Source organism: Balaenoptera ricei, chromosome 9 (genome assembly GCF_028023285.1).
Source record: "Balaenoptera ricei isolate mBalRic1 chromosome 9, mBalRic1.hap2, whole genome shotgun sequence".
In the NCBI taxonomy this organism is placed as follows: Eukaryota; Metazoa; Chordata; class Mammalia; order Artiodactyla; family Balaenopteridae; genus Balaenoptera; species Balaenoptera ricei.
Window position 1 is genome coordinate 50,534,539 of NC_082647.1, and position 125,630 is coordinate 50,660,168.

At 41.3% G+C, this 125,630-nt stretch overlaps 1 protein-coding gene and 1 long non-coding RNA gene across 4 annotated transcripts; one reads left to right on the forward strand and one right to left on the reverse strand.

Moving 5' to 3' along the window:
* The first annotated feature begins 10,093 nt into the window (after window positions 1-10,093).
* LOC132371944 (uncharacterized) lies at window positions 10,094-15,275 on the forward strand. The gene is made up of 2 exons (XR_009505022.1): window positions 10,094-10,201; window positions 14,237-15,275. It is a non-coding gene; the product is annotated as an uncharacterized LOC132371944 (long non-coding RNA).
* SNX10 (sorting nexin 10) lies at window positions 12,737-87,604 on the reverse strand. Of its 3 annotated transcripts, none has more exons than XM_059933747.1 (7): window positions 41,957-41,997; window positions 37,986-38,032; window positions 25,699-25,785; window positions 21,808-21,908; window positions 21,139-21,237; window positions 14,182-14,394; window positions 12,737-13,726 (listed from the first exon to the last, which is right to left on the reverse strand). In XM_059933747.1, the coding sequence occupies exons 2-7, from the start codon at window positions 38,007-38,009 to the stop codon at window positions 13,645-13,647; spliced, it is 606 nt and encodes a 201-aa protein (XP_059789730.1). In that variant the 5' UTR covers window positions 38,010-38,032; window positions 41,957-41,997; the 3' UTR covers window positions 12,737-13,644. The 3 variants fall into 3 exon arrangements, with proteins under 3 accessions (XP_059789730.1, XP_059789731.1, XP_059789729.1); XM_059933746.1 differs by lacking the exon at window positions 41,957-41,997 and adding an exon at window positions 87,443-87,604 and having other exon boundaries at window positions 12,738-13,726; XM_059933748.1 differs by lacking the exons at window positions 25,699-25,785; window positions 41,957-41,997 and adding an exon at window positions 87,443-87,604.
* Between the last annotated feature and the right edge of the window lie 38,026 nt (window positions 87,605-125,630).

The window sequence follows — 125,630 nt, forward strand, 5'->3', positions numbered from 1 at the left end:
GAAGAACAGATAAGTGACCTGGAAGATAAACTAGTGGAAATAACTACCACAGAGCAGAATAAAGAAAAAAGAATGAAAAGAATTGAGGGCAGTCTCAGAGACCTCTGGGACAACATTAAGCTCACCAACATTCGAATTATAGGGGTCCCAGAAGACGAAGAGAAAAAAAAAAGGACTGAGAAAATATTTGAAGAGATTATAGTTGAACACTTCCCTAATATGGGAAAGGAAATAGTCAATCAAGTCCAGGAAGCACGGAGAGTCCCATACAGGATAAATCCAAGGAGAAACATGCCAAGACACATATTAATCAAACTATCAAAAATTAAATACAAAGAAAACATATTAAAAGCAGCAAGGGAAAAACAACAAATAACATGTAAGGGAACCCCCATAAGGTTAACAGCTGATCTTTCAGCAGAAACTCTACAAGCCAGAAGGGAGTGGCAGGACATATTTAAAGTGATGAAAGGGAAAAACCTACAACCAAGATTACTCTACCCAGCAAGGATCTCATTCAGATTCCACGGAGAAATTAAAACCTTTACAGACAAGCAAAAGCTACGAGAGTTCAGCACCACCAAACCAGCTTTACAACAAATGCTAACGGAACTTCTTTAGGCAGGAAACACAAGAGAAGGAAAAGACCTACAATAACAAATCCAAACCAATTAAGAAAATGGTAATAGGAACATACATATCGATTACTACCTTAAATGTAAATGGATTAAATACTCCAACCAAAAGACATCGACTGGCTGAATGGATGCAAAAACAAGACCTGTATATATGCTGTTTACAAGAGACCCACTTCAGACATAGGGACACATACAGACTGAAAGTGAGGGGATGGAAAAAGATACTCCATGCAAATGGAAATCAAAAGAAAGCTGGAATAGCAATTCTCATATCAGACAAAATAGACTTTAAAATAAAGACTACTACAAGAGACAAAGAAGGACACTACATAATGATCAAGGGATCAATCCAAGAAGAAGATATAAAAATTGTAAATATTTATGCACCCAACAAAGGAGCATCTCAATACATAAGGCAAATGCTAACATCCATAAAAGGGGAAATCGACAGTAACACAATCATAGTAGAGGACTTTAACACCCCACTTTCACCAATGAACAGATCATCCAAAATGAAAATAAATAAGTAAACACAAGCTTTAAATGATACATTAAGCAGGATTGACTTAAATGATATTTATAGGACATTCCAGCCAAACACAACAGAATACACTTTCTTCTCAAGTGCTCATGGAACATTCTCCAGGAGAGACCATATCTTGGGTCACAAATCAAGCCTTGGTAAATTTAAGAAAATTGAAATCGTATCAAGTATCATTTCCAACCACAATGCTATGAGACTAAATATCAATTACAGGAAAAAATCTGTAAAAAATACATATACATGGAGGCTAAACAATACACTACTAAATAACCAAGAGATCACTGAAGAAATCAAAAGAGGAAATCAAAAAATACCTAGAAACAAATGACAGTGAAAACACGACGACCAAAAACCTATGGGATGCAGCAAGAGCAGTTCTAAGAGGGAAGTTTATAGCAATACAATCTTACCTCAAGAAACAAGAAACATCTCAAATAAACAACCTAACCTTACACCTAAAGCAATTAGAGAAAGAAGAATAAAAAAACCCCAAAGTTAGCACAAGGAAAGAAATCATAAAGATCACATCAGAAATAAATGAAAAAGAAATGAAAGAAACAATAGCAAAGATCAATAAAACTAAAAGCTAGTTCTTTGAGAAGATAAACAAAATTGATAAACCATTAGCCAGACTCATCAAGAAAAAAAGGGAGAAGACTCAAATCAATAGAATTAGAAATGAAAAAGGAGAAGTAACAACAGACACTGCAGAAATACAAAGGATCATAAGAGATTACCACAAGCAACTATATGCCAATAAAATGGACAACCTGGAAGAAATGGACAACTTCTTAGAAAAGCACAACCTTCCGAGATTGAACCAGGAAGAAATAGAAAATATAAACAGACCAATCACAAGCACTGAAATTGAAACTGTGATTTAAAATATTCCAACAAACTAAAGCCCAGGACCAGATGGCTTCACAGGCGAATTCTATCAAACATTTAGAGAAGCGCTAACACCTATCCTTCTCAAACTCTTCCAAGATATAGCAGAGGGAGGAACACTCCCCAACTCATTCTACGAGGCCACCATCACCCTGATACCAAACCAGACAAAGATGTCACAAAGAAAGAAAACTACAGGCCAATATCACTGATGAACACAGATGCAAAAATCCTCAACAAAATACTAGCAAACAGAATCCAACAGCACATTAAAAGGACCATACACCATGATCAAGTGGGGTTTATCCCAGGAATGCAAGGATTCTTCAATATATGCAAATCAATCAATGTGATAAAACATATTAACAAATTGAAGGAGAAAAACCATATGATCATCTCAATAGATGCAGAAAAAGCTTTTGACAAAATTCAACACCCATTTATGATGAAAACCCTCCAGAAAGTAGGCATGGAGGGAACTTACCTCAACATAATAAAGGCCATATATGACAAACCCACAGCCAACATTGTTCTCAATGGTGAAAAACTGAAACCATTTCCTCTAAGATCAGGAACAAGACAAGGCTGTCCACTCTCACCACTATTATTCAACATAGTTTTGGAAGTTTTAGCCCCAGCAATCAGAGAAGAAAAAGAAATAAAAGGAATCCAAATCAGAAAAGAGGACGTAAAACTGTCACTGTTTGCAGATGACATGACACTATACATAGAGAATCCTAAAGATGCTACCAGAAAACTACTAGAGCTAATCAATGAATTTGGTAGAGTAGCAGGATACAAAATTAATGCACAGAAATCTCTTGCATTCCGATACACTAATGATGAAAACTCTGAAAGAGAAATTAAGGAAACACTCCCATTTACCATTGCAACAAAAAGAATAAAATACCTAGGAATAAACCTACCTTAGGAGACAAAAGACCTGTATGCAGAAAACTATAAAACACTGATGAAAGAAATTAAAGACGATACTAACAGATGGAGAGATATACCATGTTCTTGGATTGGAAGAATCAACATTGTGAAAATGACTATACTACTCAAAGCAATCTACAGATTCAGTGCAATCCCTATCAGACTACCAATGGCATTTTTCACAGATCTAGAAAAAAATTTCAATTTGTATGGAAACACAAAAGACCCCAAATAGCCAAAGCAATATTGAGAAAGAAAAATGGAGCTGGAGGAATCAGGCTCCCAGACTTCAGACTATACTACAAAGCTACAGTAATCAAGACAGTATGGTACTGGCACAAAAACAGACATACAGATCAATGGAACAGGATAGAAAGCCCAGAGATAAACCCACACACATATGGTCACCTTATTTTTGATAAAGGAAGCAAGAATATACAATGGAGAAAAGACAGTCTCTTCGATAAGTGGTGCTGGGAAAACTGGACAGCTACATGTAAAAGAATGAAATTAGAACACTCCCTAACACCATACACAAAAATAAACTCAAAATGGATTAAAGACCTAAATGTAAGGCCAGACACTATCAAACTCTTAGAGGAAAACACAGGCAGAACACTCTATGACATAAATCACAGCAAGATCCTTTTTGACCCACCTCCTAGAGAAATGGAAATAAAAACAAAAATAAACAAATGGGACCTAATGAAACTTAAAAGCTTTTGCACAGCAAAGGAAAACATAAACAAGACGAAAAGACAACCCTCAGAATGGGAGAAAATATTTGCAAATGAAGCAACTGACAAAGGATTAATCTCTAAAATTTACAAGCAGCTCATGAAGCTCAACATCAAAAAAAACAAACAACCCAACCCAAAAATGGGCAAAAGGCCTAAATAGACATTTCTCCAATGAAGATATACAGATTGCCAACAAACACATGAAAGGATGCTCAACATCACTAATCATTAGAGAAAGGCAAATGAAAACTACAATGAGGTATCACCTCACACCAGTCAGAATGGCCATCATCAAAAAATCTAGAAACAATAAATGCTGGAGAGGGTGTGGAGAAAAGGGAACCCTCTTGCACTGTTGGTGGGAATGTAAATCGATATAGCCACTATGGAGAACAGTATGGAGGTTCCTTAAAAAACTAAAAACAGAACTACCATACGACCCAGCAATCCCACTACTGGGCATATACCCTGAGAAAACCATAATTCAAAAAGAGTCATGTACCACAATGTTCATTACAGCTCTATTTTCAATAGCCAGGACATGGAAACAACCTAAGTGTCCATCAACAGATGAATGGATAAAGAAGATGTGGCACATATATACAATGGAATATTGCTCAGCCATAAAAAGAAACAAAATTGAGTTATTGTAGTGAGGTGGATGGACCTAGAAACTGTCATACAGAGTGAAGTAAGTCATAAAGAGAAAAACAAATACCGTATGCAAAAACAAATAGTTCTGAAGAACCTAGGGGCAGGACAGGTATAAAGACGCAGACGCAGAGAATGGACTTGAGGACATGGGGAGGGGGAAGGGTAAGCTGGGACGAAGTGAGAGAGTGGCATGGACATATATACACTACCTAATGTAAAATAGACAGCTAGTGGGAAGCAGCTGCATGGCACAGGGAGATCAGCTCGGTGCTTTGTGACCACCTAGAGGGGTGGAATAGGGATGATGGGAGGGAGACACAAGAGGTAGGAGATACGGTGATATATGTATAGCTGATTCACTTTGTTATAAAGCAGAAACTAACACATCATTGTAAAGCAATTATACTCCAATAAAGATGTAATAAACAAATAAATAAATAAAATTAATTAAAAAAAAAAGAAGAAGAAGGGTCCTATGTAGGACAGTAATTCATCCCTGACCCTGGAACGTGCTCCTTATTAAACTGTGGCTGGCGCTGGGAGGGCGGGGTGGGTCAGAGATAAAATTCAGTCCTCGCCCTCCGGGGGCTACTGCCTGAAGAGAAGATGGGTGAACAACGATGCAGCACAAGGGGATGGGTGCTGCCAGAAAGGCATGTGCGAATGTGAGGCAGGTCCTGCCCAGAAAACACTGCAAGCGTCCCTGCTCTGTAGAGGGTGTGGTCAGAGTGGGCATCTGCACCAGGAGGCATTTCATCAGAGTCCTGAAAAGGAGAAATTAGCCAAGCAAGAAGGCATAGGAGGGGAAATGAAAAGACCCTTCCAAGTACCGGGAACACGCAGTGATTTCATCAGCACCTCACACCTGCTCTCAGGTTGTATTATTATCTTCATGTGGTAAATGAAGAAACAAACTCCAAAAGGTTGAGGGACCTCCCCCAAGTCACTCATCTTTAGACAGTGAACCTAAGATTTAAACTTAGCACCATACTCCCTGCCTCTTTACAGAACGTAGTCTCAGAAGGGGATTCCTTCTCATTTGGTGATGTCCGCACATCCCTCACACCTTGGCCTCAGGAACACTTAGGATGAACACAAGTGTCCCTTAACCATTCTGGGAAGGAATCCAAAGTATTATAGATTCAAAAGATCATAAAATTTTTATTGTCTTCTTGGATACGGTTTTAAAAAACAGTATTCCCCCCCCCCACCACACACACACACACACACACACACACACTCTCACTCACTCACTGTATATCAACATATGAAAGGCACTGAGAAGTCCTGCAGAAATAAGACCATGAAAACCTCTGCCCTCTCTCTTTCTTCCTTCCTTCCTTCTTCCCTTTCTTTTACTCTTTCTTCTTTCTTTCTTTCTCTTTCTTTTTCTTTCTTTCTTTCTTTCTCTTTCTTTCTCTCTCTCTCTTTCTTTCTTTCTTTCTTTCTTTCAATAACCCTTATTAACACCTTTAAAGACATTCTGTATTGTCTTCTTATTGTACTGATGAGGAAACTGCAGTCTACAGAGGGTGGGAGTTGCCTTTGGGTACACGTTAGTGGCAGAGCCAGAACCCCGTTCACTAGACTTCCTTCCTGTCAACACCCTCTTGGCTAAATCACACTTCAAAGTGTCCATTCCATACCTCCAATATATAAACAGTACATACAGCACATGAGCTGATAACCTTGTAATTGTCAACTTACAAATTACCCTTTTAAAAAAATACAAAGAAATCCCTAGGTGAGAGCTGAGATGGTGTATACAAATTTGAAGTGTGTTTATATACACTATTAATCGCCCTTGTCAAGGTTTATACTAGTTATCCAAGTCTTGCTGATATCAATTGTTTATCTTCACAGACTTCCCACTGAAATAATAATACCAACAACAACTACTAGCTCTTTTTTTGCTCTCAAAGTGAAGGATAATATTAATGTACTGATGCAAATTTCCAGTCTTTATGCACGCACTTAAATGGAACCAAAGCTGAAGAAATCACACCTTAACAAGATAATCACAAAACAAATCTTTGTATCAAGCACTTCACTGCTAGATCATATCCCATTATCACTAAATAAAAAAAAAAAATTCTTTACTTTGGAATTTGGTTGGAATCAAGACAGCAAAAAAAGTGGGAGAGGAGATTGGAAATCCTTTCGTTTTTGCAAAGATTCACACTGTAACAATATTTCTTATATTAAAATTAAAGTTGTTTGGAAAATTTTTTAAGTAATATACAAATTTTAAAACATATTTCAAGAGCAGTCAGTATCCAACTTTGAAGAGTATTTATGAATATTCTAGTATGAATAACATACTAGAAAAGGTCAACTGGGCTTTATGTCTAAAAAGTTAAATATGCAGTGCTTGTATTCTGCATTAGCAGAAGGAGGCAAATGATACCCTGAAAATGTTTTAAACGTGCAACTTTGCTTATCTTCCTGTATTAATGATCCTTATGGCAGTTGTTATTTAACCTTATCATGTTGCACAGTAATTGGGGAAACCTATTGTGAAAGAAAGGAAAAGAAAAAGCATTTAGTTTAATCTTGGAACTTTTTTCCAACCTAGCATTTTTCTGGTTATCAAGGAGGGTGAAAATGAAAGTTAGATTTCTACTGGATTTTCTTAAAATCTCAAAGAAGAAACTAGAGAGTTCCAAATGGGTGATTCATTAAACATCGTATTCTGTGAAAAGGACACAAATTAGATTATCGACGAACTGCTCATTATGTGAATTCTGGGTTTCATGAGGTCCACGAAGGAGCTCTGACTAGGAGACAGTCAGTGGCTCCTGAGAAAGCCAGTTTCTCCTTCAGGGCTCTGAATCGCTCATTTGTGGATATGATATTCAGAAAATGCCATTTGCCCCTCATAAGACTTCTGTGTCCTTCTTCATACGTTTCTGTGTGCACACAGAGGAAATTCAAAGCCTCCATCTTTTAATCCCTTTTAACTTTGACAACTATACTAAACCTGACCCTGAGACCCTTCTACCTTCACATGCTCTCAAAGTGCTTGAGAAACCAGCTAACTTTATGATTGAAATTAATGTTTTCATTCAACTGCAGATGCTTGAGCTCAATACACATACCAGCAGTGTGAGCACCAGCCCCTTCTGCTCCTTCAGCCAGGTAATATGCTTTTTCCTTTTTTTTTTTCTCACTTTTTTTTTTTCCCATTATCCTTTTAATACAGAGCAGGGCTACTGATTACAAAGAGGCAGTTTGACTCCAGCAATAGGTCTTCTTCACTAATCCTCACTGTCATGGAAATTCCAGCTGCTACAAGAATAAGAGGCTCAATCCATATTTGCCAGCTCTAATATGAAATCTGTCAGAACCCAAATTAATGAGATCCAAATTCCTTACATCACGATAACAGGTTAAGACTGGTCAATTAATTACATAAATCCTTCCCGATTCATTGTGCATTTGCAGCCCAGATTGTGTCTTACATTACTCCATGACACAAGGCCTTTTGGCTCCTGTTGTTCTGCAGAAAGGCCCCATTTAAGTGGAGGCTGCCTGCCACAGCAAAATGTTAAATGTCACACGTTAAATTTACACTTTTCTGTAATTGCTTTTGTTAAAAAAAAAAAAAATTTAAACTACAGCACAGGGCTCCCAGTACACCACTATGCAGAGGGCTGGGATTGTACTGAATGGATCCCAGGGCAGGCAAGCTATCTTTTACAGTTTACACAGGTCTGAGAGTTTACAGTCTCCTTTGTACCTGGTGCCCAGTAGGCAGCAGAGCCCAGAATGTGCATGTTTGTGAAAATAAACCAAGTTTCCCTAAGATCTGTGGCAACAAAAGCATATATTCAGAAGATTCTTTTCCTTATGAAAGGATTAAAATAGGATTCTTTAGCCAGTTTCCTTTTTGTTTACCAGTAAAAGTATTAGATATATAAAACACTGTTGATCTACTCACCTTTTCAGGACCATATATTGTACAAATATATGTTATACTTGTGCAGGTCTTTGTGTAGGCTTTGCTATTTGTATTTGTAACTGGCACACACCTACAGAGGGAGAATAATTGAGGATTAAGATCTCAAAGGACTTCAAAACTTATCCTGGCCTTATCCTTCTTAAAACATCAAAATGCACCTGGAATCACAACTAGTTAGATTTAGACCTAGAACTATAGGCGTCCAGTGCCATCTCTCTTCACCACACTACATTTCCTGGTGGGGTGGACTTTTTAAGTACCTAGGTACTCTGTATCCAATGGAACTTGTTCCGGTTGTGTTTCCTGCATCATCCTTTTGAGGGCTGGGTGTTCTGCGAATACACAAGCGAGCAGATGATGCACCGACGGAAAGCTGTGTGAGGCGTGGGTTCTTTCCACTTGGGAGCCCTAACACCACGCCACCACGCCACCACACAGACAGCTAGCCAGACCCCAGGCGGCGCGTTCTGCCGCGGACCGCCGGGCCACCGCGCTGGCCCGGCAGCGCCCCCCTCTGTCCTCCCGCAGCCTTGCATCGGGTCGCCACTGGCCGCGCGCTTTCTTCCAAGGTAAAGGAAGCTCGGCCTCCGGGCTCCGAGCCTGATGGGGTGAGGGACTTGTCCCTCCCTATACGTCCCCCACCCTCCCACACACACACATTAAACCCTGACCCTGGGCCGTTTCTGGACCCGGAGGCACGCGCTTCTTCCTCGGCGAGCCAGTCTCGACACCAAGCGTCGTCGGTCCGCTCCCTTCCCAGACAGATTAACGGATTAACGCGACGGCGCGCCCACCCGCAGGTTTTATTTAGGGTTCTGGGGGAGACTAGAGGAGAAAGGGGTCGACTAATGTGTGCGGTGCGTGCGCAGGTAAAACTTTCGCAACGCGTGGTCTTCGCCCCAACCCCGCCGCGACCCCGGGACGCTCCGGGGCCGCTCTAGGCCTGAACCACACCCGCGCCGGCGGCGCGTCGTCGCCCCTTCTCGGGCCGGGCGGCGGGGCGGAGGCCTTAGTGCCGCGCGAGCATCTGCAGAACAAAGACTCGGGTCCAGCCCTAGACTGAGAACGGCCGCCGCCGTCTCCCCGGCCCGGCCGCCCTGACCCAGCTAAGCCCGAAACCCACCCGAGCAGCGGGGGCCGGCTCCACGCGCGCTGCCAAACCAGCGGGGCCCCGGAGACGACTGAACCCGGAGGCCCCAGGGGGTCCTCGGTATTCAAAGCTCCCTCCTGCACCAAACCCACCACCCCAGGCCCCTCTGCATTATTATTATTTTTTTTTCTCAAGCCGCCAAGCTGTCATTCTAACGCTGGGAAGGGGGCCTCGCGGTGCCCACGTTCGAGGCAGGTGGGCAGGGGAGGGGGCGCTGCAGGTCGGTGCTGTAAATCCTGTCTTTTTGCGGTTGTTGTTCCCACTCACCACCCGCCGCCCCCCTCCACCCGGGTTCCCCCCCTTTCTTTCCGCCGCGCAGTTGCTATGGGTTACCAGGGCGGTTGCCATGGGTTACCGGACCGAGGCCGACTGGCTCGCTACCTGCCACCCAGTCACCGCCGCCGCCGCCGGCGGAGCGGCCAGGGCGGGAGGCAGCGGGAGCGCGCGTGTGCTGGCCGCAGCGCGGGGAGTGTGCGCGAGCCGGCCGGGCGCTGCAGCCAACAGGCGGGCCGGGTGCCGCCGCGGGAGCGCCGCCGCCGGTGGGGTGGGGGGCAGAGCTATAAAGAAGGCCCAGAGGTAAGAAACAAGCAAAAACACAACCGCAAGTTATGCCCGTGCTGTGCCTCTAGCGGCAAAGACAAGCGGTGTGGGGCTTTGGATGCGTCTACACTTCTCGTCGGGGGAGAAAGGGTATTTTCCTCTTTAGCATAAACCATTTGCATAGTGTCTTTAGACCAGAGTTTAAATTCCGCGTAAAATTGTAGCTTAATTTTTTTTTTCTCGTTTCCTATCTTTTGAAAACAAGTCTTTGGAATTTTGGAGAAAGAGAAAAGGGTCACTACCAGAGTTTCCGCAGCTAAAATAAATTAGTGTCCAATGCACTGTTCATAACAATGATCTAGAAAAGTTTCCAGCAAGAGTGAAGAGCAATTGTGCCTGACTTAAAGGAACAATGGTGACTCGTTTGTGAGCTGCATATGGCAAAGAATAGAGCCAAAATCCTTTGTTAATACTTCAAACTTAAAGAAATTGTTGCTTATTTACGTCCTAAACTTTTTGAACTCCATTCTACTAAAATGTATTAATTTCTTGTGACCTTTATGTGCAAAGGAAATTGTATCTATGCTTTGACTGTCAAACTGCAATAACTAATTTCAGACAGCTTTGTGTATTTGAAAATATGTGTATATATATTATATATATAATAAAGGTCTATATTCCAAACAAAAGCAGAAAATTGTATTGAAATAAATTGTTCCTACATTGAAAAGATGCTGCATTGTATTCATAGGATACCAACTAAGTGATTTAAATATTAAGAGGAAAACTATTTAGAAATAGAATTAACTTTTGTTATTTTTATCTTTAAAATTTTAGAGGCCTTTCATGGAAAAGGGTCTTCCTTTATAGCTGAAATACTGAAAACCTTATTTGTACCACAGTAGCTCAATAATGATGACTCCTTAAGGCACCAAAAAACATAAACTGAGTTCAAAACAACATTCAGTTTACTGTTGGGATATAATGGTAATTGTGGCTAGGCTAAATGAATTTGTTTAAATTCTTAATAGCCATAAAAGAAATTTTTTTTTTTACCAGACTATAGTAAGCTTATTGCGTATCACTTGTTTGTATTTAATTACTTAGTAAACTGTGAACTAGGCTTAAAAAGCTCCTGCAAGATATTTAATATCTTAATGGACATAACTACTTAAAGATTAACATTTCTGTTTTTCCCTTAGTAATTTTTAAAACTTGAAATTTTAACTAGAATTTAAATCACTTTCTTCCAAGTGAGACTTTAAAAGAAGCCCTAAGTAACAGGTTATTGACTTTCATTGTTGACACCTTTGGGTTATATATAAAACCAGTTCTCAAACAGAACACATAAACTATCTCTATAGGTGAATAAGTGTGCCCTTTAAGAATTAGCCAGGGAAATACAGTTTTTTGTATGTAAATCATAAAGCAACCAGGATTAGAATTCTTTAAATCTGTTACATTTAAAATAGTTTTAAATAAACATCTATGCTATTTAGTTATTTAAGTAATTGTTTTCTTTTTCTAAAGAAAGCTTTATAAAAATATGGCGGAGAAAAATAAGAGACTTGAACAAAACAAGAAAGCCATTGGGGGCTGAAGTTCATTTAAATATCTCAGCTGCAGGAAATCAGTTTAAAGAAGCCAGTGCTTAGATATCAAAACAACCAAACCAAGGCTAAACGCCTTAAATGTACACAACTACAGTGAATATGAAACCAAATTTTACCAAAATTATTCATTAAAAATTACTAATCATTCAGAAACACACTGAATTTAGATCTAACACAGAAGAAATATATTCTCTTGTATAAAATAAGCGATCCAACAAACTGAAGTTGATTTTTTCATGTTTAATGTGAAAATGAAGATCTCATGAAGTTTACATATCACAGTATTAGGCATTACTTAATATCAATTTTGATAGCTATAGTTACATCATCTAAAAATCACATGACGATTGGTGGCACGTTATATGCTTTTCAAAACTGCAGTAAAACAGAAATAACGTGAATGCAAATACGTATTGCCAAGGACCTAGGGATCACATTCAAATGACTGGATGGCAAACTACATGTTAGCAAGATAAAAAGAAATTGCTTAATCTTTTTTTCCCCCTGTATTAAAATAATGAGTCTTAAATGACAAAGTAACAAGATCCAAGATACCTTAAATCAAAATATTTACGAAAAGTTCAATAATGTTTTAGAGCAAACAAAAAACAAAAAGGCGAAATTAAGGAGATCATGCGTATTCTAAATTTAATTTTTTCTGTTGGTTCTTAGTTACAAGCATTTCAAAGGCTCTTTAAATAATACTTTTAAACTCCTAGTTAAAATAAAATGAGGTGAGGTAATATTTAATTAAAGCAACAAGTTATACCGGTTATGTAAAAATATCTTCCTGTTAATTTCAGAGATATTTTGTACCATTCAACAGGAAGAAACTTGAACAATTATCTCAAGAAAATGCTGCTTTATCTGAAAGTTTGAAGTTCAATGTACTTTATCTAAGACATTTAATCTTTGGGCCACTAAAAAAAGAAAAAAAACATTTAATTAATGCTTTATAAAATAAGCATTTATAGATGCTCAGGGAAATGCCTTAAAAGAAAGGACTTTTTAGAAATGAATAATTAATTCTGAAATTAGCAAGTTCATATCCTTTTCTAAATTATGGGAATATTTATTGGCAAAATTTATTAATTTTTATAAGATCCTACTTTTAACTTAAAAAAGTAACAAGCAACTGTCACTGACACTGAAAGTTATCTAGTGATAAGAAATTGCACATTAAGTCAGAAAATAAATCATGAACCTGTAATTCTAATTACACATAGATAATGAAAACAAATGGTTTGTTTCCAGAAACCATGTGTTAAAGCTGATTTTGGACAATGAAAATGTATTTCTGAATCTATATATTGCAAATATAAGCAAAATGACTAGTGCTATTTCTGGGCTTTTTCTCTAAGATGTAAACATTATTTTAACATGTCTCTCTATTCGTAAGATACATTTTCCATTTACGTGTGAAATAGAATACTGGAAAGGTTAAACACTCTTAAAATATTTCAATCAACCACCCCAAAAGTAAGTGTTTTCCCAGTGCAGGGGAGGTACCCACAGAATTCCAACCGCCTGTCTGAGAGGCATTCTGGTCTGTGCCGAAAGTCTTCGTAGTGGCTAAGACCATACCTGCTGTGTTTATGCTAACACTGCCCCAGTGATACAAGAAGGAATTCTCTATCTGGATTTCAAATGCTACCTATTTACCTATCTTTTAAAATGCAATAAAGCCAACTAGGTTTTTTTAAACATATAAATCATTTCATTTGAGGGCAGGATCTTGTTTTACCAATAGCGTGCGCCTATCAAGGAGAATACTGCATTCACTGGCTTTTAGCTTTTTACAGAAGCTTAGCCAAAATAGGACAACATAAAAATACCACTAATAAACAACACAACATCTTTACGAATTTAAATACTTAATATGACAGTGAGCTTTAGGTAAGAATATATTATTAGCAAGCTTTCTGCTCTATGACTGGACACAGTTTGCTATTCCTAAAATGGTAACATTACAATTATTTTTCAGGATTCCTGCAGAGCTGTGCTCATTTTACATCCGTGTGAACTGCTGTCATCACTACTATGTCCAAACCCAGAGGATGAACTGGAAAAGAAGAGAGGGGGAAAATAATAAAAAGAGGAAATTGGTTTTCACAACACACTCAAAGCCTGAGTAACAGAGGAGAACTTTAATTATCTCCAGTCACAGAGAGAGACAGGAAATTTGGACTTTTAATTAGCCATTTGGAGTGCAGTTGGATATTTTTTTAGCTAGATAATTTAAACGCGAATAATTCAAGTCTGACTAAATGAAAGTCACATAATCAGAATGCAGATAATTGAATTTCTACTGCATTCATTAATTCAGTGTGGAGGTGTGTGTGAAGACTTCTATGATGAACTGTCACAGCTCAATGAAATCTCAGTCAATTAATTTTTTCATTATCTTAGTATTACATCAACAAAAAAGTGGAGTGTGTGTATATATCTATACACACGCATATGTGCACGATGTGTTATATAAATACGTATACATTAAATCAAAATGCAAGGAAATACCTTTCCGAATCATAATCTATATCATTTTCTTTTTTTCCTTCTTCTTCTTCTTCAGGGAAACGTCTGTTCATCAAGGCAAACTTGTGAATTGCTTCTTCTACGGAGTACTTAGTCTGCCCGGAAACACATGCCTCGATGTCTTCTGAATTCAGATGGCTTTGCAGGAAGAGGTGAAGGCTGCTATCTGAAAGCAGAAGTGCATTCTGTAGGACCCTACGTAAAAGAAAAAAGGAGACATGACCAGTGGACGGGGATGGACAATTATAGGGTGGGAAAGAGAAAAAACATTAGAAATGTGCCACTGAAGTAATTTCTCTACTATGGCAAACTTGGCATCAATTGTGACTCTTCCTATTAAAGGGATGAAAGCATATGTTAACTTTTATTCGATTATTTGGAAATTTAGGTGAGTAAAAACATGAAACTAATAGTTAAGAACATCTGTTAAAAGAATAACTTCAAGGACATTTCTTCAGTTTAACCATCTGTTGTGACCATGTGGATTAATTATGGAAATATTTTGCTTAGATAGTCACAGAAATTTATTCTGCTTTTAAAAAATTTACTGCCAACCAGCATGCCAATTCTGTGATCTTTATTGGCTAGGCTGTCATGAAACATCAAAACTTTCAACGACTATTAAAAACTATATTGAAAAGTCAATAGATTTCTCAGCATGTCTTACATTTTCAAACTTTACGAGGATGCTTATATACACGTTCACAAGGGCTCGCTGCGAGGTGGCTTTTTTGAATACTTAAAATTGACTGGAAATTTCTATAAAATCTTCAGCAGCACTGCGTATCTATTTTAAAATGAGTCCCTAAATAAAATTGCTCCCAGCCAATTTTACCATATATGTAATTAAAGTATGATAATTTTGTAATAAGTACATACTAGCCTTCCCACATGCAAGATCAAAGTTTACAAAGAGAGTACAAATTTCAGCAGGTGCATCAGAACTACATGGAGAATGAAAAACTGCCCTGTAGCAAAATCTGCACGTGCTCAAATTCATATTAGCAGTGAATGTGTCTTTTTCTGAAATGCATTATTTATATTTAAATAAAAACTGGTTTTCTCTTTTTAGCAAAGATTTTGATGTATGATAATTTAGTCTCTATTAATAGCTCGATAATGATATAACACAGACACTAAAACCAGATATAGGGGACAAAACTGAAACACTGAAACCCAAGTATAACTCTGTCCAACATGGGATTTTTCATATAGAGGTCTATGAAAAAGAGTATGTATTTCATACCAAACGAAACTTAGTTTATATTCTGCATTTTTTAAACAAGTAATTAGATAAGTAAATCTCTTTTGGCCATTCATATCAATTTACTAAAAATCCAAGGCCACTGGAATACTTCCTTCTCTTCCAAATAAAACAGAATTATTTCTTCAAGAAGGCGAGCGTCTAAAAATGCACAGTATCAAAACCAAAATCTAGCTGTCCTCTTTGCTTCAAATAAGCTTACAAATGTAGTTTGAGAAATATTCTTTACTGACCTACTAAAAGGAAAAGGAAAACCTTTGTGCCTTTTTAAAAGGCAAAGTCTCAAGCAAAGCAGTTAAATATTTACACTCCCTCCATGTCCTCTGCCCTGGGTGGCCTCAGAAGATGACCATATCACATGATAAAGATTAATTTACCAAGTATAAGGAGTAAAGTAGTAAATCCCTTTTACTACTCTTTGAGATTTATTTTCTACCTTTATAAATGTTTACCACTCTTGTTTTAAATGCTTCAAATCAAGAGAAGATTTATATAGCAACGACCCATTAATATTACCTTGCATTTGCTGTGAAGTTTGAACGGAGTGTTTCCTGTGTCCTTTTGTCAGTGGTTTCCTGCCAGCGATGTTACAAGTAACTGTTCATGGGATTATACTTACTGCTTTGTTTCTGTTGGAAATGTATTTTCTTGATAAAATAATGGGTAATCTTTAAAATTGATTTTAGATGGTTCGAGGCATTACACCACAAAAGTAATGAGCACTAATGCCAATGATATTGGACACAAATTCATTTTAGCGTTATTTCATGTCTAAAGCAATTCTACTGAGCCTTGAACTGGTCATACACTGTTATTAACTTGCTAGTAACCTAACACATGGGTACAGCAAACAAAAGTGATCGAGTCCAGGTTGATCGGGACCTCAAGGCTACTGTCCTTTTTCTTGAGCTATAATTCAATTTCCAATTTTACTGTGCATTAGACTCATTTCCCAGTGTTTTCTTTTCTGCTTAATACTGCCATCTGGAGGACACACAGGTGAACAGCCAGAGGGAGCCTGGCACACCCAGCTCACAATTCTAAACTGGGAGAAGGATGTTCAGGGAACATCTGAACACCCACACAGGCCCTGAGTTCAAAAACATCTGCCAGGCACAGTTTAGGTTTTTTGAATTGCTTCTGTCTGATTGGCTAAATGTATGCCACCGTACTCCATGGGTATGAGTTTTAAATAAGCAAAAATACTTTTTTATTGTATTTAGGATTTTTATTTTCAGTCCCGTATTTCATTCCACAATTAAAAATACAAAATTTTTAGAGTGCTTTCCCATCCGGTTCAGTGAGCATAATTAGTTCATTTTAAGTAATATCTGGTTTATTATACATCAGAGAGTGTTGTGACTGCCATCATAATATTAAACCTTATTTTTACCTTAGTCATACTTGTGCCACATTTTCCACCAACAAATCTAACAGCAGAAAATCAACTTCAAACTTAATATAAAGAGTACTTTGTAAAACAGTCAATAAAATGTCATCTTTATAAGCCTCCATAAAAATAAATGTATACAATTTTCAAGCCTTTATAAAAGGAACAAAAAATAGCCTCTAGAATTTTAAAGGAATTTCTGAAAGGATATTTACAACACAAGTCAAAAGTTATTCCTTTCTCCATACCAACTTATAAATTAAACAAAGCAAAACCTGTTCTTCCTTGAATTAAACACAGCTGAAAATCTGGTTTTCCTCAACGTGATTTTATTAGGTGTATTATATATTGGTTCAGCTGAGAATATATATAGCTATGCAAAACCATGTAATCCTAACTAAGGATGCCCTGAGTCTACTGAACCCAATATAATGATATATATACACATCTGTATAGCGTGTGGAAGGTTAGCAGTTTGATGTAGGAAAAAAAAATTAATTCAGCCTGTTTACCTCTTACCATGAGAAAAAAATAAAACCTACAAATCTTCATTGAAGACACTCATGATCTGTGCTGTGGTGCCCTCTATTGAACACAAAGTCTTATAAAAATTGTGTGTGTGTGTGTGTGTGTGTGTGTATAAAACTAGCTGTAGTGTTTCCATGGTATCCTTTTGCAAAAAAAAATTTTTTTTTCAATTCCTTAAATTTTTAAGAAATACAAAACTGTAATACAAAAGTCTACATTGTAAGGTACATGTAGTTATATTAATGGGGTGGATTCAGTAAAGAAGGAAAGCTGGCTCCCATGTGTGATAGCAATCAAATGTAAAAAATTAGTAGGAATGCCATTTTCATAGTTAGAGACTTACCAACAGAGTTTATAATTTAGTCTATAACTTCTTTTTTCATAACTATTAGTAAAAGTGACTTACAATTTAAAAGTAGCCGGGGGGCGGGGGGAGACCCAAAAGGGAGATTATAGCCAAGACTGAGGAAAAATGAATATATTTGAAAAATCTCACAATCATACTGACCAAATTTAGCTAGCATTTAAGAGTTCTAATTATAAACCTGCCAGTTCCTGGGATTAATATAGTGCCTCTACCTTTCTTATAATTTCCTTGTCTATAAAATTGAGATGAAACCTGACTCCTAACATTGTAAGTATTGAGATAAAACATGTAAAAAGCTAAACATAGCCAGTGTTCAATAAAATAGTATGAATTACTCTTATTTGATATCCTGGCAAAGAAACAACTTTCTAATTCCTCTATGAAGACCGGCCTGGATATGTACTTTGCTATTAATTATGTATTACTTCACAAATGACCTTGAAATGGAAAAACTATATATTTGTATTACAGACACACACCTATGCACAGAGACAGCAGCATTTTGGTTTCAAAGGGTTTGAACATATATAGCACTCTTAGTTCATAACTTCAAAACTTACCTAAAAACCAAGTTTTAAAAATACCTGCTAAAAATCTGCAACACAGGCATGTTTCACATTTTAATGCTGTGGTGTTTCCCTCTCAAGTTCCGAAAGTGCTCTACAAACAAGGTACAGGCTACTAACAGTGGCCCTACTTAATGGGTAACCAACAGGGCCTCAGAGGACATCAAGGTGGGGTCAGGACACAGATGGCTGAGTTGCATGTCACATCCAGTTTCCCAAAGTGGACTTAGGCTGGGGTGACAGAGGGGGTGTACCCAGGGCAAAGATATGCGAGGTTGCTATTTCTACACAAACTACACAAAGAACATAAAGACTATGCATCAGAATCTGAGGGGCACAGAAAAGAAGGTGGGGAGGATTGGAAGGGCCACAGTATTCAGGGCATTTAGGTCAGGACTGAATCCAACCGTGTGGTATTAGACTTCCTTCAGGTTCAAACCACGTAGAAGCACCAGCTTTCATTTTTAATGTGAAACTCATCACTTGGAGACTAATGTTCACAGACCATAATGGAACAAATAACATCACAAGAGAACTTGGTGTCTGTTTCATGATTTGACTTCTGGATGGTAATCCAGATCCAATTTTAATGAATCTAGCCATCCCTGGTATGTATATAGTTGCTTCCCACTAGAATGGAAGCTTCAAGAGGTCAAGGATATGTGTCCATCTTGTGCAGTCCTATATCCCCAGTACCCAGCCTGGTCCAAAGCAGTCACTTAATAAATAGGTTTGCAGAGTCCTTTCCAAGCCATCCTCTGAATGACTTAACTACCCATGAGGTCGGTAATACATGTGTTACATTATTGCATTCTTTCTAGCAAACCAAGGCTCACAGGAATGAAGTGACTTTTCCAAGGTCGAAGAGCCAGAAAACAATCAGGAGCCAAGATTCACAGGAGACCTGGAACCCAGTTCCTCAAGCCCCTGACCCACGACACTTTCCATTATGACCTCTGCATCAAATTCAACCAGCAAACTGCCAAACGACACAGCATGCCAAAACAACCTAGAGTAACTAAGCACAACCCCTCTGCAGCCCAATGACTCTCACTCTGGCATGAATCTGGTTGACCAATTGTGCAAGGAAAGGTCATGTTTAAAACAATGAAGTGATTCCTGGTCGAAAAACACATGCCCTGCACTTAACCAGCAACATAGAGACACAGGCTGTCCTTTGATCTCAAATAAGGAGATTTCTCTACCAAAAACACGTAGCTCCCCAACGCTTATGGGGACTGCAGGATTTGACTAGCTCTGTCCAGGCCTCACTGGCGATGGCCAGTCTGCAGCTTCCCTGAGCAGCATCTGGAGCGACAAGCCACTCTGCAAATTTGGCTGCGGGGACCACGTCTTAAGGGAGAGGCCATTAGCCACCTGGGTCCCATACAGACAGTTAAAATTGGAGCTATCCCCAAAGGGAAAGGGCAGAAGAAAGTTGACTGGGTCTTTGTCATGCCTATGATACCCCAAAGAACACCACTGTGAGGTTTTCCGAGAACTTGGCTCGGTTAATCAATTCTTCTGGTCTCTTGCCATTTTTATTCTTCTGCCTTCTTGTTCTCTTCCGGCCCTCCCTCAATTTATAACCTTGGATGTTTCTGTATGTCTCCATGACCCTCTCAAAGGAAAAGCATGATATCAATCTAATAGAAATAAACGTTAATATTCATGTGGATACTTAATACCCAAACCCTTGATGAGTGAGCCATATGGGGAGAGGGCAGTATATTATTTCAGGCTAGCTCAAAGTTACCGTGTAGCAAACTCAAAAGGAGATGGCTTCAGATCCTGAAGCTAGTAGAAAAAGACAGTTCAGGGTCTCCTGTTAGTGGCCCTGCCACTAACTAGTGGTCATAGGACTCATCCTATTTCCTTATCTACAAAATAGGAAGATAAAAAAATTAGCTCAAAGCTATTTCATTTAAGTGCATTAAAATAATGGCTGATACTTGGATACCACACATTATATGTCAGTCTGTTGTGAGTGCTTTACATTTGTTAACTGATTTAATCCTCTCGACAACCTTATGAAGTAGCTACTATTATTACCCCATTTTATAGATGGGCAAACACAGGCACAGAGGAGGTAAAAGACTTGCCCAAGTCCCCAGCTAATAAGTAGCAGAAGCAGGATTTGAACCCAGGCAGTCTGGCCTTAGGGTCTGTGTGCAAACCACTGTGTTGTCCCGTGGGATAGGTAGGTATTCCAGCATTCCAGAGTGGAAAAAAAGGGGAATTATAGCAGTGTGAATTCAAGTCACTTTCACTGCAGTACCAACCATCACCAAGTACCCCAGAGTTAATAACCCACCGAGACTATTCAAACACCAATTAATACTCCCTTATAAACATTCTCTCCAAAGAGTATCATTAAGCTATTCATTTAGAGGAGCTCAGAAGGGTATTAGCAGCCCAACGTAGAGCTGATTTTGGTCTGTCGATCCTAAATGTTGTAAATAAAGAGAATTTCTAAGAAGTGCCTTTTTAATAAGACACATTAGTTTCCTGGCAAATTTTACTTTTGTCAGCTAAACTCCCAAGCAATTTGGCTCTGCTTTATAGCTTAAGGGAGTATATATTTATTATCTGATTCAATTAGTTTATTGTTTTCTTTCTGGAAAGTTTGGTCCTGAATATGCACTGTGTAATGTGAGCCACGAGATGGTGCTCTAATATAGGAAATGAACTACTGAGCGTCCCTCCAGAGCACATTACTAGCATTTTAGAAACGGGAACATTCTCTCCAACTTGATCACAGGACACTCAACTCTTGCAAAGAGTTATATCTCCCGTCTGGCTGCAAAAGTTTCTGCACACTTACTTTCTGAGGAAATCTTCCAAACCCTGACGGCGTTGATCTACATGCTGGCGATTGTTCATGTTGAAAAATAGGTTTTTAGATGGAAGTTCTGGCAGTTGTCTTATGAGAAAGAAAAAAAATGTTTTTAATCATCAAATTAAGGTGGTTTTGTTACAGAAATCCCTCAAAATGAAAGCAAATTGTGCATGCACACAACTATTATATACATATTATATGGTTATATTATACAATAAGGGTGTGAGAAAATCAATTAACTTAAAGAAAAAACATTTTTAAACATTTTTGAGGACTTTCATGGTCAATACTCATACAAGTTGGTATAATTCAAGTGATAAGTTTTGAATTCAGATGCAGTGGCCAAAAAAAATAACTAAAGCTATATATTGCGATCAAGAAGAAAGCCTACAAAATCCTTCATATTTTATATATCTTAATACATGTCAATTTTTTAATTGAAGTATAGTTGATTTACAATACTGTGTTAGTTTCAGGTGTTTTCCATTGTTTTTCAGATTGTTTTCCATTATAGGTTATCACAAGATATTGAATATAGTTCTCTGTGCTATACAGTAAATCACTGTTGTTTATTTTATATATAGTGGCATGTCAAATTTTAAAATATTGAATATAACAATAAGGTCTCCTCAATATACTCTTTAAATCACTTACACCAGTAATGCATTACTTTGGAGTCTCTGCCTCAGCCACACAAATTCTCTGTATCTTCTTCGTACACAGGATGTTTTCATTGTAAAACACATGCTATTGGTCTGTTTAAAGAAAACAAAAAATATAAGCCTCACTTGAGGAAAAAATGCTTTTCTTATATCTGTAACTCCCTATATGCCCCCAATATTCATCTAAAGTAGGATTTTAAAAATCAAAACTACATTTGCATTTATGCCAGACTCAAATCGTGCACATAACCCACCAATATAGCATCCATGAAGACAGCTGGGGTGACATAAATGAGCAGTGTTGTCCTGGAGCAAGGCATGACCCTGCCCTTCCCTGAGTCCTGAAGTAGCTTCCTGCTCACCTATTAGCACTCCCTTCAGAGACAAATCACAAACATTAAACAAATCCTGAAGAATAAATGACCAATAAGAGCTCAGGGTCATCCACTGCATTCAACCCCATCCATCCATCCGTGGAGAAGCCTTTGGGGATTAGAAACACCTTCTCTTGGTCCTTGACATGACATCGCAGAAGCTGTTGTGTCCTTGATATGGCCATCGCCACAGATCACACAAATGACCCAGAATCCTGAAATCACTTTTAAACAAGAGATCAGCATTTCCCTTCTCTACTTAGATGTGCAAGGAAGCATGATCAAGTAAAAAGAGACATGTGGTGCACAGGACGAGCATGTGCATGGAGGACCCAAATTCCAGTCCTGGCTCTGCTATAAGACAAGTCACTTAAACTCCAGTGTCCTGAATGGTAAAATAGGGATGAAATAGTACATCCCAATTTCACAGGGTTGTTGTTATTAGGATTGATAATATGCACATGGCAAATGTTATCTCTTAATAGTATTATTAGTTACTAGACATTGGTTTCCTTCCAGCTACCTTAAGGCAGACTTAGAAAAAGCCACCCTCAGAGTCCCTACCCAAAGCAAAACAGCAATGCTTCTCCTTTGGGTAAACACAAGGCTGGTAAATATGTGTGTTTCTCCTTTCTGTAAAACAAGAGACTGGCTTATTTGTCTGTTGGTTTTGTAAGAAGATCTCTATTCTGCTTATTAATTTCAAAATTCTATTTCATAATCTTTACACTGCCAAATGGGAAATTTTTTTGCCCCCAAGATTTATATCATTTCAAAAACTGTTATCAATCTACCACTTAATAAGCACCCAGACGCTGTTTTCCTTGGGAAGTGTCAGTGATGGCGTGCATTAGTTCCTAACCATTCCCATGAAATGTATGGCACAGTTCCTGGTATTCCTGAACTTCCTAAAATTCAAAGAACCTCAGGATGCAGAGAGGTTAAGAGACTTGCCCCCAAAATACTTACTGGCCTAAATCCCGTCATGGACGATACAGCAGCAAACGCACTGGATGGAGTCTGTGGCACAATAATAACGTTGTGGGACTTCCCTGGTGGCGCAGTGGTTGAGAATCCGCCTGCCAGTGCAGGGGACACGGGTTCGATCCCTGGTCCGGGAAGATCCCACGTGCCGCAGAGCAACTAAGCCTGTGCGCCACAACTACTGAGCCGGCGCTCTAGAGCCCACGAGCCACAACTACTGAGCCCACGTGCCGCAACTACCAAAGCCCGCATGCCTAGAGCCCATGCTCCGCAACAAGGGAAGCCACCACAATGAGAAGCCCGCGCACCGCAACCAAGAGTAGGCCCCGCTCCCCCGCAACCAGAGAAAGCCTGAGCACAGCAACAAAGACCCAACACAGCCATAAATAAATAAGTAAAATAAATTTATTAAAAAAATAATAATAATAATGTTGTGTGTGTGGATTTCAAAGCACACCAGGGCCTCCCTCTAACGTGACCCTTAGGGACTCAGGCAGCAGGCGTTTACTCCAGAATTCGTGCCCTAACAAGGCCTGGGTGAGTATCCTCTCAGTGCTCTCTCCCCAGAGGGGACCAGGCCACTGCAGGGCCTCTTGAACCTCAGGCAGAGATGGAGTTCAGTTCAACTGCCTTTCATTTCTCTGCTCAGAATCACTGTGCATGCAATAAGTGGAGATCCATCTGGTGCCTGCACCAGACAAGGGTCTGTCTATAAGTCCTTCATTTGCAGGACAAGCTCAGGAGAGGATATATGAAGGACTACCCACCTCGGCAGTCCACTAGTTTAAAATTCCAGGTAAATGCTACAACTTCGGAGTTGCCTGGTATCATTTCCCTTGAGGTTAATTTAAGCGCGTTAAACACCAGCTTCTCTACCTGCAAAGCTCTATGGGTACAGCATCTAAGTGAGGGTAACTAGAACTCTCCAGTCTCCCCACCCATTCCTAATCGTACAACAATAGGTAGAAGCCTCTCCAGGATCAGGCTACACTGAGATCACTAATTTATTAAGTTCCTCTAAATCTAGTTGCTTGTTTCTGCTATCTATCAAGTCAAGAACATTTATTCATTGTCAGTTTATTAGCATCTCAGAGAAACACCAGAGCCGCCACCAAATAACATGTGTGGAACCCATTATTTCTGGTTTTAGATGGACATTTCTGAATTCACGTCATGTTATTTATGTAGAAGAGAAGGATCTATACTTTCATTAACTCCCTGAAGATAATTAAATTTCATGCCTACTATAGTGTGTCATAAGGACCCACAAATTTTTTAGAGGAAGTCAAAAGGCAACTAAAGAATTTCATTTCATTTTCAAATGCTTAGTCTTACGTATTTGTGTTATAATTTTCCACACAGAATGCATATCTGGTGTGACCTCATGAGTAAAACCAAGACAAAATCAAAATACATGGCACACCCTGGCAATGGCCTTCAACACAATCATCAAAAAAAGCAATTCTGAGTTTTTACTTTATTTTCTAAGTTGGGGAACTTTGAAAGAAAAAAGGGAAGAAAGGAGAAAAAAGAGAAGTTTTGTGGGTGGTATCTGGGTACCCAATATACCAATGTAGCTATTAACAATGTGAAGATCAAAGGATGGCTAAATTTTATCTCACCTGTTCTATACAGTCACAGATAAAATCTGAGCCCATTTCTATGCTCTCAAGAAAAGTCTGGACTAAATTAGACAAAAGAAGTGACTATCTTCATGATCAAGGGTCAATAAACTATATACACCTGTGGGCCAAATCCAGCCACCACCTGTCTTCACAAATAAATTTTTATTGGAACACAATTACACTCATTCATTTACGTATTGTTTATGGCTACTTTCGCCCTACGACAGCAGAACTGAGTAATTTTGAGAGTCTGTATGGCCCACAAAGCCAAAGATATTTACTACCTGGCCTTTTACAGAAAAAGATTGCTGACCCTTATTCAAGATAATCAGAGGAGGCGACACACCACACAACACTGCTCAAGAGATTATGATACAGTACTATTTCCAAGTAAAGTAAATCATTTCTAGTTATTTACTTATCTTAATTACTCAGAATTGAGACTAAGGCAAAATAATTCCATATATTCATTTCCTACTTTCCTGTTCTACATATAAAACACTGCACATCTCTTTTCCCAGAGAACTCTACATCCTCTCAAAACCTAAGATTTATCAGGCAATATAGTCTCCAGAAATATGCTGTAACAGATCATAAAGAAATACCATTAATGAGCTCTAAAAACTCTTTCTGAATTTTAGATGTATTCACATCTTCATACATGAAGGCAATAAACATTAAAATATTAACAAAGGTACAATAAGGAATTCAAATAAAGAACTTTAGGAACCATCGTACTACTTCATTTAAGAGACAAGCACTAATTGTAATCATTCAAATTCAGTTCTTTGAATTAGAAAAATTTTTATAAATTTCAATTAAGTATATCATAGTATCCCATCAAATGTATGCTACCTAAAAATTACTATGATTTCTATGGACTACTGATGGCATACTTACATGAATACATATCTCATAGTCAATATAAGAATGCCAGAAGTCCTCCTTCTGAATCCTAGGATCTCGAACCCAAACACTTACAAATTCCTGTAAGGGCATCACAAGCAAAGAAATAGGTTTCAGAATCGCAAGTAGGGCTAAGAAGGGCTGAGAGAAACGACTGTACAAGAACAAAACTGAAATGAGCTTTAACCGATGTGGTTGTAATCCTTTAAAAAACAAGAAGTTAATGAATCAGGCACCACAGGAAGTCTAAAAAACGCTGTTGCCACAAATGGAATTTTTACAATAACGCAAAACCGAGCTGCTTGCACTTTTGGATAGCTTTACAGGTTATGTGAAGACAATAAGAACAGATACTCTAAAACTGATTTTTAATTTTGCATCATGAAAAATAGGTTCACATTTTTATCAAGTTTTAAAAGTGGTCATTTCTTACCTTCTTCATTTCTCTCAATTAAAACTATAGGCCCTGGGCTTCCCTGGTGGCGCAGTGGTTGAGAGTCTGCCTGCCAATGCAGGGGACACGGGTTCGAGTCCTGGTCTGGGAAGATCCCACATGCCGCGGAGCAACTGGGCCCGTGAGCCACAACTACTGAGCCTGCGTGTCTGGAGCCTGTGCTCCGCAACAAGAGAGGCCGTGATAGTGAGAGGCCCACGCACCGCGATGAAGAGTGGCCCCCACTTGCCACAACTAGAGAAAGCCCTCGCACAGAAACGAAGACCCAACACAGCCATAAATAAATAAATTAATTAATTAATTAATTAATTAATTTTAAAAAAACAAAAAAACAAAAAAAACTATAGGCCCTGCCTGATAAATCACTTGCTAGAACACAAGTAAGAAAGAGTGACAAAGGTCATGTGAAAAGCAAGCAAGGAGAGTTGAAAATGACTTTGTGTGTGCACCCCGACTTCCTGAGAATAAGCACTACTAACTTAGTAATAGAAAGATGAGCACCTTTGACACACTCTTCTATTTTAAAAATATACTTTCCCATGTAGTAAATCATTTCATCTTCATAACAACCTCATGTTATAGATAAGAGTTAGAAAAGTTAAGAAAAATACAAAGTAGATCATTTTGTTCCTTTTTAAAGATAATAAGAACAGGAGATAGGGGGTAAAGTTTAAAATACAATATTTTTTTTAAAAAGTGCTCTTCACTAAATCAGCTTAATTTTAAAATATGAAAACGTACAACCAAAAAAGTGTTATGTTTGGCACAACAATTCATTGCTAACTGTATTTCATTTTAAATATTTTAACTTTTTGTTTTGAAAAAAAAAGACTTCAGGGCTGAAATTTTAGGCATTTTTTACTGCTTTGCTTTGGCACATCTGAAAAGCAGGCCGTCAGTGCTCTAGAGCAGAAGAAGAAAAAAGATTATGAGGTTTTCTGGACAGAGCACCTCCATTCTGTTATGCAGATAATAAAATGAGAATTTTCAGGACAGAGGATTAAGAGAGGAGGAGAAAAATAGTCCACATTCCCTTAAATCACTTTTGCCACCTATCAAGTTCGCCTTCTAAAGTAATGCTTTGCTCTTGCATTGGAGACTTCTGCCCCACTGTTTGCCCTCAGTATATATACAGGGATGATGAGTTAATGTTCCAAAAAGTCTTATTTTAAAATCTTTTCATTATGTATTTTTAAAGTCATTTAGAAGACAGACAATAAAAACAAGACAACAATATAGCAATACTCTAAACGTTTTGGCCATTTTTTCTTAACAGCGTACTCTAAATTATAAGAGGGACTGTAAAGACAATTGTTAATAAGAAGCCCTCTTACATATAGTGTGATTGGGTCAGGGTACAGTAGATCCTGCCCAGAGGTGGAAATGAAACAGAACCCAGGCACCCTGCCCTTAGTGCATGTGTGTGCGTGTGTGTGTGTGTAACTCATTTTCCCAGAGTGCTTTTCACACATCCATAGTTCTTAGAAGGAGTGAATCAATCATCAATGAATCAATGAACAGAAGGACAAATAGGTCAGGAATAGGAGAGAAGACCAGAATCCAGGGTAGACCACATCTAGCCCTCCAAATGCCCCCAACACACCCAGGGCAAGGCAGAATGTTGACAAGGGCTGACAAGGTTATCCTACCCCCGTTAAGCCAGCCTAAGGGAGAAGGCTGCTAGTCATCAGGTCACATGTAAGCCACACTCCTTCACAGGGTGCTGGCAGCTCCACTTTTCCACTGGAGAGGCAGAAGTTCTTGAATATCCCACAGGGGAAATTAAATATTTCCAACAGCTCAATGTTCCATATTAACAGTAGAAGATATGCACCTGTTACTGAAATAGTGGGCCTCCACTCAGGTTAAACAAAAATGAAAAGACAAAGAAATGCATTTGTCAATTTTTTACAAACCTGTCATTTAAAAAAAGGTTTCTGAACTAAAATTATAAAATCCACAGTTACCACAGCATCACAGACCCCTTGAACACTCAACATATTATTAATTGAAGATGGTAGTAATGACAAATAGTTCTCAAAAAAATCAGGACTTTTCTCCCCGTATTTGTTCGCTACTGCCTAACTACGTAATCTACACTTTTGGTAACATGTCCCTCTTCATGGAAAGAGCATTGAAATTGTGGTCACAAGACCAGGGGTAAATTCTGGTTCACTTACTTCCTAAATTATGAAATTATTCACTGAGCCTCCATTTCTACATCAGGAAAATAGGAATGATGCCTGTCCAGCCCATCTCAGCTGTTGGTTAGGAGGATCAAATTTAAAAATACCTGTGAGAGCACTGGGAAAATTTTCATTAAGTGCTACATGAAAGTCAACTATTATTACATAGAAAGGAAAATGCTTATAAACCCAAAGCACAGAGGTCTTTCCATAGACCTTGGCAATAAGCAATTCAGAAAAGCTAATCCAGATGTATATCTTTTTTTAAGTAAAAATTTATTAATTTAAGAACCTAGTTGCAAATACTTTAATACTGTAATTTTTCAGGGAAAGGCAGAGTGACCTAAAGATTTCACAGAACTTGCTTGGAGCAGGCCCCTCATAATATTTGTAAAAGGAATGAACACCATAATGAATACTGTAGATTCTACAGTAAAGAATCTACTTTCCTCATCTTAGTGGATTGTAATTCTTGGATTGTACCATTATTATTACTCATTATGACTAATCTTTATGTAGGAAAGATATGTTGAAAACATATTCTAAAGCCATGCTGGAAAAAGAATCTCCTAAGAACACAGCAATGCACTTTAAATGAACACTCAAAATTAACTGTGGTGCTAAGGCTCCAAATGCTTTTTCAATCCTGAAAATCTTTAACTTGGTTGAAGTGCTAAATGGCGAACTTTCTTCCTTCTCGTTCCCTTCAACGTTGCTGTTGCCCTGAGAGCCATCCCAGGCTGCTGTTCTTCACACCCTGTTAGGATTCCAGGACGACCTCATCCAAACATATGGTTTCAAGTGCTCAGCATGAGCTGATGATTCTCTCTCCATCCCAGCCCAGGCATCTCCCCACATACCCAGCCTCCTCCCTAGACAGCTCACTGGGAAATCCCACGAGCACAGAGAGTCCACACCCTTCCCACATTCTCCTCCGCATCTCATCCCCAGCAACCCCAGCCAGAAACCCAGAGTCCCCAGACTTCTCTATTTGACTCACTGACCACGTCCTCCAGATTCACCCTTCTTTGATCCACCCACAACTCTATTCCCACTGTGAGTGCTTTGACCCAAGGACTGCTTGCCCAACATTAATGCAAGGGCTGCTAATTGATCTCTGGGCCCGTAATTCATCCCCCACACTAAAACAAGAATGGTTCCAAAGCACACATCTGATGATGTCCTTTTCCCGCTGAAAATCCTACAAAACCTGCCCCATAACCTTCAAGATCAAGTTCAAACTCTGTAGTTAGCACAATATAGCCTTTCATGATTTTCACTCTCCTTATCTCCAAAGGCGAAGCTTACATCCCCATACACAACATGCAATTTCACACCTGCATGCCTTTGAACATGCTGTTCTCTCTGCCTGCACTGCTGTCCTCACTCCAGTTTCTGCTTTTTCCTTCATCGCCATCACCTGGTTCTTTCTTTTATGTTCTGCTAACTCCAATCCATTTTCAAAATGTTACTCAGTCTCCAGAAATTCTTCTGGAATTCCTCTGGAAATCCTCAGATTCACCCAGTCTGATTAATTTGACTCTACTCCGAGCCCCTACTGCCTCTGGGCATACCTAGGGCATCCTCCCTCTTCACCATGCCTTACTGCACTGTAATTACCTGCAGGCCTCCTCCACTAGATGCTAAGCTCCTTTAGGGTAGCTTAGGCTGTCCAGCATGACTTGAGTGCCTGGTGCACCCAATGCAGTCCGTTAATATCATTTAATGAATAAATGCATGCCTGCAGGAATAAATGAACTGGCTTCAGGAAAAAAAAAAGATGAGATCAAACTTCAACTGAAATAAAAACCTCATCCACCTGGGTTCTTGGACTCCACGAATTAATGGTAAGTTATTTAGCAGCTGGTCTAAAGTTTATCTTAATTTAACAAACCCCTTCCTCTCAGGGTGTGCCAATTAACAGCACATGGCTACAAGAGCAATGTTTAAGATCTATGAGAATCAACTGTTTTCAAGCACCCTAAAGAACTCCAGAAGCACCTATTTACATAGAAATAATTGAAAATCATTCTGAGAGCGCCAATAACTTGAGTCCCCTAAGACTTGTACCAGACAACAATTTGTTCGCATAGTTGGAGTTAAAATATGTACTTGAAAGTAATAAAAGTACATTTATTTTAAAATATTCTATAATTCAGATGGGCCCCCCTCCCCCAATCTGCAATTAGTAGGAATTAGTGAAGTTTCACGATACTTCCAGCTACGAATAGCACACCCAGGAAGCCAAGGTTCACCTATAATCTCTTAATTAGACGCATCCCTCATGACGCTGCCCACCATCCTTCAAAGGAATGTTGACAGCCTGTCAGCCGCAGAGGACAGCTCCAAGTTCCATAACTAGAATCATATGGATTTCCTATGAAAATTGCTTCAGTAGCAGCAGTTAGTCAATTTAATAACCTTATTAAACACTTTAATGACTTCTTGGGCCTAATGATTATATCTAGTATGAAGGAAGAAGTCAGGCCAAGGAGAATTAAAAATTTAAGCTAACTGATCCCTGTCAAGCTAACTGCTCTCCATGTGAAAACAAAGTTCTGAAGAAAGAGAACTGCACTCTTTGAAAATCAAATTCCTGTGTTGTCTTATAATAATCACTCTTCAATTTCAGTGTACCCCCTTCCCTCCCCAACTCCCACCCCAGGTTCAACCTTTATCCATTTATCCATCTACCTCGTCTTTTTTTCCTTAGCCCTGATATATGAGAATAAATCAACAATAAAAATAACCATACTGAACAAGGCATGTGCATGTGCCAGGCACTGTGGTTAAGTGTTTTATACATGTTTTCCTTTCATCTTTATGACAATCCTAAGAGGTCAGTAATATTATCACCCCCTTTTTACAGATAAGAAAAATAAGGCTTCTTAAGCTTAAGCAACTGGCCCAAAGTCAAATGGCCAACAGGCTGAGCTAGGTTTCAAACTCTGTTCTGCCTTGCTCCAAAGCCTGTGCTCTCAAACATGTTCTACTGGGTGGTTCTTTAACAATAAATAATACATCTCCGATTTCACTATATTTCCAATGTCACATAAGTGCATTATTTTGGAGGGGAAAAAATTATTTTCTTTGCTATTAGCTAAAATATCAGTTCAAACAACATGTTCTTCTGAAACTCTGTCCCACTAGCTTCTCAAAGGCCTTGTATTTCATTTTTATATTTCTAGCACCAAGCACAGTATTGGCACTCATTAGTAAGTGCTCATGAAATGTCTGAGAATTAACCAATTGATTATAAACAAGATTCAAAAACAAAGGATGTACAGGTTCTGTATGCTGAAAACTATAAGATGCTATTGAAAGAAATCGAAGAAGTATATACTTCTTTGTATATATCTGTGTAAGTATATTCTATACTGTGTTCATGTATTGGAAGAGTCAACACAGTAAAGAGATAAATTCTCCCCAAATTGATCTATAAGTTTAATGCAATTCCTGTAAAAATCCCAGCAAGATTTTTTGAAGACACAGCTGACCTTATTCTAAAATGTACATGGAAAGGAAAAGACCCTAGAATAGTCAAAATAATTCTGAAAGAGAATAAAGTGGGAGGAATCCTTCTTCCTGATGTTAAGGCTTACTATACAGCTATAGTAATCAGGATAGTGTGGTACGGGTAGAGGGGCACAGGTCAATGGAACAGAACAGAAAACCCAGAAATAGACTTATGCAAATATGCCCAACTGATTTTAGACAAGGGTGTAAAAACAATTCAATGGAGGAGAGATAGCCTTTTCAACAAGTGGTTCTGGACCAACTGGACATCCCCAGGCCAAAAGATGAACCTTGACCTGAACTTTGCCCCTTACGTAAAAATTAACTCAAAATGGACCGTAGATTTAAATGGAAACATAAAACCATAAAACTTTTAGAAAAAAACATAGGAGAAAATCTTTGTGACCTATGATTAGACAGAGTTCTTAGACTTGACACCAAAATGATAATCCACGTAAGGAAAGAGAGCTAAATTAGACCTCGCCAAACCTAAAAACCTTTGCTCTGCACCTCCTGTGAAGAGGTTGAAAAGAAAAATTACAGGCTGGAAAATATCTGCAAATCACTCATCCCTCCAAGGACTTGTAGCTAGAATACATAAAGAACTCTCAAAACTCAACATGTAAAAAAAACAAAGAATTCAATTAGAAAATAGGCAAAACACATGAAGAGGCATTTCACTAAGGAAGACATACAGATGGCAAACAAGCACATGAAAAGATGTTCAACATCATTAGCCATTAGGGAAATGCAAATTAACACCACAATGATATGTCACTACATACCTATCACAGTTTCTACTATTTTTATAGTACAGTAAACATAACTGTGTGCTAACTGTAAAAATATTTATTCTTATTACAAAAAGATGAGTACAGACAAAAGCTAACAAACAAAGAATCTCTAGGTGTTAGTATTAGTTTTTCATAGCCTTGATGAGAATCTTCTACCACAAAAATGAAAACTTGTTTCATTTTGTGCTCACTTTCTCAGGCCATTTTTATCCTATTCCAAAGTATATATCCATTTTATATGTTTATGTATTTGAACTGGAGACTCATTCATTCAATTAAAATGTATTGAGTCCTGGTTCAGTGCGAGGCACTGACATTTAACCAATGTCTTATTCGCCAAGGTTCTATCCAGGACTCCCACATAACAATCTCAAAACTAAAATTTAGCCCCTTTAACACACCATACATTCTTTACAAATAACATGCTTGAAAGGCAGAAGGAATGTATCAAGTAACCTTCCTTTATTTCCTAATAATATTTATGACAAATAACCTAAAAGACATACTCCAAGGAATGTTACTTGTCACTTTATAGCTTTGAGTGTGTTTAAATGCCGTTCTCTGGCAGTTTTGAACGATGACTTTTAAGAAAGCTTTTATTACGTCGGGATAAATAGCTGTGAATGAAATTCAACTAGGCCTGCCTTTTACATGACTTATAATAATTCATGATGTTACGAGTTTCTTTACACAAGCAGTGTCCAGAATTAAGGAGAGTTACCTTTTGGTATTTCATAATACATTAGTGGAAAAAACTCATCTTTTACAACAAGAAATAACTGCCAACCTGTGTTAAACTACACCACAAGGACACGATCAGCAAAATCCAGAATGTGAAAACATCTATAGGTCAAAAGATGCAGTTTCTTCAACAAATAAATTGCACAAGGGGGAAAATGGGCAGAATGAGAGGTTTTAAGCAATATATTAACCAAATGCAATGTGTAGTTCTTATTTGGATCATGATTAGAACAACCAAATATACAATTTTTTTTTCAACATCATCAGGGAGACTTGAACACTGACTGAATATTTGATGATATGAAGGAATTAATGTTAATTATTTAAGGTGTGATAATGTGGTTTGTTTCTAAGAAGGGTCATTTGTTATAAATGCATACTAAAATATTGACAGATGAAATTACACTATGCCTAAAATTCGTTTCAGATAATTCACTGTGTGGTAGCAGGAGGGAATGGGTGGCAGTGGGGCAATAGCTTGGTCATGAATTAATAACGTGTTAACTCTTGAACCCTCAGGTACATAAGGGCTCATTATATTAGTCTCTCTATTTGTGTATGTTTAAAATTTATAATGAAAAGTTAAAACCAGTAAAGGAAGAGAAGGAAGGGAGGAAGGGAAGAAGGGAAGAGGTCATCTCAAGGGGACTGCTTTACGAAAAGAGACACATGTGGCACTTGAAAGCGAAAGTAAGTCAGAAACATGAATCTGAAAGCGTTAACCATGAGTTCAACAGGTACTGACACCGTTAACATAATGACATCCTAATACTTATCCACATTTGAAAAATTAGATTTTTTCATTATTATAAAAATAAAATACGTATGTGGTTAAAGAAAAAGAGATCATTTCAAGTACAGATGAGAACACCATGAAAATGAAGTCCCCCTCCTACTGGACTTCCAGTTTCCTGTCAGCCTATCTAGGACTTTTATATACTTTTTCTATTATACACATAATTGGCACATACATGTATATATATGTTTGTGTATATACATGTATATATAATTTTTAATGCAAATGGGAGCACACTGTAAATACTGTTTTGTACCTTGGTTTATTCATTGCACAGTCTTTTAGAAATCTTTATGTGTGAGCACATATAATTCAATGTTATCTGTTTTAAAACTAACTGTTTTAGAGCAGTTTTAAAAATACAGAAAAATTGTTCAAAGACAGTAGAGAATTCCCATATATCCCATACCCAGTTTTCCCTATTATTACATCACGTCACATAGGCAGGGAGGAAAGGAGGAAGGAAGAAAAATTGAGTTTTGGGGATTGGGAAAGGGTCTTGTCTTGTCACTTCCCTTCAAAGTCCCCAGCATCGCAGGACACCAGGTGGAGGTCTTGCTTATGGGATATTCTTTAACGTTATTCACTGGTTCCAGCTCAGTCAGTTTCCAATCAGAAATCAATATTAAAACCATGCTTTCCTAGAGCAAGCCCAAAATGTTACCATCAATCAGTGTAAGTGTATCTTGAACACTTAAATGTTAAGCTTAGAGCCAACACATCCAAAACAGCAGCACATCCTTCCCACCTCTCCCTGTAGGACCCTGTGTGGCAGGGTCCTCATGGTGCCTGGAACTGTCCCGGGCCCACTTGGGTCTGCTCCACTCAAGGGATCTCCTGCCACGGAGCTTTGGATTTACTGTCACTCAAGTGTCAATAAATGCTAATTGCCATTATATCCAATATAAAGTATGTACATTTTGAAGGAGAAAAATCTCTTATACAAAAGGTATGAATCTCTAAAGGTAGAATTCAGCCATCATGATCCAGGAGAGCTGGGGAGATACACACACACACACACACAGAAAAGAGGTTTCAGCCCACCCTTCCAGTCACATCACATATGAAGGACTATCCCACTTCCACCAAGCAAGCCCTGGGCAGAGACACAAACACAGTTCCTTGGAGAGGCTAGAATGTCAGACTCCATGAAAGAGTGTAAACTGCTTATTTACATACCACATAAGATGAGCTCAATGTGGCTGAAACCAAAGGTCCTTAGTGATGCAGGAAAATCAACCTGTTCATTCTGGGTGTTAGAATATAAAGAGAACGAAAACGCCTGGCTCCGCACAAGACGCCGTCTGAAACGCGTTTCCTGTCACAGCCACCTGCCTTTTCATTAGGGTTCTGAGTTCTGTCTCATTAAACAGAAGAGTTGATTCAGTTGGGTCCACCTAATTATTCTTATTAAAATATGTAACCATAATATTTTAATTGTAAATTAAAGCTGCATGCATGAATGAATCTGAATTCATTTTAATTTTACAATGGCCCAATGCCAAGGCCTTTTTACAGGGAAGATCCATCAGCACGGATACCGCTCTCGTGGGAGTTCAAACCAATGTGCAAATGGAATATGTTTAGCTAACAAGGGAGCCTCTCCCTCCCTGTTCTCCTCTCTCTAGATTTATTGCGGTAATAAAGCTATTTTAACAAGAGAGACTGCAATCGACTCCCCACTCTACCCACCCCATCTTTAAAAAAAAAAATTTTACCAAACTCCTAAGCTGGCACTACCAGCTTAGGTAGAACCAAGATGTCAGTCCTGGGCCGTTTGCATCTTGAACAAGGATGGTAACTAGGTCTCAATTGACATGTCAACCTTACGATTAATTAGTAATGTCTCCTGTGGGCACCAAGCGCAAAGGGCTTACACACACGCTGCCCCCTGGTCTAGATTCTAGAACAATCAGTGATATTGCATTCAGCTCTTACATATGCAGTTAGGTGGGACTTGAATTATTTTCCACTAAACAACCACCAGCCACCAGGATATTTAAAGGCTCAGCCAAAACCTCCTCCACTTCTAACTGGCATTAGCTACAGGGTGCTGATGCGGTAGCTGCTGAGATAAAAATATCTTGATAGCTGAGGCTTTAGGAAAGCCTCTCCTTGACTTCTAAGCTGGGGCCTGAAAGATAAGAAGTCGTCAGCCTGTCAAGGTGGTGTGAAGGCTGGGGAGAGAGATTATTCCAGGCAGTGGGAAAAACATCTGTGAAACCCCAGGGGCCCAGGGCACACAGAGCAATCAAGTTTCCAAAATAAGGCGTGAGAAGGGCAGTGGGCGGAGGGAGGAGCAGGAGACGAGCCTGGGGAAAGAAGTAGGGTCAGATCATACAGGGCCTTAGAAACCACATTTAGGAGTTTGGACTTTGTTCTAAGAGCAACATGAGAGAAACCAAGAAATTCTGGCCACACACAGAAAATGAATTGATATGTGATGAACAGTAGTATGTTACGGCACATCCAGAATCTCGCCTTGCTGTGCTTATTTCTTGCTGAAAGAGGCTCAAGTAAATTTCTGGGCATTATACCTCTTTCTCCTTAACGGTATTTTCCTTTTCAATTGAAGGACTTTCCAGTTTAAAACTGCTTAATGTTATAATATTATTACATAATTAATTATAATAAAGGACTTTGCAAGGTCAATATAATGCTTTCTTTATGCAGTTGGTTAAAGTTTGTGTCTAGTTTTTATTAACTGAAATGAACTTTAAAAAATCATGATTAAACCGACAAAGCAAAAAAAAAAAAAAAAAGAAAGAAAAAGCTTCTCATTGGAAAAAAGTCTTTGTTGCTTTCATGGGTAGCTTTCTCCCCCGGAGAACAATTTTTAAAATGTGCCTTTGGAATAGTGCCGGCTGTCAGCACAGCTCCACTCTCAGGCCAATACAGGTGTGTAGTGAAGCATTCAGCTTACCTGAAAGGAGGCCTGGCCTCTGCCCTTGGCTTCTGGGAGGTGATCTCTAGGCCCCTGGAATGTCTTGCCTGACAAGAGTATCTTTGTTTGCCTGGGCTTTGGCCACTGGACAGTCTAACAATGTGAATATGATGGAGGCTTAGGGCCACGCTCTATCAGCTGTGACCTCTGGAGGAACTAGAGACTAATGGTACTAGCCTGATCCCAGGAGAAGCGGACAAAAAGGTCGGCCATGCAGGCAGGATTAGCCCCAATAAAAACTCTGGACACCAAGGGCACAGGGGAGCTTCCCTGTGGAAATTATCACACACTGACTCCTTGTGGAGAGAATAAGCAGTAGCTCTGCATTTGGGCCCCTTCCCAACTTGGCCCTCTGCATCTCTTCCTTCAGATGGTTCTAACTGGTATCCTTTCCCTGTAATAAACCATAACGGTGAGTATAACTGCTCTCAGTGAGTTCTGTGAGTCTTTCTTGTGAATTATCAAAACTGAAGATGGTCTGGGGAACCTCCAAATTTGAAATTGGTATCAGAAGTGAGGGCAGTGTGGAGACTTGCAGTTTGGCCACCTTCGCAGAGAAGGTATTTCCTGAAGCAGGCACCGTGGTCCCAGCACTGTTTAACACAGGGACAAGGAAGAAGCATGCCTGGTCTTCGTACTGGGTAGGGCCAAGAAGGCTGCACTGACGCTGGGGAGTGGGGGTCAGCAGGTTCAGGAGGGCAGCTGTTTTGTTCTTTCATTAGCCCCCTTCTATGATGTCCTGTGGTATATCTTGACTCTCCTCTACAGATTTATGGTTAGAGAATGAAGAACTAACCTGTAGTGAGTCAAAGCACATGGATTATCTATTTGGGGATTTCTGATGACATACCTCTTTCTGCTGTTCTGGAAACATCTTCAACACAGGACACGATCGACCTGAAAAATAAGATACCAACACTCAGTGATTTGGAACCTCCATACAGGAGCAGATATGCCTCTCAGGGCCTCCCACCCAGATCGCCCTTGAGAGCCTGCCCTCCCACAGTCTCTGAAAAGTATACCTATGCTTCTCCCCCACCCTGTCTCCTGCTGACCCAACCAAGGTGAACATCGGTCCACCTGGGAATTGGGAGCTTAGGACATGGCAAGGCCAAAACAGCCAGATGATGACCGGCCCTCAAACTGAAGGCCAGGCAGAGTCAGGCTGAAGGTGGAGCCTTGGGGAAATCAGAGGAGGCTGGAGATGTTGGGGAGCAGAGGACCACGAGGGGCAGCAGGGGATGCTGGTTGGCAGTGAGGTGAAGAGAATGGAAAAGATGCCCAGAGATCCACCACTGAGAACAGCCCTGATGGTTTCACCAGCAACCCAAGCTTTCAAGGGACAGGTCACTCCTGTGACATTTAAACTACTCCAGAGTTCAGATAAGAGACGGTGTGGCCCCAAGAGGGATGAAGATCGGAACCTTGATTCTGAGCCTCCAGTCAGTGCAGTCAGCCTCTGGGCTGATTCCAGGCCCTGCATGTTCCTAAGATTGTCTATTGTTCCTTAAAACCCCACTTAGCTAGTTGGACTTAACACCTACTCCCTGCCAAAAAAAAAAAAAATTTTAATCCCCTCACTCTATGCATGCACATGTATTTTACAACAGAAAGGTGGCTATGGCTGCATGGTCACGATTTGCCTTTATTTTGATAATATAAGTCTGACCCCACTTTCCAGATGATTATTATCATCCACAAGTATTTCCTGAGTCTCCACGAACGTCCCTGGCACTGCAGGAAATACGAGGAAGCAAGAATTCCAGTTCTGGTCTCCAGTCCCACATGGTGGGTGTCGGGGAGGAGAACCCAGAGCAGGCAGAGGAAAGAGCTCCCGAAGGAGGTGAGCGAGCCACACCGTGAGCAGTGGCTGTGCTTCCAAGGGGAAGGAAGGTCCTTTCAGCCAGAGTGAGTGAGCGAGCAGGAGGACCCCCAGGGGAATTTCAGTGTTCACGGAAAGAGGAGGAAGAGGTGTGACAGTGGCATACACAGAGGATGGGGGAAAAGCGTGATGGACAATCCAGAGATGGGGGCCAGGCCTGTTCAGCTGAGGGGAAGGGTTCATGGAAGGTGGGAAGCTGCCAAAAAGGTAGGTCTGCATCCTAACCTCTGGAACCTGTGAAGGTGATCTTATTTGGAAAAGGTGTCTTTGCAGATGGGTGGGCCCCAAATCCAATGACAACTGTCCTTATAAGAGACAGAAGAGAAGAAATCATCCACACACAGAGGAGAAGGCCATGTGAAGATGGAGGCAGAGACTGGAGTGATGCAGCCACAAGCCAAGGACACCTGGAGTCACCAGAAGCTGGAAGAGCAAGAAAGCCTTCTCTCCTAGCGCCTACAGAGGGAGCACAGTCCTGCCAACACCTTGATTTCAAATTTCTGGCCTCAGGAATGGTGAAGAGAATAAATTTCTGTTGTTTTAAGCCACAAAGTTTGTGGTAATTTCTTATGGCAGCCACAGGACACTAATACAGAGAGGTTCTCTGGGGATTAGACTAGAAAGGTAGGCTGGGAACATAGCTGGGGAAGGGGGAATTCATTCATTCACTCACTCACTCACTCAGCATTTATGTGCCATGTGCTGGAGTAGGAGTGGAACATACAGTAGAGTGCAGAGCAGACTCAGAGCTTACGAGATGACTTCATAAATATAGTGTAGAAGTGACAGGAAAGGAAAGGAAAGGTCAGCCTCTTGAAAGAACAGAGAGACTAAATAGGAAGGTGGGGGAATGTCGCCTGGGAAGGCTGTACTGAGAAAGTGGCACTTAAGCTGAGGCCTAAAGGGTGGTGTGACTTAGCCAGGAAGGCTACAGGAGAAAGGCATTTTAAGCAGAGGGCCTGGCGTGTGCAAAGGGGCGGAGGCTGGAAGGAGGAGCAGCTCAAGAGTTCAGGTTATTGAAGGAATCCCTGCATTGGCTGAAGGCTAGGCCATGGGTTACATCCATCTTGGGATTCCACCCGAAACACTGATCGGGTGGGTCCTTGACCCCATGCCGCCACCCCTTCCAGATCCTCCTGCCACCTCCCACTCCTCTTCCCCACCCCTGCTCAGAAACCACTTCCCCGCTCCTGCCCTAGCTCTTCACCCCCATTGCACAGCGTGTTGTGCAAGTCCCTGCTGGCATTAACCTCACTTGCATCATAATACTTGTATATTCTCTTTCTCCCAGTTGACTGAATGTCTCCAACAAAGCACATCTGCGTTTTCTTGTGTAAACTTCACAACCATTCTGTGAGGGAGATTTGAGTGTCCTCACTTTACAGGTAAGAAAACAGAAGGTTGGAGGGAGCGGGTTGCCCCAGGTCACATAGGGAGGGAGAGAGCTCGATTAGTCCAGTGTGAACTCAAGCCAGTCTGCTTCCCAACCCAGGTCTTCCCGTTGCCTGAGGCTGCCTCCATGACTGTGTGGCTGGACAAACGGTTCAAATTTGGGGTCTTAATTTAATTCTCCCCAAAGGACTTGAGCTTTTCACCCACCCCCACCCAAGGCAGGAGGATTCAACAGTTCTCACAGGGCATGGGCCACCCTGAGATGCTACAGACCAAGTCAAACTGTACAAATAGGAAACTGAAAGTTTAAACTGGCTCCAAAACATCACAGAGAACACACAATCAAGCTTTAATATTTTAAAGCTGGATAGAGGGATGGGGGTGGGGTTAGAGGGGAGAAGACTTCCATTTTCCACTCCATCCACTTCCACATTGTTTGAATTTTTCCAGTGAACACAAATTAATTTTACATTTTTTCAGGTAACAATCATTTAAAAATAAACACAATAATTCTATCAGAAGTATTAAAAAAGAAATGACAGGCCCAAAATGGAGACACCTGTGCTAAAACCAAGACTTAATACCTAACCAAACTGCCATTACAACCTTCCCCAGGAATGTAATCCCAACTAGAAAATGTGAAATTTTCTAGTCAGCACCAATTAGGTCACTCTTTTGATCCCCCCAAAGGAAGATGAGGTAACTCCTTCGGTCCCCCATAGGGAGGTTACCTAAGCCAGAAATAATCTTTTTGTTTGTTTATGGCTTGTCTTGCCTTTGAAAACCTCTCCCTCTCTGCAGCCCTTTGGAGCTCCCCTCTACTTGCTAGATGGGATGCTGCCCAATTCATGAATCGTTCAATAATGCTAATTAGATCTTTAAATCTACTTGGTTGAATTTTTGTTATTCAACAGAAGAAATAATGACTCAAACATAAATTATGGAAGATTTTTACTTCATGTAAAATAAACAGCAGATTCAAACGTAGGAAAAGATGCTACCTTTATAACGCAATAGAAAATGTCATCTGGTACTAGACCTTGCCATGGCATTTACTGATGGGGAGAAGGAAATTAAATGACAGCACAATAGAATGGTTTGAGAGAAAAGTTAGATGTCTATAATTTAGCAAACCAAAGCCGCTAGTCAGGAACTGCCCCCTGATAAACTATGCCCTCCTGGTGGGTTGTAAAATTTTTCATTTGTTTAGATTTCCAAATTCCCCAGGTTAGCCCCTATGCCTGTCAAAATAATGGATATGGAGAATTCTTGCCTCACTGAAAGACTTACAGGAACCAGTGTGGAGATCTGACCCCAGGTGACCATCAACAAGGCTGTGCTTGGAGCATTTTCTCTCCCCACCACAACCAGGGAACCACAGCATACGTCCATGGTCACCCACTGCAATCCATTCTCCCTCCCGCTTACTATCCTCACAAGAATTGGTCAATCTCACAGCCATTCCAAACAACAGGGATGATTTCTCAAACCTGTTATTCAGGTTAGAGTTGGGGACACACAGATGACGGAGCTACATGGTGACCCACCCCACTGGAAAATATGGCAGCTACCGAGAATCCTCTGAGAGACTCAACGTGTGTCTTCATGACTGCATCACCACCTTGAGAGTAGGATTTGCCAAAACCAGAAACTCCAGGAGGAACCTGCCTCCACTTTTCACCCTGGAATATTTCTTCTATAAAACAGAAAACATTTGTGAAACAAACAGAATTCTCTAGAGCAGAGGTCAGCACTATTTTTCTATGAAGGGCCAAATGGTAAACATTTGAGGCTTTGCAGGTCATATGGACTCTGCTGCAACTATTCAAATCTGCCATTCGTAGTAAGAAAGTCCCCACAGACGGTAAGTAATCAAATGAACACGGCAGTGTTCCAGTAAAACTTTATCTACAAAAACAGGTGACAGTAGTTTGCAGACCCCTGCTACAGAGCAATCGAGTATTGTGCTTTCAGTTCTATACCTTAAAAGCCCTTTCTTAAATCAACAGGGGACAACCTTCGTATCGCTAAGCTTGGTCTGTACACCTAATGGTGGTCTCCTCTCCGCCAAGCAAATTACTGACCAAAACTAGGCTCTATATGTGAGTGGAGTGAAAAAGGGTTACACATGTTCTCCACCGGTGAAATAAGGAATAACAAGCACGGTTTTTAGATTTCTTTAAAATGAAAATAGAAGGGGGTGAGGTTCAAGTAGCACAGTTTTGGTTTTTCCTACCATCCCATGTCCAAACAACAAACTTGTTAATCATGAAACAAGATCTGAATTTACATCAAAGTCACAAGGATATCCTGAACAGAATGAAACTGGTTTTATCAAAAATCTACAGTTATTGACCCACCATAACAATATACAATTTCATAAACCAAATAGACATGTTTTCCTGTACTTCCAATACAGAAACCAAGAGAAACCTCCTGTGTTTCCAGAATAAAGTGCAGGTGGATTCATAACTAACCTCACAGTGGACAAGGCCTAAGCGTAAGGGGAGATGAGTGTATTTTTATAAGGAAACAACTTTATCTTTCTTTTCTTTGCTGTGTTAGGAGGAAATATACTTAAAAATACAAAATATACTTAACCTCTTCTCCCTTCGGGAAGTGTGGCCAGCTTCCAAGAGTGGGGGGCTTCAGGCTGGGGACAGGCCTGTAAGTTGGGTGTGGAGAAGGCAAAAAACTAAAAAAGATACCATCTGATTATTATTTCCCTCCATGTCTCACCGTCTTGCTTTGACACTGCTTCCTGCCTAGTCTTAGAGAAGAGACTCCACTACGGGACACCCGTGCTTGGGGAATGGCATCACTTACCTGGTTCCTTTCCTATTACAATTCTGCCTCCAGAGAGGGTTATAAGACAGTTAGACAAGAGCCTTGGTACTGAGGTGGGGGAAAGGGTGTGAGATAGAAACCCCAGGGAGCACCTGAGAGGGTCCAAGGGGAGTTGGCCGAATAGCCTGGGTCACTCTCAGAGGTATCTAAGAAGTCGAGGGGGGGGGGGCTTCCCTGGTGGTGCAGTGGTTGAGAATCTGCCTGCCAATGCAGGGGACACGGGTTCGAGCCCTGGTCTGGGAAGATCCCACATGCCGCGGAGCAACTAGGCCCGTGAGCCACAACTACTGAGCCTGCGCGTCTGGAGCCTGTGCTCCGCAACAAGAGAGGCCGCGATAGTGAGAGGCCCGCGCACCGCGATGAAGAGTGGCCCCCGCTTGCCACAACTAGAGAAAGCCCTCGCACAGAAACAAAGACCCAACACAACCAAAAAAAATTTAATTAATTAAAAAAAAAAAAGAATAGCTCTTTAAAAAAAAAAAAAAAAAAAGAAGTGGTGGGCGGGGTGTGGCTACTTCCAGGGGCATCCAGTAGCTGTGTTGATCTGTGGTTCTCAAAAGCTTCGTGCCCACCCTTCAAAGGGAGAACTTCCTCCCACTGCACCAGTCCTGTGCCTGAGGCTCCTCGAGTGTGCACAGAGGAGAGAGCCGTGTTCTGCCATGCCTGTGTCTCACCAGCTCACTGCCTCACAGGGGAAAGGCTGGCCATGCCAGGGAGTTTATGTTGTGGCCGTCATGCTCCCTAGGGCACTGAAGTCCCCAAGGAGTCCTCTAGGACACCGAGAGGAATTGGTCCTAGTAGTATGGTTAGTAAACATCTCCCTACCCTCACATAAACATAAAAACAATACAAAGAACTTGAGAAAACAGTGATAGACATGACCATATGAAAATTTAAACCTGCTGTATGTTTGAAAAGGGATTTAAAGACAAATGTCACATAATAATAATATTTATAATATGTATGACAAAGTATTAATATTTCTTAATTTGTGGAAAGCTCTTACAAATCCATAGCAAAGAATATTCCTGTAGAAAAGTGAACAAAGGTTACTAACAATCAGTTCACAAAACAACGACAATAAAGGTCAAACTCAACAAGAAAACAACCTGATTTTTAAAATGGGCAAAGGACCTGAATAGATATTTCTCCAAAGGTAATGTACAAATGGCCAAAAAGCTTATGAAATATACTCAATATCACCTCACATCCATAAGGATAGCTACTACCAAAAAAACAGAAAACAAGTATTGGTGAGGATATAGAGAAATTGGAACCTTTGTGCTGGTGGGAATGTAAAATGGTGTAGCTGCTATAGAAAATAGTATGGAGGTTCCTAAAAAAATTAAAGTAGAATTACCCTATGATCCAGTAATCCCACTTCCGGGTATATATCTAAAAGAGTGGAAAGCAGGATCTCAAAGAGACATTTGCACACCCATGTTCATAGCAGCATTATTCATAACAGCCAAGAGGAGGAAGCAAATCAAGTGTCCATCAACAAACGAGGGATAAGCAAAATGTGGTGTGTGTATACACAATGGAATACCATTCAGCCTTTAAAAGGAAGGAAATTCTGACACACTCTACAACATGGATGAACCTTGAGGACATTATGCTAAGTGAAATAACCCAAACACAAAAAGACAAATATTTTATGATTACACTTACTTTATGAGGTTTCTAAAGTAGTCAAATTCATAGAAACAGAAAGTAGAACGGTGGTTTGCCAGGGCTGGGAGGAAGGGGAAATGGCGAGTTCTTGTTTAATGGGTATAGGGTTTCAGTTTCAAAGATCTGGAGATTTGTTACACAACAATGTGAATATACTCAACACTATTGAACTGTACGCTTAAAACAGGCAAGACGATAAATTCTATGTTTCTTACCACAATTAAAAATAACATTTTTTTTGATAAAAAGGTCAATAATCTATTTCGAGTGTTTAACCTTGCTGTAAGTGCAAATAAAAATGAGATGCCATATTTCTGTCTATCAAATTAGAATGTTTCTTCAATGATATCCATTGCTGGCAAGCATCATGGGAAATGGAACTGAATGCTGCTGGTAGGAATGTGAGCTATTTCAATATTTCTCAAAAACAATTTGGCCATATGTTTCAAAAGCATTTTGAAATTGCTTATGTTCTTTGACGCAATTATTCCACATCTGGAATCTCAACCTAAAAAAACTGGTCAGACATGTGCAAATAATTTTTGTATAAATGTTCACGATGCAGTATTTTTCATTTAAAAAATCAAATAAAATAGAAACCTAAATGTCCATAAGTAGTACACTAGGAAAAGTGAATTATGGTAGGGCTGCATAAGAGACCACCTTGTAGCCATTCCAAATTATGTTACAGAAGAATATTAAATGATACGAACTGTTCAAGAAGTATTAAGTGATCTTTTTACATATGTTTTTATTTCTTTACTTATTTATTTAAGAACCGAAACCTACATTTGACAAGTCAACAGTGGTCACTTCTGTTCTATTTCCTTCTTTTCTGTATTTTTCCAAAAGTTTACAATGCGTCTGTTAAAGTAAGAAAACCATGATGATATCACTTATATTCAGAATCTTAAAAGATGATACAAATGAACTTATTTACAAAACAGAAATAGACTCACAGACATAGAAAGCAAACTTACAGTTACCAAAGTGGGGGGGGGATAAATTGGGAATTTGGTATTAACAGATACACACTACTATATATGAAATAGGTAGACAACAAGGATACTGTATAGCACAGGAAAGTATATCAATATCTTGTAATAACCTATAATGGAAAAGAATCTGAAAAAATCTGTGTGTGTGTGTGTGTATGTGTGTGTGTGTGTATATATGACTGAATCACTTTGTACACCTGAAACGTAAATCAACTACATCCCAATAAGAAAGTGGGGAAAAAAAAAGAAAACTATATATATATATATATATATATATATATATATATATATATATGGATTTCTTTTCTTTTTTGGCCATATGGCTTGGCGTGCAGGATCTTAGTTCCCCAACCAGGGATTGAACCCAGGCCTACGGCAGTGGAAGCACCAAGTCCTAACCACTGGACCACCAGGGAACTCCCAGAAAACCATATATTTTTAAAAAGATAGTAAACAATGTATTCAATTACTTTTATTATTCCCCCCTCCAAAAAAAAAAAAACAATAGCTAATTTCACTTTCAGTGTTTGTTTCATTTCCTCCTAAATGTTCAGCAATTTTTTATTTAAATTTAAAAAATCACTGGCTTCTTACTTTCATCTGTATAAGGATATGCCATCAGTGGTGTTATTTAAAATTCAAAATTTAATTTAGTGCCAGTTTTTCCCAGACCTGCTCTCAGTGCTACCTATGTCCTTTGCAGGTCTGTAGTGGGGATAGGGGCGGGGGGGGGGGGGGGCACGGTATAGCCCTCCCAAATCTCCCCTAGGGGGAAGTTCTTGGCCAGGGTCTTGCTGGAGGGGTAGTTCTACAGGTAGCCCTGTTTTCTATCACCTGTGGGGCCCTCCTCGGACACAGGAAACAGCATCAGTGATGGGCATCGGACTCCAGGGAAGCCCATGCACAGGTTAGCCAGGTGCCTGAGGCACGGCCTGGCATGGGAAGCAGGGACGGCTGGACGCCAGCTCCCTCCCAGCATTTAGACTAGGAAACACCAAGACTTGGCAGTTCTCTGGGTCCTGAAGCTAGGAAATGATGATGAGAAAAGGGAGAGATAACGATGTCTTAACTGGAGTTCTAAGGGACCAGAGCTTACACTTAAACAGAAGCCATGATGTAAATAAAAGATCTCTTGAGGTATTAAAGAAACCGGCCACCAGAAAAGTTGGATTACAGAAGCCGGCTTCAGCTGCTGATGTCCGCAGGGCTGCCTGGTGCCAGCGCCGTAACCCAGAGTTCTTACTTCCCCAGTGGCTTAAGTGCCCAGCGTCTCCTGGGTTCCCATGCACAGTGTCCTTACAATAAGCAACCCCGTACTTGATGTAGCTTGAGGGAGATCCCAATTTGTGCAATCAAAAGAGCTCAACCAAAATGAAAAAGGAAAAAGAGCTACACCAAACATGAGAATGGACTGAAGTGGGGCAGTCATGCGCTTTTGAGGAGGGCCGGCAAGGTGTGCAGAACCATGTGTAAATCAAGCCCAAGCTGTTCTTCCTCAGTCTGATCTTAGAACTTTAAAAAGGCAAAACCAAAATGGAAAATGGAAAAAATAGCAGAAATCTGAAATTCAGTGAACGTTGGAAAGACAAATAAAATTACCATTAAATTTTTCCAGCATTTATCACACATACACAAAAATATATTAAAGAGGGTTAGCAGTCTAAAAAAATACTGGTTCCTAACACATAAAATAATGAAACCACTAACTTGCTAATCTCGATGATATAATCTCTATAATGGGTTCCATTTATAGTCATGAATATGATGCTAGGACAAATTTACGGTTTGAAATCCAGAGACAAGAAAAAGAAAAAAAATATATATATATATATATATACATATATATATATAATTTTAGCCTCACAACCATTTTGGTGGCATTTAGGAAAAGTGCTACCTTAGACTTACAGATGCTCCGGACACAGGCATGTGCATGTTGGGCCTGACCTCCACCTCCCTTCATACACATGCTAAGGAGAGCCACTGAGGGGAGAACAAAACACAACTAGGATAAACAGAGGAAGGAAAATAGCCATAAAAAGCAGATGTAGGAGAGAGGAGCAGACCGCTAGAGCAGACAGGAAGGTAATAATGGACTTCCTAACTTGTGCTGTGACATCTTCTTTCCTCACAAGAAACTTAACCTCCCAGATCAAATCCAAAAATATTTTTCACACTTCCCAAATGGTCTCCTTCCTTTTTTATGCTACTAAGTTTCTCCTATTACTGATTCATCTGGGCTACTCATTTTCCCCTTTTAGAAAAGCAGACAAACCTCAGAAGTTGGGGGAGGGGTATTAGTAACTTAAATATTAATGTGAATTAGTCCAATCGGATTGCATTCCTATTAACCAAGAGTGATCAATCTTCAGCTACTCACTCTCCTCCCCCACCACACAAGACCATCGGCTTTTGGGTTTATGGAGTTCTTTGCAGGCTGATGTATCCCTCAGTGCCCTGCCACAGGACCGTGAAAGACCTAAACACACAGCCTCCTAAAGAATGACAGAAAATGCCCTGCTCCTCTCTCCAGCCAACAGTTGGAGAGACATTTTTTTAACTCTCCACTCACCCCACTCCTTCACCTGATAAGAAGACTTTGCGAAAGTATTACCACAAAAGTTCCCATCGAAACACTACCTGAAGAAAAGCATCAAAAGAATAAAATACCTAGGATTAAATTTACCAAAAGTACAAAACATATACTCTGAAAACTACAAAACACTGTTGAAAGAAATTAAAGAAGATCTAAATAAATGGAAAAACATCCCGTGTTCATGGATTGGAAAACTTAACATTGTTAAGATGGCAATTCTCCCCAAAATGATCTATAGATTCAGTGCAATCTATCATAATCCCAGCTGAATTCTTTGTACAAATTGACAAACCGATTCTAAAATTCACATCTAATTGCAGGGGACCCAAAACAGCCAAAACAACCCTGAAAAAGAAGAACAAAGTAGGAGGACTCTCACTTCCTGATTTTAAAACTCACTACAAAGCAACAGTACTCAAGACAGTGTGGGACTGGCACGAGGATAAACAAATAGACGAACAGAATAGAAATGAGAGTCCAAAAATAAACCCATATTTCTATGATCAACTGTTTTCATCAAGGGTACCAAAACCATTCAATGGGGAAAGAACAGTCTTTTTAATAAATGGTGCTGGGACAAGAGGATAGCCAAGAATTAAGTTGGACCCCTACATTATACCATATATAAAAATTAACTCAAAATGGATCAAAGACCTAAATGTTAAGAGCAAAAACTATGAAGTCTTAGGAGAAAACAGGTAAATCTTCATGGCCTTGGATTTAGCAAAGGATTCTTAGATATAATAAAAGCATGAGCAATAAAAGAAAAAATAGATAAATTAGACTTCACAAAAATTAAAAACTTTTGCGCTTCAAAGGATACCATCAAGAAATGAAAAGTCAACGCACAGAATGGGAGAAAACATCTGCAAATTGTTTATCTGATAAGGAACTTGTACTATCCAAAATATATAAAGAACTCTTACAACTCAGTAATAAAAAGACTTAAGGATCTAATGTATAACATGGTGACTATAGTTGATAACACTGTACTGTATAACTGAAATTTTCTAAGAGAGCAGAATTTAAATGTTCTCACCAAAAAAAAAAAAAAACGTAAATAAGTGAGGTGGTGGATGTGTTAATCAACTCAGTGGGGGAACCTTTCACAACGTATACACATATTATCACATTGTACACTTTAAATACCGCACAAATTTGTCAACTGTACCTCAATAAAGCTGGAAAAAATAATAAAAAGACTAATAACTCAATTCAAAAATGGGCAAAGGATCCTGAATAGACATTCTTCCAAGGAAGATATACAAATGGACAATAGGCACATAAAAAGATGCTTGATGTCATTAGTCATTGGGGAAAGCAAATCAAAACCACAGTGAGATACCACTTCACTCCCAGTAGGCTGGCTAGAATCAAAAAGTCAGATAATAACAAATGTTGGCAAGAATGTAGAGAAATTGGAACTGTCATATATTGCTGGTGGATATATAAAATGGTGCAGCCACTTTGGAAAACACTCGCATTTTCTCAAACAATTAAACATAGTTTACCATTTGACCTGGCAATTCTATTTTAGGTATATACACATATGTCCACAGAGAAACTGGTATATAAATAGCAGCATTATTCATAATAGTCAAAAAGTGGAAACAACCCAACTGTCCAGTAATGGGCGAATGGATAGACAAAGTGTGGTATATCTATACAATGGAGTATTATCCGACAATAAAAAAGAATGAAATACTGACACATCCTACAACAGAGATAAACCTTGAAAACACCATGGTAAGTGAGAGAAGCCAGTCACAAAAGTCCACATAATATATGACTTCCATTCACATGAAAGTCCAGAATAGGGAACTCTATAGAGACAGAAAAGAGATTCTGGGTTGCTTGGGGCTTGGGTGGAGTGGGTGGAAAGGTGGAGATTGGGGGTACAGAGGGTGATAGCTAAAGGACAGTGAAATGAGGTAGTGAAATATTCTAAAATTGGCTGTGATGATGGTTGCACGTATCTGTGAATATGCTAAAAACCACTGAATTGTACACTGCAATTGGGAAATTGTATAGTATGCAGATATCACAACAAAGCCACTTAAAAAAAAAAAAAGTAAAGTACTATCTGAAACCCTTCATTCGTGGCCCTAGTGTCACTCATCCTGCAAACCACAACGTCTGCCAAGCTGAAGGCCCTCCAGGCATCAACCCTCCCCTGGGGTTCTCTCATCCCTACCTGGCTCCTGTCCCTCTGCCATCTCTCCTAACCCTGCCTTCCAATATGCCCCTGGAACCCTCAATCTAGAGCCAGCAAATGTCCCACATTTGCACTTATCTCAGCAGCTTTATCTTAGCTGGGTCCTGGTTCTTCCACCCTCCCCTTCCATGGTAACCCTCCCAAGTCAAAACTGCTCATTTCCTCAGCCCTCCTGTTTTTCAGGACCAGGAGAAACCAAATTTCCCTGGTCACTGTTATCTCCAGACAGTAACCTACCAAGAAGTACCCAGAACCTAGGCATGGGACCAACTAACTCCCTTCTCCTCACTTCCTAGCATCAATTCCTTCTCTCCAGGCTCCTGCTCCTCATTTCTACATTTTTAGGGACCTCCTCCTCTGTGTGTTCCTCCCCACTTTTTCCTGATCCCTCCAAGGAGAACCTCACTCACAGAATGACCTAACATTCCCTGGTCTCACCTTAGCCTGTTCTCCTTCATTCCTGTGACCTAACACTTTGTTTACCAACAATGTATTTACCATGTGGCTACATCCCAACCAGGAACTGTTCTTTGAAATGGAAAACTAAAAAGTCCCCTCTGGGGGCTTCCCTGGTGGCGCAGTGGTTGAGAGTCCGCCTGCCAATGCAGGGGACACGGGTTCGAGCCCTGGTCCAGGAAGATCCCACATGCCACGGAGCAACTAAGCCCGTGCGCCACAACTACTGAGCCTGTGCTCTAGAGCCTGCGAGCCACAACTACTGAGCCTGTGTGCCGCAACTACTGAAGCCCATACGCCTAGAGCCTGTGCTCTGCAACGGGGGAAGCCACTGCAATGGGAAGCCCACGCACTGCAAGGAAGAGTGGCCCCCGCTTGCCGCAACTAGAGAAAGCCGGCGTGCAGCAACGAAGACCCAACACAGCCAAAAATAAAAAAAAAAAAAAAAAAAAAAAGTCCCCTCTGACCACCACCTTCCCACCCTTCCTTTTCTCACTTCCTCATTCTCACCCAAATTGCTCTTCCACTTGAATGAAAAGCCACTAAAACTTTTGATCCTACCCTTCTTATTCTCCCTCTGGACTTCACTTCCTTCTACCATTCAAATATTCTCCCCCCTCCAGCATCCTTTTTTTCCTGCTCCATTGACACATAGCTCCTTCTACCTGCCAGCCCCCCAAACATGGATCAACATAGGCTCTGCCTCCTCCACTTTCTCTCTTGTCCTGTCCAATACTGAAGAAAAATCCAGTCGTTCTGTGACAGGCTCCATCACCAGGTTCTGAGTTCCAGCCTAAGTGCGGCCCTCCAGGGTTCAGGAGTCTTTCCACTCATCCAGCAGCTTCAGACCATTATCTCTCATCCCAGCCTCCTTCCTCCTCCCAGTCTACTCCTCCTCCTCTATCATCTGATAACTGTATCTCCCACTTCATCAGATAGTAAGACCATCAGGTTTACACTCTTCATCTTGATCCTCTGCCGCCTTGAAATCTACCCATATATTCACCCACTTCCCTTAGTCTCAAAGAAAAGCATCAAACTCTCTCTTGTCTTCATGATCTTACCTCCCTGACCTCCTCCAAGACCTCAGCCCATCAATTATTCCACCCCCTTAATAACTACAGCTTCTTTCTTTTCATTAGTCCCTTCTCCTTCCCCAACAAGCAAGCTCAGGTTCTTCTCATCCCAGTGTAGATGGGCAGCCCTGCCTAATTCATCAACCTATGAAAGACCAGGCGCTGCTGCAGACATTGGAGATGGGGCAACAAACAAAACAACCCCAGGTCCCGGGTTTCACTTACATCAGAGTGGGAGGAGAAGGAAAGTTCTCCAATAAATGTACAACTCAGCCATAAAAAAAGAATGAAATTTTGCCATTTGTAATAACATGGATGGACTCGGAAGGTATTATGCTTAGTGAAATAAGTCAGACGGAGAGAGACAAATACTATATGATATCACTTATACGTGTAATCGAAAAAATACAACAAAACTAGTGAATATAACAAAAAAGAAACAGAATCACAGACATAAAGAACAAATTAGTGGTTACCATTGGGGAGAGGGAAGGGAGAGGGGCAATATAGGGGTAGGGGATTAAGAGGTACAAACTATTAGGTATAAAATAAATAAGGTACAAGGATATATTGTATAACACAGGCAATATAATCAATGTTTTATAATAACTATAAATGGAGCATAATCTTTAAAAATTGTGAATCACTATATTGTACACCTGTAACATATAATATTGTACATCAACAGTACTTCAATTTTTAAAAAGATAATAAACAAGCTTAATGACGAAAATGGAACAGGTGTACAATATAGTGATTCACAATCACTTGGTGGGGACTTGGTGGGGACGACTTCACATTCGGGTCATCAGGGAAGGCTTCTCTGAGGAGGTGACATTTGAGCTGAAACCTGAAAGGCAGGAGGGAGCCAGTGCAAGGCAGTCTGGGGAAAGAGCACTCCAGGAGGAGCAATCACCTCGTGCCAAAGCCCCAAGGCGGAACAAGCTTGGCTTACCTGGGGAGCCAAGGAAGCCATGTGGTCGGATGGAGTGTGGGGGATGAGAGAGAGGAGCTCAGAGAGGGAGGCAGGTGCCCTGTGGACCACAGTGAAGAATCTGGAAGCCATGGGAGCATTTCCAGCAGAGGAGTGACATAATCTGACTTATGCGTTAGCAGGATCCCTCTGGCTGCTGGGTGGGGAATAGATTATCAGGGGCCACAGCCGAAGCAGGGAGGCCCGTTGGGAGGCTACTGACATGGCGCAGACCAGAGGTGATAGTGGCTCAGACACAGGAGTAGCAGCAGAGGTGTGTATGAGGGGAAGTAGCTATTGGTGTGCTTCCTCATCTGTGCATATCCAATCAGACAAGAGAGAAAGTGATGAGCCACAGTTGCTAAGAGAGAGGGACCACAGCATCTATTCAAGAAGGGTTCTATGAGACATGCTGCAGGGGAAGGAGACAGACACTCGCTGCAGCTTAGGGCCTGCAGGTGATGCAGTGAGGCCCCCGTGGGAAAGAGGGCATTCTTCTCCCCACCTCCGCACTGACACCCCAAAGGCTGGTCTTGACCTGCAGACAGTGAGCGGTGTGTGGTTGGCGGAGGACATGAGCAGTTTCTGTGGTGAGGAACCACACGTGGCTTCCCAGGAGAAGCCACAGACTCACTGTCACCTTCCACTTTAATCAGGGCAGTTCCCCAAAGGGCCACGGGCAGCCCTCTTCTCTTCCACTCTACACTCTTCTCCGTCTCGGCCACCACCCCCATCTCACATGCAAAGGAGTCCACAATCAGAACCTCCTAGTGGACATCCAGGTCCAGACATCCTTCAGGCACCTCAAACTGACTGTGTCCAATCCAGGCTGGTTGTCACATGACACCTCTTCCTGGCCCTTCCAAAACGCAGCCAATTTATCACCTCCTATGCCGTCCATTTTAGTTAGTGGTGTCAGTATCCACACGTTGACTCAAGTGAGATCCCAGAGGCTGTCTTTGATTGCTTCCTTTCCCTTACTTTCCAAATCCAGCTGGTCAGCAAGCCCTGACCATCCTCTCTCTCAATGCCTCCTAAGTCCATTCCCTTCTCACAGCCCCCAATGTCACTGGCCTAATTCAGGCTCTTGTCATTTCTCTCCTGGACCCGAGCTGGAACAATGGTAGATTCTTGGGCCCAACACACTTAGCAACTTCTCATAAATGATTTTTGAACAAATGAGAGAGAATGCATGAATAAAGAAAATGACTGAGTGGACAGATGAATGAGGAAAACAAACAAAAGAATCAATCAATGCTGTGTAGAAACAAAGAAAACTAAGGAATATATAGTCTAATGGAGGAGATGCAACCAAGCAGGTACAAGGCATCAGGTGATAAACAGAGTGCTATGGGGGGAGGAGGACGGAAAATAACACAAATAGATTGTCTTCCAGTTGTCAAGTACTGCCAGGCACTTCACACATGGTTCACACATGACTCACCCAGAAACCATGTGATATATTGTGCTCCAGATGGGGAAACCAACATTCAAAGAAGTTAAGTAACCATCCAAGGCCACCCAACACATAAGGGGCAGTGTTCAGACTCAAACTTAGGTCCACAGTCCCTAAATCCCACGTTGGTTAGTGGACACAGGCTTATACGACAGGCCAGACTTCAAAAGATAATAATAATAACCAACACCCAGAGAGTCCTTCTGACCAACAGTCACTGTGCTAAGCACTTTACATATATCCTCATAAAAACCCTATGAAGCAGATATGAACATTATCCCCCTTTTACAGTTAGGAAAACAGAAGTACCAAGAAGGTAACAAGTCATTTGTCAAAGGTCATACAGCTACTAAGCGACAGAACTGAGATTTGAGCCCAGGCGGTCTTGCTGCAGTGTCCATGCTGGTCGTCCCTTTAAGCTTCTGTTGTGTTGCCCTAAGGATGGAGGTAAGATGGCAGAGGTGGGTTCCAGGTGGAGGGGACAGTCTGCTTACCTCCAGGGAGGCAAGAAGTTGCAAGCCACTTTGGGGAACAGGAAGTGGCTCGCTGTGGCGGGCTCCAGGGAGTGGTGGAAAGTGAGACTCCAGGCAAAGGTGGGATCGGACATGCGGCTTCCTGTCACCTGGCCCAGGTCCTTGGCCTGTCTTGTTTGATATATAAAGTTCCTCCCTCTTTCACAACGTAGTGAACAGTTGGAGGAGTACGTTCGCTCTGTTTTCTTAACCAAAGTATTTCGTTCTCTTGCATCTGAAGGTGGAAAAGCTAAAAGGCAAAGGAATCACTGATTTGTTGGTCTTACCGTTAACTAGACGGTACGACCTTCTCTCCCACAGTCCATGCAGATAAATATCAGTGCCATGATCCCTTGGCATTGATTCTTTTTATTCTTCTTTTTTTTTTTGGCCGCGTTGGGTCTTCGTTTCGGTGCGTGGGCTTCTCATCGCGGTGGCTTCTCTTGTGGTGGAACACGGGCTCTAGGCACGCGGGCTTCAGTAGCTGTGGCGCGTGGGCTCAGTAGTTGTGGCACGCAGGCTCTAGAGCGCAGGCTCAGTAGTTGTGGCGCACAGGCTTAGTTGCTCCGCAGCATGTGGGATCTTCCCAGACCAGGACCAGGGCTTGAACCCGTGTCCCCTGCATTGGCGGGAGGACTCCTATCCACTATGCCACCAGGGAAATCCCGGCACTGATTCTTGACACAGATTTAGTTTGAAAAGATTACACATACTTTAAAAATCTGTCTCTGATTTTATTTCCTGGTACTATAAGTGTGAGCCGATACACTGCCATCTTTACAGCTCACTACTACAAGGTTATATACAAGTCGGTCAAACATAAATTTATATTAGGAACACTTTAGTAGAAGAAATTAAAAGGCAGATCCCCAAAACTAACATTTAATTTGAAAACTGCTTTGGGAAATTAAAAAAAAAAAGAAGAAGAAGAAGAAGACCAGGTCTGCCAAGTAATCTAAGCAAGTCCTTGAGTCATTTTGAACCTACTGGGGTCATAATCTCATCAGTCACAGGAAAAGGTCATCTTGGAATCTGCAAGTGCTATTCTAGTTCCTTCCTGCATGAAAATCTAGGGGGGGAAAAATGATCACAACTGGAAAGCCTCCCAACTTGAAGGAGACCAACATAGTCATTCCGCATGGTCAGGAGGACAGACTAAGTAAAAGAGCCCCAAGAAATGTTCTCTGACCTCCGAGAGTAAATATTCTAAAGCAAAATAATTATTTTTACATATTTTAGTTCAAATTAAATTTAAAGTAGTATAATTCAGGAAGTTTGAAAAACAGAGGAGTAAAATTACCACCCATAATTAGGGTGACCACATACCCTGGGTTAGTCAGGACAGTCTTGGTTTATACTCCTCACACTGTAATTATTAAGAGCACACACACACATACACACACATTTTAAGAGTGCTCAAAAGTACTGTGGTTTAAATGGTAAGTTATTTCTGGTCACCCTAGCATAATCCAGTGCTATAAACAACCGTCACCACAGTTCTGGTATATTTCTTTGCTGTCTTTTTCTCACATGCATATTTTTTATCATCATAATCAAGTGTTTTCACAAACCTATATATTCTTTTCTTCAATTTTCATTACAACAAAAATAGCATTCTATGTTCCTAGATAATAGGTCATAGCATTCCACTGGGTAGATGCTACCTTTCCTCTATTGTTGAACATTTAGGTGGCTTCAAGACAGTTTTAAAGGAAATGAATTTGTGGGGTACTTAGAGGACCAGTGTATAGGTGAGGAAGAGTCAAGACAATAGTAATGAGGAGGAAATTTCACAAATTCTATTTTTTATGAACAGGGGAGTGCCCCTGTTCCCTTCTAGACCAACGAATTTCTTCATTCTTCCCTGATCAAGGGTTCCCAGACCCATTCCAGTGTGTGTGTGTGGCCTTTGCATTCTTGCCCATACAATCCGTGCTCCAAACATGCAGAGTGATCCTCTCAATACAAAATTCAGATCAAACGCCTCTCCTGCCTGAAGTGCCCCCACGGCTGCCCACTGCAATAAGAATAAACTCCAAAGCCATTGCCATGTCTTATAAGCCCCATGTGGTCTGATCCCAGCCTACATTCCTGCTTCACCTGCTTCCCCTCTCTTCTTTACTCTCTGCCCCTCTGGCCTTCTCTCCATCTCTCATGTATACCAACTTCATTCCATCCCAGGGCCTCTGCACTTACTAGTCCCTCTTTCTAGAATGTTATTCTCTGTATCTTCTCTGACTATGTCCTCAACTCAGATGTCACCAGAGTCATCTATGCTGCAATACCTTAACTAAAGTTTCCTCCCAAAGTCATTCTCTTTCCAGTTACACTATTTTATTTTCCTTGTGGCATTCAATACAATCTGAATGTATATTATTTGTTTCTATGTATTTTTTCCCCCTGTGATGTGGGCTCCAAGAGGGCAGAGACTCTGCCCAGTTCACTGCTGCACCCCAGTGCCCAGCCCGTAATAGCAGATGGCAAGCAAGTAACTAGAATGAGTGAACGACAGTGGACAGGAGAGTTGCCGTGAGAACAGATCCTTATTCAATCAGCAAAGTACTACAAACCCCTTTTTGTTATTCTGCAAAATGATCAACCAGAACTATTATGTGGAAATAATGAAATTAATGAAACAAAATATTCATCCAAGAACACATCATCAACACCAATAAACAATATCACCTGGATTAAAGGAATTAAATTTTTGCTTTGTAGGACCCCCCACCAAAATATAAAGAAAAAACTTCTAGCAGTCTGAAATATATAACAGGGGTCCCTATATGGCATTTAGGTCCATGACCAAGTTTTTAATGGTCCACAGTAAAATGGGAAAAAGAAAACAATGCATTCAATTTTTAGAAAGCTAAAATCTTTCAATTTAAAGGACTCTCCATTATTCTTAGATTATGCCTTTCCTACTTTTGGGGTATCAAAATATTCTTTTATACGACAACAGGGATTGTATCCAATAGGTTGTGAGGAGGTTTTTATGCCCTTTATATGGAAAGCAAAAAGTTAGTGATCCTGGGGCTTCCCTGATGGCGCAGTGGTTAAGGATCTGCCTGCCAATGCAGGGGACATGGGTTCAAGCCCTTGTCTGGGAAGATCCCACATGCTGCGGAGCAACTAAGCCCGTGCGCCACAGCTACTGAGCCTGCGCTCTAGAGCCCTTGCGCCACAACTACTGAGCCTACGTGCCGCAACTACTGAAGCCCGCGCGCCTAGAGCCCGTGCTCCGCAACAAAAGAAGCCACTGCAATGAGAAGCCCGCGCACCGCAATGGAGTAGCTCCCACTTACCGCAACTAGAGAAAGCCCTCGTGCAGCTATGAAGACCCAAAGCAGCCAAAAATAAAATAAATAAATTTATTTTAAATAAAAAACGTTAGTGATCCTGTGCTAGGCCTCAACGTTCTTTTATCATTTTAGAAATCCAAGAATTCCACAGATCTGGGTATCATTCATCTCTGCATTCCCCTCACTCCTTCTTCTCAACTGTGGCCCTTGGAGGTTTTACTAGGCCCACAGTTGTACCAACTCTAATCCTAGAGTGCCAGACCCTCTGGCTCTGTGGGAAAGAGGCAGGACCAATCAATGATTCAATCAATTAGTGACGCCTGCCATGGTGAGGAGGAGGGTGGGCAGGAGATGGGAGATGCAGTGGAGGGAGAGTGGCATGAGCAATGCGTCTAGAAAAATAACCCCTCCCCCTAAGACATGTCAGAGCCCAATATTAAAACCACTTGGAAAATCATAAGTGAGAAATCTAAGTGACTTGTTCAGTCCCTTAACATAAGTCGTTGCTGAACAGAGAGAAGTGAGGACAATGAAGTCACGAGGGTGCCCAGCGGTCAGCCAGCCTCCCTCGTTACCTCCTGGTACATGACTCATTGCCTGCCTCACCAAAACTGTGGGAAGCTGTCAGTGCGGAATCCATGAGCTCACCAGGCTGCGGTGCACCTGGGAAGGAACCTTGGCCAAGGTAGTCTGGCCAGGAAAGGGCTCAGGGGGGAAGGGGTCACAAAACTGACCAAATTAAACTAAGCCAGTGGGAGTCGTTTTCAAAGAAGGCTAATCTTGTGATCTTGTCAGCAATTTTAAAGTCCAACCATTAACAAAATACCAAGAAGGAAAACAAATGCAGGTGGTTGGGGAGTGGGAAAGAAAACGAAGACCAGCCTTGTTCTAGGAGCAGACCTGGCATACTGGAGTTCTCTGTGAATTCATCTGGAGTGAAGCAAAAGTCAAGATTTGAAACTTGTTACCTTCATAAATTGGAAAAGGGTGAAACAGCTGGGACAAGCATCATGCCCATTAACTAGCTCTGTCCAGGCCCAGGGCTCCGGGTGCTGCTGCTTTGCCTGCCTCATGGAAACCAAGACAGGATTCCATCCAAGTCAGGCCAGAGCTCGCACCTCCACCCTGACCGGAACACAGGGTCACTGGCTCCAAAGTCTAGAGCTCACACACCCTTTGACCTGGCAGCCCCACCTCTGGGAAGGGATCCTCGAGAAAGACCAGCACCCAGGTGCCAAGCCACACATGTGAGGCTGCTCACTGTGGCCGTGTTTATAACTAAAAAAGTTGAGACAACCGAATGCCCATTCCTAAGGGAGTGATCAAATAAAGTGAGCCGCATTCACAGAATAACTTGCCGTTGTTCAAAAAAGAGGGAAATCTGGAAGTGCTAAGGTGGGGGGATGTCCATGATGCACTAAGTGGAAACAACAAATTGCAGAACAACATGCAGTGTGATCCCGTTGTTTCAGTGTGTACGTACACTTGTATACACTGATATGCTTGGAGATGCATAGAAAAAGATTCCAGAAGAATTTAAAAAGACATATGCACCCCAATGTTCATTGCAGCACTATTTACAATAGCCAGGACATGGAAGCAACCTAAATGTCCATCAACAGAGGAATGGATAAAGCAGATGTGGTACATATATACAGTGGAATATTACTTAGCCATAAAAAGGAACAAAATTGGGTCATTTGTAGAGACGTGGATGGATCTAGAGACTGTCATACAGAGTGAAGTAAGTCAGAAAGAGAAAAATAAATATTGTACATTAATGCATATATGTGGAACCTAGAAAAATGGTACAGATGAACTGGTTTGCAGGGCAGAAATAGAGATACAGATGTAGAGAACAAACATATGGACACCAAGGGGGGAAAGTAGCAGGTGGTGGGTGGTGGTGTGATGAATTGGGAGATTGGGATTGACATATATACACTAATATGTATAAAATGGATAACTAATAAGAACCTGCTGTATAAAAAAATAAATAAAATAAAATTCAAAAATTCAAAAAAATAAAAGATGTGGTACATATATACAATGGAATATTACTCAGCCATAAAAAGGAACGAAACTGGGTCATTTGTAGAGACATGGATGGACCTAGAGACTGCCATACAGAGTGAAGTAAGTCAGAAAGAGAAAAACAAATATCATATAATAACACATATATGTGGAATCTGATAAAACTGGTATAGACGACCTTATTTACAAAGCAGAAATAGAGACACAGACGTAGAGAACAAACGTGTGGATACCAAGGGGGAAAGGGGGGGGGATGAATTGGGAGATTGGGATTGACACATATACGCTATTGATACTATGTATAAAACAGATAACTAATGAGAACCTACTGTATAGCACAGGGAACTCTACTCAATGCTCTGTGGTGACTTAAATGGGAAGGAAATCCAAAAAGGAGGGGATATATGTATACATATGTATACGTATAGCTGATTCACTTTGTTGTACAGTATAAATTAACACAATATTGTAAAGCAACTATACTCCAATAAAAAAAAATCTTTAACTTAAAAAAAAATGAATGCAATTGGAGCAGGGGAGGGGGACTTCCTTTTTTTTTTTTTTACTTTATACACTCCTGGATTGTTAACTTCTTTTTCTTTTAATATATTACCTTTGTGATTTGAAAATACAGATCAAATAAATATGTAAGTACATATAACATATATAAAATAAACAAGAGCCCCGCCCAAATCATCTTTATTCCTCTTGCTGAATCAGGAAAAAACAATTACTAGGACAGAAAGCAAGGCTGGAGAAGGGACCACTCAAGTCCTCTCTCCAGCAGCTGTTTGATATTTCTCCCTCCCTTAGCTGACATGTCAGGTTGGATTTTTATTTAGTTCTGATCAAGAACACTTACTTTTTGAAGCAGGATTTGAATTAGCAGAAAACAAAACAAGAAGTGCAGAGCAAATCGGTTTAGATGAAGAACCTAGTGGTAAGACGGGAATAAAGACACAGACCTACTAGAGAATGGACTTGAGGATATGGGGAGGGGGAAGGGTAAACTGTGACAAAGTGAGAGTGGCATGGACATATATACACTACCAAACGTAAAATAGATAGCTACTGGGAAGCAGCCGCATAGCACAGGGAGATCAGCTCGGTGCTTTGTGATCACCTACAGGGGTGGGATAGGGAGGGTGGGAGGGAGGGAGATGCAAGAGGGAAGAGATATGGGAACATATGTATATGTATAACTGATTCACTTTGTTATAAAGCAGAAACTAACACACCATTGTAAAGCAATTATACTCCAATAAAGATGTTAAAAAAAAAAAAGAAGTGAGCTCTGCCAGTTTGCGGCGCTATCAGGCACTGACAGCCAACAGCTTTTTTGGCCCAAGGTCTCATTGATATACCTTTCCAACTCCACCCACAGAGCCTGCACCCATCTCTGAATATACTATTTATTTATAATGCATCCTCCCCTTGCTTCCAAATGAATGTGAAGTAGTTCCCCAATAGATTCAAGGCAGTGAACAATAGTTGACCTAAAGATGGTAAAGCTATTAATATAGGAATTGAGGTAAGAATAAGGAAAAAACTAAAATGTTATTTTAAGTATAAACCCTTAACACACATAAGCATATTTAATTTTTGGTTGATATACACTAATGCTCCTTAAGGTCTATACTGCAAAACCAAGGTTTATAACAATCAGGAAAATCACCTAGAAAGACATTGCTACAGTGTCCACTTCTGATTCACTGAATAAATCTAAATTCCACAAGCTTCCTCACGCTCTTCAGAGGCACCAACATTTTTCATAAGCCTTTCTCATGACCATATAAAAGTATAATAAATCTTTGGACACATACCTACCTTGCTGACACAGGGGTTTGATCATCTTCAAAAACTAGCTTGAAAGGCAGCATCAGAGTGTTTGGAGCTCAGGTTTGGAGCCACTCACATCTGGGTTCAATCCCAACTATGCTACTCATGGCTGTGTGACCTTGAACAAGTTATTTAACCTCTCTGAGCTTCCATTTTCTTGTGTGGGGGGGGAAGCATCCTTAATAGTGCTTATTTCATAAGGTCACTGTGAGAACTAAATCAGGTAAGTAATTAAAGCACTTAGCAAGCATGCAATAAAAATTAAGTTTGACCACTGGCTGAATTCTTGGTACCTTTCTTTTCAAAATGTAAGAACAATGGAAAATGCATAAAATTATATATCCAATCCAGTAAAAAGCTGGACTGGATATATGCATATACATGTGTATCTCCACAGATCAGAGAGAGAAAAGCAAGACTTGCCTTTCCCAAAGGATGCACAGGGACCCCTGCACATTTAGCTATAAGAAATATCCATCCATAACTACAAACACTGCAGCAAAAATCACTGGGCAAATAGAATATGGTATTAGAACAGAAAATATACATTAGCCTAGCTACGTATGACTGACTGCCATGAGAAATGTAGGAGATGTGATCTAATAATACTCGTGTCTTAAAATCCTAGTATATTCCAATTGCTTCCAAGGCAGCCCCATCATGAATGTGACTTCACACCAAAGACTCTATAAGAACCTTTCCCACATCTTAGATGCTGAGGACACTTGGCCTATTTGACGACCATCTTTAAATCTCCCTTTAGCTTCCATTTTCCAAGTAAACTATTCTCAGTTATTTAGTGGCTCCTGTTAACCAGAACAAGGAAAGATTTAAGTAAGTATCTTTTCAAAGTGTCCAGCAAAATAAACAGAAAGCACAGACAGTAATAAAAACAGCTACCATTTACAAGCGTCAACTGTATGCTGGCACCATGCTGAGTAGATGCTGTGCGCTGTGTCATTTAATTCTCACAACCATCCAGTTCACAGATGAAGACACTAAGGCTTAGAGAGGGGAAGTAACTTGCTCAAGGTCACCACCACAAGGTCACCAACTTGGTCAAGGGCAATGCTGGAATTCAAACCCATCTGTCACTAGATAACTGCTACTCACTTTTCAGATCTCGGTTCCATTCTCACTAACTCAGGGGAGCTTGCCCTAACTTCCTCCAGCACAGGCAAATCCCCTTCGTTACACTTCTGCTGTACCATGGTCTAACTCTGTAGTTCTGATCTCAGCGACAGTCTTACCCTTATTCATTTAAGTACTGAATTCATGTCTGTCTCCCCACCAAACTGTAGGCTTGGGGACAACACAACTCTCACTGTTCTTTATTGAGGGCCTCTGGCCTCTATCACAGCACCAGGCACTTAATGGGTCCTCTGCACACATTTACACTGATTGAACAAATAAATGGGAAAAAACAGTGCTCAGAAATCACCCAGCCACTTGTGCACCGCGCTAAGGAAGCACAGGCAGCCCAGTGTTCGTCAATGTGCAGGCACCACACGCCAGCTGCTCACTCGGAGGGGGAGGGTCAAGATAACACTGAGGCAGAGGTCTTTTTCGGAACGGGAAAAGGATCTCAGGTACAAAGCGCTGCAGTGGTGAGACGGACACAGCTGCATCTTCGCATTTGAAGGAGGGCAGTGCGAGGTATGGACTCTTCATCAATCCAATTAATACCCTGTTAACAATAAATCGCTTTTCTGATTCATTTTGGTTGAGTTTTTTCACTACGTATGGCTCATTTCTGTTTTGATTACTTTTCCCGCTATTGTAATCTGCTTTCTAGTCCCTTCCTCGAATATCTTTTTTGTTAAAATATTTTAAGCAGAATCACATGCCATTCACAGGCTAGGTTCTTAACACTCGACTAGAAAACTGAAATCAACTGAAATAAAGGAAGCTATATACACAACAAAAAACAGTTATCAAGGGGACTTCCCTGGTGGTACAGTGGTTAGGAAGAAGCCTGCCAATGTAGGGGACACAGGTTCGATTCCTGGTCCAGGAAGATCCCACATGCCATGGAGCAACTAAGTCCGTGCGCCACAACTACTGAGCCAACCTGCTGCAACTACTGAAGCCCGCGTGCCTAGAGCCCATGCTCCACAAGAGAAGCCACCGCAATGAGAAGCCCGCGCACTGCAAGGAAGAGCCAACGCAGCAAAAAAAAAACAAAAACAAAAACCGTTATCAAATCTCAGCACTTCATCACAAGTCACGGTCATAAGGAAAAGCCCAAGGGTTTCAGAACACTATATTTTAAGCAAGTCATATAGCACCATCCCACATTATACTCACTCCTAGTATAAAAATATTAAACCAGAAGAAGGATTAAGTCCTTTATGAGAATAGACTACCCTTTGAAAACATATCCACAGGCAACTTATTTTAGTCTAAAAAGATTTTTTTAAAAAAAAGGAAAAAGAAAATTATATGTGTTGCCTGTCAAAAAGTGAGGTTCTTAGGGTCTCAGGATTTGATTATCACGATGACAGGCTCGATTTCATAATGTTTTTATTTTTATGCCACAAGTGAACAATGAACTTTAAGAGGAGAGAGAAAGTAGAGACAAGCAGGAGGTGGGGCTTTGCTACATGAATGTTCAGGAAAAACAGGGAAATAACAAACTTAGCTACACTGGTTTGGCAGAGCCTCAAATCCACATAAGGCCTAAACTATTTGCCCCTTTTTAATAGGTAGATAATTCCTCTGCGTAGTCTTTTCAGAGAGTTACGGATAAAGCAGGTCCCACCAGACAAGCAAAACCATCTTGAAAAGCCCAGTTAAGCAACCTCCTGACCAAGAAAGGTGCCTCAGGTGAGTGAAACCTTGGGGAGGCCTTGGGGAGGAAAGAATTCCATTTACAGGTTCTAACAAGATCAAGTATCTGCTAGATGAGTACATTCTAGAGATCTGCTATACAACCTTGTACCTATCGTTAACGATACTGTAGAGCAGGGCAGGCGCTGTGTCTGTCTCATCACTAGTTGTTACCAGCTGCTTGGCACAGAACCGGCCACAAGGCAGGTGCCCTTTTTCGGGACGGATCCCTGATTTCTGGGCCCTGGGCAGCCCAGAGTCAGCAAGAGGAATCTGAGCAGCTGTGGCAGAAAAGGGATTTCGAAAAGGCAGAGGGAGAACACACGGGGAAGAGGCCCTGGGTCTGGGAAATCCAGGTTCCCATTTCTGCTTAAAGGGCCCCTGCCCCAGGGCCGTTCTCTCCAAGAACCCCGAAGAGCCTGGTGGCTCAGCAGCTCTACGTGCTGAGAGGCAAAGCCCAGATGGCCGAGGCCGGAAGGGAGCCAGCTTCTGAAAGACAACACGGCAGGCCCAGCCGTCAGCCCCTGGGGACCTGCCAAAGCCACAGGGCTGGGGTTTCTGCTCCTCTCTCTGCGGGGACACAGCAGAGGCCGAAAACTGGCTTTGAAGAAGCAGGTAGCCATGAGTGCCCATTCAGGAGAGCCATTATAGACCCCAGAGTGTACTCTCTCTAGAGACACTGAGCCCTGGGGTCTAGTACCAGGTACTAGGTGGTGGCCCCTGATCCAGACATACCTCCAGGGTGGCTCGGGGGGGCAGAGAGGGAGGATGAGATGTGATCATCTTGGTTAGAGGTCAGGCCACTCAGGGTAAGGAGACAGAGAAGACAAGGGGAGGAAGAAGATTCTGGAGTCAGGGCTCAGAAACTAAGCCTGCCTCCCCACTTAAAGAAACCTGATCAGCACCCTAACTGCACTCATTGTCATCCTACCTGCTGAACCCCCTCAGGCGCTAAGTGGACGCGCCTCAGCCCAGCTTCCAAGGCCACCACCATCTGGCTCCATGCTCCTCACCAGTGCTCCCACCACTGAGGTGAGCGCCCCCTCCTCCTCTCCCCGGCAGGAGGCCTGGCATCCCCGGATAACCCCCCCCCTCTCTGTCTGCCCCTGCCTTACCCACCCCAGTTGAGGGCAAAACATCAACCGCAAACACTCCCACATCCCTTAAGAAGGCCAGGAACTACTCCAAGCACTTTACACACATCCACTCCTTTCCTCTGCACAACAGCCCCTTCAGGAGGCATCATTAGTATCCCCACTTTACACATTAGAAAACTGAGGCACAGAGAGATTACGTGACTGTCTCAAGGCCCCATAGCTAGCAGGAGGCGGAGCCAGCAGGCAGCACCTGAGTCCCTGCTCCCAAGCAGGGAGTTGCAGTGCCTCTCACAGCACAACTCAACTGCCACCTTCTCCCCAGGCCTCCCTGACCCCTCATGGACAGCCCCTTGCAAATCTCCATGCCACTTTCCACACTGGCTGGGCGTGAGGACTGGCTAGGTTCTTGTCTTCTCTCCCCTTCTAGATTAGAAAACTCATGAGTAAAGCTTCGGGGTATTTCTACATCATCTTCTTATTAGTTTCCTGTTGCTGCTGTAACAAACTGCCATTGACTTAGTGGCTTAAAACCACACAAATTTATGATCTTACAGTTTCGTAGGTCAGAAATCCAACACAGATCTCTTTTGGTTAAAATCAAGGCATCTGCAGCACCGTATTCTTTCTGGAAACTTTAAGGGAGAATCTGTTTCCTGGCCTTTTCTAGGTTCCAGAGGCTTGGCCCCTTCCTCCATCTTCAAAGCCAGCAACACATCATCTCTTTGACTCTTCTGTGGTCACATCTCCCTGAGCACAGCCAGGAAAGGTTCTCTGCTTTTAAGGACTCTCATGATCAGATTGGGCTCACCTGCATAACCCAGGATACTCTCCCCAATAATCAAGGCCCTTAACTTAATTACACCTGCAAAGTTTCTTTTGCCATGCAAGGAAAAATATTCACAGGTTCCAGGGGTTAGGACGTGGACATCTTTGGAGGCCGTTATTCTACCTACCACAATCGTTGTACATAAACCTTGAACACCATGGTCCCCATCATACTTCAGCTGCACCAGCCCTGAAGGCTTGAATATATGGTCCTCTCACTGGCCTCTGATTGAGGTGGACATTAGTTCTTTGCCCCCAAGTCAACTGAGAACTCTTTGAAGGAGTATCCCCAAACAGTGATAGTGATAGTATATGGTGGACACATAAAGATGTTTGATAATCTGAGGATCAAATACAATGCTAATGGATCTACTACATTTGGTTCAATCCCTACCTCATCACTACTTTCTGTTTTTTGCTTTGTATTTTACTTTTATTATGTTTGAAAACAACATTTGTTTCAAAATGTAAAAAAAATGCAAAAGGGTCAAGAATAAACATTCTCACTCTCTCTCTTCTGCCTCTTAGTCACCTTTGGTATCCTTCCAGGGACATTTTATGCATCTGCAAGTAGAATATACTCCTATTTATTACTTCCCCCCCTTCTTTTCTGTAAATGGTAGCATCACATACAGTCCTTCCCATGCCTCCCTCTTTACTTAACAACATAGACTGCTCCACAGCTCTCCACAGAGCACCCTGGTTCTCTTTCTGTGTGCTATTCCACTGTGCGGCCACAGCATAATTCATTTCACCAGCCCCCACTGATACTCTTTTGCTCTTAGAAAGAGTGCTCAGCGAATACCTGTGAATTTGTCTGAGGGATAAATTTCTATAAGTGGAATGTCTGAGTCAAGCAAGGCCATGTGAATTATTAACTCTGATACTGGCAACATGCCCTCTGCGGGGAACTAATACACATTCGCCAAGTGTGTATGTATGAGTTCTGTTTTCCCACATCTTCCCTAACACGGATGGTTATCAAAGTCTTTATTTTTGCCAACCCCAGATAGGTGAAATGTAGTATATTTCAATGCACTTCAATCGGTATTTTTAAAATTATGTGTGAGGTCAAGCATTCTTCATGTGTTTAGGAGCCACTAATTTATTTTATGTGGATTATTTGTTCATATCCTTTGACCATTTTCCTATAGAGTTCTGTTCTTTTCCTTATTGATTTGTAATTCTTTACGTATTAGGGAAATTAATCCCTAATGTATAACATGAAGTGCAAATATATTCTTCCATTTGTAATCTGTCTTTTGTTTTGCTTACAGGGGTTTTGCTATGCCAACTGTTTTTAAGCAATGAATTTTATCAATCTTCTCCTTATGGCTTCTAAGTTTTGTACCATACTTAGAAAGCCCATTCCTACTGCAAAGTTATAAAAATATGCTCCTTTGGATTATTCTAGAGACTAGTCATCTATGAGCAGTGAAAAGTTATTTTCTATGGTCTTGGATTACATCCTGGTCATAATGTGCTACTGGCCATAACATATGCAAACAAATTTTAATTTTTATACAGAAACTTTTATTTTCTGATACTTTGCAGTTTATAAAACATTGTCCCATGACAATCAGTGAGACAGGCAGCACAGGACTTATCTGTCTTATTTTACAGAAGAGAACTTCCCAAGCCAATACCCAGAGAGGGTAAACGACCACCCAACGCTGCACTGTGTGGTCCAGACTCACACTGAGGACTCCTGAAGCTGTTCTCTCCTCTCTGCTCCACTGCCTCTCTCCACAAAAGGACAACATCCATATGCATTAAAATCTTAAAGAACATCTCCAAAGGCATTTCCGAATAATGTCCACAGAACGTGAATAACTTTTCTATTCAAAAAACAGTATTTATTTATTTAAATGGGCCACACAGTGATCCAATTAAACAGTGACTCATCCTCAAACGTCCCATGCCAATGTTCTCAGCAACAGACAGAATTCCGTGTTTCTACACTGTGCCTATATAACCCTGCAAAATTTAATTGAAATGTAAGAGATGTAAATGTCCCCAGATCCCAAGGCTTCTGAGTGGGTCATCAAGAGCAGTGCTTCTCAATTTATGGAGGGGGAGAAGGTGAGTTATATTTTAATTATGGAGGGCTCTTTTCAAATCACACATACCCCAGCGTTCCCCATCACCCACCCCCCAACAGTGCCACCCCAGGAGCGCATAGCATGCCCCTTCAAGTGTATTGATGGTAGAAAATTTTTGAAAAATCACTGTCCAGAGGACAGGGTCTGTGTCTGCACAATCCCTACACACCACACCCTTTGGTTCTCCAACCAACCCCAACTCTTCTGCACCATCACAGTTTCCAGTCACCCTAACCAGGTCATTTCTGAAACTCCCCCCTCAGGCCCTTTGCACCTCTTGTTCCCTCTGACATCCTCCCACCTCCCCGGCCCAACCCACCAAGGTGGCTCCTTGGTTTAAATGACACCTCCTCAGAGGAGCCTTGCCTGACCACCCACTAAAGCAAATTTCCCCAGTAATGCCCTATCCTTTTATTTTTCCTTAGAATGTATCACAGTCTGTATTATTTTTATCTATTAATTTACCTTCTTGTTTATTGCCTGTCCTCTCGAAAGTGCCATGAAGTCAGGGACTTGTCTAAATCATTCACACTTTATAACCTTAGCACTAAGCAGAGTGATTGGCATATAGTAAGTGCCCAATAAAAAATGGGTCAATTGAGAATCACAACTAGCTGCTGGACAATCATCGACAGGAAGACACTGGAACTCACCAAAAAAGACACCCCACATCCAAAGACAAAGGAGAAGCCACAATGAGATGGTAGGAAGGGCGCAATCACAGTAAAATCAAATCCCATAACCACTGGGTGGGTGACTCACAATCTGGAGAACACTTATACCACAGAAGTCCACCCACTGGAGTGAAGGTTCTGAGCCTCACGTCAGGCTTCTGAACCTGGGCATCTAGCAACGGGAGGAGGAATTCCTAGAGAATCAGAATTTGAAGGCTAGTGGGATTTGATTGCAGGACTTCGACAGGACTGGGGAAACAGAGACTCCACTCTTGGAGGGCACACACAAAGTAGTGTGCGCATGAGGACCCAGGGAAAGGAGCAGTGACCCCATAGGAGACTGAACCAGACCTACCTGCTGGTGTTGGAGGGTCTCCTGCAGAGGCAGGGGGTGGCTCTGTCTCACCGTGAGGACAAGGACACTGGCAGCAGAAGTTCTGGGAAGTACTCCTTGGCGTGAGCCCTCCCAGAGTCCACCATTAGCCCCATCAAAGAGCCCAGGTAGGCTCCAGTGTTGGGTCGCCTCAGGCCAAACAACGAACAGGGAGGGAACCCAGCCCCACCCATCAGCAGACAAGTGGATTAAAGTTTTACTGAGCTCTGCCCACCAGAGCAACAGCCAGCTCTACCCACCACCAGTCCCTCCCATCAGGAAACCTGCAAAAGCCTCTTAGATAGCCTCATCCACCAGAGGGCAGACAGCAGAAGCAAGAAGAACTATAATCCTGCAGCCTGTGGAAAAAAAACCACATTCACAGAAAGACAAGATGAAAAGGCAGAGGGCTATGTACCAGATGAAGGAACAAGATAAAACCCCAGAAAAACAACTAAATGAAGTGGAGATAGGCAAGCTTCCAGAAAAAGAATTCAGAATAATGATAGTGAAGGTGATCCAGGACCTTGGAAAAAGAATGGAGGCAAAGATCAAGAAGATACAAGAAATGTTTAACAAAGATCTACAAGAATTAAAGAACAAACAAACAGAGATGAACAATAAAATAACTGAAATGAAAACTCCACTAGAAGGAATCAATAGCAGAATAACTGAGGCAGAAGACCGGATAAGTGACCTGGAAGACAGAATGGTGGAATTCACTGCTGCGGAACAGACTAAAGAAAAAAGAATGAAAAGAAATGAAGACAGCCTAAGAGACCTCTGGGACAACATTAAATGCAACAACATTCACATTATAGGGGTCCCACAAGGAGAAGAGAGAGAGAAAGGACCAGAGAAAATATTTGAAGAGATTATAGTCGAAAACTTCCCTAACATGGGAGAGGAAATAGCCACCCAAGTCCAGGAAGCACAGAGAGTCCCATACAGGATAAACCCAAGGAGGAACACGCCAAGACACATAGTAATCGAATTGGCAAAAATTAAACACAAAGAAAAATTATTAAAAGCAGCAAGGGAAAAACAACAAATAACATACAAGGGAACTCCCATAAGGTCAACAGCTGATTTCTCAGCAGAAACTCTACAAGCCAGAAGGGAGTGGTATGATATACTTAAAGTGATGAAAGGGAAGAACCTACAACCAAGATTACTCTACCCAGCAAGGATCTCATTCAGATTCGATGGAGAAATCAAAAGCTTTACAGACAAGCAAAAGCTAAGAGAATTCAGCACCACCAAACCAGCTCTACAGCAAATGCTAAAGGAACTTCTATAAGTGGGAAACACAAGAGAAGAAAAGGACCTACAAAAACAAACCCAAAACAATCAAGAAAATGGTCATAGGAACATACATATCAATAATTACCTTAAACGTGAATGGATTAAATGCTCCAACCAAAAGACCCAGGCTTGCTGAATGGATACAAAAACAACACCCATCTATATCCTGTCTACAAGAGACCCACTTCAGACCTAGGGACACATACAGACTGAAAGTGAGGGGATGGAAAAAGATATTCCATGCAAATGGAAATCAAAAGAAAGCTGGAGTAGCAATACTCATATCAGATAAAATAGACGTTAAAATAAAGAATGCTACAAGAGACAAAGAAGGACACTACATAATGATCAAGGGATCAATCCAAGAAGAAGATATAACAATTATAAATATATATGCACCCAACATAGGAGCACCTCAATACATAAGGCAACTGCTAACAGCTATAAAAGCGGAAATCAACAGTAACACAATAATAGTGGGGGACTTTAACACCTCACTTACACCAATGGACAGATCATCCAAAATGAAAATAAATAAGGAAACAGAAGCTTTAAATGACACAATAGACCAGATAGATTTAATTGATATTTACAGGACATTCCATCCAAAAACAGCAGATTACACTTTCTTCTCAAGTGCGCACGGAACATTCTCCAGGATAGATCACATCTTGGGTCACAAATCAAGCCTCAGTAAATTTAAGAAAATTGAAATCATATCAAGCATCTTTTCTGACTACAACGCTATGAGATTAGAAATGAATTACAGGGAAGAAAACATAAAAAACACAAACACATGGAGGCTAAACAATACGTTACTAAATAACCAAGAGATCACTGAAGAAATCAAAGAGGTAATCAAAAAATACTTAGAGGGCTTCCCTGGTGGCGCAGTCATTGAGAATCTGCCTGCCAATGCAGGGGACGTGGGTTCGAGCCCTGGTCTGCGAAGATTCCACATGCCACAGAGCAACTAGGCCTGTGAGCCACAACTACTGAGCCTGCGTGTCTGGAGCCTGTGCTCCGCAACAGGAGAGGCCACGACAGTGAGAGGCCTGCGCACCGCGATGAAGAGTGGCTCCCCACTTGCCACAACTAGAGAAAGCCCTCGCACAGAAACGAAGACCCAACACAGCCAAAAATAAATAAATTAATTAGTTAATTAAAAAAAGAAAAAATACCTAGAGACAAATGACAATGAAAACACGACGATCCAAAACCTATGGGATGCAGCAAAAGCAGTTCTAAGAGGGAAGTTTACAGCTATACATGCCTACCTCAAGAAACAAGAAAAATCTCAAATAAACAATCTAACCTTACACCTAAAGGAACTAGAGAAAGAAGAACAAACAAAACCCAAAGTTAGCAGAAGGAAAGAAATCATAAAGATCAGAGCAGAAATAAATGAAATAGAAACAAAGAAAACAATAGCAAAGATCAATAAAACTAAAAGCTGGTTCTTGGAGAAGATAAACAAAATTGATAAAGCATTAGCCAGACTCATCAAGAAAAAGAGGGAGACGACTCAAATCAATAAAATTAGAAATGAAAAAGGAGAAGTTACAACAGACGCCGCAGAAATACAAAGCATCCTAAGAGACTACTAAAAGCAACTCTATGCCAATAAAATTGACAACTTGGAAGAAATGGACAAATTCTTAGAAAGGTATAACCTTCCAAGACTGAATCAGGAAGAAACAGAAAATATGAACAGACCAATCACAAGTAATGAAATTGAAACTGTGATTAAAAATCTTCCAACAAACAAAAGTCCAGGACCAGATGGCTTCACAGGTGAATTCTATCAAACTTTTAGAGAACAGCTAACATACATCCTTCTCAAATTCTTCCAAAAAATTGCACAGGAAGGAACATTCTCAAACTCATTCTATGAGGCCACCATCACCCTGATACCAAAACCAGACAAAGATACTACAAAAAAAGAAAATTACAGACCAATATCACTGATGAATATAGATGCTAAAATCCTCAACAAAATACTAGCAAACAGAATCCAACAACACATTAAAAGGATCATACACCATGATCAAGTGGGATTTATCCCAGGAATGCAAGGATTCTTCAATATACGCAAATCAATCAATGTGATACATCATATTAACAAATTGAAGAATAAAAACCATATGATCATCTCAATAGATGCAGAAAAAGCCTTTCACAAAATTCAACACCCATTTATGATAAAAACTCTCCAGAAAGTGGGCATAGAGGGAACCTACCTCAACATAATAAAGGCCATATACGACAAACCCACAGCAAACATCATTCTCAATGGTGAAAAACTGAAAGCATTTCCTCTAAGATCAGGAACAAGACAAGAATGTCCACTCTCGCCACTATTATTCAACATAGTTTTGGAAGTCCTAGCCACGGCAATCAGAGAAGAAAAAGAAATAAAAGGAATACAAATTGGAAAAGAAGAAGTAAAACTGTCACTGTTTGCAGATGACATGATACTATACATAAAGAATCCTAAAGATGCCACCAGAAAACTACTAGAGCTAATCAATGAATTTGGTAAAGTTGTAGGATATAAAATTAATGCACAGAAAACTCTTGCATTCTTATACACTAATGATGAAAAATCTGAAAGAGAAATTAAGGAAACACTCCCATTTACCACTGCAACAAAAAGAATAAAATACCTAGGAATAAACCTACCTTAGGAGACAAAAGACCTGTATGCAGAAAACTATAAGACACTGATGAAAGAAATTAAAGGTGATACCAACAGACGGAGAGATATACCATGTTCTTGGATTGGAAGAATCAATATTGTGAAAATGACTATACTACCCAAAGCAATCTACAGATTCAGTGCAATCCCTATCAAATTCCCAATGGCATTTTTTACGGAACTAGAACAAAAAATCTTAAAATCTGTAGGGAGACACAAAAGACCCCGAATAGGCAAAGCAGTCTTGAGGGAAAAAAACGGAGCTGGAGGAATCAGACTCCCTGACTTCAGACTATACTATAAAGCTACAGTAATCTAGACAATATGGTGCTGGCACAAAAACAGAAACATAGATCAATGCAACAAGATAGAAAGCCCAGAGAGAAACCCACACACATATGGTCAACTAATCTATGACAAAGGAGGCAAGGATATACAATGGAGAAAAGACAGTCTCTTCGATAAGTGGTACTGGGGAAACTAGACAGCTACATGTAAAAGAATGAAATTAGAACACTCCCTAACACCATACACAAAAATAAACTCAAAATGGATTAGAGACCTAAATGTAAGACCGGACACTATAAAACCCTTAGAGGAAAACATAGGAAGAACACTCTTTCACATAAATCACAACAAGATCTTTTTTGATCCACCTCCTAGAGTCATGGAAATAAAAACAAAAATAAACAAATGGGACCTAATGAAACTTCAAAGCTTTTGCACAGCCAAGGAAACCATAAACAAGACGAAAAGACAACCCTCAGGATGGGAGAAAATATTTGCAAACAAATCAACGGACAAATGATTAATCTCCAAAATATATAAACAGCTCATGCAGCTGAATATTAAAAAAACAAACAACCCAATCCAAAAATGGGCAGAAGACCTAAATAGACATTTCTCCAAAGAGGACATACAGATGGCCAAGAAGCACATGAAAAGCTGCTCAACATCACTAATTATTAGAGAAATGCAAATCAAAACTACAATGAGGTATCACCTCACAGAATGGGCATCATCAGAAAATCTACAAACAAGAAATGCTGGAGAGGGTGTGGAGAAAAGGGAACCCTCTTGCACTGTTGGTGGGAAAGTAAATTGATACAGCCACCATGGAGAACAGTATGGAAGTTCCTGTAAAAACTAAAAATAGAATTACCATATGATCCAGCAATCCCACTACTGGGCATATACCCAGAGAAAACCATAATTCAAAAGGACACATGCACCCCAATGTTCATTGCAGCACTATTTACAATAGCCAGGTCATGGAAGCAACCTAAATGCCCATCGACAGACGAATGGATAAAGAAGATGTGGTACATGTATACAGTGGAATATTACTCAGTCATAAAAAGGAACAAAATTGGGTCATTTGTTGAGATGTGGATGGATCTAGAGACTGTCAGACAGAGTGAAGTAAGTCAGAAAGAGAAAAATATCGTATATTAACGCATATATGTGGAACCTAGAAAAATGGTTCAGATGAACTGGTTTGCAGGGCAGAAATAGAGACACAGATGTAGTGAACAAGTGTATGGACACCAAGCGGGGAAAGCAGCGGGGTGGTGGGGGTGGTGGTATGATGAATTGGGCGATTGGGATTGACATATATACACTGATGTGTATAAAATTGATGACGAATAAGAAGCTGCTGTATAAAAAAATTAAATTTAATTTAAAAATTTTTTTAAAAATAGGGTCAATTAAGTTTGACTGAATTAGTCCCAGCTAATTCTCTCCATTTCTGCATCACCATCAAGTTTCTAAGCAGTCCAACCACGTGGGCTCGGAGGATGGACAGAGAACATGTTCCCGGGCCCTCCCGCAGCCCACCTCTGCTCATGGTTACTCATTCATCTTGGGAGAAAAGAAAGCATTTATCCAGCAACAGTCCAGGATGGAATGTCTTGAAGGCCATGTGCCTTCCTCTATTGTTTTCTCTCTTTCCTCCTGACCTAACTCCACTAGACTGTGGAGGATGAGACTGGAGAATGATGTTAAAGTCACACCATTCATAATCAAAAACAGCAACCCAACGAAAAATAACTGATTGTTAACTATGGGGCCAGACACTGTACAAAGACTACAACATGAAAGATCTCATCTCATCCTCAAGATAGCCCCACAGGCAAGTCTTATTACCCCAATTTTACAAATAAGGAAACAGCATCCAAGGTCATGCAGCTAGTAAGTGAAGGAGCCAGGGTCCAAACCCAGCTAGGTACCACACGGTACCTGCCTACATCTAATATGGCATCCAAGCTACATGCTTAGAGGTAAATGCTTAAAAGATAGCAATGAGTGGAGAATATCAACCAGTAAATTGAGTTATTAATGTCTCAAATGCTTTAGGGATGTCAGGTTGGGGGCAGAGTTCTGTCTATACATGAACTGGGAAAGCCAACAACCAAACATCTGGAAGTGACTTTTTCATCCTCAGAAAGGAGGTAATATTGAGAGAAGTGTAGTGCCTTCATATGACCTCTTTAGGGTCATTAGCTACAAAGGAGGACCCCCAAGAATAACTAGAGGACAACAACAATCCACTTCAATGAGCAATCACTGAGAGCCCACTGTGTGATGGTTCTAGGATTGGTCCTGGCGAGGGTTAAGTCACACTCCCTGAGTTCTAAGACCTAAAGATGTCCAGACACAGATATGAAACAGTTTGCTTCTAATGCAGAGTTCACTGTATGTGCCAAAAAAAATAGCACTGGTAACAGGATTACAGGAAGGAGGACAGTGGAGAGAGAGAAGCTTCACGAAGAACGTAGCAATTGATGAGGCCTCGATGCTTGCATGAGGACAAGCAGAGAAAACAGGACCAGCTTGGGGTGATTAAGAAGCAGCACCACATGGGACTTCCCTGGCGGTCCGGGGGTGAGGACTCCGAGCTTCCATTGCAGGGGGCAAGGGTTCGATCCCTGGTTGGGGAACTAAGATCCCGCAAGCCACATGGCATGGCCAAAAATAAAAAATAAACAAAAGCAGCAGCAGGAGCACCACTTTCAGTAGACCTAGGGGTCCAGTCAACCAAGAGTGAAGGGACTGTGTTGGTAGAATATCACAAGGAGGTAAGTCTGGAAGAGCTTCAGTGGGCATCCTAGGATGGGGAAGTCCTGAATGATGAGAGGAGGAACGCTGACTTCTGCTAGAAGGCAGGGATGTAGTACACGGAAACCTGCCACGATGGTGATGACTCATCTGGGGATGGGGTGGAGGATGGATTGATAGGCCGTGAGCTTCATCACAGGGCTGCTGGAATGCACCGGCCAGCAGAAGAGATCATGAGCTCAAGGTGGGAGGGGGGATGGCCAAGCGCATTTGAAAATAACAAGAAGCAGAGCCCAGAGGATTTGGGGGGCAGTGAAATCATTCCGTGTGATACTATAATGGTGGACACATCATATACTTGTCAAAATCCAGAGTGTACAACACTATGAGTTAAATGAACCTCAATGTAAAGTGTGGACTTTGGGTGACAATGATGTGTCAATACAGGTTCATTGTAATGACATATGTACACTCTGATGCTGAGGTTGATAATGGGAGAGGGGAGGCAGGCAGGACATAGGCTGTCTCTGTACTTTCCCTCAGTTTTGCTGTGAACCTAAAACTGCTCTTAAAAATCAAGTCTAGGGACTTCCCTGGTGGCGCAGTGGTTAAGAATCCGCCTGCCAGTGCAGGGGACTTGGGTTCGAGCCCTGGTCCGGGAAGATCCCACATGCAGCGGAACAGCTAAGCCTGTGTGCCACAACTACTGACCCTGTGCTCTAGAGCCCACGGGCCACAACCACTGAGCCCACATGCCACAACTACTGAAGCCCGTGCACCTAGAGCCCATGCTCCACAACAAGAGAAGCCACCACAATGAGAAGCCCACGCACAGCAACAAAGACCCAACGCAACCAAAAATAAACAAATACGAAATGGTCATTTAAAAATAAATAAATAAATAACAACAACAACCAAAAAAATCAAGTCTATTAGGGACTTCCCTGGTGGTCCAGTGGTTAGGACTCTGTGCTTCCACTGCAGGGGGGGCCCAGTTCAATCCCTGGTCAGGCAACTAAGATCCCACAAGCTGTGCAGCCAAAAAAAAAAAATCAAGTTTATTTAAAAAGATGTACGTAACAAGAATAACTTGAAGACAGAGCATGATGGAAGAAAGGGAGTCAAGGGTGACTCACCAGCCAGGTGACTGGGGTCATAAGCAATGGGGAAGTTGGAAAGGAGGTCTGTTTTTGGAGGTAAGAGAGAAAGAAGCTGAGTTCAGTTAGGAACAAGCTAGGATGATGATGGACATCCACACGGAACAGTCTTCAGGCACCTGGAGAACAGTTTGGGATTGAGATAAGAAAAGGGTACAGGCATGCAAATTGGAGACAAAAGTCAGCATTAAATGTTCCCCTTTTAAACTGAGTGATAAATTCTCTTTCAAAAAGGAAATCATTGCAACACACTGGAAATAGTCTTCCCACCAAGCTCGCCACCTCTGTCACAAAGAACTGCCACTGGGGAGGCAAGTTCAATTACATGGGAAGACAGCAGCACCAGGGGTAGTGATCTACTGGTCAAGTCAACTCTCCCCAAACTGACATCAGTCCAGATAGGAAGAACTGGCAAGTCATCTGAGGGACCAGCAAGAAGGGAGATTTCACTTTTGAGCAAGGAGTGTCCCCCTAACAGGAGTAGGAAGGGCACAGTGAATGCCAAAAAGCCTGGCTGCGAATTCTTATTCTGCCCCTTGCCCAGGGAAATTCTTCCACGTCTCTGTGCCTTAGCTTCCTCATCTGTAAAAGATCACATGAGCGAATGTGGAGGTACGCACCTGAAGCTCACTGTGTCAGCTACTGTCACTGCTCATTATTGTCTAGATTTTTCCAAGACCCTTGAAGGGGGAAATGCTGAGGTCTCTTCCTGATGATCACAGAGTACTGTGCCTTTTAAAAATGTGCCTTTTTAAAAATGTCCCCTTCAAGTATCTGATTTGTCAGGTGGGACAGTAATATTTACAGGAACAGAATATTTTAAATCCATATGCTCTGATGAAACAGCCCACGTGGTGAAGCACACACCTTGGCCATTCCCTGCGGCACATACTTACCCACGGGTGTCCAATGCCTGGCCTTGACTCAAGAAGGCTGAGATAAGACATAGAGAAAGTCCTTTTAAAAGTGAGTAAAATGCCAAACTTATTATTCCTTAAACTATCTGCCCGAAGCACTGACTGCAATCCAAGGCATCTGACTCATATCTGTCCACAGACTCAGTTTGGCAAAGTTCTCAAAATAGAGGTCACCTTTTTTCAAGATTTCCCAACCATCAGGGAAATGAGCTGGCTACAAAAAGCCAGCAACCAGTCTGTGCCTCCCTGTAAAAGGTTAAGTTGATTTCCTGGTGTAGGAATTTTCACGTGCACCTGGGCAGAAGGAGTCCCGATTCTCGGGGTCTGATCACCCAGAGATAGCCCACAGAAAGGCTCCACGTCTCCCGCTCTGAGACACCAGAACCCAGGGCTGTGGGAACACCTGCATTCTCCTCAGCTGTCCCAAATGCCACTCTACAGCAAACAGAGCCGCTGTGTCAGTGACAAAGGGGAGGATAATTGTCAGTAATAGAAACCTCCTTCCTGTGTATTGTGTTTATAATTTCTAAGAAGCATAGGTTCCCTTCGTACAAGGCCCCCTGCTCTGTTCCGCACTTGGAACCATTTGGGTTTGTAAGTCTGAGAGGAACTGGGGAGCATCCATAGGCATCAAAATAAAGAGAAAAGACCCTGGAGCTCATGGGAAAGGGGGGAGAGGGAGGGGCAGGGCTGAGAGACCGAGAGAGGGACCCAGGAGAAAGTGGAAGGTCAGGAGCCCCGCAAGGTGACTGCTCCACTAGCTTAGTAAAGTCTTCTGAACCAGCAAAGCACGTGGTGGGGTGGATTTCTCCATCAACATGTCAGGGCTGTCACCAAGGTAAACCAGGAAGAACACATGAGCCCTCCCCCAACGCACAGCCCAGGGAATCAGCAGCAAACCTGGGAGGCCTTTGGAACTCCCTGGGCCATGGGCTCGTGGGTTCTCACCAAGGTTAATTGGTTCTCTAAGGAACAAGGACTGGCAGGCCCCCAGATGACACCTAGGTTAGAAGAGAATGTGTCTTTCTTCTCCAAAACTAGTTAAAGATAGTCTAATTTTACTATTTAACATCTAAGCACCAGAGGAATGCATTGAAAAGACTGAAGGGACATCCACCCCAGCTTGCTTGGTTCAGCAGGGACAGGTGCCCCGCACTGATGACAGCCCTTTAAGGTTCTGGGCCCCCAAGGCTTGAGTTGCGTGTGTCCTTCCACGTTTTCTCTGATGTCCAGGGAACTTTGGCCAAATGCTGCAGGAGCCTGAGTGGAATCAGGGAAGCATAAAAAGGCACAAAGAAGGAAAATGCACACCTGCGATGGAAAGTGGGAAAGGAGGGTGGAAAAAAGGAGAAGAAAATAACTTTGCACCACTGATTTCAAAGCTAAAATGCTCTGAAGTGTTAAATCTACCTCACGGTTCGTAAATAATTAGGACAAAACCCTGGCGGCCTATGATATCACTGAAAATCTTTATGATAACGCAGCCTCCAAATTACAGCCTTTTATAATCTGCATGGAGAATGTCTGAGCATCAGAAATGGAAACCTCAGAGTCCTATAGCTAATAATGCACCCAGTATGGCTTTCAAAATTTTCCCCTAATCGTTTTGTCAGAGAGCATGCCATCTTGGCCCTAAAAGTAAACACAATGGTGGGAATTTTAAAATAGAGCACTGAAGAAAAATAAAAATCAGGCATGGAAGCAGCTGTGGGTTCAATTCCTGCCTTATCCACTTGGTCAAGTCATGAAATATCTCTGAACAGTATAAGATGGCTATAATAATTCCTATTTCACAGGGGTCAATGACATAATGTAAATCAAAGTGCCCAAGGCCGTGCACAGTGTGTGGTGAATTCTGCATAGGTGTCGGTCCCCATCTCTTTCCTAAACCTGCCATCATGCCAAACATATAAAAAAAATTTTCCTGGAAACAAGTCAGAAAGCTTTATCACATGCCTGGACACAGAACTAGGACTAGATGAAGTCTGTCTTGCCCGCTGGTGCCCCCTTTTATTCCCCTCCCCCTTTCCCTCTTTCTGTTTTTCCATCTCCAGGAATCCAGCACTCCCTAAAGGAGGGCATCAGCTATTAGGAATTTAATTAGGAATTTCCAGTCTGAATCCGAAAGGGGTTCGAGATTTCCTTTTCTTATCTTCCTAAGGGTATCCAGGCTGTCGGGGGGGGGGGGGGACGGCGGACATCAAAGATATCTACATATGTAGTTCATTATAATTTCCACTATTAATGAGCCAGATTTGTTGAGTAAGAGAGAATATACTTCCCTTATATTCTCTTCTGCAGGAGAATATGTTCTCAAGAGAATAGATTTCTTGAGTGCAGTTTTAAACTGCATAGGTGGATAATACGCAATCTGGACTCTCAAAGTCAGAAAGCCCAGGTTAGACATTTACTGGGGTCGGGGTGGAGGGGGGATGCTGAGAAAATACCATGAAAGGGTAACAGAACTAGTTTTGCACTATACCCAGGAAACAAAAACTAAATTGAGAGATGAATGCTGATATTTTTTTAAATGCTTAAAGACTACGTAATCTAGGGCCAATGTACTTCTGAACTGAGCAACTTCCTTGCTACATACAACTCCTGCCTTCAGGAGTGGGGGCTGGAGCACATCTTTGGAATGAGTAGCAGAAAGGGCAGCTGGGGAGAGGACAGCTCGCCTGGAAATCCAGAGGACTGGGTCCTCCACGCATGGGAAACCATACCCTACCCAGGCATTTATGTCATGTTATGTCCTTTTTTTTATCAAAAGCATTCTTAAGAAATGTTTTTTTATTTTCAGTACTATATACTCATTATTTTTAAAAATAAAAGATTTATTACTTTTGGTCATTGTGCTGTAAGGTTAAAATCATTTCAAAATTTAAAAGATTTTTAAAAATAGGAATCTACTGATGAAATCCTCCATACTACCAACCCCTTTCAATTCCACTGCCCAAACATAATCACTGTCTACAGATTAGGGGTATATCCTTACAGACTATTTTTTCCCCAAAAAAATGAGATCATAATATACCTACTGCTCTGTACTTTGCTTTCATTACTTAATATATAATAGACATTCTCCATATCAGCTCATTTATAGCAATTTCCTCCTTTGTTCAAGGAGGCAAGTATTTCTGAGGGATAAAGTCCTAGAAGGGGAACTGATACATCAGAAAGTAGGCAAAGTTTTAAATGTTATAAATACTGCCACAGTGCCTTTCCAAAAAGCTGTACCAATTTACACTCCCCAGAGAAGTATATGGTGACAATCTATTTTCCCACGCCCTCACCATGGTTGCTTTTTTCCTTTCTTTTTTTAAAAAAATTTTAAAATTTACTTGGCTGAGCCGGGTCTTAGTTGCGGCACACGGGATCTTTACTGCCACGTGCGGGATCTTTAGTTGTGGCATGCAGGATCTAGTTCCCTAACCAGGGATCAAACCCAGGCCCCTGCACTGGAAGTGCAGAGTCTTAACTTCTGCGCCACCAGGGAAGTCCCACCATGGTTGCTTTTAATCCACACTTACCTGATACTAATGAGGTTTAGGACTAAACCTTTCCAATAAGACTAAATATTAGTCCTATTTAGTCACTGGGGCATCAAGCTTTGGCTAAGAGGTGGCCTGGCTTCCCAGTGATTCACACCCTACCCTTAATCTCAGACTTACTGGAATTTTGCTTGAATTTACAAATCTCTCAGCAAAAACTTTCCAACACTATAATTCTACCAAGAGGCCTAAATGGCCTCCTTGTGCCTCAACCAATGCATTTTCTGACTCTTTCCAAGTCTTTTCCCCAAATTTTATCCTCTTGGCTTGTATTTTTCAGCATTGTAGATTCCCATCCTAAATCACTGTAGAGTGGTTGAGCTAACAAGATGGCATGCCAAGGATGATATATTTTGATAGCGCTTCCAGGTAGCTTCGCTGGTCTCTCCCACAGTGGGGAAGTCTAGTGGGCGAGTCGGGCGTCTTTTGGCATTTCATAATTTATTCACCTGGCACCACTCATTCCAAAAGGAGGTATTGGGGTGTGATGGAAAGAATATGAGGCTGGAAGTCAGGAGACCTGAGTTTTAGTCCCCTTTCTACTTCTACTTCTAATTAGCTGCATAGTTCAGATTAAACTATGCTGCCTCTCCACTGGGCTGCCTCATTTGTAAAACAAGATTATTGGACTAGAATAGTCATTACTAACCTTTCTTTCTACCATGGGTGACCCTTTAAGAATCTAAAGTAAGTTGTGCATTCTCACCCCCAGAATAATATAGTCTTGCACAAGAGTATGAAATCATACATTTTCAGGGAGTTCACAGACTCCCTAAAGCCTATCTCTGTATTCCCAGGGTCAAGATCACTGAGACCTACCATAAGCTTTTTAAAAATAACAGAGAATACAACAGAAATGTATGCAGAATCACAAAACCTTAAGCGAAGTTGAATCATTTCCAGAACTAAAAGCATCTCCTCTGCAGAGACTGGGAGGAGGAAGTGGTTACTTAGGGAAAAATAAATGAAAATGCCAATTAAGAGCTGCCCTTGATTGAGGTCTGGCTAAGCCCTTTACCTACATTCACAGAGGAGTGGCTGAGGGAGAGTACCCATTCCAGAGCCAGGCTGCCTCATTCAAATCGTGGCTCCATCATTTACTAATTGACTTAGGCTCTGTGCCTGTTCCTTCTTCTGTTATTAAAAAAAAAAAAAAAAAAAAAAAGGAAAGAAAAGAAAAGAAAAAAGGAGGCGAGGATTAAAACAATACCTATCTCAAGGATTGTTAATACACATATGGTATTTGAAACCAGGCCTGGCACACACTAAGCCCTAAATAACTATTCCATGTTATAGAAATATGGGACGCATTTGCTGGGTGGTTAAGATTGTGAGCTGAAGAGTTTAGGAAAGCCATAGATATCTTGATAACTCATTTTCTCCCAGATGTAAGCAGAATCTGCTTCAGAAGTTTGCTGTAAGGATTCAAACGTATGGACACCAAGGGGGTAAAAGTGGCGGGGGGGTGGTGGTGGTGGTGGTAGGATGAATTGGGAGATTGGGATTGACATATATACACTAATATGTATAAAATAGATAACTAATAAGAACCTGCTGTATAAAAAAATAAAATAGGGACTTACCTGGTGGCGCAGTGGTTACGAATCCGCCTGCCAATGCAGGAGACATGGGTTTGAGCCCTGCTCCAGGAAGATCCCACATGCCGCGGACCAACTAAGCCCGTGCGCCACAACTACTGAGCCTGCGCTCTAGAGCCCGCGAGCCACGGCTACTGAGCCTGAGTGCCACAACTACTGAAGCCCGTGTGCCTAGAGTCCGTGCTCCACAACAAGAGAAGCCACCGCAATGAGAAGCCCACGCACTGCAACGAAGAGTAGCCCCCACTCAACGCAACTAGAGAAAGCCCGCATGCAGCAGTGAAGACCCAATGCAGCCAAAAATAAATAATAAATAAATTTAATAAATAAATAAAATAAATAAATAAAATAAAATTTAAAAATTAAAAAAAAAAAGAAGTTTGTTGTAAAGATTAATGAGCCTGCCACATAAAAACTCTTTTCACAATGCCTAGCACATAATCAGTGCTCATTAAGTGTCAACTAATGTTATGAACAATTCTGGGAGGCAAGGATTACCAGTTCCTTTTTTTATCTCTGAATAAAGGATAAATCAGACTTTGAGAGTTAAGTGCCCTGCTGACAGTACCTCAGTTAGCAAATGATTATCCCAGATTTCAACTCTAATGAGTCTGAAACCAGAAGCTGTAACCACTACCACATATAACCTCTTAGTTTGAACAGGGCTTAGAGAACATAAAAGCTGATTCATACCTACTAGATTCTAAGAGAAAAAAAAAAAAAAGACGTTGGTGATAACAGTTCAAAATGCAGGGAATTCTCCATGGAGGTCAACCATGACTTTGGCCAAAAGCCCTCCTTTGCCACTCTTAGAAACGGAAGACTGCAAAGCCCTCCTTTGCCACTCTTAGAAACGGAAGACTGCAAAGGCTGGACCCTGGTCTTAGTCAATTCTAAACCCCTCGCAAGTGGTTCTTAAACCACAGCCCTGACACCAAAAGAGGAAAAAGAAGCCATTTCCCATAATAGCTCAACTAACAAACTGAGCCCTCTAAAATGAAAGTAGAGACCCTAAGGCTGAGAAAAGCTATTATTAAGAATGTTCCAAGGGAGGGTGGGAGGGAGATGCAAGAGGGAGGAGATATGGGTATATATGTATATGTATAGCTGATTCACTTTGTTATAAAGCAGAAACTAACACACCATTGTAAAGCAATTATACTCCAATAAAGATGTTAAAAAAAAAAAAAACAATGCTCCAAAATCAAGTAGAAATGCTGCAGTAGAACACAACATTAGTCTTTAAACAACAAACTTTTATGTGGGAAAGAATGAAGGTGTTTATTTCTATGTTTGGATACCAAGATCCGGGAGGCCTTCCCCTAAGTAAAATAAGAGGAAGTTACCACAGCCCAGTATGGTGGGGGGAGAAGCAGAATGCCAGTCAGTCAAGAGACATCTGGAGAGGAGCAATGTCACCTGAGCAAGAAGTCCCCACTCTCAACACCAATATCCTCCCTAGTGAAACAGTCACCTCGGAAATGAGAATGAAATAGACCGGCAGGCGAAACAGGGTGATCCAGTGAAATACAGGTCAGTGCTAATCACCTTACTTCACATCTTATATATATTTACTTCTGGATGTATTTTATTTTGTATCTTTATTGAAAACAGTCCCATTAGGCAACCTTAAATCTCCCATGCCTTTAAAAAAAAAAAAAAAGGCCTTAGGATTAGGCATCACTGGAAGGGATGGTAGAAGCAGGAGAAGCACCTCACTCACCTCCATTCTCAGACTGAGGCAACCCAGCTGAGCTTGGTCCAAGGTTGGAGCAGCCAGTTCTCCCCAGTGGCTTCACTCACCCAGCCCACTCCCCGGGGAGAAGAGGTTGTTTATGTATTCCAAGCCTACACCCACCCCAGGCCCCCAGGGGTGGGGAGAACGCTGGAGTCGGGAGAACGCTGGAGTCAGAAGTCCGCCAGAATCTAGGCCTGTTTCTGCTCCCACCCGGCTGAACGACTCTCCTCCCTGGGGCCTTAGTTTCCCATCCCTCAAATGAAAGGTTTGAAGGAGATCACATGAAAGCCTCCTTCCTGCTCTAAATTTCTAATTCCATTATTCTTACACATAAACGTGCCTTGCAGAAATAGAAGCCCTTCCTTTCAAGCAGGACATGTGGCTCTACGTCCCCGTGACCATTCCCCTCAATCACCCGCAGACCATCTTACAGCAGTATAATGCATCGGAGAACAAACGTATGGACACCAACGGGGGAAAGCGGCGGGGTGGGGTGGTGGGATGAATTGGGAGATTTTGATTGACATATATACACTAATATGTATAAAATAGATAACGAACAAGAATCTGCTGTATAAAAATTAATTAAACTAAATTTAAAAAAAAAAGAAGTATGATGCATCAGAACTGAAAAACAGGCTGTTGCTTTCCCGTGGCACCAGACCTAGTAATCAGTCAACGTGGATTTTCTCTCGGGCCTTTCCCCGCAATCCCACAATCCCACGAAAACCCCCTGCCTACCCCTCCCAATTTACCCTTCCGTGAATTGAAAAATACCCACTCACAACCCGGCCTGGTGTAAGGTGCCTCAGCACTTTTCCTGGCATCCAGGATTCCACCTCTGCCCCACCCTCTCCCCGGGGTGTCTTTTTAGCCGGATCGATCCGATCCTTGCCCTCCCCTGGCAAACAGGCCGACCAATTTCTCCTCCCCGGCAGGAAAGGAGGCAGCGCCCGGCTCCAATCCCAGGAGACCCAAACCTCTTCCCAGCCCGCAGGGAGTGGCACCTGGGCGCAGCAGGAAGGGCCCCACGCCTCGGGAAAGGAAAGGAAAGGGCGGCCGGCTCGCTCCCAGCCGCGGTCCTCCCCCCGGCGGCGCGGGGGAGGCCTCCCCAGCAGGTCTCCTGTCACTTACGGGCTGCACCTCCGGGCAGAGCCTGGCACAGCAGGACCGGCGGGCCGGCGGGCCGGCGGGCAGGCGGGCGGCGGAGTTTGCTGACTCAAAGGCGCGTCGGCGGCGGCGGCGAGCGCACACGAGCGCAGCCCCGCGCGCCCAGCTCACGTAGCGGCCCCGCGCCCGCGCTCCGCGCCCGCCTCCCGCTTCCTTGGCCACCGCACCGCCCAGCCCAGGTGCTGCCCGGCGCCGGTCCGCCCCGCCCCCTGCCGCGGACCTGGAGGCGGCCCCTCGGCCCCGGGGGCTAGGGAGAGCCGAGCGGCCGCCGGGGGGCGCAGCGCGCTCGGAGCCCGCTTCCCCCTCCCGCGTCCGCGAAATGGGGCTGCGGAGGAGGCATCCGTGTTTGGCCCCAAGCTGAGACTGAAGGGGTGCGAGTCGCGCCCTTGGAATCGCCACTGGAAAGCCACCTTGAGCTTGCTAACCACTCTCCGCCCCCTTAGTTAAGGGGAGGATTGATGAATGGGGAAGAGGGATGGTAGATAACGGTAGACTGTCAATAATAGAACCTAGGTGGTGGGCATATGGGTGTTTACTGAAAAACTCAACTTTTATGTATGTTTGAAATTTTTCACAAGGAAACTTTGGGGGGAAAGAAATGAGGTCTGCCAAGGAGCCTGAATCAGTAAACCATTTTCCAGGTGGCACCTTGGGCTGCATCTGACCCACCTGTTTGCATGGAAAACCGCAATAATCACTTAAACCGCTAATGGGTGACTACATGGCAGAATAATAAACGTAGTGTTTAAAAAAGAAATTCCACTGAGTACATTTGAAAGATTTTATTGGCTTTATTCAGTGATTCATGATTGGGCAGCGTCCAATCCAGCAGATAGGAGGGAGCTCTAAGGAGCTGTACAAAATGAAAGACTTTTACAGACATAAGGAGGCAAGACAAGGAAGTTATCACAGCAAAAAGCAGATTGGTCATGGCAAGGTCATGTCTTTCCTCTAGGAAAAGACAGGGGTCTATCAAGGAGATTCACCTCGCCAGTGCTGACCAGGTAATTGCAGATTGACTGCATTCCTTTACTGGGAGAGGCTGAAACCACTATTAAGTTAGGCACTGAGGGGCTTCCCTGGTGGCGCAGTGGTTGAGAATCTGCCTGCCAATGCAGGGGACACGGGTTCGAGCCCTGGTCTGGGAAGATCCCACATGCCGCGGAGCAACTGGGCCCGTGAGCCACAACTACTGAGCCTGAGCATCTGGAGCCTCTGCTCTGCAACAAGAGAGGCCACGAGAGTGAGAGTCCCGCGCGCCGCGATGAAGAGTGGCCCCCACTTGCCGCAACTGGAGAAGGCCCTCGCACAGAAACGAAGACCCAACACAGCCAAAAAAAAGTTAGGTACTAAGTTCCCATTTGGTGATGTCTCAGCATAAGTGCTTAGCATAAGTGACTCCCTTTGGGGCCTATTGTCTCTTTTTTTAACAGGAGCCTAACATTTCATTATTTAAGCATGAATTTTCCCATTAGACACAGCCAGCTCTGATGATCATTCAGGGCCATTACAGGCCCACCTGAAAATGTACACGTCTATCCTCCATACCCAAATTGGCTTAACATAACAAAACTTCTAAATCTACAATGTTGTGTCTTAGCATCTTGGATCCTGACATTGCATCACTGAATCTTGAATCACCTGTATTTAATTTCCTAAAATTACACCCCAGTTATAACACACAAGTGAATGTAAACATGATCACTTCTGAAAATCGAATTAAAGTGTATTTTTCAAATTCTCTTCCCTATGCTCCACAAAGAAAAGCATTGACTGGAAAACAAAATGCAATATGTGTCTAAGATCCTAAGAGCTTCTGCAAAATTAAAATCTTTCTGGATTATTATCATCAGGAGCGCACCCTTACAAATGTGGGCAGAGCAGCAAAAAAAAACCTTTAGAGAGTCTATAGGAGGTCATTTAAATATCTGTTAGAATTATGGCCCTAAAAGAAAGGAAGAATCTGAAAAGAATTCAGAATAGAATGACGCAATGGATTTTAATCCACTCCATCAGGGTAGCTGCTAGGTGGTGTTTCTAGTTTAAGAATTGTACTGTGCAACCTGAATCCAGGGGACTGAGCTAAGTGACCACCAATTTTTTTAAGTTGTGACTTTTTGTTATACTATCAGTGGGCAGGTAAAAAACTGGGACTCTCTTGTGCTTAAGAAATCCTAGCATGCTAATAAAATCACCATAAAATTGCTTTTAAGAAGAAATTCCCTTACCTGCCCTAATCCTGCCTCTGCAGTAGCTCCTAGGGTCAGGTTAACTGATTCAAACCCCAGCTTTACTACCTCTCACTATGTGATCCTGGGAAAATAACTTTGTGGGCCTCATTTTACCATCTGAAAAGGGGAGATAATAATAATAATAATAGATGATAATAAAGGGGAGATGATAATAATGATGATAATAGAACCACCATCATAAGGTTGTTGTGAGGGTTGAGTGAAATAATCCGGTAAAGCTCCTGAACTGTGCTAGATACATTGTAAGTGCTCAATAAATTTTATTCATTATTATTGAAACCAAGTGGGGCCCTATGGGGCTCCCAGGCACGGAGGCCTTTTTGTCCCCCATTTCTTGTAGGCAGGACTCCAGCCTCCATGATCTTCCCTGAGGTCCAAAGGGCAGATTCAACAGTTGCAAATCAAGGGAGGAGCAGCCAGGAAACCACCTGAGACAAGATTAAAGGGACCAGAGAAGCTCATCAAGATTAGGAGACTGGGACTTCCCTGGTGGCACAGTGCTTAAGAATCCACCTGCCAATGCAGGAGACATGGGTTCGAGCCCTAGTGCCCTGGTCTGGGAAGATCACACATGCCATGCAGCAACTAAGCCTGTGTGCCACAACTACTGAAGCCCGTGCCCCTAGAGCCCGTGCTCCACAACAAGAGAAGCCGCCACAGTGAGAAGTCCACACACTGCATGGAAGAGTAGCCACCGCTCGCTGCAACTAGAGAAAGCCCCCGCACAGCAATGAAGACCCAATGCAGCCAAAAATAATTAATTAATTAATTAATTAATTATTAAAAAAAGATTAGGAGACCAACTGAGACCCTGCACACACCCTAATCTTGTCAGCAACCCCACCCTTTTGAAACTCTGCAGAAGAAAGAAGAATGCAGGACTGTTACTGCCTTGATCCTTATCCCATACCCCTGACCACAAGCCCTGACTATAAGACCTCTCCCTATTCCCCAGGGAGGGGAGCACAGTTCTTGACGTGCCAGCCTGCTGTGTTCCCCTCTTTGCCTGGCAAAGAATAAGGCCACCCTTTCTTTCTCCTCCAAAACTCTGTCTCCATATCTCATTTCGGCATCTGTGTACAGGGAGCCAAGATTCTGACAGCATTATAATGCTGTTATTATAACGTGATCCTCTTCTTGAATCTCTTCCATTTCCAGGTAAAGTGCCCTTAGTTAGGGCTTCCCTGGTGGCGCAGTGGTTGAGAGTCTGCCTGCCAATGCAGGGGACACGGGTTCGAGCCCTGGTCTGGGAAGATCCCACGTGCCGCGGAGCAGCTGGGCCCGTGAGCCACAATTACTGAGCCTGCGCGTCTGGAGCCTGTGCTCCGCAACATGAGAGGCCACGATGGTGAGAGGCCCGCGCACCGCGATGAAGAGTGGCCCCCGCTTGCCACAACTAGAGAAAGCCCTCACACAGAAACGAAGACCCAACACAGCCATAAATAAATAAATAAACAAATACTTTAAAAAAAAAATAGTAAAAGTCTATTAATTACCTTCCTTGTTAAAAGAGAGGGAGTTCAGAATCAAAAGCCATCATACTCACTGTTTAAAAAAAAAAAAAAAGTGCCCTTAGTTAGACCTATTAGGAAAGCCAGCTTTGTGCCCTGCCTCTAACTCGAGTCAATAAAAAGACACTGAGTCCTTCGTCCATCTCCTGGGAAAACTGCAAAATCCACAGACAATAAAAATGGAAGTTGCCTGAACTTGGTGTTCAGAAGTTATAATTAACTGATACTATACTATCCAAAACTCTATCTTTAAATTTACATGAATTGTCCCGCCTTCTTGAGAAACACTGTCATGGTACATACACATACTGTACAGAAGATGGTTTTATCCTCAAACAACTAATAATGGGATGGGAGCAAAAATTTTAAACAAATAATTTGGATTTTGATTTCTCATTTTACATCATAATCTTTTTTCAATAGTATGAAGACATATAGATTAATGTGAATAAAAATAATCACTCTTGACTATTGTTGATGAAAAATTAATCAGTCAATCTAAGAAAGAAATGGAAAATTTTATTCACGCCAAATGGAGGATTATAACCCAGGAACAGCCTCTTAGAAAGCTCAGAGAACTGTTCTGCCCGTTAGAGGTCAAAGCACTGTTATATAGGTTTTTGAGACAGAGGGCTGTATATTAAATGACATAGTTTTCACCATCCGGATCTGCAGGTACACAGTGGTGGGTCACTGTGTGTGACTCCTTACGAAATCAAGAAGGAATGTTATCTTTAAGGAGTTGTCCTGTTGGTGCTAGGAGAATGCTGTTCTTTATGGTTGAGCAGGCATTTCTGCTGGTGGGTAGGTCTGGTAGATGCATAATGCAGATACACAATGCACAGTAGAGCAGGGAGAGGAGGCCAAGGGGCAGACAAAGATTTTTATATTTAAATTTTCCTTGACTTACCTTAGAATATGAATGTTATGCATGTCATCATATTCTTCCTCTCCTGCTCCAACAATCCCATATTACTGTCCACTGCCCATAAATCTACTTCAAGGAATTTCCCCTTGGTTGCTGTGATGGAGGCAAATTGGGAGAGAAACTTTGTCTCTTTCCTCTCGTGTGAACTTCAACCCTGACCTTGCCCAGATGTTCTCCCACATTGCTCTCCAGTGCATGAGACAGACCACCCCAATCAAGTCCACCTATTGCTATGTCACTGCGCAGGAGAAGACATTTAGCTCTTTCTTCAAGGCAAGGCAGCTTTGAGGAGCATTTCAGGGACTCAGACAACCTGACAACTTCAGAATGGTTTCCTGCCAGCTATGGTTTCCCTTCATACCCTGGCTGGCACTGGCTCTACTTTACAAGCCTCCCAGCAGCAGCTGGTCTCTGTCTCCATGGCAACAGACAGGCCTGAAGGAGCACACTCTCCAGCTTCCCTCCACAGGACAAAATTAGGGTGCCCACAAGTAGTTCATTAACAAAACAAAGACAGTGGATTAAGAGAAAATGGGAGAAATAAAGGAGCAACTGATCTGAACAATAAACAAAATAAAAGAATAAAATGAACATATGGACCTAGAGATTACCATACTAAGTGAAGTAAGTCAGACAGAGAAAGACAAATACCATATGATATCAGTATATGTGAAATCTAAACAAATGGTACAAATAAGCTTTTTTACAAAACAGAAACAGACTCACAGACATAGGAAACAAACTTATGGTTACCAAAGGGGAAAGGGGTGGGAGGGGTAAATTAGGAGTTTGGGATTAGCAGATACAAACTACTATATATAAAATAGATAAACATCAAGGACCTACTGTATAGCACAAAGAACTATATTCAATATCTTGTAATAACCTATAATGGAAAAGAATCTGAAAAAGAATATATAAATCTGAATTGCTTTGCTATAAACCAGAAACTAACATAACATTGTAAGTCAACTATATTTCAATTTTAAAAAATTAACAAAAGCAAGAGAAAATACGTAAGGATGGAAAGAAGCAGTGGAAAATGGCAGGTTATAAAAGGTATGTAAATTATGCTTTCATTTTTGTTTTCTTAGAGAAGGCACATATAGTAGGTACAAAGTGGTAACCATAATCTCATTTTTTCAGCATATGACCCATTTCTCTATTTTGTTTATGAAAATAAATCAGACTCTAAACCCTACTGCCCTGGATTAGTGGGAAAGTCAATCTTAGGCATTACTAAAGGCCTCTTAATGCCTTCCCCCACAATCCAATTCCTGCCTCCGTGCCCCGCTAAAAAAAGGAGCCAGAGATTTTACTCAGAGCTAAATATCTGAGGAAGTTTCAGATCTCTAGTCTCCACTGGTTCTCACTGAGATGCCCATTGTCCAAAGTCTCATGGTCCTTTTATGTTATTTATGTGCCATGGAATTTGATGAAGCTGCATGGAAAAAAAACACTGAATGTTCTAAGGATGTTAAAAGAGACAAATAAATGAGCAATTCCATTAAAGAAAAAAGAAATTATAAGTCCATAATAGGCAGAAGAAAAACAAGAATAATTGGATATAAAAAATTGCCAACTAAAACTCTGAGGAAAACTGTAGTCAATGAAATTTAGAAGTCAATGCACGAGATAAACTCTAGGCTGGACACAGGTGAAGAAAGAATTATTAAACTGGAACACATAACTGCAGCATTTGCCCAGAATGTATCACAGAGACAGTTAAGAGATGTGGATAATAACATTGAGAGAATCCAAAATAAATACAAGTAGTGCTCAAAAAGAAGACACTGGATTAAATGGTAGTGAAGTGATGTTTAAGGTGATGACAGTTGAGAATTACCCAGAATTGTTAAAAGGCATGATTCTTCAGATAGAAAATTCACTCTAAAATCCAAGAAGGAAAAATAAGAATAAAACTACAGTTAGAGCAATAAAAGTGCTATTCTAGAACATCAGGGATAAACGGGTATCCATGAAGCTACCAGAGAGAAAAAGCAGATTATAAAAATTATTTACACTGGCCATAGAATTCTCAGTGGTAGCAAGATATCAGAAATGCTTAGCAAAAACAACTGACAACCTAGAACTTTTCATCCAGCTAAGTGATCATGCAAGAGTGAAATCAAAATTTGAGATACACATAGATGAAGGGAATTTCCTACCCACAAACAAACAAAATCAGGGCTCTTGAAGCAGCCACAGCTCTGGCCCACAGTGAGATCAGGTGTTGCCGAGAAAATGCACTGGTTCTGAAAACAGTTGCCATGAATTGGTGTCCCATGTGCCAGGCATTCTTATGCACCATCTTATTTTATCCTTCAATGCCCCTGCCATGGGAGTGGTCAAAGTACATAAATGTCAAATGGGGGAAATACAGGTATTCCTTGTTATGTGTTACTTTGTCTCTGCCATAACTCATTTGCTTGACATCCTTGGGGAATAGTGTTACACATTTTCCAGATGAGCTGAAATAGAAAATAATACCTCCACTCACTAGAGAATTCTGGCCAGCACAATTGCTTGCAACAAAACTCCATGATTATTACAAAGAAGGTACAAGCCCCATTCCTAAGACCCAACATCTCACAGGTAGGAGACCCTTAAAACTCAGCCAGACCTCTTTTCCTTTTATTTACTGCAATTCTTCACTATCAGGTAGCCCAGAAAGCAGAAGTGGACAGAAAATGTTAGAGGTAGATATGACAACACCAGCAAAGAGGGAGAAAAACTTTTTGAAAGCAAGTCTGAAAAGATTCTTGAAGTTCCAACCCCACCACAGGGCTGATGTACACCCTCCCCACAACACTATGAGCTTCCTGAGGGCAAGAACTGTGCCTGCAAACATCTGTAGCTCCAGACACAGTGCCTGACACACAGACAGTAGGGCCTCAATAAATAGTCACTAGGATGGAACAGGGAGGAGATGAGGGAAGGAAAGGAAAGGAAAAAGGAAGCGAGCTAAAAGGAACGCTCTGAAAAAAAAAACCAAACAAACCCGCTGAGAAAGCCTCAGTCAGCTTATCCTAAAGTGTATTGACTTGTTTTCTCTATATTTGATGCTCTGGTATTTGGGGTCTTGATCCTGGAGAGACTGTTCCCCACCCCATCCCCAGGGCCAGCTAATTCCTAGAAAAAACAAATGACTCCCGTGCAAGTACGCTTTTGATATACAAAGGAACCAACCAATCCAGACAATCCAGCGCTCTCACCCCAACCCTCTCCTTATCAAACTCTCACACATCAAGCCAGTATTCTCCCTGCCCTACAATGCCCCAGGGCCAGGTACTGGCAATTAGGGACCACCCAAATAGCCCAGAGCCTGCTGAAATTATTCAAACCATCCAGTTCTAAATCTCTTCAGTGTACCTACTCTGCCTGGCCATTCCTTTCCAAAAGAAAGAATCTCGATAAGGCTCTGGGCCATGCTCTGCCCTCCCCCACTCCTGTGCCTCCTGACTGTCCCTGGTCCTTCCCCATGTGGCCCTGTGTGGACGGCATGGTATGCCTCCTGTATCTAGGGTTTAGGGAGGATAAACATCTTCCTTCAAGACAATCATGTCCACGTCTGTGGTCTTACCACATCTGATTAAAACAAATTCTAGGTGCATTTTTAACACATAAAGGTAACCTTTCTTTCCTTAGAAATACATTTCCAACTAAATAACAGAATTGTGTGGAGAATAGAGAAAGCGTTTGTGAATTTTTCCTGTAATATCTATTTCATAAGGCAAAGGGAACCTTGAAAAAAAACCCACAAATTTTCTGAGAAGAAAACAAACAGCCCCGTATCTTTTCATCAAGCCAAAGATATGAGTTATTTGAAGAGAAGGTCTCTTCTAACTCAGGTTACACCTTGGTCAAGCCCGAAAAAGATTATAGCTTGGTTCTGGAATTTTTTTTAAGTGTTACTATCTAGAAAGCCTATTTTAATTTCCAGTTGAGAGAAAATGAAATTAACAATAGAAATGTTCAGTTCCTTTTGTAATCAATACAAGTAGCATTGAATTGCGTGAGGCAGCATTGAGACAAAGCTAATCACAGTCTGTCCTTTTCCAGTGCCTTATTTAGAATATTTCTCTTTCTTCAGTTTCACTGTGATTCACTTTTCCTGGAAATTAGTGTGGACCAGATGAAGCCAGTCACAGGCTGTTCTGGAGTATTTTTCCTGTACAGAAATTAATATACTTCAGCTGTATATCAATACCCTAGTTAGAAAACATCACCTCCATACCTACTTATTTTTAAAAAAATATTGAAATCTCTGTTCTCCACAATTCCCTCTGTGTAAGAAAGGCCATCAAAGTAAACTCAGAACCATAGATGATTGCCACCCTTTCCTTTGCCCCTGCTTTGGTTTATATTTATCTTCTTAAAGTTTATTCATTCATTCAATATGTATTTATTGAGTACCCACTAGGTGTCAGTCCACAAGCTGGTTGGTTCACTAGATATTGTCCCTTTCCTCATGGAGCTAACAGTTTAATAGGAGAGACAGATGTTAATCTAATAGTCAAAAAGTTAATAATTAAGTATCATCTGTATTAAGTGCTGTGAAGAAAAAGTATTGCATGTTATGAAAGTAAAAACCAAAAGACCTGACCTGGGGGAATCAAGCGAAGTTTCACTGAGAAAATGGGATTTGACACAAGATCTGGAAGGATAGGGAAAGAACACAGGAGAGTGTTTGAGGCATTTGGAACAGCATGTGCAAAGGTCCTGTGGCTGAAGCACAGAGCTGGGGGATGACAGCAGGAGATGAAGCTGCTAAGGTGGTTATAGGATAGATAATCGCCAGGTTAGAGATTTGGGGCTAAATTCTAAAACATCATGAAGCCAGTGAAGCACTTTACATAGGACAGGAATATGATCAGCTTTCTTTTGGAAGAAGATCACTCTGGATTCTGTGGAAATGGGGAAGGGAGTGGGATGGAGAAGAGTGAATACAAGGAGACTAGTTAGGAAGCTATTACAAATGTGTAGGTAGGAGATGATGGTCTAGGATGTTGGCAATGAATGTGGAGAACATGAAAAGTTTTGAGAAACATTCAGAAAGCAAAATTGACAGTCTTGATTAACTACAAGTGGTTTGATTGGCAGTAATTTCAGAAAAGAATGCCATTCTCATAATGCCTGAGAGGTAGCAAGTTATAATGGGAAAAGCCTGGATTTTGGAAGGAAAAGTACATTCAATTTTTAACTCTGCTGCTTATTAGCTGTGTAGTCTGGGATGTGTTATTTAAACTCTCTGAGCTTTAATTTCTTTGTTTATAAGTAACCCATATTAATGTCACTCTATAAACTCAGGTGTGCAAGAAACATCTTGACTTTCTTTATATCAACCACCTGGCTCTGGTTCCCCATTTCACTTGACCTGTGAGAAGTTCAATCTTAGTTATATTTGGGGCTACCTCTGCTGTGGTTGGGCAAATGTCTTGGGGTCTTACACAGTGCCAAGGGACGAAGGAGACCTTGGGTCATCAGATAACAACCTATGCTAGTTACCATCAAGTCACCCACAGTTTTAGAGCCCAGGCTCTGCCTCTTTCATGCCTGGCAGGAGGAAAGGATCTTCGGTAAAACCCAGAGGTCATTTGTCATAGGTCAGACTTCTAAAGGTACCACCAAGCCCACAGGCCTCCCAGGGCCCTGGACCTGCCAGAAAATGAAATGCAGCTACCCAGTCCTTCCAGGCAGGGTTCAGAAAGAGGCATTGTGTGTAGTTAAGACAAACTACCCAGCCTGCAGTCTGGAAGAGGGTCTAGGACCCAAATATAAACTCATGTAAAGATTTTAGGCTGGGGCACCCTTGCAGGAGGGCCTCCAGTTTTTTCTACCAGGCAGAACAAACTTTTGGTGGTCCTTCTTGGAGGACTCACGTACCTTCCGTCCAGGGAATCTTTCCATCACATGACATCTCAAAGGTAACCCCTTCTTTCAATCCCTCTGGGACACCTTGAAAAATGTCTCCGTCAATGATCTCACAACGGGTAGAACAACACCTTGTCAGGGTGATAGGGAGAGTAACATATGAGTAAATCTAGCTAAAGTTCTGACATGTTGTCATTCCCCTTCCCTTAAGATTCTGGAAAGGTGATAAGTTTGGAAAAAAAAACATGAAAAAAAATGTTCAAGATAGAACAATACACTGAAGATAGTATCTAGAAGGGTAGAAGGCAGTTATAAATCTGCCAGCCTTGGCTGAGCACGGTGGCCATATGGACACAGTACTGTGGGACAGAACCACAAGAAGCAAGGGAATAGGATCCTGTTAAGGCTGAGGTTAATTTCTACCAGTCACTGAAGGAGCAGCTTTTAAAAGAGGAATTTCAGGCACCAAATGCAGGCAACCATAAGGTTAATTCTGACAGAGAAACACAAGAGGCCAAGATAGCGTAAGGAAGAAGAGTAGGCTGTGTAATTTCTCCCCAGAAAGTATCACTCTTTCCTTGTGACTCTAAGTAGTCTCTTCCCACACTCCAATATCTGGTCAGATTTTTCTCCACATCAGTTTAAACCCAACATGTATAGTCAGGGAAACAAATTACATACTTAGGTTGTTCTCAGACTTTTTCAGAATTGTTTTGAATTCTTGATGTTCTTGTCAGTTCTCAGGTCTCTACCTGAGAGTGGGACAGAGAACTGCAAGGGACAATAGGACTACACACTGAGGTGAGAGCTGGGCCTGGGGTGTTAACCTAGATGCAGGCCTGGCCTCCACACGCTAAGCTCCAGCCATCATGAACCACTGTGGCAGGATAATATTTTAAAGATATTATCTCATATTCTTCCTTCTCCTCTCCCCACCTCTTGCTCATCCGCAGTGCTTTCCTTTTTTTTTTTTTTTTTTTTTTCTCTCCATTCAAGCAAAAACCAGAAATATCATTAAGTCTCCAGGCTGGTTTCCAAAATCCTAACCCCACTGAGATTACCCTAAGTGTCCCTGCGTGACACATCAAGAAAAATCAGTATGACTATTAAGAATGCATTTAATCCAACAAACAGTGGTTTAATAAAGAGAAGTTTCTTTTTTCCTTATACAACAGATAGTCCTGAGGTAGGGCTTTGCTCTTTGGGTTCAGAAACTCTTCCATACCAGAGTTCTGGGTCCGCATCTCTTGAGTTCTATCTACCTTCCCATCATGGCTACAAGATGGCTGCAGTGGCTCTCACAACCGTTTCAACAGGGCAAGCAAGGTGTGTGTAGCAGATGCGATCACCCCATATTCCTATGGCCTGTTCCATTTTCAGGGGTGCTGGCCCAGCTTCCAACTGCCAGCAACCCACCACCCCACTTCCAACTGCCAGCATCCCTCACCTTGCTGAGGTCTCTCTCTGGCCACCCAAACCTCCTTGAGCAGCACTCAAGCAATAGTTGATGAGAGTTGGTGAGTAAATCCTGCTCCTTCGCCCCTGGAAGGGGGGATCACATTAAAGTTATGTTCTACATTGCTCCCCCCCAGGGGGAATATGTCTCAGTTAGCCACACTGGGTGACTTGCCTTGATAACTCATCTTTTATTGGCTTCTTGACCTTCCTGGTCTCTCTTCCCCACTTCCCTACCAATGTTTCCTGGGAACATCTTCCAAATAAACCACTGATGCTCAAATCCTTGCTTCAGAGTTTGCTTATAAGGGGACAGGAAGTGAGTGACAGCAGCACCAGAAGCCCCATTGCCCTGGTGCTCTCCCCTCTGGGGGGAGGGGGAAGTTCCCAGAAGCCCTCTGGGGACTCCTCTTACAGCCTATTGGTCAAACTGGGTCACGTGGGCTCCCTCAGCTGTTGAGAGGCTGGGAGAGCCGCTCTGGTGGAAGATGGAGGAGAGAGCAGGGCTTGGTCATGGCGATTGAGTTGGCCAGTGTATTAGGATAAAGCTCAGGGATAAGGGACGGAAAACCCCAAACAAGAGAGACTTAAACAAGATAGAAGTGTATTTCTAACATAAGAACTGTGAGGCCGGTACACATTGGTTAGGGAATACGCTTTTACTTTGTTGCTCCACAACGCCTGGCTTCGACCCCAAGTTCACCATGTGTTCTGGAAGTTTTCCTACGTGACAGGTACTGTTCTAAACCTCTCATATGCATTACTGCATGTAATCCTCTTAACTTTATGACGTAAGTGCTATTATTACGGAGATACGGAGGGCTTAAGTAACTTGCCTGCTGTGGCAAAGCCAAAGGCAATCTGCATCCAGAGTTTATGCTCTTGAGCCGCGTTTTAAAGATAATATCTTCCTGTCCAGGAACATGGATATATCTGCGTTTAGGTGTTCTTTAATGTCTTGTATACTTTTACTAAATTTATTACCAAGTCCAGGACCTGGGTTCTTGGACTCTTTGATCAATAGAAATTGATAAGAGGCCGGATGAGGAATTCAGGCAAGGCTTTATTGGGACTCGTGGAGCAGGAGTGAGTGGGAGAGAGAACAAGTAACAGGTGCCCTTGCTTGTTCCCTGGAGGGGGAGGCGGGGGTGGGGAGCTGGTCCTTTAAATGCAAAGAGGGTTGGGGGCGGACCTGTGGGTTGGGCGGGAGGGGTGGCTTAGGTGGTCTGCCCACCCCCCTTGGTGGTGTTGTGTGCAGGGATCACGTGGTAGTACCTTGCTTTTGCTCCCTGCACCTCAGAAGTGGCAGTTGGGTTTTGGCCTTTGTGTATCTCTTTCATAATGTGCCCCAACTGTGCATGCCTGCAGTTATTTTTAGTCTCATAGTTTCTTTGTATTCTGCTGCTGGAGGAGACGTGTGTCCAGGTGCAAGCATGGCACTAAAGGGCCCCAGGTCCCAGCCTGTCTCATTACTAGGGTCTTTATTTTGCTATTGTTAATGGTGTTTTGGAAATTAAGTTATCTTTGTGGCTGGTGAATCTAAATATAACGGATTTTTTGTATATTGGCTTTATATCTGGCCATCTTACTAAATTTATTAATTTGTCTGAATAATCTTGGGTTTTCTGTGTAGATACTTATCATCTGTGAATAAAACCAATTTTGTTTCTTCATTTCTGACCCTAATGTTTGCCTGCCTTTCTTCCCTCCTTCCTTCCTACCTTCCCTTCCTCCCTCCTTCTTCCCTCTTTCCCTTCCTTCCTTAATGCACTGGCTAAAACTCTAGTACAGTGTAGAATAGAAGTGATAATAGTGAGCATCTTTTTCTTGTTCCTGGTTTTTAAGGAGAAAGTTTCTAATGTTTTATTACTAAGAATTATTTTGATTGTAGGTTTTTTGTAGATACTCTTTATCTGGCTAAAGAAATTTCACTCTATTTCCTGGTTTGCCAAGGTTTTTTCCACAAATGCTTTCTCAACAACTATTGAGAATATAGGGTTTTTCTTCTTTAATCTATTAATGCAATGAATTGCATTTATAAAACTTTTAATGCTAGATTAGACTTGTATTCCAGGAATACAGTGAATTTGGTATAGGTGTATTATCTTTTCTGCACATTGCTGGGTTCAGTTTACTGATATTTTGTTTAGGGTTTCTCAACTATGTTCATGCATGAGATAGGTCTGTAATTTCCCCTTCTTCCAGAATGAATTAAGGAGTGTTTCTTCCTTTTGTTTTTTTGTTTTGGTTTGGTTTGGTTTGGTTTCTGGCCACACCTCTCGGCTTGTGGTATCTTAGTTCCCTGACCAGGTACCGAACCCGTGCGCCCTGCAGTAGAAGTGCAGATTCTTAACCACCGGACCGCTAGGAAAGTCCCCCTTTTGTATTCTTTGGAAGGCTTTTATTAAATTGGAAATGGTCTATTCCTTGAAAGTTCAGCAGAATTTTCTTGTAGGCATGGTGATTTGTTTTATTTTTTCAACATTGTCTTAATGTTTTGTTTTTAAATAATTTCAGCTTACTGAAAAGTTGCAAGTACACTACAAAGAATTCCCGTATATCCTTTACCCAGATTCCCCCAATTGTTAACATTTGATCATATTTGCCTTATTTTTATCTTTATGTTGCATATGTATTTTTCTGAGAGATTTAAGAATAAGTTGCAGACATGAAGTTTTATTACCTCTTAATTCCTCAGGGTGTATTTCCTAAAAACAAAAATGCTCTTCTACATAACCACATACAACCAACAAAATTAACATAGATATTATATGTCCATCTGTCCACAGACCCTATTCACATTTCACTGTTAGTTCCAATAATGTCCTTTAAGGTCTGAGATCCAGTCCAAGGTCAAAATTGCACTTATTGTTATGCTTCTGTAGTCTTTTCATTCTGGAACAGTTTTTCTTTTTTTTTAATTTTTATTTATTTATTTATTTATTTATTTATTTATCTTTGTCTGTGTTGGGTCTTCGTTTCTGTGCGAGGGCTTTCTCTAGTTGTGGCAAGCGGGGGCAACTCTTCATCGTGATGCGTGGGCCTCTCACTATCGCGGCCTCTCTTGTTGCGGAGCACAGGCTCCAGACGCGCAGGCTCAATAGTTGTGGCTCACGGGCCTAGTTGCTCCGCGGCATGTGGGATCTTCCCAGACCAGGGCTCGAACCCGTGTCCCCTGCATTGGCAGGCAGATTCTCAACCACTGTGCCCCCAGGGAAGCCCTGGAACAGTTTGTCTTTCATGTCTTTCATGACCTTCACATATTTTAAAAGAACAGTTCAGTTACTTTGTAGATCGCACTGAAATTTGGGTTTGCCCGATGATTCCTCATGATTATGTTCAAGCTATGCACTGTTGGCAAAAAAAAACACACAAGTGATGCTGTGTTCTTCTCAGTGTAACATATCAGAAGGCACATCATGTCTATTTGTTCCACTACTAGTGATGTTAACTCTTATCACTTGGTTAAGTTAATGTCTCCCATGTTTTCCCACTGTAAAGTTAATTAGTAAGTATTTTGTACTATTAATAAGTAATCAATGACTATTTCTGTAAAGAGATACTTTATATAAATATCCTGTTTCTCATCCAGCTTTCAACCCTAAACTTTAGGATATATTGATGATTCTTTAGGATTTATTGATGATTCATTTATTACTATTACAGTGGTTGCCAATTGGTGTTTTTCTAATTTTGTCATTCCTTCTACATTTATTTGTTGGCATATTACTAAAAGGTAGAAATTTACTTTCTCCACTTGTTTATCCATTCATTTATTTTTGTGACAACCGACTCAAGGATTCCTATTTTATTCAATAGGTTATAATCTGATGCAATGGCTTATATAAATCAAAATTATTTTTATAGCACAAATTATTACATATTGTACAGTGGGAGCCCCTCAATACTGGTTTTATGTCCTTCTGACATGCCCCCATAATTCTTTGAGCACTTGCTTACATTTCAGCACAATAAGACGTTCCAGGACCATTTGTAGTTTCTCTGCCCTGGCCCTGAATCAGTCATTTCTCAAGGAGCATTGATTCCTTTTCAGGGAGAATGATGTTTAGTTAATTTAGAAATGAAGACCTGGGTGCTGGGTGTGCTCATTGCTTCTGGTATGTCTTGCTTCTAGTCCCTCTCAATGGACAGAGCTGGGAAATGTAAGTATGTATACATATATATATACACTTATATCTATCTCAATTTCTAATATATGTATATGTATTCAAAATCATGAGATACATCAATGCCTCCAATTCAATACCACAAGGTTTATTCTTGTCTGCCTGCCTTTCCCCAAGGGAAATCAGAGAGGTTTAAAATAACTCACAAGGTATTGGGTGTCTGGGAGATTCCCAAGAGACTTATAACTCGAGGCTTGATTAGGACTATTAGGGCAATAAATAGTAAGTGCTCAATAGCATATATTCTACAACATATATAATACCTGCTCAAGCAGTGGTCATGGATATTAATATACGCAGGGTTGAGGATGGGATAGTAGGAATTTGTCTTCCATCTGTTATTAGTCCCAGTAGCATGGTCTAACTGTCTTATGCATTTCTTGTAGGTGAAATAGGCAATTCTGGCCCTAGTTCCAAACAGCTGGCTGATAAATGAACTATTAGAAAATAGCCTCTTCATAAGTTCAAGGCTGCTGGTGCTTTTTTACTTGTTATTGTCAATTTTGATTACCAGATACCTCAAATTTCAAGTGTATATATAGTTCAGATTGGTGAGAAATGGGAATTTTCTCTTCATTTTATAGCCAGAAACAGAATATAATTGTTCCTTTGTTAGCTCACCAGCAAATAAGAATGACTGGAAGAGGACTTTGCTTCTCAATGACTGCCTGCTCTTCAGAGCCGTGCTCCATAAAGTGCGTCCCAGAACCAAAAGAAGCCAACAGTAATTAAGCAGAATTTCAAAGAGATTGTGTCTTTGCATGACCAAGATATCATTCCCTTTTCACTCTAAGGCAGGTGCAAATAAGACTTGTTACTGTAGATTGAGTTAAGCTGCCTTTAAATCCTCTGTACTGGATTTTAAATGACCTGAAGCCAGACTGGAGCTACCAACCTAAGCAGTGCTGTTTCTTCATAACAACAACAACAATAATAAGTAATATGTAATATATGATATGTGATAAGTTGCAACAATAGTGATATAATATGTATATTGTAAATGTAAAATAGTAGTAAAATGTCATCTGTCAAGCCTTTTCACAGGTGCCCTAATACTCTTAAAATACAAGCTAATTCTTCTGGACAGATTTTTAAAAAGACACCTCTCTGAGTTTCAGATGTCTCTTCTTTAAAATGGGAATCAGGGCTTCCCTGGTGGCGCAGTGGTTAAGAATCTGCCTGCCAATGCAGGGGACATGGGTTTGAGCCCTGGTCCGGGAAGATCCCACATGCCATGGAGCAACTAAGCCCACGTGCCACGACTACTGAGCCTGTGCTCTAGAGCTCACGGGCCGCAACTACTGAGCCCACATGCCACAACTACTGAAGCCCGTGTGCCTAGAGCCCATGCTCCGCAACAAGAGAAGCCACTGCAATGAGAAGCCCGTGCACTGAAACGAAGAGTAGCCCCCTCTCGCAGCAACTAGAGAAAGCCCGCGCACGGCAATGAAGACCCAACGCAGCCAAAATTAAATGACTAAATTTATAAAAAATAATAAAAAATAAAATGGGAATCAGAGGTCCTTATCTGCCCATTGCAAAGGTTTGTTTAAAGAACCAAATGAAATCATGCATGCGGAAGAAGTTTGTGAATAGTAACAGTTGTACAGATATAAAGCTTTGGTTTTGACTTGAGAAATATTTCCAGGTCCAACAGCATTCATCTCTATAGCCATGATGAGCTCCCACCAGCTATTTGTGTCGAGCCAAAAATTAATGTTTTGGTTATAATAAGAATTATAATGACTTAAATAGAGAATAATAATAACAACAAACACTACATACAGACATTATTTTGAGTGCTTTGTATATATTAACTTACTTAATTTTTATAAAACTTTATAAGGTAATACCATTATTTTTCCCATTTTATTAATGAGAATTTTGAATCATAGAGTGTTTAAGTAACTTGCTCAAGGTGACACAGCTAGACCCTTGTGTAAACAGAATTAAAATAAGGGGATTTTCTGATGTGATGCAATCAGAAATACACAATATCACCTATGCAGTGTTCTTGCTAAAGGATTATGAACAAAGTATTGCCTTTCTTTATTTTCTCTAAATCAATCTAATTATTATCGAGTCTTCATCCCACCACACTGGTGAGAAATTCAATCTCAGTCATTATTGGGGCTCTCTTACCTTCCACACAAGAGACTGGAGGGCTCCAGGGCATCTAGAAAACAACAGAGGACCTCAGATTTCTAGGTCATATCCATTCCATCAGTCACCACTCATATAATCATTTCCAAGCCACATGGTCCCTGTTAAGTCTGGCCACCCTGTGAAGTGGGAGTGGGGGACCAGGAATCCCTGCAGAGGCTAGGATCCCTTTGTCTGGGTCTAGCTTGTCTGCCCCCTGCTGGGGACACTACCAAGTTTGTGGCCTGTTGCCCACCTCTCCAGGGATCTATTCCCGATCCATTGTCCTCCATGCCCACTCCTGGATTCCTAGCATAATCTCTTCACAAAAGGCAGGAATAGCCATTTTCAAGAAGTTTCTTTCTTCAAGTCCTGTAAAAAAGACATAAGAAGACAAGGACATTTAAAGAGCCTAACTACCTCCTTGGAGTGCAGAAATCAAGGAGAACAAAGTATAGAAAGTATCCAATCGCAAATCCAAGTGTTCCCGCTGATATCTGAAGACCAGATCCTTGCTGGTCCTAACAGAACAGTGGTGAAATTCCCTGTAAGGTGATGCATCGTCCCTATCTGCTTATGTGGAGCAGATCCAGCCACAGCCACGCCATATAACGTAAGCACCAAGTCTAAAAGATGATACTGCATATAAAATCTTGATTGATTTATTTTCTGACTTGAAAGAACAACTAAGTAGAGGGCTTCTAAATGTGACACCAGCTAACCAAGTTCTCACAAAACCCCTTTGGAGGACCAGTGAGAAAAGGATAATTCTACTGCATTTTTTCCCCTTAAAGATCCTCCTCTGATGGCAATCCTTCAATAGTTTCCCACTACAGAGTAAAAGCCAAAGTCCTTTCAGTGATCTACAAGGTTCTACATGTTCTACCCCTCTACCCCCAGTAATGTTAACTTTAAAACTTATTATCAAGGGACTTCCTTGGTGGCACAGTGGTTAAGACTCCGCACTCCCAATGTAGGGAGTCCGGGTTCAGTCTCTGGTCCGGGAACTAGATCCTGTATGCATGCTGCAACTAAGAGTTTGCATGCTACAACTAAGGAGCTGGTGAGCCGCAACTAAGGAGCCTGCCTGCTGCAACTAAGACCCAATGCAACCAAATAAATAAATATTAAAAAAAAAAAGACAACTGGAGTCATATCTGACTTAAAACAAACAAACAAACTTATCATCGAAAGCATAAGGCCCCACCTGTGATGACCAGTGCCTTGATGTTGTCACAGCATTTTGGGGTCTCATGCACAGATTTGTGGCTCTAGAAATTTGCTTTTGTCCATAAGCCAGAGTTAAGCAGACAGGCTTAGGTTAACCATACCATGTCTATTTGTTAATTTTACAATGAAGAGCACATAAGTATCCAGTGAAGGGAATAGGCATGTCCTCTATCACCTGTATTCCTCTTCTGCCCAGGGGGCAGAATTACTGACCAAAAGGCTTCCTGGAGGGCTTCCCTGGTGGCGCAGTGGTTGAGAATCTGCCTGCCAATGCAGGGGACACGGGTTCGAGCCCTGGTCTGGGAAGATCCCACATGCCGCGGAGCAACTAGGCCCGTGAGCCACAACTACTGAGCCTGCACGTCTGGAGCCTGTGCTCCGCAACAAGAGAGGCCGCGATAGTGAGAGGCCCGCGCACCGCGATGAAGAGTGGCCCCCGCTTGCCACAACTAGAGAAAGCCCTGGCACAGAAACGAAGACCCAACACAGCCAATAAATAAATAAATAAATAAATAAAAATTAAAAACAAAAAAAAAAGCTTCCTGGAAGCACGGAATCAGTGTATGGATTTCTGGAGGTGAGGGTGGGGATGGTCAGACAGAGGTATATTTACCTGGAACCACAAGTGTTTGAACTGTGCTGTCTACTTATACCAGATTTTTTTTCCCACTAAATACCTCCTATAGTTCTACATGATCCACATTTCTTTGAATCCCAGGATGCAGAACCACTTATATGGGGGGCCGACTGTAAAGTTATATGTGGATTTTGACTTCATGGAAGTTGGCGCCCCTAACCTCCAAGTTGTTCAAGAGTCAACTGTATTTAATCCACGAAGTGGATGCTCTCATACACTTTGATGGCAATGCAGATTGGTGTACCTTGGGGGGGGCAATTAAGTACAATCTGTTAAACTTTAAAATGCATATACCTTTTGGTATAATGATTTCACAACTAGGAATATAGTGTGGCTTTCACTTATGGAAAGGACTTCTACCCAAAGATATTCATTGCGGCATTGTTTAGAAACAATCTAAATATCTATTACCAGAGGATTGGTTAAATAAGGAAATGGAATATCAGCTGATAAAAAAGAATAAGGTAGTTATGGATTGAAAAATAATAATGTCCAAGGTGAATTTGTAACTACTTTGTTAAAAGTTATATAGAGACACTATCCCTATACTTATATAACCCAGGAATGACAGATGAGAAATGGTAATAATGTGCAGCTATGGACAAACCACTTGGGTCCACCCCTACCAGTCAGGGGGAAACACCATCTCTGAAGTCAGGTAGATGAAATCTGCTTAGCATCCCTGTGATAGGAAATAATGTAAAGCCCTTTTAGTGGCCCTTGTCTCTTTGTGTCATTTCTGGACACAAATGTCCATCCCTCTATCTTGAAAAGAACTTTGGGCAGTGTGATTAGATTAAGCAAACAGGCTGTGAAGCCAGGTCATCTGGGTTTGAATTCCAGCTCCACTGCTTATAAATCCTGCGACCTTGCTCAAGTTACTGAACTCTCTGTGATACAGTGTTCTCAGCTGAAAAATGAGATCATAAACTGAACATATTCTGAGAGTTGGGGGGGTGTTGAATGAGTTAATATATGTAGGAAGTTTAGTTTCTGGCACGTAGTAACCACTAAAAAAAATGTGAGCTATTATCATTACTATACCTAGAGAGGGAAGGAAAGCAGTGTCTAACTCTGGCAATCTTAAGACAAGGACACTTGCTTTTTGCTGTATAAATATTAGTAATGTTTGATTTTTTTTCCCTTGTGAGCATGATTTCCTTCAGGAGAAAAAAATTATTCTGCTAAATAGAAAAAAAAATCCAGGTCATGGTAGGTTTGAATGAACTATCTAGCTCTCCCCCCCAGGGTACACTGGGGCAGGTCATTTATTCATTCATGAGCATTAGGGTCAGGTTCCCTCTCCCCTCCATACAACTGGCTAAATGCACCCAAATTTGTCATGCATATCATCCTCTTTTTGTTAATTCTTTCTTAAAGGACTATATAAATGATTCAGTTTGATCTTTCTTAGTCATAACCACATCAGTCCACACTGTCCTGATATTTCATCCAGATGATTTTAATTGGATTTTGACTACCCTGAAGCGCCAATCCCACCTTCACAGCCTGCTTCACACCTCAGTATTTCACATCAGGTCTCCCTGCCTCTAGGCCTCCTCCTGAAACTCCAGCCCTCACATTGATGAGCAAAGTCCTTCCTTCCCTGCTCAGAAGTTTCATTGGCTCTCTCAACTATATATAGAAATAAGTACTAATTAAAACCAAAATAGAATAGCAAGCTGAGGTTTTTATTTTGTTTGTTTGACTATCTGGTTGGCAAAAATTAAGAAGACAAGGAGTGCCCATTTTGGTAACGATGTTGAGAAGCAAGAATTCTCATACCCTATTGGTGAGGTTAACCATCTCTTGGGATAAATCTGGGAGTATGTATTAACATTTTTTTAAAAAATATTTATTTATTTATTTTTGGCTGTGCTGGGTCTTTGTTTCTGTGCGAGGGCTTTCTCTAGTTGAGGCGAGCAGGGGCCACTCTTCATCGCGGTGCGCGGGCCTCTCACTGTCGCAGCCTCTCTTGTTGCGGCGGAGCACAGGCTCCAGACGCGCAGGCTCAGTAGTTGTGGCTCACGGGCCTAGTTGCTCCGTGGCATGTGGGATCTTCCCAGACCAGGGCTCGAACCCGTGTCCCCTGTATTGGCAGGCAGATTTTCAACCACTGCGCCACCAGGGAAGCCCTATATTAACATTTTTAATGTCCATGTCCATTGCCTCTGCATTTCCCCTTCTGGAAATTTAATTTAAGAAAATAATCCAAAAATACAAAGGTGGTTGTACAAGAATTAAATGTAGCTTTAAATGATAATAGTAGAGAATTTGTTAATTACTTATGGTGTATTATAGCATGGAATATTATGTACCCATTGAAATGATTATACAGATTTATATTTATTGACATGGAAAAACAGCATAGAAAACAATGTTTTATATACTATTGTAGATATTCAGTAATATTTATTAGATGAATCCGTTTATAATATATTAGGTTTAAAAAGTTATAAAACAATATGTATGTTTCTATTTTTTGTTTTTTAAAAACATATATATCTCTGTGTTACATTATATTATATATATTTTTTATGTCTCTGTCTCTCTGTCTCTGTCTCTCTGGCCCCCCGCTTTCTCTATCTATCATCTATCTATCTCTACCTTACTATCTGAAAAAATCCTGGAAAGATATTGATAAAGCAGTGGAGAGTAGAGTTGGGAGAAACAGGGTTTTCACTTTCTGCTGATTGGTCTTTGGCACTGCTTAATTTTTTAAATTAACATATATTAATTTTATGATTTATTTCAATTCTGAGAGATCAAAACCATATTGTGTGGAATGTACAAATAAATAGAAATTCATATTATGATGGAAGGGTAAATTCCTACAATCAAGGATAATTTGACATTTTGTTTCAAAATCCTTAAACATTAGCATATCACATGATGCAGCAATCTCAGTTGAAGGAATTTGTGCTAAGGAAGCAAATAAAACTCCCCCTAAAATATCTAATAATAGAAGGTAGTTAAATAAATTATAATATCCATATGAGGGAATAAGTTGCAGTTGAACAAAATGTAATTATGTTTTGGGGAGATTAAGAAAGGATCCCCCACATTTCCTAGAACCATTTGCTCTCTCCCCGTTCAATATGTGGTAGTCATCATCTCAGTGGAAGAGATGAAGATTTTTAAGATTCAAAAGTTGAAGAAGCCAGTGTAGATAGATGAAAATGAGCTCAGACCTGGCATTAGCCTTCTCTTCCCTCCCCCCAACCTTGGGCGGAGAAAGGGGAGGGATATTAAATCTACTGAGAGTCAATTTCTACTCCTAGATGGAAGGGGGCTTGAAAAAAATATTAAGTTCATTTATATAGAAGAGTTTCAAAAGTTACAGTCCTTGCACAGCTGAGTTTATATCTAATATGATTCTAAGATTTTTTTAAGTATGCTTGAAAAAGATTGAAGAATATATATCAAAATACTCACATAGTGAATTTTTCTCAATTTTAGCATTTCTTTTTTAGAATGAATAAGAATTACCTTTGGAATTGAAAAATAAAACAATGCTATTAGAAATGCTTCTAAGCACAACTTCTCCTGCTTTGCCTTTAATAATATACTGTAAATACTCAGCTTCCACTTTGCTCTTACCATCAAGGTGTTTTACTAATAGTGCTTGCTTTGCCAAGCTTGCCTTTTTTACTTTGTATTAAATCCAGTTTTCTGGGGATTTTTCTCTCAATTATGCTTGTGTTTTTCCATGTTCCCATGGTGAAGGCAGAAGTAGGCACTGGAAGCTGTTGTCATGGATATAGATGACACTATGTTGGCTTAGAAGTATGTGGATGACATGGAAGCAATGTAAATGCCCATCGAAAGATGGATGGATAAAGAAGATGTGGTACATATATACAGTGGATTATTAGTCAGCCATAAAAAGGAACGAAATTGAGTCATTTGTTGAGACGTGGATGGATCTAGAGACTGTTATACAGAGTGAAGTTAGTCAGAAATAGAAAAACAAATATCGTATATTAATGCATATATGTGGAACCTAGAAAAACTGTACAGATGAACCGGTTTGCAGGGCAGAAATAGAGACACAGATGTAGAGGACAAACGTATGGTCACCAAGGGGGGAAAGCCACGGCGGGGTGGTGGTGTGATGAACTGGGAGATTGGGATTGACATGTATTCACTGATGTGTATAAAATGGATAACTAATAAAAACCTGCTGTATAAAAAAATAAATAAAATAAAATTCAAAAAAAAAAAAGAAAAGATGGTGAGCGTAGAAAGTGATTGACTTTTAGGTAAATCCAAACAAATATTTCCTTATAAAAAGAATACTGTTTAGGGACAAGGGTACTACTTCTTCGTAGCTTTTTCAGTTTCATCACTGGAGATAAGAGATCAGGGAGCTGTATATATTTTCTGTCAACCACCACCTCCCACACCAGAATGTATGCTCCATGAGAATAGGGTCTCTGTCTGGTTTGTTCACTGCTTATGTCCAGTGCCCAGAACAGTGCCTGGCACACAGAAGGACTCAATAAGCATGGATCAACTAGATGAATTAAAAAAAAAAAAAGTATGTGATGACAAGATAACGAAAAGTAATTATGTAGTCTCTGAGACAAAATAGTCCTGTTTTAAAAAAACATTGTCAGTGAAAGAAAATTTGACAGTGGTTTCCCTATAATATTTTATGCTTTCATTGTTCTTTTTAAATTATATGGCTATGAAGAGAGATGTCTGGTGGTGTGAAGGTCAAACCTGGACATGACACAAAGCTGATCTTACTTCCGTCACTAATCCACTGTGTTTAAGGTCCTCTGAGCCCATTTCCAAAAGGGTTTAAAACAATGACCTGGGAAAGCCTCCCAGTGTTCAGAATAGTGCCCTAGCTCCAGCTTTCAAAATCTTTTTGCATGCAGATTCTTGTGCCTTTCTCTGCACGTTATATATTCTGAAAATAATAAGGTATTTAATTTACAGATGATGAAATTGTGAAAGAGATAGATTAAAAGTTGACCGAGGTCGCTCAGCTGGGTTGGGAGACAACAGAGATCCAAACCCAGGACTTCAGCCCCTGGAACACTAATCACTACAGGGAAAATACACAAGCAACAAACGTTTGTGAAGTGCATCCCGTGAGCAGGCACCGCAACAGGACTCACTCATGGTGCTTTAAATTTCCCCACAGCCACGAAGGCCATGGGAGAATTATCATTCCCATTAAACAGATGAGGAATGGGAGGCACAAAAAGCATTTGTGACTTCCCCATAGGAAAGGGCAGATCTCAGGCATGAACCCAGGACTTCAGGTTCCATGTCAAATGACCTTGAATGGATTTTTGAATAACCTTTTCCCCGCGGGCTTGTGGAATCTTAGTTCCCTGACCAGGGACTGAAACTGGACCCTCAGCAGTGAGAGCACAGAGTCCCTGGACTGCCAGGAATTTCCTGACCAACCTTTAAACATTAACATTATGGTTAAAATGAAGGTCAGATTACCTCTGGGGTGGGGGTGAGGATTGACTGGAAATGACCGTGAATGAACTCTGTGGGAAGAAGGAAACGTTCTCTACCTCGATCTGGGTGATTGTCCAATAGTTGTATACCTATGAAAAAAGTCATTGAACTGTAAACTTAAGATTTAGGCATTTTATTGTATGTAAATTACGTCTCAATAAAATACTGTAAAAATATTACTCCCCGTTCTACTGCAACACCTGTTTTATATCAGTGTCATCAGTGTGTCTGTGCAAGGATGTGATATTTTCTTTTTCACTTATTTTGAAAACATTTTCCCACGTTGTTTCATAATGTCCATATTTGTCATTTTGAAATGATGATGTTGACATGTTTAGAAATATTTCCCTATTCTTTCACTTGATTCTTAAAAGTCTTTTTTTTTTTTTAAACTTTTGGGTTTATTTATTTATTTATTTATTTATTTATTTACTTATGGCTGTGTTGGGTCTTCGTTTCTGTGCGAGGGCTTTCTCTAGTTGCGGCAAGTGGGGGCCACTCTTCATCGCGGTGCGCGGGCCTCTCACTGTCGTGGCCTCTCCTGTTGCGGAGCACAAGCTCCAGACGCGCAGGCTCAGTAATTGTGGCTCACGGGCCTAGTTGCTCCGCGGCATGTGGGATCTTCCCAGACCAGGGCTCGAACCCGTGTCCCCTGCATTGGCAGGCAGACTCTCAACCACTGTGCCACCAGGGAAGCCCTCACTTGATTCTTAAAGCCCCTCTGCAAGATGGGAGAGACCGACATTATTTTCTCATTTGGTAAACAGAGAAATAAGACTCAGGGAATTTATTTTCAATTTGCTTTCAAAAAATATTAGAAGTGGCAGTTAAGGGACTTGTCCAAAGCCCTGAAGAAGTAGGGGTAGAACTAAGACTAACTCTGGGATTGCTACTCATTCCCCTGGACCACAGGTTCCCATAGCTGCTCGCATCTGTGCATCTGACAGGGGTGTGTACCAGGGCTCAACACAACTGTCCACATGCCACCTGGACATCAAACTGGCCTCTGACTGTTTCAGGCAAGAAGATAAGAAAGAATATGCAGCACAGTTGTATGCCTAAATTTCTCCCCCTTTTTAAAATTACATAAGCTGTACATTTTTTTTTAACAGTTTTTTTTTGGGGGGCTTTTGGTTCTTTTTAAAAAAAAATTATTTATTTATTTACCCATTTGTTTGGCTGTGTTGGGTCTTCGTTTCTGTGCGAGGGCTTTCTCTAGTTGCGGCGAGCGGGGGCCACTCTTCATCGCAGTGCGCAGGCCTCTCACTGTCGCGGCCTCTCTTGTTGCGGAGCACAGGCTCCAGACGCGCAGGCTCAGTAATTGTGGCTCACGGGCCTAGTTGCTCCGCGGCATGTGGGATCTTCCCAGACCAGGGCTCGAACCCATGTCCCCTGCATTGGCAGGCAGACTCTCAACCACTGCGCCACCAGGGAAGCCCAGCTGTACATTTTAATTGTAGAAGAATTGGAAATCCAGATTAGGCAAAAATTCAAATAATCACCGAAACAGCAAAGCTCAGACATAGCCACTGTTAATATTTCGGCCTGCATCCTTTCAAACTTTGTGTTGGTATATGCATAGCTGTATTCTCTTTAGGTTAGCATCATATCAGCAACATTTATCCATATTTATAAACATAAATCTGCATCATCTCAATAACTATACAGGTCTCAGGATGTAACCACACAGTTCTCTTGATGTAACTGACCCTATTTTTAGCAGCATAGGTTACTTCTAATATTTCTCTATTATAAATAATGCTTATTTTGAATAATCTTAAATGTATATTTTTTCTATTTTATTTTTTTAGACTACATTTCTAGAAATAGAATTGCTGAGTCAAATTTCTAGGTTTAAAAATATGAATATATTTTAAAATTATTTACACAAGCATATTTTATCAATAAAGGCAATTCATGAAATAAAGTCATTTTAATTCTACCACCTGAACAAACTTTTCTGATTTTTTTGTTTTTATTTATTTTTAACTTAAAAAAAATTATTTTATTTATTTATTTATTTTTGACAGCATTGGGTCTTCGTTGCTGTGCACGGGCTTTCTCTAGTTGCTGCGAGCGGGGGCTACTCTTCATTGCGGTGCACGGGCTTCTCATTGTGGTGGCTTCTCTTGTTGCGGAGCATGAGCTCTAGGCGTGTGGGCTTCAGTAGTTGTGGTGTGCGGGCTCAGTAGTTGTGGCTCGTGGGCTCTAGAGTGCAGGCTCAGTAGTTGTGGCATACGGGCTTAGTTGCTCTGTGGCATGTGGGGTCTTCCCGGACTAGGGCTCAAACCCGTGTCCCCTGCATTGGCAGGTGGATTCTTAACCACTGAGCCACCAGGGAAACCCTATTTTTCCTTTTAAGCCTTGTCCATAAGCATAAATGATTTATATAGTTACAGTTTACTTACTTTTCTGTCTTTTTTTTATTATAACTTTACTATAACTTATTAGCACCTACTCTTTCTAATTTTCATTTTTAATGACTGTATACTAGTTTATCAGCTTGAAACACTATCTTTATTTAACAGTCCCTTATTGTTGGACATTCAGATTGTTTTCAAACTTTCAATTTTATGCTATTTTCATTGCTGTGGATGCAGGCCTAATAACATTTTGGCTAGTTTTTGAAGTCCAGGATTAGCCTAAAAGGCATGTTCTTAGGTTAGTCCAGTGACCAACCACAGCTTCATGATGACATGGGACATAACAGATGACCTTGCAAAGCAGGGCCCTTAACATCTGGAGCTATAGCTGGTCCCAGTATCAGCACAATTAGGAGAGGCTAGCAAGGGCCTAGGTTGGGATCACGTAGTCCCTGCATCTCTTGATTTACCTCTGCGTCAAGAAATGGTCTTAAAACCCACTGCCTCTAAGACCCTCTCTAAATACTCCCCATCATGTAGAGATACCTATTAATACCACCAACCCCAGCCCTACTCCACCATGCTTGGTTGTACAGATTCTGCTCTGCACAACCCTAGGGGGTGCAATACAATGGGATACTCCCATTCTTACCACAAATCCAATCCCAAACTAAAATATATAGTTATGAACTTAACTGTTAAATTATCTGTGTGGCCCCTACCTTGCAAGGAAATTAAAATCACTTAGAAATTTTAAAAAGTGCAGTCATGAGTAGGGGTTATGTAATAGGTGTTATGTATTTACTAATACAGACAGTCCCCAACTTAACGATGGTTTGACTTATAATTCTTCAAGATGGTGCAAAAGTGATACGATTCAGTAGAAACCATACTTTGAATTTTTTTTATTGAAGTTGATTTACAGTGTTGTGTTAATTACTGCTGTACAGCAAAGTGATTCAGTTATACATATACATATATATCATACATTCTATTTTTTTTAAGTTACTGAATTTTTTTTAAATTTATTTATTTAATTTATTTATTTTTGGCTGTGTTAGGTCTTCGTTGCTGTGTGCGGGCCTTCTCTAGTTGTGGCGAGCAGGGGCTACTCTTCGTTGCGGTGCGTGGGCTTCTCATTGCAGTGGCTTCTCTTGTTGCAGAGCACGGGCTCTAGGTGCGCGGGCTTCAGTAGTTGTGGCACGTCGGGCTCTAGAGCGCAGGCTCAGTAGTTGTGGCGCGTGGACTTAGTTGCTCCATGGCATGTGGGATCTTCCCGGACCAGGGCTCGAACCCGTGTCCCCTGCATTGGCAGGCAGATTCTTTACCACTGCACCACCAGGGAAGCCCTAAATGCATTTTTGACTTAAGATATTTTCAATTTATGATAGATTTATTAGGACATAACCCCATAAGTTGAAGATTGGTACTTTATATTATATCTTTGGTGTGTCACAGACATCTTTCTGTCAGTTATCTGTGATTTGCCATGGTGATAGTTTAGTGGGCAAGGAAAGGTGTCTTATTTTTTATTTTGTTTCTTTTTATTATGAAAATGATATGTGTCATGCAGAAAACACAGCGAAGAGAATATGGTTGTTAACTCGTTGCTTGTTTAATATATAACATGCCCTTGTGCTAAATACATTACCTGTATTTTTTCATTTAATCTTCACATCAATCTTATGAAGTAGGCACTGACATTATTAACATTATCCCCATTTCATAGATTAGGAAACTGCAGCATAGAGAGGTAAAGATTAACTAGCAGGCCAAAAGTTATATAGTTGTTAAGTGGCACAGCTAGAATTTTTAACTCCAGACCTACTGGCTATGTTATCCTATGAGGAAACACCTCCTGCTCTACCTGCCCTACCAAAAAATTCTCCTATAATCTCACTCCCAGTGACAATCACAATTAAAACTTCATGCATACCCCTCTTCTTCTTTAATGTATATTGCTTAGTATTACATTACGTATTCTCTCTATATATAGTGTAACACTCTATAGGTATAGTTCTATATTAGCAGTATATCGATAACATTTTTCAATTTCAATGTTCTTCATCGAAATTCTTTCAAATGGTTCCATTAAAAGTCCATAATATATCTGTGTCATAATTTACCATTCCTCCGGTGTTTGACATTTTGCTCTTCATGTGCCATTTGAATTTCATTTTTATACCTCATTTAATAGTTTTATAGAAGTAGAAGTTCAACGTACAATTATTGAGTGAGCCGCCAACCCCCTGAAGACAAATGAGGGGAAGTACATAAGTGTTTTCTCTCTCCTTTGTCTCAGCAGACATGCTCAACCTAGCATAGTTTCATGGGTATAATGAAAATTTTTTGAAGATTATACAGGTGTTAATACTTCATTAATAAGGAATAAACACTATAGGAGCCATCTAATGAGGTACTATTCCTCCTTAAAGGATTATTCACTTGCTTGATTTTTTGTCCTAGGTTTATTTATTTTTTCCCGTGCTGGTGTTCTGCTAGATTAGCAAAACTAACTTCATCCAGTTTTCTTAGAGTTCTCTCGGTGAAAGACAAGGAAGTCATCTGTATTAGTTATCTATTGCTGCATAACTTAGCAGTGTAAAACAGCTATCATTTATTATCTCATACTAGTCTGTGAGAGTCAAGGATCTGGGAGTGGCTTAGCACAGTGGTTCTGAGAGTATCTCCAGAAGGTTGCAGTAAAGGTGTTGGCTGGAGCTGCGTTTACCTCCAGGCTCATCTGTCCAGGCAGAGAATCTGCTTCCAAGCTCACTCACGAGGCTGTTGGCAGCCCTCAGTTCCTCACTGGCTGTCGGCTAGAAGCTTCATCTCCTGGCCAGGAGGACCACTCCGTAGGACTGCTCACCACAGAGCAAGTGATCTGAGGTGGGGAGGGAGAGGGGTAATTTGAGAGCACCCAGACAGAAGCTGCAATCTTTTATAACCTAATCTTGGAGGTGGCATACCATCTTTGCTGTATGCTCTTGGTCACACAGACCAAGGCTGGTACCGTTTGGGAGAGAACTACCTAAGGGTGTGAATGCCAGGAGGCAGAGTCCTTGGGGGCCATCTTGGAGTCTGGCTACCACAGCACCTAACCAATGCTTCCTGTCTCTGAAATCTGCCTATGCCTCATGAAGATCAGTAGAAACAGGGGAATATAATTTCACTTTTAAACAATGAGCTTCCTACTCAGTCACCCTGGGAATTGTAAGCTTACCCATGGTTCACCAAGCCCTTTCTGGTTTGTAGAGGCATATGTTGCTGGGAGTGGAAATTTCCTTGCTCTCTTGGTGGTATTTAATTGGCATTTTGTGCTTATCTGACACCCGGACGTTGTATACAATGTACTGTTGGTATTCGTTATTTTATCGTAGGTCTCTGTTTCCCTACTGAAGAAACTAGCTTTATATAACATTCTACCAGCTGTTTACTTATAAGATTACTGGTTTGTTTTTTTTTTAAACATTAAATGCTTTTTCTCCCAGAAGTTTTCCACCTTTATTTTAATAATTATGACATGTTTTCATAGAGTCTTTGTTTTACTGTGAGCTCAAATTCACATATTCCAGCATGTTTTAGAAAAGAAACACACATACCATTGTGGACATTGTGGGCATGCAGCTATATAATTTACTCTTAAAGTTTCCTATACCTAAATAAAAGCTTCTATTAGTTAACCTACAATTTAACTTAAAAATCTGTGTATGAGGACTTCCCTGGTGGCGCAGTGGTTAAGAATCCTCCTGCCAATGCAGGGGACACAGGTTCGAGCCCTGGTCCGGGAAGATCCCACATGCCGCGGAGCAACTAAACCTGTGTGCCACAACTACTGAGCCTGCATTCTAGAGCCTGCGAGCCACAACTACTGAGCCCACATGCCCCAACTACTGAAACCTGCGCGCCTAGAGCCCGTGCTCCGCAACAAGAGAAGCCGCTGCAATGAGAAGCCTGCGCACCGCAACAAAGAGTAGCCCCTGCTCACCGCAAGTAGAGAAAGCCCGCACGCAGCAACGAAGACCCAACGCAGCCATAAATAAATAAATTAATGTTTTAAAAAATCTGTGCATGAAAGGTATTTACAACTAATATTCTACAAAAAGGGATGAGAGATCATGGAAAAAATACTAATACTTTTGCTTTCTCCTTGTGTCATAGGGTAATAGGCATTCTGTTTCTCAATAAAGGATACAAATGCCCAATAAAGTATATTAACTGTGATGGTAATGGTGTAATCTTAGGTAAGTGCTCTTTACAGTTAAAAAGGAATTATAAATAGAAATCCACATTTTATTTGTTTTATGGCTTAGTTTTCTTTTGCTTACTAGATTTTTGCTCAATTCAAGTATTTCTGCACACTGTCCAAGGAAGTACACCCACTGTTGCAGGACTGAGGGGATTCCTTTCTGGGCCGTTACGCAAATTGGAGAAATGACGACTTCTGACTTCTTTTCAAACAATAAGCTGTCCTCATTCCGGAGTTCTGTCTCACGGCTAGGAGTGTGCTGCTTTCTGCACTGGGGTGCCGAGTAAGATAGTCCACTCCTCAGAAGCAGCCACACTCATCACTGACTTCTGGCCTTTCTGCCACTCTCCCATTCCTACTTTCCGCAATAACATTACCAACTTCATCACCCCTCTGCTCCACCAAATCCTCCAGCTGGGGGTGCCTGCTTTGGTCTTTTGCTTTGGTCTCCTTCGTCCTCCACATCCAGTCTCAGCAGGCCCCACCATCCTAACCCACCTGAGTCTAACTCGGATCTTCATTCCCTCTTCCCAAAGCCTCCATTGAAATGCAACTGCCTGCAATAGTGTTCTCACCATATAACATTCCTCTGACTCCAAACTCAGTCTGGCCCCTCATTATGGCACAGCTGACATGGTTTTTGTGTCTTCCTGCCACCACAGTGCTCATGTCCTCACTTACTATGATGGACACACAGCTTGGTGCTGTGTTTCTTGTATGTCCTCTCCTGTAAACTAAACCAGTCTCTTCAAAGCAAGAAACGTTAGGGAATAATGGTGGCCAGGGGCTGTGGCAGACACTTTATATAACACCAGTGATCCTCAACCAGGGGTTGTTTGCCCCCCACCCAGGGGAGAATTGACAACATCTTTGTCAATTCTATGACATTCTATGTCAATTCTATGTCAATTCTATGACATCTATGACATTTTTGGCTGTCATAGCAGGAGGGGGTGTTACTGGCATCTAGTGGGTAGAGGCAAGGGATGTTATTTAACACCCTACAATGCACGAACAGCACCCACAAGAAGAATTATCCAGCCCCAAATGTCAGTAGTGGCAAGGTTGAGAAACCGTGCTATACACTGTCTTGTTTAGTCCTCACAGAAGCCCCACAAGGATATTATCCTCTTCTTCCAGATAAGGAGGTTTTCCATTCCTCAGTTTCCTTTTCCAAGAAACTGAGGCTGAGAAGTTTTTGCCCTAGTTTCACCCTGTGGTGGGAGGAGAATTTGCATTCACGTCTTAGAAAAGCTATGGTCTTTTTTCTACTACCTCCTGCCTGGAGCAGGGCTCTCCTGACTGCCAGTCAGGAACAGCTGGGCAGGACTGAGCATGATCTATGGCAATGTTGTTCAAACTGCATGTTCCCATCTATTAGTGGGTTGTACATGAAATTAGTGGTGGTCTGGGACCAGCAAAATAATAATTATCATAATAATAATAAAAATTAGAAAATGTAGTACTGTTTTGTGAAACTTTAATTTCAGGTATGTGTGTGGGTGGGTGTGTATACTTATGCTCATGTGAAATTTATATCTTACTAAGATTTACCATCAAAATGTTTGAGAAACCTGCTCCATATAGTTGCTGAGTTGTGGGTGTAACCCATTAAGGAATCCTTAGCTGTGATCCCTGAGGATCATGAAGCCAATTTGATCTAATCCATGGAGGATAGGAAGGGAAAGGTAAAGTTGGGTTAATTACATACTGGAGACGCTATCTCCCCAGTAATCATTCGTTCATCAAATATTTACTAAGCATCTGCTCTACGTGGGTTTATTCTAGGTGGTAAAGGTACAGTGGGGAACAAAACAGTTATGCTCTAATAGAGCTTACCTTCTGGTGGGGGAAGGCAGGCAACAGTCAGGTAGACAAAAAGTAGAAATGACCCACCTAGTACAGACTGCAGTCACTTTCAGAGCTGCTATCTTCCTGGGAACTTTCCCCCCAACTCTCCAGTCAGCCATTCCATTCACAAGCTCTACCCTGGTTTCTAGTGATTCCAGTTCCTATCTCCCTTCAGAATCAATGCAGTGATCAGCCTCAGCACACACAGAATTTAGAGACAGGAAAAATTAAAGAAAGAAAAGGGCTGAAAATGAGTGAGAGATCAGATAGTGTAATCCCCAAACCTTATTATTTACTATAGCTTTTAAAATACTGTTAGGATGCTTCAGAATTGCCATCAGGAGATGACAATAAATTGTAGAGCTTTTAGCCCTCTAGTTAAAAATATTATAAATTCAAGCAATTTGTCCTCCCTCCCAATTTGTTTTTTGAAGAGTGGATTTCTTTACAGCTTTTTGGGCATCTATTTCATGCTTATAGATAATGAACAATGGATTCTGTCATAGGAGCAAATGAGCTATGAATTATTGATATGGAGTCAATAAATAATCAGACTAGTGCTTCCTTTGTTGCCGTGATACAGTAACACTGTGTGATATAGATGTACTGTTACAATATGTTAGACATATTTGGAATTTTACAAGATGTGTACATACATGAACTGCATCTGTCTAGGGCTGGAAGTGTCTGGTTTGTGAAGTGAGTTGAATTGTTTTGGTCAAAGGCCGGTAAGGACATTATGAAGAATAAACCTGTAAGTTTAGATGGAAATGGTCTTTAGACTCTGGGAACACGTGGATGTGTGTGGTGCTTGAACAGGTAACTGGTTGAGATTTTATTCACATCTTTGTCAAATGGTTAATAAGAACCAGTTGTGTGTGTGCTAGACAGAGGCTCAAACAGTGACCAGGACACAGTCCCTGTCGCCTAGGAGCTTGTCATAGGAAAACAGGCAAATGAACTAGCAATTACAATACCATGAGAGGTAAGAGGTGTAATGGGGTAGAGACAGGAAGCTCATGGCAAGAAGTCTAACTCATAAATTTCTTTTTAGGGGAAAAATGTAAATTAGTAGGTAGAGGGTAACTGAAGGCAGAAAGAATTTGGTAAGAAATGGAGGAGGTAAGTAAAAGAAGGGAGAGATCACAGAATGGCAGGGCATGTCTAAGTCTACATGAGCATTCGAAGGGGCACTTTGAGTCCTCTAGCCTACCAGTAATTCCAACTTTGTGTTTGGGTATCGTTTTTATGACACTGTTAAAGTGCACACATATTTAAAGGATGAGGAAGGAGGGCCAAAGTATTTCCTTAGTTTGCCTAAATACTGTGGAAAAACAGTATTTTTGGAGGAGGGGAATGGGGAATATATAACTCTTTTTAACATAGTACTTAAATTCCACCACAGAAGACGTGCAAGATTCTTTCCCTCTTTTCCATTTAACAAATACAATTGAATAAAAATACTTTCTTTTGCAAGGAGACTTCCTTTCTTCCTTCTACGGATTTCACGGAAGCCCCCTGCGGCCACTCTGATGTAGCTGCAACATCCACTGCTCCAGCTCCAGCTGTGTCCATATCCTCCCACACAAACCACCTTTCCCCTTTATGGAGAGGGCTGCATCTCATTTAACATGCCTGCAAATATTACTTAGATATGGTTCTGAAAGATAGGAAACAGGATCTGTGGGTTTGCAAAATGCTGCAGAAAAGAACTAAAACAGTAGTCTTGAACCAACTTTTGGTTGTAGAATTATTTGAGAATATGTTCCAATCATGGGCCATTTCCCCAGACACACACACGTGTGCACGCACCCACCCACCCACCCACATACATACACACACAGTTTTGCATTAAATTCATGGGGTCTCTGGCATCAGGTTAAAAAGGCCCAGCTTAAAGCACAGGTGTGGATAGTCCCCAGTGGAGGAGACCCGGGGCAGCTGTGGAGGAACCAGTGAAGGCAAGAGGGATCTTGGGAAGTGAGGAGGAGGGACTCAAATAGAAATCTCACGATTTTCCAGACATTGGCCCTGGAAGGTAATAGTGTACGATGATTAAAAAAAAGCTATGCCACGCTGATAATGTAGGGTAAAGATTCTTAACCATTCTTTTAGAGAGAAGGTTTATCCACACACTTAATGCTGTAGAACAGGCATTGGCAAACTACAGCCTTCAGGCCAAATCCGCCCGTTTTTCTGTGACCCAAAAGCAAAGAACGGGTTTTACATTTTTAAATGGTTGGGAAAAGATCAACAAAAGTATTTTATGACTTGTGAAAAATATATGAAATTCAAATTTCTGTGTCAATAAAGCGTTTTATTGGAACACAGCCACCCTCGTTCATCTATGGCTGCTTTCCTGCTACAGTGGCAGAGTTGGCAGTTACCACAGAAATCATATGGCCCACAAAAGCCTGAACTATGTACTATGTGGTCCTTGATAGGCAAAGTTTGCCATCCTCTGCTTTAAATAAAGCTAGTAGGCATCGGAAGACCTAAGTGATGATGTGAATTATTTGGGGCTAATATCAATGAAATAATTATTCTCATAAAAACAGATCATTGCATTTCTTATACACCATTTGGACTAGAGAGATCTTTCTTACAAAGATCTTTCTCATGTACTCACATTCATATTAATCCTTAGGGAACATATCACTGAAGCTAAGACAATTTAAAATATGCAATAAATCTACATATGAACTATTAATCTAGGGTGATTCCTTATTTAAAATATAGGGGAAAATCAAGGGATATAAAATCAAAGTATAATTTTAGAGTTAACTCACTTCACCTTCTACCCCCGTACTGGAATTGTCTGTTCACTGATTGGTATGGATAGCCATGCTGCCAGACTTCAGTGCAGTCATATTTATTTTAGCATCTCTAGCATCTTTCTATGCTACAAATACAAGTACTATGACAATCACAACTTAAAAAAAAATTCTTCTAAAATTTAGTTGACCACTTTAGTACAAGAATCCTTTCAATGAGCATGAAATGTGACGCCTCTCAGGAAAATTTCAATCAAGGTCTAAGGACTCTTCTATGATTTGCAAATTTCTAGAGCCTTTATCCTAAAGATATTTATTTCTTGTGTTTGAGAATTAAACTCCTGGCTTATTGCTGCATAGGAACAAATTGGTAATAATAGTTAACTTGACACATTAAGAGAAATTATTCCAAAACTTCACCAGCTTTTTTTAGTACTTTATTGTAGGGTTTTTCTTTGGGTTACTTTAGAAATTGCTTTGCATGTTGATTTTGAAATTTGGTTGGGGGGGGGTGTCAAGGAGAAATCAGTAAAAATCAATCAGTAAACAAACAGTAAAAAATGGGTTATTTTTTAACTTTCTGTTGAAAACCTGCCAAAGTTCAAGAATTGTCAAGCCTACCTCAGCCTTTTCTTTAAAAAAAAAAAAACTATTGAGATATAATTTATATACCATAAGGTTCACCTGCTTAAATTGTACAATTCAATGGCTTTGAATATATCCAACTGGAGGCGTGACTCTTAAATGTGGCATATTCTTTCTTTTGGCTGGCTGAACATGGTGTCACAATTGCATGTCTTTTATTCAGTGCTTTATTTTCAGGCCAACCTGATTGGGTATTCTCACCAGTGTTCATCTTAAAATGTAAATGCCAGCAGGAAGAGAAGTATGTCTGTCTAAAATAGACCTGGGTCCAACACCTAGGACAGTACCAAGCAAGAACAGAGCAAATGGACAACACTTATTTCATAATAATTATACCATTTTTAACTGGAACCTGTTTGTTGGAAGGGATGATAGTGATTTCTGTGGTGTGCTCCAAGGACAAAGAACAAGATAAACTCAAAGGGCCGGAACAAAGAGTTACAGGACTCCTATCGCTCTGTCACAATGAGACCACTGCAATGTCCCAGAGCCCTCCCAAGCAGCATGCCTTGCTCCTTTCCCATCCCATATAAAGAAAGGTATTCATCCCACTGGAAACATGCAGACCCT

Bases quoted from the DNA above. Each gene is read 5' to 3' on its own strand.
- SNX10 (XM_059933747.1), bottom strand. From the start codon at position 38,009: ATGTTTCCAGAACAGCAGAAAGAG. The intron at 21,909-25,698 runs GTAAGTATGCCA...TTCTTTAAACAG, and splicing joins ACTATGAGATATGTATTCAT to ACCAATAGCATGTGTTTTAC. The intron at 21,238-21,807 runs GTAAGTGATTTA...CTTTCTCATAAG, and splicing joins CAAAGTAATGCATTACTGGT to ACAACTGCCAGAACTTCCAT.